Source organism: Gobio gobio, assembly GCF_949357685.1.
Source record: "Gobio gobio genome assembly, chromosome: 9".
NCBI classification, from domain to species: Eukaryota; Metazoa; Chordata; class Actinopteri; order Cypriniformes; family Gobionidae; genus Gobio; species Gobio gobio.
In genome coordinates this window covers 24,299,212-24,443,390 of record NC_137115.1, presented here as the reverse complement: position 1 = coordinate 24,443,390, position 144,179 = coordinate 24,299,212, and the positions used below count along the sequence as shown (strand labels likewise).

General features: G+C 42.2%; 1 protein-coding gene across 1 annotated transcript; it reads left to right on the top strand.

Moving 5' to 3' along the window:
- Positions 1 to 23,127: 23,127 nt before the first annotated feature.
- Positions 23,128 to 135,107, top strand: LOC307131324 (putative G-protein coupled receptor 149; the record flags this gene model as incomplete). The annotated part of the gene is made up of 4 exons (XM_079824913.1): positions 23,128 to 24,060; positions 24,733 to 24,916; positions 25,128 to 25,567; positions 134,511 to 135,107. The coding sequence occupies 4 exons, from the start codon at positions 23,128 to 23,130 to the stop codon at positions 135,105 to 135,107; spliced, it is 2,154 nt and encodes a 717-aa protein (XP_079681039.1).
- Positions 135,108 to 144,179: the final 9,072 nt, after the last annotated feature.

The window sequence follows — 144,179 nt, the reverse complement described above, 5'->3', positions numbered from 1 at the left end:
CTTCTTCTCCTATAGCAGTGAATGAGTGTAATTTTTTCTCAGTGACACTACAATGCTCTGTCTGATGTGATACTGTAGTAGACGGCTGCATGGTTACATTTTTTTTCCTAATATTATCAATCTTACATGTGAAGAAGTTCATAAAGTCATTACTGCTGTGCTGTTTACAATCATCAGAAGTTGAAGCTTTATTTTTGGTTAATTTAGCCACTGTATCGAATAAATACCTTGGGTTGTGTTTGTTTTCTTCCAAGAGAGTTGAGAAATAAGCAGATCCAGCAGTTTTTACGGCCTTTCTGTATGTGATCATGTGCTCTTTCCACGAATTACGAAATACCTCTAATTTAGTTTTCTTCCAGCTGCGCTCCATTTTTCTGGCTGCTGTTTTAAGGTCCTGGGTGTGCTCGTTGTACCACGGCGTTGGACTATTTTCTTTAATCTTCTTTAAGCGCAGAGGAGCAACTGTGTCTAAAGGACTGGAAAAGAGAGAGTCAATAGTTTCTGTTGCAACATCGAGTTCTTATATACTATCTGGGATGATGAGCAGATGATACTGATGAAGAAGATTATTTAAAAAGCAATCTTTAGTAGCGGCAGTGATTGTCCTGCCATTTTTGAAGCGAGGGGGTGGCTTTGCAACCTTAGCTAAATTAAGTATACATGATACTAAGTAATGATCTGAGATGTCATCGCTCTGCTGCAGAATTTCAACGGTATCAACATTTATTCCATGTGACAATATTAGGTCTAAAGTATGATTATGGCGATGAGTGGCTCCTGACACGTGTTGCCTAACTCCAATAGAGTTTAGTGTGTCTTTAAATGCTAATCCCAATACGTCTTTTCCGTTGTCTACATGGATATTAAAATCACCAACAATTAGTACTTTATCTACGGCCAGTACTAACTCATTTGAAAATCAGCAAATTCTTTGATAAAGTCTGTATTATGCCCTGGTGGCCTGTATACAGTAGCTAACACTAATGTTGAACGGGTTTTATCATGTACACTACATAGCGTTACATAAAGCACCAAAACTTCGAAGGAATTATATTTGAAACTAGACTTCTGAGTAATACTGAAGATATTATTATAAATTACAGCAACCCCTCCCCCTTTACCTTTCAGACGCGGCTCATGTTTATAACAATAATCTTGGGGGGTGGACTCATTTAAGGTAATGTAGTCGTCATGTTTTAGCCAGGTTTCTGTCAAACAGAGCACATCTAGATTATTATCTGTAATAGTATCATTAACAATAAGCGCTTTTGGGGAAAGGGATCTAATATTCAGCAACCCAAGCTTTATCAATTGTTCATCTGTATTATATCTTTTGTTTATTTGTTGGACATCAATTAAATTTTTACTGTTGAATGGTTTTGATGTTTTTTTGTATTTACTAATTCGGGGAACAGACACAGTCTCTATATGATAATATCTAGATGAAGAGTCTCTATGTGCTGGGATTTATCTGACTCCGGTAACGTGAGACAGCTAGCAGACGGTCGGTTTAGCCAGTTTGTCTGCTTCCTGACCTGGGCCCTGGTGAGTCAAGGTTTAGCTCTAAGACTATGTGCCAGATTACTAGAGAGAAGAGCGGCACCACCCCAAGAGGGATGGATGCCATCCTTCTTCAACAGGTCAGGTCTGCCCCAAAAACTTTTCCAATTGTCTATGAACCCTATGTTATTTTGCAGACACCACTTATACAACCAGCCATTGAGTGATGATAGTCTGCTAACTATCTCATCACTCCTAATATTTCGGTCTGCAAGAAGTCTGCATGTGAAAGGCTGCTGGTACGGTGAATATTTAATGTGGAGGACTGCCCTCTCTGCAAGTGAAGTTATTAAACAAAATTTCGGGAGGAGTACTAACTTATAATCAATACAAAAGTATAAAACCAGCCTCTTACCACTTCCTGTTGAAGCTCGAGTAGAATATCCTCTCTGAGTCCCTCTATAGCAGACAGCAAGCCAAATCTGTTTACCACTTACGTTAAGATTATATGAGCACACAAACTCGTGAAGCATGTATGAGCCAAGTGGACTACTACTCCCGCAATCTGCATCGTGTGTAATGGCATATGTTGTTGCTAGCATGCCAAGCCACCCAGTGGATTGTTAGCTGAACTTAACTATCCCTCTAGGCCTTCGCTCATATGCACCACTGTATGTAAACCACAAGGGGGATGGGGGAATTGGGGTTGCACAGGTGACAGATTTTTAAATGAGCTACAGAGCCAGAGAAACAGGAGACCACAAGATATTTTTTGCCCCAGGGTTTCAAATTGAATATGAGCACCAGAGGGATTTAGAAGACCCAGGACACTTTACTCATCAACCGGCTTCCCTCACTCATGCTCCTTTGGCCGACCCACCAACTGTGATCCAGAATTTGATTAAGTGACTCCAGCCAGGCGGCATATGTGAATCTGTTTCTTGAGAGACGTTAATTATCGTGTGAGTGTGTGCATGTGTAGGTGCAGGTATTGATAGAGAGAGTGGAGAAATGGCATATAGATGATGAGTGATGAGATTTGTTTTTTGAAAGTCTTGTCCACACCAACACTTCGAAGTGAGGTAGAGAGAGAGATGACATGATGAAATATGATTCTTAAGTGTTTCAGACACCTTCAAATATTCAGTGGAGCAGTGACAGCTGTAAGTACTGTAATAATTTCACTTTTGGGCCCAAACAAGGGACGCCAATTATGTAAGGTAGTGATTGGTACTCACGTCACCACGGACGTTGTGATTTTTAGATCACAAGTCACTTAAGGTGTGGTTATGAGTACATCAGATGACCACCTCCCCCTCTCTTAGTTTGGGACACTAGTCAAGGTCTTTTAAGGCGGTTCAATCATTTTAGATTGAATGTAAAGTGGGGAGAGTTGGTCAGCTGATTTATCTGAAAGATTGGTGAGATTTCTAACTTGTAGAGCCTTTTCTGTATTCAGCACAAGTAAGACACAATTGTAATAAAATAGATTTTATTAACAAAAGATATAGAAGAATAGCTAACACAACTACTAAATTAATACAATGAATGATAAAGGAATAAAGTGCATAAGATACATAAAATACATGTGATTAAGTTGAGTGAGACTATGGAAGAGTTGCGTTATCTTATGGAAAGATAAACTGTTGTTTCTCTGAAACTAAGGTGAAGAACCTTATTATGTATCAAACAAATAAACAAAAGATTATTTGTTATCACCTAGCATCAGTTAAATTACCTCTAATGTAAATTAGAAAATCATATACTGATAATATACAACAATGCCAAGGTTTCTGGAAAGAGGTTTGGTTAGGTGATATTTACGTTCCACTTGGTTGAGTAAGCAGTCCGATGGAGGTGACTTCATCCACTGGTTGTGCTGGGTGAAAATGCAGTGGGAAAGGAGCTGGAATCCGTTTCAACAGTCTTGAACACGAAGATCTGTGGGACGCTGATCTCCTGGAGCACCAAAGGGTCCTAAAATCTGGAACATGCAGATGAGGCCCTGAAGTAGGTGCAGAAGGTCCTTAATCTGGAACACGCAGACGGAGGAACCTTGAAGTGAAGGTTTGCTCTCCTGAGCTTAACCTTGTTGCAAATGTCTCTGTGTGTTTTCTGACTATGTGGGTCAGACACTCAGGACTTGGTCAGTCCGCTTTGGTCTCTCTGGCATGGAAACTCGGGACATGCTGTAGTCTCGCTGGACTAAAACTCTGAACGTAGTGGTTGTTAATGTCTCTTTCCTCACAGGCTGGATGCTCAGAACGTGGTCGTATCTGCTGCTGCCTCACAAGCTGTAGATTCAGATCCTTGGATCTTTAGTTGTCTCTCTGGATGAACCAGAGGCTCAGAACTTGGTTGCTCGGTCACAGTCTCATCCTCGCAGGAGAAACTCAGAACTTGGTGAACTGTTTGTCTCTCTCAAGGAGAAACTCAGAACCTTACGGTGTATCTGTTATGTCTCTCTTGAAGGGAGACTCAGAACTGCTGCTCTGTCACAATCTCTCTCAAGGAGAGACTCATAACTTGGTGAACTGTTTCAGTCTCATCCTTGCTGGACAGACTCAGAACAAGGTGTGTCTGTTGGAAGGGTACCTTTATCTTTTTCCGAATAGGAGGAGATTGCAATTTGGCGCTTCTCCATTCCAGTGTTGCGATTGGCTGCTGGCATCAGAGGGGGTCCACAGTGAGACTCACCCTCCTTTCTCCTGTGGAACTCATTTGCATACTGTACACAGTTAGAAGTCTTTAAAGTGTCTTTAAAGTTTACCAATGCATTTCTCACTTTCCAAACCACCATCAGAATACCCATGGCAATATTATAAACAAATAGAAACCAAACATGATGGGAAAAGATTTAACTGTTCATTCATTTGTTCATTAACAGCTGATTCTGTGTAAGATTTTGGATTACAAATAGCTGTCACTGATAATACTTATTTCTCTGAATAAGTATGAAATGGATGTGTGTAGTTTACATCAGTCTTAAGGTTTCCAAACATAGTTATGACTGGATTTGGATAGATCCTTTTGGTCTTTCTTTCACCCACTACTGCTGAGGTCATGTGGAATTTTTATGGCAGTCATAGACCAGGACATTAGGGATGTGGGTGAAGGGCAGAAACTGCATTTGGACCAATGAGATGTCTTGTCCTTCCTGGGCTTGGTACAAGAGCTGGTCTTTTTGGCCTCTAAGAGGTGTCTGGATGTTGTCATAGCATCTTATCTGATGGCGTTGGACAGTTTGTTTGTCTCCGTCTACCAAGATCCAATCAAAATGTAGCAAACCTTTGTCCACTGTTATGGACAGAGAGTGGCCCGGCCATAAACTGGGCCCTGGAATGTGCTGCCCACTACAGTACCTCTGCTGAATACATAAAAGAAACATGAAACTGAGAGAGTGATAGCTAGGGAGAGTCAGAGGTATGATTTATCCATCGGAGAGGCTTTCTTCATAAATATATACTCAAAATCATATACATAAAATTGCAGTCATTAAATATGTAGAAGTAATTATGTATGTATGTTCTGTAAGCAGAAGCATGATGGCACCCTCACACGGTAACACTTTATAATAACTACACACTATGAAGCATTAGTTATGCATTAGTAAATATTTAATTAATCATTTATAAAGCATTAATAGACATTAATAGGTAGTTTATAAATACAGCTACAGCTTTATTCTTGATTTATAAGCATATCTATAATGTGTTTAATAATTGTATTTTCATAATAATTTCTAAATTAAGTATTACATTATTTACGAACCAGTTATTTAGGAGTTCATATGATCATTTAGAAAGTGTAAGTAAAGGATTAATAAACTATTTAAATGTACATTTATAGTACACTTAACATATAATAATAGTTACTGTTGCTTTATTAACATGTATTCATACTGTAATTCATCATTAATTCAGGTAGTTATAAAACATTTACTAGTTGTCAGTTAACTATTTTTGTGAGCTCATCTAAAGTGGGGACTATTTATGCCTCGTAAAGCTTTTACAAAGGAGATTTAAAGGCTCAGTTCTCTTCTACACTGCTGTTCTCTAATGTTTTAAAGTTAGAACTGTTTTGACACTGCAAAATATTTTATTATATTATATTATTATTGTTTTATCTAAATTTTATTTCTTGTATTTTGGGCACTCCTGTAATCCAGTGTAATCCACTGGTACATTTTTATTCAGAAATGTTTACACTTTACAGAAATTTATTTTTATATCAGATTGCAGAGGCTTAGTTTCATTTGACTGCAGTTATGGTTTCTGGCGGTCTACAAGAATATTATTTTCTATGACATAATAGAGGTTTAATTTTAAATTGATATTAAGATACTATTGCTGTACAGTCTCCAATTTTGCATTTTGAAATAAATATTTCTGTGCTATATTCCTCCTGTGTTGTATGTTTCCCTTTTCTGTTCAGAAGAGAACTGAGCCTTTAAATCTCCTTTGTGAAAGCTTTACGAGGCATAAATAGTCCCCACTTTAGATGAGCTCACAGATATAGTTAACTGACAACTACTACATGCTTTATAACTACCTGAATGAATCATGAATTACAGAAATACATGTTAATAAAACATTTATTTACACTGCATGAAAAGTGGGATTTTCGACCCCGTAAACGCCTGTAGACTCCCGGAAATTTCCCTAATTTTTGGCAGTTTTCGACAATTTAGAGGCAGCGAACGTTGCGTTCATCTGTGCCACAAATTGTCGTAAACGAACCATGACGTAGGTGGAGAGCCCCCCGCGGAGAGACCGCGGAGGTGCGACGCCTCTAATTAGCATATGAATAGCAGCGAAACCAGAGAGTCAACGGCCTGACTTGAATTTACTCACGCTGAAGCCACTACTTTTAAACAAGAAAACTCCCTCGTGATTGGTTGGTAGATCACTGCAAACCAATCAGTATTGGTCACCCTGGCTCATTATAAATGTAAACCCCAATAATAATAATAATAAATATATAATTTATGTTGTAATAATTTATGTTTTATATTAATGTTATTGTGCTATGAACTACACTATTCATACAATCAAGGAATATATGGGAAAATTTGCCCGGACCGTGCCGTTTATTCAAAGAAAGAGCTTCATTTATAAACACACAGCTGTTTATTCAAAGAAAGAGCTTTATTGTTAAACACACAACTATGTACAGTGCAGCAGTAACGTCTCTTATGTTGTCCTCCAAAAACGTCAAAAAGAAGCGCCCAACACATTCGGGAAACACAGGCGTATATGGTGAGTTGCCCTGTATTTCGGTATCGCCTCTAATCTGGATTGCAAAGTGGCACAGAGTTCGGAGAGCTCCAGGCTGCGAGAGGGCGGTGGCCGCACAATCCGTCCAGACACCCCGTCAACAATGCTGTCTTCCTCATCAGATATGAGTTCAATGGTCGCGGACTTCCAAATGTCCACCTCATCCAGCACACTTCGTCTCGCTTCCAGCAACTGTAATACAATCCATAAAGACAATAAGCAACCTGAAAAATACTCACATTGACAAAAAACGGATCTAATATAATAAATCTTACCCTTTTTCTTCTTGATCGACTCCGAGCTAAACTTCGCAGTTTCCGCCTGCGATGTAAGTTCAGGTTGTTTGTATCTGAAGCTCCGGCGTGTCGATTCATAATACGTCTTACAGGCAGCTGGAAAACAATTAACGTTACATGAGACTGGTATTAATAAAAACAGTCACGGTAAAATTAAACAAGGAATGAGAAAAACATTAGAAGTTATACTTACACACAATGTCGTTGTGATCAGCGGTTAAATCTGGACTCGCGGAAATCGCTCCAAGCAGATAAGAGGTCACGGCTTCGTTATGAGGCGAGGATAGTCTGTGTAAACAAAATGTGCAGTTTTAAGCTCGGATCTATTAATGCATCCATTTCCTTCTACAGCTGAATAAAAGCATATTCTTTAAATCGTAATGTTACATTACCCATGCTCTGGTTCATAGCGCCTGCAGTTTGCCTCAGAGTTGTGAAGACGCCAGACAGCTGAAAATTAGTCAAAAAAGTTGGCCGCGTCCATGCAGAAGAGTTGAAGGGGAGCTGAAGGCGAGACGGCGTCCTGTCATTGTTGATCACGAAAAAGTAAAGCAGCAAAAACACAGGAAATGTATAAAAAAAAAGAGTCCAAAACACGTCTGTTTAAAGCTCGTCTTCAAGTTTTGTACGCGTCATGGCCATGACCTCGCACGTGATTGGACGAGAAGCTTGTCGGGCTCCTCCAATCACATGCGAGGTCATTGTTATAAGGATGTTTTCCAGAATTAATGAAAAAACTCTGTATTAATACATTTTCCTGGACAGAATAGAAAATGAAACAGACTACAGTTCTCGCTCAAAAATTTGATGGGATTAGGATGGATTGTCTTGATATAGTCAGTTTATGACAGTTTACAAAGAAGGGAGTCTAACGACAAACTGATTTTAAGAAATGTATTAAATTAACAAGAAAATGAAACAAAAGAATGTTAAGAGGTGAATAAAATAAAAAAATGTTGATGTATTTTGGCTGTGTGCGTGTGTGTGTGTGTGTGTGTCTGCCTGCACAGATGTGTGTGTGTGTGTGTGTGTGTGTGTGTGTGTGTGTGTGTGTGTGTGTGTGTGTGTGTGTGTGTGTGTGTGTGTGTGTGTGTGTGTGTGTGTGTGTGTGTGTGTGTGTGTGTGTGTGAGTGCGTGTGTGTGTGTGTGTGTGTGTGAGTGCGTGTGTGTGTGAGAGAGAGATAGAGAATCACAAGAGTCCGGAAATCAGTCCACAGAGGGGCTTAATTTATCCCTATATTCTTCAACCTCATTGAGGTTTCAGACCACCAAGTAGCTCCAGAAAAACCTATTATATTTATTTTCACTTTATTTAAGATAATGGGTGTAAAGCATTATATAGCTATAAAATAAAGCATTTATAGCTGTATTTATAAACTGCCTATTAATTTCTATTAATGCTTTATAAATGATGAATTAACTAATTACTAATGCTTCATAGCATGTAGTTATTATAAAGTGTTACCGAAAAGGTAATTATTTAACTGCAACCTAAAAGGAGTAACTTGGCCTAGTTTTTATCCAATATATTAGCGGATTGGTTATGGATAACATGGCAGAGAATGCTCCTTGTGATTCATTTGTCGAAAAAAAAGGGGGCTATTAAACCTAAATCAAAACAATCCTTCCCCACTCCTGCTTCAGTGAACTAAAAGTTGTTTAATGTGAATTCTTATATCACTCACTCAATACTCACTATCTGCTGTACCTCCTGATTCGCACGCACACACACACACACACACACACACACACACACACACACACACACACACACACACACACACACACACACACACACACACTGTCTGTAACCTTCAGAATGTGTTCCAGCAACAGGGACAGTGGGTGTGAATCATGTTCGTGTGTGAGATGGTGTCTCTATGGCAGGGACAGAGCTGGGCCCTTTTACCTCCCCCCACATACTTATCCTAGCCAGTAAATCACTCTAAAGTAAATTATGAAAATCCAAATTCTTACATGTACATGAATCAAATATACTCTAAGGCAAATTAATTTTCCAAATGGACAAGGATAAGAACTAGTCTCCTTAAAGAGTCAAGCCAATAGGATTTTAAGAAAGTACAAAGTGGAGTGCAGGCTAACGCTGCATGAAACAATCATCTCAGGTTTGAAGATTTTTCTTCTTAAAGTAAAAAAATGTAAACCCAAAAACATGCTTCAAGTGGTACCACCCTTATATAAAAAAGTACACTTTAACATACTTAAAAAAAACTTATCATGGAAATAATATACTGTTTAATAAGAATATAATTGTGCAAACATATTAAAGGGATAGCACACCTAAAAAAGAAAATTAGCCCATGATTTACTCACCCTCAAGCCAGGTGTATATGACAGTCAATGACTTTCTTCTTTCAGACAAATACAATCGTTATATTAAAAAAATGTCCTGGCTTTTCCAAGCTTTATTATGGCAGTGAATGGCAACCCAAATTTTGAAGCTCAAAAAAGTGCATCCATCCATTATAAAAGTAATCCACATGGTAAAGTATAATATCCAGTAAAATATCTAGCTTCCGGCCGAACTCCTTCTGTATTCAACTTACGAAGAAAGCGTAACTGGCTTAACATAGCGAAAGCATTTTGAATTGCGAGAGGCGTTACACTTTCTGCATAAGTTAAATACGGAAGGCAGTCTGCTGGAAGATAGATATTTTACTTTATTAAGTTTAAAATATGGATATTTTTCTTACACAAACCCATTGATTTGCTTTAGATGGCCTTTATTAAGGATTAGTTCACTTCAAAATGGAAATTTCCTGATAATTTACTCACCCCCATCTCATCCAAGATGTTCATGTCTTTCTTTCTTCAGTTGAAAAGAAATTAAGTTTTTTGAGGAAAACATTCCAGGATTTTTTCCACATAATGGACTTCAATGGCAACCAACGGGTTGAAGATCCAAATCAATGCAGTTTCAAAGGGCTTCGAAGGGCTTCAGAGGGCTCTGCACAATCCCAGCCGAGGAATAGGGTCTTATCTAGCAAAACGATCAGTCATTTTCACTGGGTACTTGGTATGGTTTCACATGGCACTTCCACGTATGGTTTGATATGGGTTTGGTTTCACATGGCACTTCCACGTACGTCATGATATTTGTTGTGAAGAAGCACAACACCGTAGTCAAGCATTTGAGGTTAAAATGTATATGCATATATATATATATTTTTTTAAATGACCGATCGTTTTGCTAGATGAAACTCTACTCCTCGGCAGGGATCGCGCAGAGCCCTTCTTTTCGATTGATCTCGATCTTGGATAAGATGAGGGTGAGTAAATTATCAGGAAATTTTCATTTTGAAGTGAACTAATCCCCCCGGAGCCATATGGATTACTTTTATATTGGATGGATGCACTTTTTTGAGCTTCAAAGTTTGGGTTGCCATTGATTGGGACTGCCATTATAAAGCTTGGAACAGCCAGGATATTTTAATATAACACCGATTGTATTCGTCTGAAAGAAGAATGTCATATTCACCTATGGCTTGAGGGTGAGTAAATCCCTTTAATTTCATGTTATTTACAATTAAATGAAAATGTATTATAGTTTAAATGTATATGAAAGACAATTAGTTGAACTTGAGTTCTTATTTGACCCACTTAAGAAGGCCTTAAGTACATCTGTATATCTAATTTCATAATTTCTTCTATTGTTTTTAAAATGTGGTTAAAGTGCACTGTCAAATGTACAGTCAAGCAATTATGGTAAACTAAAATGTTTTAAAGCCATTTCTATTGACAATTGTAAGTACATATTTATAATGATGAAGCTACAATTTAGTACATTTAATATATAAACTTTACATGTAATATCAAATAATAGTACATTAATAACATGAATATTTAAATCTGTTGCATGTTGCAGGTAGTTTAAGACTTGATTTATATTTTTAAAAATTGACTGTAAGGGAATACAAATATTTTTTGTTTTAAAAGCTATTAAAATAATGAAAATTTGACATGTTTTTTTGTGAGTTTATAATGTAATAAATTTCTCACAATGTCAATTTTTTTATTACATTATGAGCTTAAGATTTTATTAGAATAATAATATAATACTTATTACATTATGTGCAGTTTTTACATTATGTTCAGTTATTAAATTATGAGTTGTTACACCCCCATTTGCCCTCACTGTTGGGCTGATTAATGAGTCAATTTTGTGGAATCCAAAAAACTTCCACACTGGCAAGCTAAATTTCTTGGAGAGATAGGGATATTTCATTTATTTTTAAACAGTTATCGTCAATATCTGTCAGGACACAGATGGAGGCAGAGAAACAGGTAAGGTAGATGGGGATGTGTATAAACAGAGACATGGACACAGGTAAACAAGGGAAGCAGGATGATGAGCCCTTGCACTGAACAGTCACTTAGCTGGGTGAACACGATGAAGGGGATCTGGTGGAGGGAAACACAAAGGAGACCAGGAACGGGAGAAACCAGGAGTACTTGGAAGACAAATGGAATGACGATCATGGAAATGTAGCAGATAAGGTGTCCAGGTACGAATGACGGGACCAGACAATGGTGTGTGTGGAGTGTGCTCTTAAAATGTCACTAATGATGAGGTGCAGGTGATCAGAACTCAGGGGACGGTGAACGAGTGGGCGGAGCGTGGAGATCTGATGACGATGCCAGTGTGTTGGTGGGTGTAGGCTGTGACTCTGTGACAGTACCCCCTCCTCCACGGGCGGCTCCTGACGACCGGATGGGGTGACAACGACGGGGTCTACCTCGACCCGAGGAGCTGGACGGTCCGGATATTCGGTGTGGAATGGGTTGAAGATATCATTCCGTTGACCCAGGAGTGTTCCTCCGGACTGTAATCCTCCCAGTCCAACTCGGTACCTCTTCGATGTAGTCTGGAGGAGGAGGTACCACATCGTCACCAGGATCTGTGGAGGAAGAAGTTCAGAGGGTCAGAGGGAAGAGGGTTCAGTGTGAGGTTTCAAAAGGGAGACGTGGAAAGATGGTGAGATGCGATACTGTGCTGGGAGGTGGAGACAGTAGGTGACCTTGTTGAGCTGCCTCTGTATCGTGAATGGACCTATGTACCGGGGACTCAGCTTGCGGCAGGGCAGCAGGAGATGGATGTCCCGAGTCGAGAGCCATACCTTCTGGCCAGGTTGGTACTGTGGAGTGGGACCTCGTCGGTGTCAGTGTAAGTCTTGTGTCTCCGGACTGCCTGCTGGAGATGGACATAAGCTGAGTCCCACACGCTCTCGCTCTGTTGGAACCAGTGATTGACAAGCTGGAACCTCCGAAGGCTCACCTGACCAGGGGAAGAGAGGAGATGGAAATGAACTGTGGCCCGTGGTCAGAGACGATATCCTCGGGGAGCCCAAACTGACGAAACACATGCTGGAACAGGGCTTCGGCGGCTTTGAACGCAGTAGGTAGGCCTTGGAGGGGGATGAGTTTACATGCCTTGGATAAATGATCTACGATGACGAGCACACAGGCGAAGTTGTTGGAGGATGGTAATCAGTCATGAAGTCAATACCGAGGTGGGTCCGTGGACGGTGAGGAATTGGCAGAGGGACCAGCTTACCCTCTGGGAGCTTCCTAGGAGTGTTGGCAATGGCACAAACTGAGCATCCCTTGACATACTGGGAGACATCCTGAGACATGAAGGGCCACCAGTATCATTGTTGTAGGAGCGAGAGGGTTTGTACGCTGCCTGGGTGTCCAGAGCCCAGAGATGAATGAACTCCATGAGGTCCATGAGGGGCTGACGGTGAGCAGGTGGAACGTAGAGAAGCCCCTCAGGACCTCCCGGCGGAGCAGGTTTGGTGCGGTTATCCTGGGCTATGCGTTGGTTCAGGGACCATTGGATGGGACTCACAATCGTGGCTGGAGGGAGGACTGGTTCTGGATCGGAGCCCTCAGGAGTAGGCTGGTGCAGCCGGGATAAGGCTCCTTGCAGTTCTTGGTTCCAGGTCGGTAGGATACCGTGAAATGGAATCGAGTGAAGAATAGGGCCCAGTGGGCTTGACGGGGATTCAGTCTCTTGGCCTCACGCAGGTACTCGAGATTGTGATGATCCGTGATGACCTCAAAAGGATGATTAGCTCCCCTCAGTCAGTGTCTCTACTCCTCCAAGGCGATGGCTAGCAACTCTCTGTTTCCAACGTCATAATTCTGCTCCCCCGGGGATAGCTTCTTGGAGAAGAAGGCACATGGATGGAGTCGTGGAGGATCACCCTGCCGCCGAGACAACACCGCCCTGACTCCTGTAGATGAGGCGTCCACTTCTACGATGAACAGAAGCTGGAATGTACTAGGATCGGGGCAGTTTGGTACTTCTCGGGCTGATGGTGTCCAGGCCAGGGACTTGGGCCGCCGTCTGAGGAGTGACGTGAGGGGTGCACTGAGTAGGCTGAATTTGAGCATGAAGCGACAATAGAAGTTGGTGAATCCCAGGAAATGTTGGAGCTCCTTCACTGTAGTAGGTTGAGGCCAGTCTCTGATAGCTTCCACCTTCCTCTGGTCCATCTGGATACCATGTTGGTCGATGACATATCCTAGGAATTGAACAGAGGGGATATGGAACTCACAATTCTCCAGCTTAAGGTACAGCTGATGTTGTCGTAGCTTTTCCAGGACCTGGGAGATGTGTTGGCGATGTTCAGCCAGGTTCCGGGAGAAGATGAGGATATCATCAATGTACACTACAATGAATCGATGGAGATACTCCCGGAACACCTCATTCATGTAGCTCTGGGATACTGAAGGTGAGTTGGACAGGCCATATGGCATGACGAGGTACTCATAATGGTCCGAAGGAGTGATGAAGGCCGTCTTCCACTCGTCCCCTCGACAGATACGAATGAGGTGGTATGCACTCCGCAGGTCCAGCTTGGAGAATATGTGAGCTCCTCGCAGCTGTTCCAGAGGAAGGGGATAACTACATTTTACCATTTGGGAGTTGAGATGATGATAATCAATGCACGGACTCAAGACCCTGTCCTTCTTGGCCACGAAGAAGAAGCTTGAAGCGGCAGGGGAAGTGGATGGACGGATGAAATGTTGCTTGAGTGCCTCTTGCACATACTCCTCCATGGCCTTCTGTTCCGGGATGGACAGTGGATAGACCCTACCCTTCGGCAGGGTAGCCCCAGGCAGCAGGTTGATGGCGTAGTCCCATGGCCGATGTGCTGGTAGCTGCGTTGCCAACCGCTTACAGAACACATCCTGGAACACCCAGTATTCTGGAGGAATTTCGACGTGATGACTTGTCTCAGGGCTTTCAATGGAAGTGGAAAGGAGAGGAAGGACCCCGGAGTCCGGAGGAGAGGAACAAAGACTTGCCGGGGTTTTCTTGATAGTAGATACACAGTTTAGCAAACATTCCTTACTCTATTTGAGAATCTCACCAGTACTCAATTGGATGACGGGTTGATGTTGAGTGAGCCAGGGGCATCCCAGGATGATGTCTGCGGTGGAACCTTCCAGCACCATGAACGTGACGTCCTCGGAATGGAGACATCCAATGCGGAGCGTCAGTGTGGGGGAGTAGTGCCTGATGTGACCAGGGCTCAGCTGTTTTCCCTGGATGGTGTGGATACGGAGATCCTCTTGGCAGCGTTTGCGACGAACATTCAGGTTTTGGAGAGTTTGAGGACTGATGAAGTTCCCAGCAGATCCGGAATCAATAAGGGGGAAATGCAAACATGAGAGCGAATGAGATGTATCGTAGTTCTAGTGAGGGAAGCAATGCGAGCAGGAAGTTGAATGGTACTCACCGCTGAGCGTGATGGTCGGATGGGACAGGCAGCGATGATGTGATCACCTCCCCCACAGTAAAGACGGAGACGTGTTGCATTCTTCTCTGACGCTCCGCACGAGTCAAATGGGAATAATCCACCTGTATTGGTTTAGGTACTGGAAGGGCGACTGATGGTGCGGTGGGCAGATGATTTACAGTAGGCTGGTGAAGTGTGCATGCAGAATAACGTTGAGCAACCCGGATGGTCTTTTGGATCAAGCCTTCTAATCCCATCGTGTCATCGTACACGACCATCAATTGCTTTACGTGAGGGTTTAGACCTTGTCTGAAGGCGGTTATCAGTGCGGATTCATTCCAGCCGCAGGCAGCAGTGAGGGGTACCGGTGCACTCGTTTCCCAGAGCGGTTGTGCCCATTGTAGCTCTCGTCCTGAGAGCAGTGGGATATTTATTAACAGAGACACGGACACAGGTAAACAACGGAAGCAGGATGATGAGCCCTTGCACTGAACAGTCACTTAGCTGGGTGAACACGATGAAGGGGATCCGGTGGAGGAAAACACCAGGAGACCAGGAGTACTTGGAAGGCAGACAAATGACAATCATAGAATGTAGCAGGTAAGGAGTCCAGGTACGAATGACGAGACCAGACAATGTGTGTGTCCCAATCAGCTCCCTAGTTCAGTAGTCAGGGCACTGATCAGGACATAAGTCAATGGGCTGACTCCCTGATCAGTGCCCTGACGACTGAACTAGGGAGCTGATTGAGACGCACCCAATGGTGTTGTAGTGGACAGCACATTCCAGGGCCCAGTTTATGGCCGGGCCACTCTCTGTCCATAACAGTGGACAAAGGTTTGCTACATTTTTATTGGATCTTGGTAGACTGACACAAACAAACTGTCCAACGCTATCAGATAAAGATGCTAGGAAAACAGCCGGACACCTCTTAGAGGGCAATAAGAAGAACTCTTGTACCAAGGCCAGGAAGGACAAGACATCTCATTGGTCCACATGCAGTTTCTGCCCTTCACCCAAATCCCTAGTGTCCTGGTCTATGACTGCCATAAAAATCCACAGGACCTTAGCAGTAGTGGGTGAAAGAAAGACCACATCCAAATCCATTCATAACTATGTTTGGAAAACTGAAGACTGATGTAAACTACACACATCCATTTCATACTTATTCAGAGAAATACATATTCTCAGTGACAGCTATTTGTAATCTTACACAGATTCAGCTGTTAATGAACAAATCAATGAATGCATGACATTTAAATCTTTTCCCATCATGTTTGGTTTCTATTTGTTTAGAATGTTGCCAAGGGTATTCTGATGGTGGTTTGGAAAGTGAGAAATGCATTGGTAAACTTTAAAGACCCTTTAAAGACTTCTAACTGTGTACAGTATGCAAATGAGTTCCACAGGAGAAAGGGAGGTGGGCCACACGGTGTGCCCCCTCTGTTGCCAGCAGCCAATCGCAACACTGGAATTGAGAAGCGCCAAATTGCAATCTCCTCCTATTCGGAAAAGGATAAAGATACCCTTTCAACAGACACACCTTGTTCTGAGTCTCCCTTCAAGAGAGACATAACAGATACACCAAGTTCTGAGTTTCTCCTTGAGAGAGACTGTGACAGAGCAACCACGTTCTGAGTCTCACTTCAAGAGAGACATAACAGATACACTGTAATGCTCTGAGTTTCTCCTTGAGAGAGACTGTGACAGAGCAACCACGTTCTGAGTTTCTCCTTGAGAGAGACAAACAGTTCACCAAGTTTCTGAGTTTCTCCTTGAGAGAGACTGTAACTGAGCAACAAGTTCTGAGTTTCTCCTTGAGAGAGACAAACAGTTCACTAAGTTCTGAGTTTCTCCTGCGAGGATGAGACTGTGACAGAGCAACCAAGTTCTGAGCCTCTGGTTCATCCAGAGAGACAACAAAAGATCCAAGGATCTGAATCTACAGCTTGTGAGGCAGCAACAGATACGACCACGTTCTGAGCCTCCAGCCTGGGAGGAAAGAGACATTAACAACCACTACGTTCAGAGTTTTAGTCCAGCGAGACTACAGCACGTCCCGAGTCTCCATGCCAGAGAGACCAAAGCGGATTGACCAAGTCCTGAGTGTCTGAGCCACAGAGTCAGAAGACACACAGAGACATTTGCAACAAGGTTAAGCTCAGGAGAGCAAACCTTCACTTCGAGGTTCTTTCGTCTGCATGTGACAGATTAAGGACCTTCTGCACCTACTTCAGGGCCTCATCTGCGTGTTCCAGATTTTAGGACCCTTTGGTGCTCCAGGAGATCAGCATCTCACAGATCTTCGTGTTCAAGACTGTTGAAACGGATTCCAGCTCCTTTCCCACTGCATTGTTACCCAGCACAACCAGTGGAAGAAGTCACCTCCATCGGTCTGCTTACTCAACCAAGTGGAACGTAAATATCACTTAACCAAACCTCTTTCCAGAAACCATGGCATTGTTGTATATTATCAGTATATGATTTTGTAATTTACATTAGAGGTAATATAACTGATGCTAGTTAATAATAAATAATCTTTTGTTATTTGTTTGATGCATAATAAGGTTCTTCACCTTAGCTTCAGACAAACAACAGTTTATTTTTCCATAAGATAACGCAACTCTTCCATAGCCACACTCAACTTAATCACATGTATTTTATGTATCTTATGCACTTTATTCCTTTATCATTCATTGTATTAATTTAGTAGTTGTGTTAGCTTTTTTTTTTTTAGTAGTTCTTGTTTATCTTTTGTTAATAAAATATATTTTATTACAATTGTGTCTTACTTGTGCTGATAATACAGAAAAGGCTCTTCAAGTTAGAAATCTCACCAATCTTTCAGATAAATCAGCTGACCAACTCTCCCCACTTTACATTCAATCTAAAATGATTGAACAGCCTCCTGTTTAGAGTGTTCTCATAGAGCCAAGGTAAAAGACCTTGACTAGTGTCCCAAACTAAGAGAGGGGGAAGGTGGTCATCTGATGTACTCATAACCACACCTTAAGTGACGTGTGATCCAAAAATCACAACGTCCGCGGTGACGTGAGTACCACTACCTTACTTAACGTCCTTGGATGGACGAAGGTAAAATCACTACATCTTGGCGTCCCTTGTTTGGGCCCAAAAGTGAAATTATTACAGTGTGTGTGTGAGGAACGTGCTCTTAAAGTGTCACTAATGATGAGGTGCAGGTGATCAGAACTCAGGGGACTGTGAACGAGTGGGCGGAGCGTGGAGATCTGGTGTTGGTGGGTGTAGGCTGGGACTCTGTGACAATATCGGTATATTACAACACCCCTAGTCTGGTCCTTTTTGCATGCTGCAAATAAAGATGTTTACCGGAACAGAAAATCTTTTTTTTCACAGATCTCCTGTCCCTAGAAATTCTAGCAGAGACTGTGGAAAATATCACAAAACAATCTAAAAAAAATAGGTGTCTCAAATAATATTAAATCAGTAGACTTTTTAAAGTTGTTTCTTCTTTGAACGCTAAAAAAAAGTCATATCTCACGCTTAAGCCTTGAGCATGTCAATAACAGAGGACAAGGACACACTTAAAAAGCACACGCACATGCTGTTCATCCTTGAATACATAACCTCACCAAACACATCAAATGTCAGTCTGCTTTGGACTAAATGGCAAAGTAACAGCAAATTCAATAATGATAAACAATTCTAGCTACTTAATGACAACGTCTAATTAATTAAACGTTTCTCTTCCTTGCTTTCTCACATCCTCTCTTTGTACAAAAATACTGGCCATTTAGAGAATCTTTGTTTTCCCTCATTGTGTTGGCCAAGGTTAGATTACAATCATACCCTGGTATTATCTCATGCAGAATAATTAAAAAATCAGTCCAGTCAATGGGCCTCATTTATCAATCTTGCGTAGAAACGGGCGTATATGTTGGCATAAGATTATGCTTACACTCCTCTCACCGCCTGATTTATGAAGCTGTGCGCACCTCTGAAATCCAGTCGTACGCAAAACCTGCCCTTGATAAATGCCGCGGCTGAAAACGTTCGTCATTAGAATAACACGCCCCTATATATTCAAGTCTCTGCCTCCCCCACGCCCTCATTTTACGCCATGGACACTCGGAAGACGGCAAAGAAGCGAAACTTCTCTGACGTGGAGATCCAGACCATCACCAGGGAAGTGGAAAAAAAATTCAATTGTTTTATTTGGGAGTTTAAAGAGTGGGATTAAAGGCGCCCACAAAAAGGTGTACGGTGGAAATCCAGTTTAAATAGCTGTTTGGATGAGAAATTACCTATCACAATTCATTATTTTACAGCACGTGTTTTGAAATAATACGCATTTAATTTCGTATCACATCACATGTATTGGGGTGTACAATAGTGATGATGATGTGATGTGGAGTACCATTCATTCACATTAATATAATTGCATGACAATTTGTAAGATTCTTATTATTATTATCATGATTTGTATTATTAATGACGCTTATTGCGATTTAGAAGAAGAATGTCATTATTATTATTATTATTATTATTATTTATTTTATTATTATTTAAAGGAACTGTATGTAGGATTGTGGCCAAAACTGGTACTGCAATCACTTTCAAATTACTGTAGAGCGGTGTATTCCCTCTCCCCTTCCTTAGACATTTTTTATCCAAAAAGTTTGTAGCTGCAACTGTGGTAACTAGAGCAGAGCTGGCAACCCGGATGCCGAAACACTACTGACTTCGTGATTGGTAGATAGGTGGAGGGTGGCGCTTCAGGCCAAAACACAACATGTCAACATCAACATCAGTTGAGGGCTGCAACTTCACTTTTAAAATGACAATATCCTGGCAACTGTTGTCAGTGATATAAGTATTTGAAATTAACATGATTTCTTAATGTCTAGTGACATATCAGGGCCATTTTATGATTAAATGAAATATAATTCTTACATACAGTTCCTTTAAAAGAAGAAGAATGTAATTTTTATTATTTTGTCAGTCTGAATTATTTTCAGTCCCAGTCCGTGCGCAGCTGCCGGGCCTAACTGGAGGAATACATATGCCTACAAATCAAATGCTTTGGTAAAGTCACACAAATTAAACATTGAAGTCCATGTTGCACAAAAATAAACACTGAAGTTTATAATTACTTATTCGCACGGGATTAGTATATGTGGGGACCTCTGGTGATTTGTAATAATCGCAGAGAATGTCTGTGATCTTAATCCCGTGCGAATCGGCCATGTCTGTAATATGTAAAGTAAAATTTCCCCCGCAAATACCTAGGCTACCATATTTCGCCGAACACCGAGGTGATATTAGTCCCGTGCGAATCGGCATCTATTTGGCCGGGATTAGGCGGATCGTATATAATTTTTGCAAGGTTTTTGTGCCCTGTGAGCATTTCTATCTTTATCTTTCACGAAGAATGGCGCTGGCTGCATATGTGCACCGTTATGAATTCCCGTGCGGCCGCGCGGATTATAGGCTACCACTTTCACTTTAGAATGAGCACAATTTGGGAGTAAATTGCTTGAATGGTGTGTTTAATATTATTCTTAATGAAAAACACAAAAACAGACCAGTACAATGACAACTCGCTTAAATGGGCACTTTTACATTTACATCCGTCGTATATTGTTATTATATTCCTCAGTTACGTTTTTAATTGCGTCTGTTCTCTAACTGAACGAAATTATTTGTATTACTAGCCTATAAAACAATCAAAATGATATCGATACGACTGTTTATAATTTCATATAGCTATATAACGAAAAAACATTTTCAAGTAACATCATATCCGGGAGATAGTCAGTAAATTCGAGTAAAATCACAGCTTATCCCGTGCGAATGCGCCACGCAAAATTCAGATGTGGGGGAGTAATTTCTAAATCACACGAGGTCCCCAGATAATACTTATCCCGTGCGAATAGGGCTTTATTTGTTGTTGTTGTTGTTGTTGTTTTTTACAGTGGGTCATAATATAGCATATCTTTGTCAGTGCGTTTTGTGGTGTTAGGAATTGTTTTTCTGCGCATTTTCGCACTAACTCAAAACGTGCGTACACCACCTCCTGAGCTGGTGTAGGATTTGAGCGTGCCGTACGCCAACGTCCATATTGATAAATCTCAAAGTCACCGTGGTTTTGGGTGTACGCCAGGTGTACGCTGGAAAATTGGTGTACGCACTTTTGATAAATGAGGGCCAATGTGTGCAAGCTTTCTAAGCGGAGCCGCTGATCAATGTTTACCCTTATTTCAGCTGTGTCTGTGGTCTGCCTGTAGAGGTCATGAGAGCATTTAACCATGCATACATACTGTTGCACATCCAAATTGGCATTAGCCTCAATTCTAGTAGCCTATTACATTCATTGTGGATGAAATGACAGAACAAAACACACAGCGACTAAAATCAGCTTTAGGAAAGAAGGTATTTTTCCTGGTTCTCTCACAGCCCTTTTTAACCCTAAAGCCATGTTCTGGAAAAATGAGGGCAAAATTGTTTAAAAAAAAAAATTGTTTTAATACTTTCCATAATCTGAGACCATAATCTGAGACTTGGCTACTTTTCCTAAATTTGCCACCTGAACACACACAAAAAAATTGACTCGATTCTACAATGTTAAGTGCTTGAAAAAGTCCTTAATCCCGCCTTCGTGGACAAAATGGGCACCCATAGGAATGAATGGAAAAAACTGCAATTCCGAGCATATTTTTTTTTTATTTGTCCAATTAAAATCAATAAATCCAACACAATGCAGATCATACATACACACAAATGAAGCAGTGAGCCTATACAACATTCTCAATGTGGCAAACACTCACACTCACACACACGCGCACACACACACACACACACACACACACACACACACACACACACACACACACACACACACACACACACACACACACACACACACACACACACACACACACACACACACACACACACACACACACACACACACACACAGAGAAGCATTGCATTGAAAGCCATTGAATGAGCCTATAACAGAGTGAGTTTTAATTTTTTATTTTTGTCAAACAAAAACAGTTTAAGGAATTAAATGAGCCAATAACTGGGCAATAAAAAATTTTTTTTTAAAAAGTTAAAACATTGTTAAAACATTGGTTAACATATGCAGACATTGAGTTCTATTGCCATCTAGTGGCTATTTATATTTTAGCTTTAAAAAGAAATTAATACCATCATAAGTCACCAGATGTCACCAAAGTCACAAAATTTTGAAGTTTTGGCTCTCTGAACTTGCTGATATGTTTTTTTTTTCTTTTAACTTAAGTTAAAGAAATAATAAATATAGCATAAAAATAAGCATATTTACATCATAAATATGGTACTTTTAGAGGTAAATAAATTAATTATTACCCCAAAAATCACAAAAAAGGCATACATTGATATAATTAATTTTATCAAAGATGGTGATATAACATTTATAAAAGAAATGTGTCCACGAGGGCGGGATTAAGGGCTGTTATGCAAGGGTGGCTTGAGGGTTAAACTGATTAAGGATGGACATAGGAGTCTGTTTTAAAAACAATGTCATGATTATAATGTGAAATTGAAATTGTACAAAATAAATTACTTTTTTACAATGAAAAACAAGGTGATGTGATGATGGGGCAGTCGTGTTCATCATATTCATTGGTTTAATTTGTTTAGCATATATATATTACAGGGAAATATGGGAGATCACAGCTCCCATATTTCCCTGTAAATTTGGATTATTTCATAGAATACATTATATGTTCACACGCCTACATAAGTATTCTGTAGGATAATACTAATGACTTACACCTATTATGTGTAATCATTTGTAGGACTGCAATACTATAATAGTTCAGCTCTTTTAGTATCTAACAAACGTAGTAGCTATACAATGTTAGTTTTTAGACAAAGCGCACGTTCCTCGTCCAACAGTGACAGATGAAGGAAGGTGGCTCCACCCCTGTACTAACATCTCTCTTCTGAGATCTCATTCATACTGAAGAGATGTGCTGCACGAGCCACAATCAACCTACGCGCGCGCGACACATCTATCCACACATGCCCTGAGAAGAAACCACAATGTCATAATCGTGCAACTACCTGTTTAAACGGGAACATGGTTCATTTATGCACTACATTTGTTGAGCACAAGTGGATAAAGACCAACGGATGGGAAACTATATGCACTTCGTGGCGTGCTGTCGCTGGAGGAAACTTCCACGCGCTCGGTCTGATCACCCGATCCTCTTAGAGGGAATGAGACGAGTGAAGTCTGGAAAGTTAGACTGAAGGAAAATGTCGGCGACACACGCATCACCTTTGCTGAACAAAACCAGCCAATATGAGGACGTGGACGCGGGCAACTGGCACCTTCTCTTTGGTCTATCCTTCGCCATAGCCACTGTCACTTGCCTGGGAGCTTTGTACTCGCTTATGTCGCTGGCCAGGATGAGGAGTAAGTCTTCCCTCTGTCTGATAGTTGCTTCTTTATCGATAGACGACCTGATCAGCGTCGTGCCGCTCACGCTTTTTATGATCTTGCAATGGAGGAGCGGAGACGCGAACCGGTCGAGCGCTATGTGCTCCATGTCCGGACTCCTGTATGTTTTCCAAGGATTGTCAAGCAATATGAAAGCCTGTCTCCTAGTTGTATACACCTTTTACGTGACAAAGCGCTTTGGAGTGTATCAAACCCCTAACCGACCTCTCGGGGCGGTGGTGGCGGTGGTGGCGGTGTGGACGGTGAGTCTCACAGTCAGCGTCCTGCCCGTGTGCGGCTGGGGCCGTTTCGCCCCAGCTTCTCTCGGTTGTCTCCCGGAGAACGACAGCTTGTACGTGCTGCTTCTGTTCTCTGTTTACTCGCTGTGTTTCTTCGGCCTGGTAGTGTGTTCGGTTCCTCTATTCTACCAGCTCATGTGCTCCACGGAAGCCCTGAGAACATTTTACCCGAGCTATTTTGAAATTGCCGGGTCGGCGCCGCTGTGTGAGATCCCTTCACTGTCACGGGATAGCTTGGAGAAAAGTTTGGAAGACTACAATGAATTCAACTCGAATACTGCCAGTTTTAAGAACAAAACGGAGACGTATTCACTATCTTATTCTCCAGCAACTGGCCATTTCCAGAAAGATGGAACTCAGAGTGCAAGATATTCCCCTGTGTTTTTCTCTCAAAAGCGCTTCTCGATGATTCTTGCCATGGCTCGAATGGTTCTGTGGATGCCAATGATGGTGAGAGCTATAAAAGCATATACTTTTCTATGTAATGTACTTATTTTATGTAATGTCTACAGAAACTACTCAGACTTTTACATAGCAACCATTTTAATTGTCAGCCATTTATTTAGCACAACAGCTTCAAATAAATATAATGGAATAATAATATATATTTTTATCAGTGTCATAATGCATGTTATGGTTTATTGTTGAAGTCTAATGATTGTTGATTATTGTGACAAAAAAGCATAAAATAATATTTAAAAATTGGTTCATCAGGGATTAGACAGAAAATAATTGTTGGTTTACTTCAGATTGCCACACTGATGGAACCCTCCAGAGAACCTCAATCTACTATTGTATACTCCAGGAACATAATATTTTAAGTGCCTTATGGGTTTCATCATCAGACAGGCCTTTTTAACAGTGCCTTGGGATTCTCATAAAAGTTCTGCTAGCTTGTGAATCTGAGATGAAGTGCCTCAGATATATTTTCATATTTACAGTGTGTAAGAACAACCTTTCACCATCTTAAAATGTTTTCTTGAACTGGATTCATGGATATATTTTCTGTTTTAACCTGCCACTGTAAATGTTTATTTTCATTTATTTTTCTCTCTTTATAATTATTTGGTTTGTTCAAACATGCTGGAATGATTTTTTCACTGGCATACATTACCCTTGCAGACCCAGATCCTGGTGAGTCACGCTGTTCACATGCACAGCTCGTCCTTGGAGACTCTTTGTTTTTTCCTAACCTTGCTCTCCGCGGCGGTCACACCTGTGTTCATGCTTTCGGAACGCTGGATCCATCTGCCGTGTGGCTGCTTCATCAACTGTCGCCAAGGCTTAAGTTCTGAGCTTTCCACTGGTTGGTAAACTTATAAAATACCCTATCAGCCTGACATATTTGTATGGATTATATTTATTGGTTCATAAAAAGAACATAGTATTAAAAAAAATCATATATATATATATATATATATATATATAGGCTATATTTATATATCGTATTTTTGTGCTTGTGATAAACAGAGCCAATTTACCTTTCCACATTGCCTTTATCTATGTGTTTATTTCAGCAAAGAAGAGGAGATTTGAATTCAACCTCTCCTTCCAGCAAGGCTATGGCATTTACAAGATCTCCCATGCCAGGGCACCATCCATCGAGAAACCCTCTTTTAACAGTTTATACAGCTGTGATTTCTCTGAAAGCCGAGCAACAGTGCTGGACAGCGGTCAGATTGGTAAGTTCAGCACCACGGCAGCAGAGGACAGCTCCCTCCATGGCGAGTTGCTGCTTGAGGAGAGAGAGGACAGTCAGCCTCAGAGCTCCACAGAAAGGGACAGGCCATGCAATGTCTCACCTCAGGTTTCAACCTGCGATCCTGAGGATCTTCACCTTGACAACTTGTCCGTATTTGACATTCCAGAGAGGAGGCTGTCCCACGAGGAGTGTCGTAAAATCGAGTTGACTGACTGGGAGTGGTGCCGGAGTAAATCCGAAAGGACTCCCAGACAGGTAAGATGACACTTAATTAATGAATGTAAGGGGTGCAGTTACTTAATTGTGTTGTCAGGTAACAAGAAAAATATAGGAACAGGAAATTATATAACAGAGTGGACCTCTGAAGACCCCCATTCTGGAAAATATCAGATAATTTGACCTATGACATGGCAGATTTTGTTTTTCTTTGATATTAACACCATTTTTTAGACTGATTAAATCAAAATGTTTTTCAAAACCATGAATACTTTTCTAAGTCATATTGCATAAGCATTTTAAGCTAGATTGTTACCTAATTAATTATTGTTGCCCTTACTTTATTAATTGCTTACAGTTGGATGCCATTTGAGTTCAAAAAAGTTTAAAGTCTGCATGAAAATCTATTTTGTAAATCCATGTTATCCACATTTTTTAAACGTAAGAGCAGATGCAGACATTTTTTTATATAAATGTGCAATGGTTCCGGTGTCAGCCATTTTCAGTAATTTTAGCTGTACAAAAAGAGTCTGTCCATTATACAGCTTGATGTCACAAACTGGTTTTAGTCATTTGTTATTTTTCAAATTAATTATTGTAATTGTAAACTCACTGGTTTGTAGTGCAAATCGTTTTACCGTTTACTGCACTTTTACTTCTAGCAGTCTCACACATTCATAGGAAATAGCTTAAGATAAGTTGGAGAGATTTTATTGTGAATGATTTAATCAAATGTCATAACTCGGTTTTATGGTAAAAAAAAAATAAAAAATTATCTGGTGATATATGCTCACATTCATTTTTGAATGTAACTAATACAGCTCAAAATCTACTTTTTAAATTTGTTTAGAATCTGTTACAATCGGATATACATCACGATATGGAAGAAAAGCTCTGTTGCTACTTTTGTTTCATCGCAACTTTAAGTAGCCTGGATAGTCTATCACAGACAGCACATCATTATGATGATTATAACTTTTCTCCCAATACAGTCCTGGAGCTCTCAGTACTATTGTGATTGTTTTTCTTCTGGCACTTATGAATTATGCTTGGAACATTAAACTAGATATTAACCACCAATGTAACCATTATTAAATATTTGAATCTCTTCTAGACAGATGTATTGGCTAAATCTCTGATTTATTTAATGTTTTCAAGGGCAAATCATAAAGCTCAACTACACACGCTCTGCATGAGCTGGACAGTGCTGGAAGTGAAAGGATTATTATTATCGAGTGTTAATGGAGCTGATGAATTAATAACAGAAAATAAATGGCCCCATGCCTTCCAAAACTGAGATTTATCCAATCATAATAAAGCCATGCAAAAGGCATTCAATTAACATTACAATAGTGTTAATAACTAAAACATCCCTCCAACTGGTCAAATTATTATGTAGATTGTTTTCATTAAAACAAACAAACCATTTCTGTGTATTTCCACATTAACTGTATTGTCTCAGAAACACAATGTATACGGTAGAGACAGGCAGAGGCAGAAACATTGACATGATTGACTTCTGTTTTGCTGAGATTGCGTATGGGTCAATTACAGTGGGTCCCATCAGATTTAACATAGTCCTTCAACCAACTAGGCTTCCGAACATCACGTTTAGGTCTAGTGCTATGAGTGCGTGTAGTGAGCCGTGTTTTCAGCTGTAGTTATTGCGGTGCATGGAAATGCAGTGAGATGGGAAACATCCCATGTCTTCCCATCATTAAGAACGTATGTGCCCACCCCAAGTCTTTTGGCAACCGTGATAGGATGGGTAAACTTTCTATGTTCCTCAGGAGCAGATGGTAAAATAGACAGCCTTGTGTGCATTTACCCATTGAGGAACTGAAAGGGTTAAGTACCAGTTGCAGCATGTGAAGTGGCACGGTTAGTTACCACAGGTTTCCATGGCTGATGTTGCTGCATTTGGACAGTGTGTTTGAGCACATGGTTGAACCTCTCTACGGCACTATTAGCTGCCGTGTAGTGGAGAGAGAAACAATGGTGACTAATATTCCAGGAAAGCAAAGAAAGAAGCAGAAGTAAACTCAACATCGTTATCTGTAACAATACTCAATGGTTCCCTTTCAAAAGCTACCCTCAATACTGCGCAGAGTTATCGCTATGGGAAAACATCTTTGTTCCTATAATGCAAGGGAACTGAGCAGACAGGAGATTCCCTTTCTCTCTTGTTTCTATGATCGCGTGCAAACATATTGTGTGTTTGCAAGATATGATTCTTTGTTGAAACTGCTCTAATATGAAAATAAATTGAGCGTCAGCGTCAGTTCTGGCAGACCAAGTAGTCAAGACGCTGCTATTGGCTACAACACTGTCTCATCAGCTGATTTGCATCAGCTGTTTCAACTCCCCTCGCTGCTAATGGCTACGCTAAAAACAGGGCACCTATTTAAAGCAGATTCAGTTTGCTCTTACTACTTGCTGCTCGCTGCTTTGCAACCAGGATAAGAATTTATTGGTTTTCTTATGCTTTATCACATGCATTTTGTGCAGTCTGCTTTATCAAATCATCGAACCATACACAAGGCTCTTTAAAGTGAAATTGTCTTTCACTTTGTATATTGAGTGAGATAAGTATGTGTCGGCTAATGATTCAATCACGCAATGTGAGCATTATTCTTGCAAATAATGTATTCAATATTTATGTACGAACGTAGGACGAACACGAACAGCTGCATTTCAGCAGAATTATATCAGGACATATACTATTTATACTATGGGAGCAGCAACAATTATGACCATGTGTTGGATACTTTCGTCAGCTTATTACTAGACGAACTGCTATTACTAGACGAACTGCTGTCTCATATTGTTTTCCAGCTTACCCGAGTGTGGTGGTTCAAGTTCTAACGTTACAAGCTATTTTCTCAATGCTTGATGAGCGAGGCTGTAATTTTATCATTTGGCAAACGTTTCACTGGGTTCTGTGTCTCGGACTCTGGGATACGTCGGGTGTTCCATTTGCAGCGTGTTTAGCAGCGATGGGCGGCGGCCGATCGTCACGGACATGATCATGAGAGGTGGCCGTCAGAGAGGTGTTTTTTAGTTAATATCACTCACTGCTCAAATGCATGTTTTGCTTTAATACAAGATTTGTCAGGAGCTAATTAAATGGGGAATTCGGCAGGCAAAACAGAATCATATCACAAGGAATTGTGCAAGTGCGAAATGTAGCGAGAGCAATTCACCCCCACACGGTTCACCTCACATTCATTCAGGTTGTAAACTTGAACTTGCAATTTCGTCGCATGGTTCATTAACTGTCTATTTGGAGTCTGCATCGCTGCATTTATTTTCATGGACTCTCTGAAGTTATACTAATAACGTTATATGACTGACTCAAGAACAATTTCAGAGAAATCTGCACTCCACAAGTTAAGTATATCAAGCATATGTCTCAGCTGGCAATTTTCACTCTCATTCATCTCTGTGTCTTCACGAAGCTAAGTTAATTTTTAACAACATTTTAAAACTATTAGGTCATTGGCAACGTAATTGACAATGGTATCTGCATTGCTTAAGCTTAGTCGTTTTCAGTAAAATGCTAGGCTTATGGATATTGTCTTGTCTCTATAGTTGGTATTTGTAAAATGTGTAACTCGTTTTAAGCTAAAGTTGCTATTGGAAATATTGTCTTAAGCTATAGTTGAGATTGGAATGCACTTGTTCTTAAAGCTATAATTAATATTGGAAATGCTTGTTATTAAAGCTACAATTAATATTGGAAATGCTTGTTCTTAAAGCTATAATTAATATTGGAAGTGCTTGTTCTTAAAGCTATAATTAATATCAGAAGTGCTTGTTATTAAAGCTATAATTAATATTGGAAGCTTGTATTAAAGCTATAGCTAATATTGGAAGTGCTTGTTCTTAAAGCTATAGATAATATTGGAAATGCTTGTTATTAAAGCTATAATATCGGAAGTACTTGTTCTTAAAGCTATAATTAATATCGGAAGTGCTTGTTATCAAAGCTATAATTAATATTGGCAGCGCTTGTCTTAAAGCTATAGCTAATATTGGAAGTGCTTGTTCTTAAAGCTATAATTAATATCAGAAGTGCTTGTTCTTAAATCTATAATTCATATTGGAAATGCTTGTTCTTAAAGCTATAATTAATATTGGAAGTACTTGTTCTTAAAGCTATAATTTATATCAGAAGTGCTTGTTCTTAAAGCTATAATTAATATTGGAAGTACTTGTTCTTAAAGCTATAATTAATATTGGAAGCGCTTGTCTTAAAGCTTTAGCTAATACTGGAAGTGCTTGTTCTTAAAGCTATAGTTAATATTGCAAATGCTTGTTATTAAATCTATAATTAATATCAAAGTGCTTGTTCTTAAAGCTATAATTAATATTGGAAATGCTTGTTCTTAAAGCTATAATTAATACCGGAAGTGCTTGTATTAAAGCTATAATTAATATTGGAAATGCTTGTTATTAAATCTATAATTAATATCAGAAGTGCTTGTTCTTAAAGCTATAATTAATTTTGAAAATGCTTGTTCTTAAAGCTATAATTAATATCGGAAGTGCTTGTTCTTAAAGCTATAGCTAATATTGGGAATGCTTGTTATTAAAGCTATAATTAATATCGGAAGTGCTTGTCTTAAAGCTGTATACCTACTGGAAAACTACTTTTTCTTAAGCTATAGATATTGGAAATGTGCTTGTCTTAAAGTGATATCAGAAGCTATAGTAGAGTTTGGAAAAGTGCTTGTTTTTAAAGCTGTAGGTGCGTTTGGAAACACACTTGTTCTTAAGTTATAACTAACTTTAGAGTAGAACTTTAGAGTTAGTAGTTACTTTACAGATTACCACAGCACTATTTTACGGTGTATCAACTTGCAGAGATTACTCATTCACCCTTAGACTTGGGAAATAAATTAAATTAAATAAATAAATTAAATTGGAAATGCTTTCTTCAAGCTATAGTCACTATTGGAATTTGGAATATGCTTTTTCTTAAAGCTATAGGCACTATTGGGAATATGCTTTTCTTAAAGCTATAGGCACTATGGGAATTTGATATTATTAAAGCTGATAGAGGTGTTTTTTTGGGCCTTATCCTGATATATTGCTAAGATACGTTTTACTTGCGGTCACATGACCTCACATTTCTTATGTATCAATTTATTCCTAGCACTTCAGCATAATTCTAAGCACACTAAACTGATAGGAAAAGGGGATGAACGGCGTTTTTATCTCTGAATCTGACTCTGCTTTTTATGTCATCTATGTTAGCCTACCTGAGGAGTCATCCACAAGCTAGTCAGCAGGATCCATTATTTGCCTTGGAGTAGGGAAAGCTCATGTCCAGAGCCTGGCTTGCCTCCTGTCTCCGCTGCTATGCATACTGCAAGCTTCCCTCAGAGCGGTGTACGGCTCATTCTCTGTGCATAGAGGCTACTACAACTGCAGCTTTCTCCACTCCGGTCTCTACATTGAAGGCCATTCATACAATTGTCTTCAGCTGCTTATGAACGTTTTATCTGGCCCAATGCTCAAGCCATCCATTAGAAAAGCTATGAGTGCTGCTCTCCGATCGTGGCGTGAGAATTTTAATATTATAGCTTCAGTATCTGTTCATTTATATAAATATAAATTACTTCTATCATTAGCTGGTTACATTCATCATGCTAGCTTCACGTAGATCGCTTGGATCTTTAAAATTAAATTCAGTTAGATTGCCTTTTCTCGAAACGCTTTTTTGGATTTAGAAGGAAGAGCCAGGGAGGCTTGCCCGGTTATGGTCTGTTGGGGGGATTTATGCTACGCCCCAGTCTATAAAATGGGAGGATTGCCCCTAGAAGCTGTTGCTGTTGCCTGCTTTGGATTTCATGGAGCTCCCCATGATAATGAAGGGGAATTTAGAACAGGGCCATATCGCCTATTTACTATTTATTTACACGTATCATTAACTGTAGCTACATTCCTCTTGCTAGCTTCACATAGATGAAATTGCTTTTGTATCCTCTGCTGTCTCTTCAATTAGCTGGAAGAGCCAGGGAGGATTGCCTGGTATGGTCTGTTGGGGGGGATAGTTCAGTTCATATGAGCATCCACTAATGCTGCTGCTGTCCCCTGACTCAATGCTATTTCATGGTGCTCATGGAAGGTCAGGAGACTCATCTGAACAGAACCATATTGCCACTAATTCGTAATTCATTCATAAGATGTCTAAGCATTTTAATTGTCAATTCCATCCTCTTGTTTTATTCTCAAGAGGATTGCCAGGTGTGGTTTGTTTGGGGGGAATAGTTAAGCTCTCCCAGTCCTAAACTGTGTGAGCGTTCCCTAATGCTGCTGCTGTCCTCTGACTCTCTGCTATTTCATGGTGCTCATGAAAGGTCAGAGGACTCCCTGAACAGAGCCATACCGCCAAAAACAAAATTTAATTCAGATTCATCAACTATTGCAATTTATTCAATAACAATTTCTAAATCATTTTGATTGTCATGTGTGTTCTTGACTTAATGGACCTGACAGAACTATATTCAGCCTTTCATTCAGACCGGGTTCACTTGTCTGGTTGATTTTTGGCTGCATTTAATTTTGAGAAATTATTTAATACTCATTTGATTTGAGAAGTTAGATGCTTGTTGTAACACGGTTAGTTGTTATGCGAAGAAGGAACCGGCGAATGTTTCACACAACTTTAATTATATTAAATAAATAAAAGGAGAAAAGGAGACGGAAGCATAAGGAGCGACAGAGACGAGAGAGGGAAAAAAATTCTTGGTCCGGTTTCCGGACATACTGCCGCTCGGTCTTCCACCAGCCAAGAGGCTCTCACTCGTGGTGCTAGGTACTGGACGTTCCTAGGTGGATGGTGATGGCTCCTCCGGTTGAGGGCAGCCGATTCGATACTTCAATACTAAAACATAAACAAAACACAACACAAGGTAAAGCCCAGGCCTGTTCCTCTCTCGTCCTTCACTGTCGTTGCTCCTGCTTTTATCCTTCCGAAGCTCCTCCATGAGAGATATGAGACCGGTGCAGCACGCAGGTGGCGCTCATTATCCATCACACCACCGGCCTCGTCCTGCTTGCCACATGCCTATTCTGCCCTGTGGGCCCACTTTATAAATTTCCCTTGCGACAGTGTCTAAACGTTAGGACATTAATTGCAATTGTCTGACATCAGTCGCCATGGGATTGAGTTTAACACCACGAACATAAACCTTTTTCAAAATAAAATAGATTAAATGCTTTCAAATAATCATATAGACCTAGGCCTGCAGCTGATTTGTCATTTATTGCGCAATTTACAGGATTTCAAACTTTTTGCTGTTACTCATGAGCTACTCAGAAGAATATTGGAGATCTCTACACAATCTTGGATCCATGGCCAAAAAACATTCCTATTTCGTACCCCTGGTGATGACAGCATTAATGATTTCAAAAGTTTAGAATTTTAGAGTTATTGTTTTTATTGAATCTAGAAAATTAACTTTAAACTAAATGGAGTGACCAATATTGTTGCTTTTCTAGCCACAATTTTATCTTTGGACACCTTGTGCCCTATGTTCCTTTTCTTTGCCAGAGAACTCTGCATAGTCAATAATCTATTTATGTCTTTACTCCTAGTTGGTTAATGTAATAGCCCTCACTATGCCAAATCCAGCCCCGGTTTTAACTGATTGGTAAGTCAAGCTCCCACTTCTATTAATAAACTTCCTTTTCCTTCATTAAGTTGTGTACTGGACTGGACTGGTACCTATTGAAAGCAGATTCAGAATGTTAGTTTAACAGAGAATACAAAGAACTGCTGTGAGACCAGTGACTGGAATCAAGTTAACTGAGTAAATAACAAGTTAAGTGATAGCAAAATTTGAAACGGTCTCTGTTGTGATTATTGAAAATGCAGCACCTGTGCACATGGAAGTTCTTCCGTGTGGATCGTCAGGCAGTTTAACTTGTTGGGCTGTTGTATTGGATCATCAGCCTGTGATGGCACGCAAAGTGTATGGGCTCCTTTGTTTCTCTGCCTCTTCTCAGTCTGGCTTTTGATTGATCCTTGATCAATGCATGGCAAAAATGCCTCAGTGAACATTTTGTCTTTTCCTGCACTGAATCAGTCTATACTGACCCCTCAGAAGTTTTAACTTCCTCTTTCAGGAGGGGAGCTGAAGGCCCATCAGCCACTTCTCTCTGCAGTTATCTTGTAGAACAGACTTCAGTCTATTCGCTCCCATTTGTTAAGGCGGCTGTTCCAGAAGTTGTCTGGTCTGAATTGTGAACACTCAAGAGAACCGCATAATTCAAATTACAACTCTTTCAATGTCCCTTAATTCCAGAAGTCTCATCTAGTTAACAACACAACAGCAGTTTCTAATTCTATTAATAAGCTATAGATTTTCTTTGCAGGAAAAAGGAAGCAGTGTCACGGTTCATGAATTCACCATCTCATTCTTGTGTGTGTATGTGTGTTTGTATGGGGCGGAGCCGCTGGTTGGCTGATGATCATTATTCCTGTCGCAGCTGATCAGCGCACCCTATTTAGTCTCTCTGTGTTCTCTTTGTCATTGTCAGAGCGTTGTTGGATGTGTCGTGTGTTCTCCCGCCTGTGCCTGTTGTGTTCCTGCGTTGCCTGTTTCCTGTGTTTCGTGTGTACCCTGGAGTTCCACCGTCACCGTTTTCACCGTCGTCACCAGACTGGGTTGTCCTCAGCGTCCCTGTGCTACCCTGGACCATCTGCCAACGCATCGCTCTGATCCTTGTGTCTTCTGGTCTCTGCCTGCGATCTTCTGTTACCTCATTGCGCTGGTTCCAGTTGCCTTCTGGTTTCTACCTGCGATCTTCTGTCTAAATAAACAACCTTTTACTTGCTATTGTATCCTGCCTTGTTTATCCATTACAGAACCGTCTGACCATTATTGATACAGCAAGTTCATCTGATCTCAATGAGTACCTAACTCACAGCAGTTCCAGAATGGACCAGCAGGAGGAAAATCTGGCTGTCACAGGACGGGCGGTGCAGTTGTTGGTAGCACAGGTGTCCGAGCTGACCCAACAGATACAACATCTCGTCAGTCCCGCTGTGCCCAGCCCACCGCCGATTCCCCCCACACCATCTACCACCAACCGCCAGCACGAACCATGCTTACCCACTCCGGAGAGTTACGCTGGTGAGACAAACTATTGTAGAGCATTCCTAACTAAGTGTTCCATGTTTTTTGCTCTCCAACCGCTTACGTTCAGCACAGAGGAGTCGAAGGTGGCTTTCGTTCTCACACTACTATCAGGACGAGCTGCGCTGTGGGGAACGGCGGTGTGGGAGAACCAACATCAATGCTGCTCCTCGTTCGAGGCACTTTCTGAGGATATGAAGCGGGTGTTTGACCGGGCGGTGGCTGGCAATGAGGCAGCTCGCCAACTCGCTGACCTTCGTCAGTGTAACCGCTTGGTCTCGGACTACTCCATCGAGTTCAGAACCCTGGCTGCCGAGTGCCACTGGAACGAGGAGGCACAGTGGGACATGTTCCTGCATGGGCTGGCTGACCGCATCCAGAGAGAGATTTTTTCGTTGGATCTACCGGTGAGACTCGACGGACTTATTGATCTAGCACTACGGGTGGACGCATGCCTGAGTCGGCTGGAACGTCGGTCCAGAACGTTTCTCCAGTCTGGAGGTGTCGAAGGTCCTCAGGCTAGCGGAGGTGATGCGGTCAGCCCCAACGTCGATCCTGAGCCCATGCAGGTGGGTCGTGCTCGGCTTTCCCGGGAGGAGAGAGACGGAGATCCCGTGGTCTTAGCCTTTATTGTGGCGGAGGGGGGCACTTCCTGAACAACTGTCTGTTAAAAGACCAAGCCCGCCGGTAAAGGGAAGGCAACTGTCGGCGGGATCTCCGTGGATAAGACCTCATCCTCAACTCTCCTTCCGGTAAGACTGCTGTGGACAGCCCGGTCTCACCCCTGTCAAGCACTCCTGGATTCTGGGGCAGAAGGTAATTTTATGGACTTGACTCTGGCTCACACACTTGGCATTTCCATCATCCCACTCAAAGACACGTTATCCGTCAATGCACTCAGCAGTCAGGAATTACCACCCATCACGCTCACCACCAGACCACTGACACTTATCACATCTGGTAACCACACAGAACAGATTTCCTTCCTGCTCCTGGATTCTCCTCTGGCTCCTGTTGTCCTCGGTCACCCCTGGCTGGTCCAACATAATCCAAGGGTCGACTGGGGACATCACACTGTTTCTTCGTGGAGCGAGAGATGTTATCAGTCTTGTCTTGTATCTGCCTGTTCGTCTGTGACTCGTCCTGTTTTTCAGAAGGAGATGGTGAATTTGTCTAACGTGCCCTCTTGAGTACCTCGACCTGAAGGAAGTGTTCAGTAAGTCCCGCGCTGCTTCTCTTCCTCCGCATTGTCCCTATGACTGTGCTATAGATTTACTCCCAGGTAAGTCTCCGCCTAAAGGCAAACTTTACTCTCTTTCTGTTCCTGAGAGGGAGGTCATGGAGAAATATATTTCTGATTCTCTAGCTTCCAAATTCATCCGTCCTTCCTCTTCTCCAGCGGGGGCGGGGTTCTTTTTTGTGGGGAAGAAGGATGGTTCTCTGCAACCTTGCATTGATTACCGAGGGCTGAATAACATCACGGTCAAGAATACCTATCCTTTACCGTTGATGTCTTCAGCCTTTGAGAGGTTGCAGGGAGCATCCGTTTTCACAAAATTGGATTTACGTAACGCTTATCATTTGGTTCGCATCAGGGAGAGGGATGAATGGAAAACCGCATTTAATACCCCCAGGGGCCATTTTGAGTATTTGGTGATGCCGTTCGGGCTATCCAACTCCCCAGCGGTTTTCCAAGCACTCATCAATGATGTGTTGAGAGACATGGTGGACCAGTTCATATATGTTTACCTGGATGACATATTGATTTTTTCTTTGTCTCTCCAGGAACATATTCAACACGTCAGACGAGTGCTTCAGAGGTTGTTAGAGAATGGGCTTTTTGTCATGTCCTGACAGGGTTAAGGCTGTGGTAGAGTGGCCAAGTCCAGATTCCCGTTAGGCCCTACAGAGGTTTCTGGGATTCGCCGATTTCTATCTGTGTTTTATTCGCAACTTCAGCCAGCTAGCCATGCCTCTGACTGCCTTGACCTCTCCCAGAATGACGTTCAGGTGGTCCGATACAGCTGAGGCTGTATTCACCAACCTCAAAAGCCGCTTTGTTTCGGCTCCCATCTTAGTCGCCCCTGATCCAGCACGTCAGTTCGTGGTAGAGGTCGATGCGTCAGAGGTGGGGGTAGGTGCGGTTCTTTCCCAATGCTCTACTTCGGATGATGAGATGAATCCTTGCGCGTTTCTGTCCCACCGTTTGACACCTGCCGAACGTAACTATGACATTGGTAACAGAGAATTGTTGGCAGTTAAGTTGGCTTTGGAAAAGTGGCGTCATTGGTTAGAAGGGTCGGGGGTACCTTTTTTAGTATGGACGGACCATAAGAACCTTGAATATATTAGATCTGCTAAAAGACTTAACTCCACGCAGGCTCGGTGGGCACTTTTTTTCGGACATTTTGACTTTTCTCTCTCGTACCGCCCCGGGTCCAAAAACATCAAACCCGATTCTTTATCTCGAATTTTTGATCCTTCTGAACGCGCGGTTACTCCCGAGTGCATTTTGCCAGAGAAGATAGTTATCTCTACACTCACATGGGAGGTCGAATTGAAGGTCAAATTGGCCTTAGAAGGGGTAATGCCTCCGCCCGGCTGCCCACCGAGTCGATTATTTGTACCGGAGAAGTTGAGGTCCGAAGTCATTCAATGGGGTCACTGTTCCAATATCGCTTGCCATCCAGGAGTAAACCGTACTTGCAGTGTAATAAAGCAACGATTCTGGTGGCCATGTATGGCTCGCGACATTCGCAGTTTCGTCTTGGCTTGCTCAATTTGTGCTGTTGGTAAGACGTCTAATCGACCTCCTGATGGGTTACTTCAGCCGCTGGCGGTTCCTTCGAGACCCTGGTCCCACATTGCGCTAGATTTTGTCACCGCCCTCTAATGGCATGACGGTTGTTTTAACCGTAGTGGACCGGTTCTCGAAGGCAGCACATTTTATTCCCTTGCCCAAATTACTGTCAGCCAAGGAGACAGCGGTGTCTGTTATAGACCATGTCTTTCGGTTACATGGCCTCCCGATGGACGTGGTCTCCGACAGAGGTTCCCAATTTGTGTCCAAATTTTGGAGAGAGTTTTGTAAATTACTAGGGGCGACGGTCAGTCTGTCTTCGGGTTACCACCCCCAGAGCAATGGTCAAACTGAGCAAGCCAATCAGGTTCTGGAGAGAGTGTTGCGATGTTTGGTGTCCAAGAATCCTTCATCCTGGAGCCAACAACTCTCTATGGTGGAGTACGCTCATAACGCGTTACCAGTGTCATCCACGGGCATTTCCCCTTTTGAGTGTAGTCTAGGTTACCAGCCACCTATTTTTCCGAGTCTGGATTCCGACGTCGTGGTCCCCTCCGCTCACGCCTTTGTCCAGAGGTGCCACCGCACATGGACCAGAGCCCGTGAGACTCTGCTCCAGGTGGGGGCGCGTACCAAGGCTAAAGCCGATCGCCACCGGTCGAAGCCTCCCGTATACGTTGTGGGTCAAAAAGTGTGGCTTTCTACCAAGAACATTCCGCTCCGCTCCGTGTCTAATAAACTTGCTCCCAAATTTATCGGCCCGTTCACTGTCACCAAGATCATTAGTCCGGTGACAGTCCGCCTCAAACTTCCTCCAGCGTACAGGAGAATTCACCCCGTCTTTCATTTTTCCAAATTAAAGCCCGTTTCTTAATCCGCCAGTCCCGGTTGCCCCACCGCCGCGATTCGTAGATGGGGAACCAATGTATTCAGTTTATCGTATTCTGGACTCGAGACGGAGGGGGCGCGGATTCCAGTATCTGGTGGACTGGGAAGGTTACGGTCCGGAGACGAGAAGTTGGGTTCCTGCTAGGGACATTCTGGACCACTCCCTTATTCATGATTACAATCAACAGGTAGGTTCTCCTGGGAGCGTCAGGAGGTGCTCCTAGGGGGAGGGGTACTGTCACGGTTCATGAATTCACCATCTCATTCTTGTGTGTGTATGTGTGTTTGTATGGGGCGGAGACGCTGGTTGGCTGATGATCATTACACCTGTCGCAGCTGATCAGCGCACCAGCTGCAGATCATCAGCGTACCCTTTTTAGTCTCTCTGTTTTGTCTTTGTCATTGTCAGAGCGTTGTTGGATGTGTCGTGTGTTCTCCCGCCTGTGCCCGTTGTGTTCCTGCGTTGCCTGTTTCCTGTGTTTCGTGTGCACCCTGGAGTTCCACCGTCACCGCTTTCACCGTCGTCACCAGACTGGGTTGTCCTCAGTGTCCCTGTGCTACCCTGGACCATCTGCCAACGCATCGCTCTGATCCTTGTGTCTTCTGGTCTCTGCCTGCCTGCGATCTTCTGTTACCTCATCGCGCTGGTTCCAGTTGCCTTCTGGTTTCTACCTGCGATCTTCTGTCTAAATAATCGACCTTTTACTTGCTATTGTATCCTGCCTTGTTTATACGTTACAAGCAGATACTTCTTTGCAGAATGCAGGAAACAGCGGTAAACTACTCAAATTAATAGAGTATGTTGTATAATGTAATAGTAAATAATTATTTTTATTTTCGCTTTTACTAGAAACTAAAATTACTGTAAAATGTCTGTTATGTGCCTGTTCAAATCAAAAATTTAATTTAACTTGGTCACCTAATCTCGTTTTCATTTAACACGATGCACAAAATATTTTGTGGAATGTGTATTAATTAGGGCTGTCAAAATAACGCGTTAAAAAAAATAACGCAGATGAATCCATTCTGTAGTGGAGCTGTAAAATGAAGGAGGGAGACGAGAAGGCGCTGCCTGGATCATTGGTTGGAACATTTACCTAGCCTATATAAAAACGACCTGATGGAAGTGCTGATAAAAATAAAGTCGTCTGCGATGTCCTGCAATGTCCACTATCCTACCCAAGAGCGTTTCATATACACGCCATAAAGTGCGTATCATATGCACGCGAAAAACTGCGTAGCGTATACATTCCACGACACTGCACACTTGATACGCATTCTCAACAAAGAGCGCGCACTCTTAAAGGTGCCACACTATATTCCTACTCGTTACAACGTCCATGCATTCAGCAGCCCAAATGAATACCTGTCTGTCATTTAATGTTAATCAAGCAACTACAGGTGTTAAATAAATGTATACATATTAGATAAACCTAGTGTATCTGTATATTTTTTTAAGAAATGTATTATTGTTTTTGTAATTTGCTTCTTTGTTCTTTTATTTAGCCTATATTCAATTTCTCATATTAGCCATATTGCCCACCTGCACATACCAGCTGATATACAATGTAGTCTTGATTTGGGTGGTCACTCTGCATTGAAAGTTTGAAAGGGTTTTAAATCTTCTAAATCAAGTAAAATGACTCAAAATAAAGTCATTTAAGCATGCCATATTCAACTTTAATCATATAAAATGTAATTTCCAAGCAGCAAAATTGTGGCCAGTGAAAATGCTGAGTGGCTAGTAACTTTGGAAAACCACTAGCCACAGTGGCTGGTGAGCAAAAAAGTTAATGTCAAGCCCTGTTTGTATGTACAGTGAAAAAAAATCTTCTTCCTGAAGCACTTTTGAATTTATTTCCTCAGCATATTAGGTCATATTGTTTATTGTTATGGCCAATATTTCAACAGTGAAAATAATAATAAAAGAGTTTTTGAACTTAATGTCACTAATGCTGATTATTCATTGATTCATTTGAATTTAAATCTTTAAAATACTTTCACAGCAAAAATTATGTATGCGATTAATTTAGATTAATTAATCACAGAGTATGTAATTAATTAGATCAAAAATTTTAATCGATTGACGGCCCTAGTATTAATGTTTAATAATATATTAATAATGTGTGTTAATGAATTAATTATTGAAGAATTGATTTCTTTCAATAAAAGTGCTGTTTCACTAACATTAATTGTAAATACACAAGGTTGTTGTGGTGTGAAACTTTGGGTTATTTTATCCTCTGACTCAATAAAATAATGATTTAGGGCCTGTGCCACATCAGTCTGGTTCTGTAAAATTGTATCCTTAATCTTCAGTTCAATTGGCTGTGTTGTTCTAATATTATTTTGACCTATCAAATTTTTTTTTTCAGTCAAAACTGAAAACACGACTATTTTGACCAGTCAATTTGTATTTTTTTTTTCTGTAAATGTTTAGCTAACTATTTCTAAATCTGTATTAGATAATAAATCATCTGACTTTATATTTTTATAGCTACTTTAAAATTATCCTGCTTCTTTTTGGAATGCCAAATAATTGCTTATTACTGGCATGTGTAGTAAATCGCTTGTTATTTAATTTCCTTGATAAAAGCACCATATTATGGTCTGACAGCCCAGTTATCATATTATATGAATTTATAATTCTTTCCGGTCTATTACTAAATTTAAGGTCAATCTAGGCACTAGTGCTATTTGTTAATCGTGTTGGACCTTTGATCATTTGAACCCAATTAAAACCATCAACGATTTGCTTAACCCCTTGAAGTCTGCACAGTTTTGGGGCCCTTTAGAAGTTTTGACATGCTCTGACATTTGTGCTTTTTTCAGTTGCTTATAAACATATTAATGGCAAAAGTCTTATTACACTGTATTTAGCAGAAACTGGGCTACCATAATATGTGAGAAACATGTATGTACATGCTTGTGTTTTTGAGAGAATAATGTTAATGCATCGTTTTTGAAAAAACAAAAAATGTAGTCACTGAATTAAGGCCACAAAACACAATAGATGTGTCCACAAGACTTCACTGATGGGTGTTGTTGCCTAGAAATGTTGCTACAAACTGATGTGAGAATCATTGTGCCTGCTCATTCACATAAAACAATATATTGATTTAAATTTTGTAAATTTCTTTAAAATTTCACACTTTTGCTATTAAAAACGTCTCGGTTACGGATGTAACCCTCGTTCCCTGAAGAGGGAACGGAGACGTAACGTTAGTGACTAACGAATGGGGGTTTCGCCTAGAAGCCAATCATCTTCGAGATCTTAGAGATCACACGTGCATGGCCAAACATGAGGGTCTGGGCTCGAGAGAGAGGGCAGACTGAACTGGCGTCGGCGTAGACAGTGCTGGAGGAACTCAGAGCTTTCGGGAAGCTCACCTGAGGAGAATAATCACACGTATCCAGTCCGTGGAGTGGAATGGCGAGCAAGCGAAAACACCTGAGCCTGGTCCATTACCGGCCACTAGTAGAGGCGAGTACAAAGTCGGACACTGGCTCCACTCAGAGATTGTAGAATCTGGCGCATGTGTTGGGTGTTGCCCAGCCTGCAGCTCTGCAGATGTCTGTTAGTGAGGCGCCGTGCACTAGAGCCCAAGGTCAACCTTGCTGCTGGTAAGCCAAAACAATGGTGTCCACTATCCAGTGAGACAGCCTTTGTTTCGAGAGAGCTCTTCCCTTCTGCTCTCCACCATAACAGACAAAGAGCTGGTCTGAGTGGTGGGAACCTTGGGCACATATCCGGGCTGGGGTCTCAGGATCACGTGAGAGTTGGCCGGCCCGAATTCCAGGCACGCTTCATCAACCGAGAATGTTTGCAGGTCCCCTACCCTCTTGATGGAGGCCAATGCGGTCAGTAGCGCTGTCTTCATAGACAAGAACTTAATATCGACCGACCGCAAAGGCTCAAAGGGGGACCTCTGCAGAGCATCTAAAACTACTGAGAGGTCCCAAGAGGGTACGAGGGGAGAACGAGGAGGATTTAGTCTCCTAGCTCCCCTCAGGAACTGAATGACCAGGTCGTGCTGACTTACCTTTTTGTTCTCCAAGAGGTCATGGTAGGCAGATATTGCGGCCACGTAAACTTTAAGGGTGGAGGGAGACAGCCTTCGCTCCAACCCTTCTTGGAGGAATGAGAGCACAGACCCGATCGGGCATTTCCAGGGGTCTTCTTGGCGGGAAGAACACCAGGTGACAAAGAGGTTCCACTTCAACGCATAGGCATGCCGAGTTGACTCTGCCCTTGCGGAAGTGATGGTAGCCAACACCGTAGGTGGTAGGGTACTCAAACCTGCCGCGTCCCATGCAGGAGCCACACGTGGAGGTTCCAAAGATCGGGACGCGGGTGCCAAAGGGTGCCCCATCTCTGAGGAGATACTCAGAGGAAAAGGCCAGGGAGGGGCTGTCGCAAGGAGTAAGAGTTCAGGGAACCAGGTCCGGCCATGCCAATACGGGGCGACCAGAAGGACCTGCTCCTTGACCTCTCTGACTTTGCACAATAGCTGTGCGAGAAGGCTCACTGGGGGGACGCATATTCACGTAGGCCCCGCGGTCAGCTGTGCGCCAGTGCATCCGTGCCGAGCGTGCCCCCGGACGAGGAATAAAACAGGCAGCAGAGGGAAGAGTCGTGGGAGGCAACAGACCTACCTGTGCGTCACCGAACTGTTCCCAAATCAGCTGGACCGACTGGGGATGGAGTCTCAAATCTCCAGGAAGTGGCTGATACCGTGAGATCGTGGGCAGCACAGTTCAGTTCTCCCGGGACATGGAAGCACGAAGGAACCTCAGATGCTTCGACTCCATAGGACGAGATGGGGGGCGAGTTGAGACATACAGCGGGAGCATAGATTAGCCTGGTGGTGTATGTACGCTACCGACCGTGTAGTCTGACCGGACTAGTACATGTTGACCCTTCAGCAACGCTAGGAAGCAGTGCAGGACGAACCGCACTGCCAGCAACTCGAGGCAATTGACATACAGGAGGCGCAGGGGTCCTGTCCAGGAGCCCGCGGTAGCATGTCCATTGCACATGGCACCCCAGCCCGTGGAGGAGGCATCTGTTGAGACAACAATATGCCTGGAAACTCGTCCTGAGGGCCCCCGGCCCGTAGAAATGAGGTTCGGCCACGGGGTGAGGGTCTGCAGGCAGGCCCGAGTCACTGGGACCCGGAGCGTGCCCGAATGCCATGCCCATCTCGGGACTCGATCGCAAAGCCAAAGCTGAAGCTGTCTCATATGAAACAATCCGAGCGGCGTTACCGTGGCTGCAGATGCCATATGCCCCAGGAGCCTCTGAAATAACTTCAGTGGGACCGCACTCTTGCTCTCGAACTAATGAAGGCAAGTCAGCAGTGACTGTACGCGCTTGCTGGTAAGCAGCACGCACATGGCGACCGAGTCGGAAACCATACTGAGAAAAGAGATCTTCTGCACGGGGCAGAGTCGCTCTTATCCCAGTTAACCGGAAGGCCCAGAAGGGCTAAGTGCCGGAGCACTTGGACTCTGTGTTCGCACACCTGCTCTCGAGAGTGACCCAGTATGAGCCAGTCGTTGAGGTAGTTCAGGATGCGAACCCTGTGCTGCCTGAGTGGCGCAAGGGCTGCCTCGATAGACTACGTGGAGTCACGAGGGGACATAGCTGGCCCAAATGGGAGGACCGCGTATTGAATGTCTGCCCCTCGAAGCAACCATAGGAACGATCCGCGTTGAGGAAGGAGACATGGAAGTAAGCATCCTTCAGGTTGATCGCTGCAACCAATCTACCGGATGAACGTGTCTGAGGAGGCGTTCGCTACCAACATCTTGAACGGAAGCCTGTGAAGGGATCGGTTCAGGACGGGCAGGTCCAGGATTGGCCGTAACCCACTGGTTTCCTAGGGTACAATGAAGTAAGGGCTGAGGAAGCCGGACTTCATTTCAGCTGGAGGGACAACCTCCCCATGCATGACTGGGGCCTTTTATTGGGCCCCACCATGGAGCGCGGACTTTCGGGGGGAGGAGCCTGCACGGACTGAATCGCGTAACCGAGCCTGATGGCCTTCGCAACCCAGCGGACAGTCCCTGAAGCTGTAGTCAGGCTCCCAGGAACTGACCAGCGGGGTCACTCGAACCACAGACGTACCCCGGGTGGGGCAGCGAGGCAGCTTGACTGGCCCGGACGTGGGAGGCGTAGCGTCCCGGTGTGGGGGCACAGTGAGCAGCTGCGTTCTGACAGAGGAGACCAGGGAAGGACGGACGTTCCACTGGGGTCTGCTCTGAAAGGAGGCTGGCGACAGAGAGGGACGAGAGCGGCGCGGCCCGGGGGGCGGCACACACTGCCATCACCGGTCTCTGGGACCTCAGAGATGGGGAAACCAGTTCTTTCCAAGTGCCGCCTGCCCGGGGGCCAGCAGCAGAAGGATTTTCCCCTGGCCCTCCACCGGGGGAAGGAGAGGCCCTGCTACCATCCCCTGGAAAGAACTGGAACCCATCTCTGAGTTGTCAACCTCCAGCCTGGCGTTTAACCAGGCTGGGGAGCGGACTGGGCGTCATCCTGCAACCACCTCCACGGCGCGGCCCAGGTGAAGGCTGCTGCTGGGGCTTGGCGGGAGGAGGGAGGGCACCCTCAGCGGCGAACGGACTGAGGCGACTGAGCCGGCGGCTGGGTGCAGCAGCTAGCAGTGTTACAGCCTCAGTCTGCTCTAGGGCGGCCGAGAACCGTTGGGCGCAGTTCTCAGCCGCGCCGCCGAAGAGGCCAGCCTGGGATATGGGCAAGTTGAGGAGGCGGGCTCACTCAACCTTCAGCACATCACCAGGTAAGGCCAGGTGTTTCTCCCGGACCACAGCTGTGGACATCGCCCGACCGAGGAAGCATGTGGCCACCTTCACCGCCCGGAGGGCGGGAACAGTGGCGGCGCGCAGCTCATTGAAAAGCCCTGGGTCGGCTCCACCCTTGTGCATGTGCAAAGGGGCGGCGCGCCACCGAAGTAGACGAGCCCACAGGCTTTGGGAGGGTGCTTAGGATAGCCACGCCATGTCAAAGCCCTCTGTGGACACCGTAGTGCGCAACAGAGAGTTCAACAGTGGGGGGGGGGGCCCAGTGTACCCTTAGGCCGCGGCCCCATCAAGGGCAGAGAAGGCGGAGGAGGCCACCAAACGGTCGCGGGAAGCACGGGGACTTCCGGGACCGCGTGATCTCCTCATGCACCTCGGGAGCGAAAGGCATTGGGGGCGGGGCCCAACAGCTGTCAGGTGCCACCCCCAAAAACCGATCTGCACTTGCAACAAGGTGGAGTTCCACCACACCACACGCAAGGCTCGCGGCTGCCCGAGATAACATTGCTGTCAACTCTAGGTCGGATCAGGCAGCGCTGGCACACCCGAAGGCGGAGCACAACCTAATCGTCATCCCCAAAGGACTCTAGCCCACCTTGGGATGCGGCGATCGACATATCAATGCTATCTGGAGTGTGAACGAAACGAACGAGGCGTCAGAGACGGGCCGCTGTTTCAGTCCAGCACTCGCGGGAAGCGATGTGAGAGAGGGGGGCGTGGCCCGATGACGTATCGTCGGGGTTCATAATACCACAGCACCACCCTCAGGTCACCCTTGCCACCAGCCAAAGCACCACCTCTCTCAGAGACGGTAGTTTGGGGAGTGGCAGAGGGGACTCTCTCTCCTCACAGAGATCACTGAGTCGAGACCGCGACATCGCGATGGTCACGTTCCCGCAGTGGAAACATGACACATCCACAAACAATGTGCCCATAGACCGCAACGGAGATCGATCGCACCCGGAAGTGCGCAGGCGAGCCGTCTTGAAAAAGACGTGCCACGTGCAAGCTCTTTTTGTGAGAGGAAAGCTCTGCAGAGTGCCGAAGCACCCAGGGAAACACACACACAGCTGTTGCAGATCACTGCACAGATCAGCAGGCAGGCAATGTGAGATCGCTGGAATGCGCCGTCACACCAACACTCTGGAGAACCGCTCGTCTCGAAGACTGAAGAGAGGACTTCAGAATTCAGGCTTGCAGGAGTGAAGAGATGCTCTTGGCTCCGATGCAGAAACATAATGCGATATTGCCCACGTACTTCCTTATATACCCACACGGTGGAGCGGAGTTACGTATCCAAATTCCGCATGCACTGCCATTGGGCGTTTTCTAAGATCTCGAAGATGATTGGCTTTTAGGCGAAACCCCCATTCGTTAGTCACTAACGTTATGTCCTTACCTTACAATCAGCGGCTGAATCCATTGCTCTTAGAAATAAACAGCTTTTCTTCTGAGGTAAATTGTTCCAGGTTTATGCAATGTAAAGTACATGCACTAATCGTACTGTGTTTCTTTGAGTTGATGTGGGCGTTGACTCTGCTCGCATTGGATCGCGTCAGTATTTGAATTTCAAAAGAAATTCAGCAGGTTATGAAGAAGCTGGCGAACGACTGACATGTCTCTCTTTTCAAACAAATTACAATGACCGAATATTTGTTTTCGATTTGATTTACATTATTTAAAACCTGACATTTCAATGTTTCTTTAGACATATGCCTCATGTTTGTGTGACAAGTATTCACTAAGTTACATTTCATTTTCTGAAGAGTATCAGATTGGACTTCATTTACAGGGAGGCTGCAGATCGCAACATTTTGTTTTTATTGGGAGTGTACACAAATATAAGTAGACACTTAACAGATTATAATTATGTATAACACTTGCCTGAATGATAAAAATGATGTTATTCGAGTCTCTTTGGCACTGATAAGAAAACAATTGTGGGGTGGGGGGGGGCTGGGATGGGATGGGTCTAATGCTATTTAATTCATTCTGACTTATTTACACTGTTAAAGAGTTGTATTCTCATGCTAAACATGGCCAAAAAAATTATAATTTGTTGGACGTGTGACGGAGTATTTCTGTGCCAAATACATTCCTTCAGGATTCGAACAAGTTTCTGAAAGTTTTTTTTGCCAGCCCTCCCCTCTGTAAGTCCCCCCCCCCCTCGACCGCACAATATCGGCATCAAAACTCCACTCTGCCGCCATTGGATCCTCATCGGATGCTGTTTATCCTGAGGTTTAATGAAGTCAGCCAGATCCAGGCCATATCCAAATTAGATGGTGGATCTGCACCTAGACACGACCACAACGTTCCAATCCAATCTGACTTCTGACCTGTAATGCTGCCTGAATCATAATCATACACTGTTCGCTCGTTGGCCAGAGGAGAACTGGCCCCCTGACTGAGCCTGGTTTTCCCCAAGGTTTATTTCTCCATTCTGTCACCTTATGGAGTTTTGGTTCCTTACCACTGTCGCCTTTGGCTTTTGGCTTGATTAGTTGGGGACACTAAATATTCAACAATATTATTGATCTGCCTGCATTGACACCATTGTATGAGAATTTAACTTATTTAAATCGCTGTTTTCTCCAGAACGGCTGTATAGATAAATGAACTAAATTAATAACTTTTTTATACAGAAATTAACCATCACTGAACTTACTTAAGATGGACTATGACACTATTTTCTTCTAGATATGTTATACAGCCAAAACAAACAGGGCACTGCAGTTAAGAGGGTAATAGCGAAACACATACTCTCCATATCCAGAGAAGCAATGGATCCTGTTTCTTTGTTTATACCAAAAGATCCCATGAACGACTTGTTGACCAGTACGTCAGGTGTTGTTGTTAATCGTATCTAAATATCTGATATAGGGCTGGGTGATTTTTCAGATTTTTATCAATATTACCTCCCCAAATAATTCAATTCAAATAATTTGAATTTAATGTTTTGCCACGATTTTATTATTATTATTTTATTTTTTTTACTGTGTTTTTATTCAACTTTTCTTATAAACAGAACACTGTTACATAACATATACAGAATATTAATCATTCAAAGTAAATAAACAGAAAAAACAATAAAACAAAACAAAAAACAACAACAACAAAAAACAACTAAAACAGAAAAAAAAAAGTTAAAGAAAATAGCCCGTGACAGTACTTCAGAGAATATATCATATACCAGTTCTTTATCTGCATTGTTCAAACATTAACCTATATTAACTCTATACTCAGATAGATATATCTGTTTCAGTCTATGTGTCCATTCTGTCACAGTGGGTTCGTGCACCTTCATCCAGTTCACAGTGATTATCTTCCTAGCTGCCATTAACAGTATATGCAATACAAATAAGTGGGATTTACTGAACAGATCTGAGGGGAAACCCTCAAGTAGAAAAAATTCTGGGTGCATTGGAATATCTCTTTCTAAAACTTTATTAATTTCCCTTTTAACCCCCCTGCCAATACATTTGTATTTTGGGACATTCCCAGAATATATGCACATAGTCCCCCACCATCCCACAATCTCTCCAGCATTGTGATAATGGCGAAGTACTGTCAAATTTGGCAACCACCAGTGGGACCCTGAAGAATCTCATTTTCATTTTCCAATCAAATTCCTTCCACATTTGGCTGTTGATGCCCTTATGACAGCCAGCACATATATTTATCCACATCTCATCTTCTTTTACAGTATTTAACTCTAGTTCCCAGTTTCTTTTGATATGAAACGTGTCATCAGATTGATCTTGCATTAACTTTCCATAAATATGTGCTATATGATTTTTAGTAGGGAGATCATGTTCAATAATATTGATAAAATATTTTTCAACATTTGTTGGAGATCTTTTAATTATGTCCCAATGTTTATGAATTGTGATATAATGTCGTAATTGTAAATATCTAAAGAAATCATTAGATCTCAGTGTAAACCTATCGCGTAATTGAGAAAAAGATCTTATGGTTTCTCCATCAAAAATTTGATTAATTATCTTTAAACCATTCTCTTCCCATCTACTGAAGGCACTATCCCATTTAGAAGGGAGAAAATCTGGGTTACCTTTAATAGGTATTGCACGTGATAAGGTTATTACTCCTCTAAACTTTTTTTGTATTGTAGACCAAATTTTGACAGTATGCTATATCGATATATTTGTCGTCTTCAATTTTTTCCGTGCTTCCAAGTCCATGAATGGCAGAGTTGTCAGAGAGACTCCAGGAAGTGAATTCTGTTCAATATCAACCCATTCTGCCTCCTTATCAATGCCAAGCCAGGCAGCCATAGCCCTAAGCTGAGCAGCCCAATAATAGTATCTAATGGTGATGCCACAATACTCAATATAATATTAAACCGTTCGGTACGGCATTCATGGTTCAATACGCGCTTGTGAATTGCGGTTTTCTCGGTTTTGCATTTAATTAATTATTTTTCTACAAATTCTATCATTTGCCTCCATCCCAATATAGGCTACTGAACAACACGACATACATTCACATCACACGTTAGTGGTGGAGTTATACTCACGGAACACTATAGTTATTCACAATCACTTGGTTCATTATTTGCATACGTTTTAAAGCCTTGACGGTTTCATTCGAGTGCGCGGTTTTAACATGCGCTTTTCAGAGCGCGTGCACTTAACGCCTGTCAAACACGTGATTACAGGACTAAATAGTCGTCTTACTGCGCTAATACTGTCAAAAATACACACAAGGTTAACATAAACACAGTCGGTTATGTCTAAAGTGAAAGTAAAATCGCGTGTGTCTGTATGCACGGAGGTCTTAAATTGACAACAGCGCAGTAGTGAACATGCGGTCCTTAAAGGGACAGTTCACCTTTACTCACTCTAATATTGTTTTAATCATACCTGTATTCATTTCTCGATGACAGAATTTTAATTTTCGAATAAACTATCCCTTTAATGTTAATACAACAACAAAAGACAAAGAGAAAATCACTCACTGCTCTTGACTGAAAAACTAATACTTAGAATCAGTGTATATTTTATAGTGAAGTCTATGTAGTGTTTTAATTTTACATTCATTCATTCAATTTCATATTTTAATGCTGCTGTACAGCTCTGAGCTGCCAGTGTAAATCTTATATATATATATATATATATATATACATATATTATTATTATTATTATTATTTTTTTTTTTAAGTAAAGTTTTAAGTTTAAGGTAGGTTTTTCAATTCTTTTAAGTAAAATAAAGAAAGAGTATTGCAATAATAAATAGTATTTTTTCTCCTTAACCTCTTGCTGTTCCTGTCGCCTAAGAATAGAATAACAAAAAATGTATGTGACAAGCCATCAGAACCGAACCGAAAACCGTGGTTAAAAACCGAGGCATGTATTGAACCGTGGACTAACTGTATTGTTGCATCCCTAGTATCTAAGATTAGGAAGGTTCAAACCCCCCCTGTCTTTATTTGACATAAGTATTTTAAGTCTTATTCTTGGCCTTTTATTTTGCCAAATAAACTTTGAAATCAATTTTTCAAGTTTATTAAACACTGAGACTGGAACCAGAACAGGAAGAGATTGAAATAGGAAGAGAAGCCTCGGTAGTATATTCATTTTCACTGTTTCAATCCTTCCAAACATAGAAAGAGGTAGTACCTCCCATCTTGCCAAGTCTTTTTTTATGATCTCAAAAAGCTGTGTACAGTTAGCCGAGTATAAACAAGATGTCATAGGTGTAAGGATAACACCCAAGTACCTGAAACCCTGACTAGACCATCGAAAAGATACTTCATTATCTAACTGAGTGGGCCAATGTCCTGAGATCATCATCGCCTCTGATTTCTCAGTATTTATCTTATATCCAGAGACTAAGCCATAGTCTCTAAGGCACTCTAAAAGGGCCGGGATAGATGAAACAGGGTTTTCAATTAATAATAATATGTCATCAGCGTATAGCGATATTTTATGACACTTCCCTCCTTTATCTGTTATCCCCTGTATTCTGGGGTTGCTCCTTATTAACTCCGCTAGTGGCTCAATACTAAGAGCAAATAAGACTGGAGACATCGCATCTCCCTGACGAGTTCCCCTACCTAGATTAAAAAACTCTGAGCAATGACCATTAACTCGAACTCTTGATTTAGGGTTTTTGTAAAAAATATTTACCCATTTAACAAAAGTGTCATGAAACCCCATATAATTAAGAGTCTGTTCCAGAAACACCCAGTCCACCCTATCAAATGCTTTCTCAGCATCTAAGCTGAGAAGCATTGAGGGTGTTTTACTATCTTTTCCAATTTGTTGTAAGCTTAAAGCTCTTCTTATGTTATTTGTTCCATATCTTCTATTAATAAATCCAGTCTGATCCGGTTTGACCAACTTTTTAATATGTTTCTGAATTCTGTTTGCTATTATTGAAGTTAAAATTTTCATATCCTGACATAGTAAGCTTATTGGTCTATAAGCCATACATTGTGTAGGGTCTTTTCCAGTTTTATGAATTACAGTAATTATTGCGTCAGACCATGAATGTGGGGGGTCTTCATTATGTAGCACATAGTTAAACACCTTACATAAATCAGCCAGTTCCTCTACAAATGCCTTATAAAATTCCCTGGGGAATCCGTCTACCCCTGGTGACTTATTGTTTTTTAAATTCGCAATAGTCTCCCTTATTTCTTCTTCTGTGATGGGGGAAATCATTTCCTTTGCTTCTTCCTCTGTTAATTTATTTAATTCAATTGGTTGTAATAAACTTTTTACTTTTTCCTCCTTATTTATTAATTTCTGGCCTTCATATAATTTTTTATAATAATCTTCAAATGCATTAACTATATCATTTGGTTGTGTTAGCATTGTTGAAGTATCTGGGTGTTTGATTTTTGGAACTACCCTGCTTGCTTGAGCTTTACGTAATTGAAAGGCCAAGAGCCTACTAGCCTTATTACTCATCTCATAGTATTTTTCTGCTTACAAATCTGAGCTTTATATGTAAGCAAATCATCCAATTTCTTTCTTTCCTGCTTTAAACATTCTAAAAAATTTATTTTAACGGTTTGTTTATGTTCATTTTCCAGTTTCCTGATTTTATTCTCTATCTCATTTTGTTTGGCTAATCAAATTTTTTTATTCCTGGACGTTATTTCTATTATTTTACCTCTTGTCACTGCTTTGGCCCCCTCCCACAAAATAGATGGTGTAACCAGTCCATTATCATTAATATCAAAGTATTCAATCAGTTGTTGTTTTATTTCTTCTTTCGCCTTACAATCATATATTACTGAGATATTTAATCTCCAGTATTTAAATAGTTTATCTTGTCCTAACTGAAGTTTTAGCCTAACTGGAGCATGATCAGATATTGTTATAGGATCTATATAACATTCTTTGACATGGTGTAAATCTACTCTAGATGCACAAAATAAGTCTATTCTAGAATAACTACCATGTACATGTGACATGAAGGTAAAATCCTTCTCTTTAGGATGCAAGTGTCGCCAAATATCCGTTAAACCTAATTCTCTCATTATTCCTAAAAGAGCTTTTACTTTTTTTGATTGTGGTCCCCTTTCTGCTGGTAACCTATCAACATGACTATCTAATACACATTTAAAGTCCCCACCAATTAAATAAATTCCCTCGCCTTTCTGTGCCAAAAGAGAGAAAACATTTTTGAAAAATTGTGGGTAGTCCTCATTAGGTGCGTAAAGATTAAGAATAGTAATTTTTTTGCCTGAAATTGTTCCAACTACCATGACGTATCTCCCCTCTTTATCTTTGTATACTTGTTCCATGATTGCGACACCTCTTTTTTTCCCCTTGTTATATGAGGCACTGTAAACTTCGTCCACCCATTCCCTCCTCAGTTTTAAATGTTCCCCATCAGACAGGTGGGTCTCTTGAAGCAGTGCAATGGAGCAATGCATTTTTTTAAGCTGATTAAATATGTTCTTTCTTTTAATTGGGCTGCTCAGTCCTTTCACATTATAACTGACATAAAAAAAATTATCCATTTATATTATTATAGATGTTGTGTGTGCTAGTCACCAGTGTGTTCCAGTAATATAGAAAAACAAAAAACACGTTAGCTGTCAAGGGTAAAAAATTAACGTAAACAAAAACAGCAAAAAAAAAAAAAAATTCATGTACAGGAACAAGACTTCCACACATCCATTCAGCCCAGTTCTTGTCTTGTAGGCCAAATCCCGATGTAAGAAGGGCAGGGAGTTGTGACGTTTTCTTCCTGGGGTATCATAAGTGCACCAAGTGCGTGCAGCCATTTTCGAACCACGGCCGCCTCCAAGATTGATTTCCACTCAGCGAAATGTCAGCAAGCGTCCGTCAATTTAGAAATAAAAACATAAATTATTATCCCGAGAGTAAAGTTATTTTTTTTATTTCTACAAAGAAGCCAGTCTCTTTACAATTCTTTACAATTTAGCCAGAGTTTACTCACATTCTGAAGCAGAAATATCCAGTTTAAATGTACCTCTTTACATATTTTGAGCGAATTCACTCCTTCTGCAAAAATGCTTGAAGATCCGCGTCGGACAACAGTGCTGTGCTCGATCCACGTCCACCTTTACCTTGCACTGACCATCTTGCCTTCGATATTTCTCTTGCTTGCCGGTCTCGTTCATCCACTCAAACTTTAATTCCCAGGTCCCGCAGCGGTGGTACAGCATCCATCAGGGTAGGAAAAGTTTTCACTCCGGTCTCCAGGTAGATCCTTATCTGTGCTGGATAGACACACTGGGCTCGCACATCCTTCGTCTTGAGCTGTTTCATAACGCCTCGTACCTGCGCTCTTTTCCTCTGCAACTCAGGCGAGTAGTCATTGTCAAAGTAGATCCGTTTCGCGTTGTACAGGACCTGTTTCTGTGACCAGGCTTGTCGTAAGATTGCGTCCTTAACCGCATAGTCCAGGAATCTCACTATTATCGATCTCGGAGGTGCGGCGGGGTCTTTTGGTTTGGCTGCAAGGGCCCGGTGTGCCCTTTCGATCTTTATACCCATGTCCTGAGGTAGCTGTAGAACTGTGGTGAGCAGACCCATAACAAATTCCGCTGTATTTTCTCCTTCACAGCCCTCTGGAACTTGATATATTCTTAAATTATTCCGTCGAAGTCTATTTTGCAAGTCTTCGCATCTACCTGTTCCAGTAGATAACGTAGCGCTCTTTCGTGTCTCATCCCAGTCTCCTCAGCAGCGCTGATTCTGCTCTCCAAACCATTTATTTGACATTTTAAGTCCTCAACCGAAGTCTCCAATTTTGTCAGTAATATTTTCATTTGTTTATGCCCCTCTTGATTCTCTTTTCTTAACAATTTCAGTTCTTCCATCAATTCAGTAAGTTCGGGAGCACGCGGGCTAGCTTTAGTAGGCCTAGCAGGGCTAGGTGATCTTTTCTTATCGTCTCTTTCTCTCGAATTTTCATTTTTGGAGGTATTCTTGTGTCTTGTTGCCATACTCATTCTGAAAAACTCTGAATATATCTGAATTGGTTATGTAAATCGGGATTTATTGCAATAATCCGACGGAGCTTAACTTTCACGCGTCTGTCATCTCTCTAACGCCACCGGAAGTCCGATTTTATTATTTTTAAATTGAGAAATTGCAGTTTTGAATAAAAAATGTTAGCAAACATTACAATTAGACGTTGACAATTCAGCAATGATAACAGCTATGACAAGAGAATGATCCGACCACATGATGGCGCGCCTGATTTACCACTTTTGTGTGACGCACCCAGTGGAATGGGTAAAAAGCAAAGTTATTAGACACGAGTTGAACTTTTTTTTTCTTGAGCGCCGCGTTTTTAAAATGCTGTTTCAATGCAGATTGTTTCAAAGCAGCAACAATGCAGATTGTTTCAAAGCAGCTTCACAGTGTTAACAGGAAAATAATGCAATAGAATTTGATTCGGCTGTACAGCATTACAACAGTAATGTCATCGTCTAGCTCAGTTCAGTTCTCATATAGTGTCAGTGCGGGAGGATCAGTAATATAGTTGAATATTTAGTGTCCCCAACTAAGCAAGTTAAAGGCAAAAGAGGCGACGGTGGCAAGGAACCAAAACTCCATCAGGTGACAGAATGGAGAAAAAACTAACAACGAACAAACAGTGTATGATTATGACTCAGAAGTCAGATTAGATCGGAACATTCAGAATAGTTGTCCAGTTCCATCTGGTTGAAGATCGGTGTCATCACACAGGAGACGGGTTTGTTGAGGATCAGTGCGACTGGAAGACATGGTGATGAGGCCTTCATAGGGGAGAGTCTAGTTGACGCGGTCTCTGCACTTCAGGGATGCGTTGGTTGCGTCTAGCACAGATTCACAATCTGATCTGGATAAGGCCCGGATCCGGCTGACTACAGTAAACCTCGGGATAAACAGAGAGACTAACATTAGCGTAGATGCCATTCTTTTGATGATGTAACGAGTACATCAGGTGTTATGGGAAGTGTTCCCGGTTCCGGCAGACCTAGTTAATGCAGCCTAAAACAATCATTTAACTGATTTGAATAATATAAATTGATAATGTTCTGTGTATGCCATAGTAAAGAGATGTGTTTTTAGTCTAGATTTAAACTGACAGAGTGTGTCTGCTTCCCGAACAATGCTAGGAAGACTGTTCCAAAGATTAGGTGCTAAATAAGAAAAGGATAGACCGTCTGCAGTTGATTTTGATATTCTAGGTATTATCAACTGGCCAGAATTTTGAGACCGCAATAGACGTGATGGAGTATAATGCGTTAAAGGTCCCATGGCATGGATTTTTTTATTATTTTATAATGTTTCCTGAGGTGTACTTATATTGTTAGTATGGTTTTTACATCCAAAAATGTCATAATTTAGAAATAAAAGGCATTTTTTCTATAATGATATTAGCCCTCTGGCTTGAATGCTCTGTTTGAAGTAGCGTGTCTGCTGTGAGACTTCAGTGAAAACGCCCACTGTTGTGATTGGCTGACATCTTTGCATTTGAAATGAGTATTAGGTTATGTGGCGGAGGGGGCGTGGTTTAGCGAGGTCTGCTGCAAGCACTGCCAGAGGCAGAGAGAGACGGACTGGGCACTCGTGGACCAGAGAGACGGAGAGCTGGGGAAAGATAGAGAAAGTTTTATTGTATTGTATGTATTTGATCGCTCTCTGTAATCATTTAAATAACGGATTTGTTTCATGCTACTAACAGAAACGATGTGAAGTTGATCGTTTTAGTCACTGGCTTGATTCACTGATCCCAGTTGGGGACACTAAATTTTTCAACTAAATATCCAAATAAATCTAATTATTAAACTAAATTAACCATATAAACCTAATTACTGATCTAAAGCCCACATTGTCACTGTATGATAATTGAAATGAACTGATGACATTGCCGTTTTCTTCAGAACGGCTATTCGGCTGAATTAAATTCTGTTGCATTATTTTCCTGTTTAACACCGTGAAGCTGCTTTGAAACAATCTGCATTGTTAAAAGCGCTAAATAAATTAATGCTGGGTACACACCAAAAGATAATTGGGCTGATTTTGGGCCGATTTCCCCCCTTCCGACAATCCTAGCTAAAACATTGGCCAAATAATCCTAGATAAAACCGTTTTGCTCCTATAGTGTGTGGTGTGCCATGATGTGACAAAGACAGCACACCACACACAAACAGATTTTCAACCAGAGTCCCGACTGTAAACACAGGAAATCTCGCAAAATCTCTAGTAAATTATATTTGCTTGCATTCATTAATATTCACTTGTGTGTGCTTATATAAGTAGCCTATCATTAAAAAATATTAGGATGTAAATTGTTAATGTTTTAAAATGTCACATTTAATGAAATCTAGTGTTTGATCATAAATATGTATTTAAATGCAAAACCTAAAAATAAGTAAGCAGTTATGATCTGCAATACTTTGAGCAACCAGACTAGATACATGTATATGTATTAAAGAGCCATTCATCCACCTGGTGGGTAATGACATTACAAATAAAAATAATTTTTCCAGCCACAAAATGACTCTAATTTGCCTCTTTGCATTGGAATTCTCTATTTTAACCTTAATTACTACACTAATTGTAATATAAATAATAAAAAATATATATTTTTTAAGTGGTCATTAATTTACCATAATTATTGCACAAATAGTAGGCCTATATAGTACCAAAAGATATCCTCAAAATATTCAATAAATATTATTAAACTAAAATAGGACATTTATTCAATTGAAAAATAATGTAAAAAGGTGTATAGTCACATTTGATCACCAATGAGTATGAGTGTGACCAATTAGGAATACCTGAGGGCTAAATACAAGAAAAACATTAACACTAATGTAACAATGTTGCGTATATCATCACTCCTCATAATAAAATGATACTGTAAAAGTAGTTGACGTAATAATCAATGCAAACTACGCTGTACTGTTTACCAAAACTTGCTGCTAACACCTGTATAGTGATATGAAGCTGTTGTGTATTCAAATGTATCAGCGCAGCTTTTTTTCCACGTCTCTGGCTTTAACTTTTATGCCACATTAGCGCCAAAACGCTATATTTATTGTTTGAATTTCGTATTCAATTTTAAAAGCTTAGACTTTCAAGTTTCATATCAAAAGCAGGGTTGAGAGAAAGAGAGAGAGACGCATGAGTGACGATGGCGTTTCGCTCTCAGCTGGGTCTGCATGACTGACGTCTGTCTTGTCCATCTCCATCTTTTTGTGATATTTGCACGTTTGTTCTCCCACCCTCCGGCAGTAGTTTGCGGAGCGCGATTTTCCCCCCTTTCGTATTATTTATTTAATTTTACTCAGTAACGGATGTGGTTTAAAATGTAGCGAAGTACAGTACTTCAAACAAAACATACTTAAGTAAAAGTAAAATTACAGATTTTTAAAACTACTTAAAGAAGTAAAAGTACACAGAAAACCTACTCAATTACAGTAACGTGAGTTAATGTAATTTGTTACTTTCCAACTCTGTAAATTAGCATGTAGAGCTGTGGTCACCAACCTTTTCAAGCCAAAGGTCCCTGACCTCAGCTTTGATGAAAGGCAAGATCTACTTATAGATTTTTCATGGCCGATTCAGAGTTTTTTTTTTATTTATTTCGAGAACATCTGTCGTTTTTTTTGGTTTAAGCAAATTCATTTGTTGTATATTTGATCTATAACAGCCCAAACTAGCGTTAAAAAAATTTGCCATTTGAAATGTGAGGCAACCAATGCATTTTAATCACGATCCAAACAAAGATACACACATGTAGCATGAGCAGTGTTTTTTTATTTAAATTAGATTGCATAATTTCAAGACTTAGAGCAAATACAGAATGGTCTGACTTTAGCTTTGTGAAATTGTTACATAAGAAATATGACCAAAATCTTACAAGTAAGCAATTGCTTAATATAAGTAAAAAGTTCTCAAGTAAACGGTCATTAATAAATTAAGAACTTATTAACCAATTACAATAGGACAAATAAATACAACCTAAAGATACGGATACAAACAGTGCTTTAATTTGAAGTACCGTTTTTTTCCCTGTTGTTTGTTTAACATTAACACACAGACAGGAGCGGGTATAAACTTAGTATGCTTTCACTTTAAGAACTACAGTAATGTGCAGATCCAATACTGACACACGTCCCAAACTTTTTTACTCAAGAGTCAAGACATAACCGCCAATAAGAACATAGGGCTATGAATGTGTGTGTATGATCGTTCAAGAGTAAGCCTAGAAATAGACACATTCGGTACACTCGCGCGAGTTGACAGGCGGCAAACGCGTGCACAGAATCCACAGCCATTCTGACATCGGGCTGTGTGTCTACCGAATTGAGTTTGTGGTTTACATCGCTTTTATTAACTCTTTTTAGTGCTATCGGACGTATCATACTTTTATTTGGTCATTATGCAAGATGGCAGGTGAGAAAGATTCACCTTCGCTTTCACGATCACGTGAACTGGAAGAACTGGAGAACTGAAGCTGAAGAATAAAATCCGTTTGATGCGTCTGTGGTACAATCCGACAGAGACCCGTGCCAATAACATGAAAGCTGATTGGCTGCAATATAAGATGCATGCTGGTCTCAGTTGTATTTGTAATACAGCGAACTATAGTTGGACTAGCAAAAGAAAGAACTACAACAGCCCGGAATAAACACACACACAAAAGCGCTGCGGGAGCATTTCAATGAGCATTAGAGGTAGCGTTACATGGACATAGGATAATTTAAGACCTGTTTAAAACTATTTAAGACCTAGAACTCAATACTTCAGAGAATTTAAGACTTTTTAAGGCCTAAAATTTAGATTTTTAAATTTAAGACATTTTAAGACCCCGCGGGAACCCTGTGTAACGCTTTACACAGAGAGGCCGGATAGCTGGCCTGAATGGTTAGTCAAGTGTAAGCAAAACTCACGTATCTGATATTTCACAGGGGTTTATTATCAGTGCCGTCGATCCCACGCACACATGGGGCAGTTTGCAAAACACTTCACTAACAACTGCATTACTGAACAGAAAATAAACAGTGCAAAGAGCAACAGAAATATTACACGCATACATGCGATGTTCACAGCGCGCGCTCCGTCCACGGACTGCCCACTCCTCAGCAAGTGAGTGAGTGCGTGCGTTCTGCCGTAAAGCGGTACATAATTCTACTTGTTACATGTTGTTAATTATTTTTCGGTTATTTATCGGGAGCTACCGGGACAGTGATAAAGATCGACCAGTCGATTGCGATCAACGGGTTGGCGACCACTGATGTAGAGTAACAGAGCAGCTACCACACCTGACCAGCCGTCCGCCATCTTAGCACATTCTTAGAAGCCTTGCTTCTAGAGTTTACTAAATGGAGAAACGTAACCCCGCCAAGAAGAGGAACACTCTCATAAAAGAGAAATTGATCTTACTCCAAAAACACCCATTAACCTCGTAAAGGCAAACAATTAAATTAATTTATATAAATATTAAATACCGGTAAATAAAATGAAACATTTACAAACATTATAAACACTATGGCCTAGGCTATTTTAGTTCCCCTCATTCCACAACAAATCCTTTAAATTTAACTGAATACAGAACATAACAAGAATGAAAAATAAGTAGCTATAAAATTATATTCTAAATTATAAAATAAAACACAAATTTGGCTATAGTGACATTCATTATAGTCAAGTCAAATCACCTTTATTTATATAGCGCTTTATACAATGCTGATTGTTTCAAAGCAGCTTTACAGTGATAACAGGAAAATGATGCAACAGAATTTGATTCAGTTGTACAGCCGCTCTGGAGAAAACGTCCCTGAAGGAGGGAACGGAGACGCCACGTCGGAGTACCGACGAATAGGAATCTCGCTCGCGAGAGCCAATCTACTTTGAGTGTAACTAAACGAACCAATGCACATTGGCATGCAATGATTGCACCAGGTGCTCATGCCACGCCGTGCGGGTATAAATGAGACACAGGTGATTGCATCAAATCAGCCTTTTGCTGAGGAGCCGAGTAGGTAGACAGGCACCCCAGCAGGGTACAGAGGACATGGCGACGGGACGAGGGTTACATACGTAACCGAGACGTTCCCATTCAGTCGGTCACTCTCGACGCCTCATCACCGACGAATAGGAATCCCTACCAAAGCGCCATGGCCTCTACCCCCATCCAGTGCCCTGTGTGAGCTCTCTTACCTGATGACACGGGGCTCACACCGGGAAGTCCATCACTGCTGTTCCGCATGACCCGCTCAGTGATTATTGGATTACACTGGGAAAGCGTGCCCTAGAGAAGGGAACGCTGCGGAGCCCACATCGTACCTCGAAGGAGTTATGTGGAGTACAATGCTGAGCCATAGCCCGCAACGGAGGAGGGGGCTCAGTCCCACTAACGGGAAGGCTCTCCCAAGGGAAAGACACAGGCTCCCCATAGGAGCGACCGTGGAAACATATATGGGATCCCCGCAGGGTCACTCATATAACCCGAGCCCAATACTGGTTTTCAAGGATTCAGCGGCAAGGGGCCTGATGCCAGACATTCCGCCACGTCCGGCACCGAGGGTGATGGAGGACTCACAGAGTTTGCTTCTGGAGAATAAGAGCGCCAGAGCGCAGCAAGCCGACAAGAGGCGGGGCCTCTCAGTGCTTCTACCCGTTTGAGGTGAGAACACAGGAGGAGACCGGCTCTACATGTAGGCTATAGAATCTAGCGAACGTGTTGGGTGTCGCCCAGCCCGCAGCCCTACAGATGTCTGACAGTGAGGCGCCACGTGCCGGCGCCCAGGGGGGTGCAACACTTCTAGTAGAGTGTGCTCGCACCCTGAGCGGACAGGGCACACCTTGTGCTTGGTAAGCCAAGGTGATGGCATCCACTATCCAGTGGGCCATCCTCTGCTTGGAGACAGCCTTTCCCTTCTGCTGGCCTCCGTGACAGACAAAGAGCTGATCTGAGGTTCTGAAGCTTTGAGTTCTATCCATGTAAATCCACAGAGTGCGGACGGGACAGAGCAAAGCCAGGGCTGGGTCTGCCTCCTCCGGGGGCAGCGCTTGCAGGTTCACTACCTGGTCCCTGAAGGGAGTGGTAGGAACCTTGGGCACATAGCCAGGCCGGGGTCTCAGCACCACATGGGTATCACCCGGCCCGAACTCTAGGCACGATTCGTCGACCAAAAATGCCTGCAGGTCCCCTACCCTCTTGATGGAGGCCAATGCAGCCAACAGCAAAGTCTTCATAGACAGAATCTTTAGCTCTGCTGACTGCAAAGGCTCAAATGGGGCATTCTGAAGTGCTCGGAGCACCAGAGCAAGATCCCAAGAGGGTATGGAAGGAGGGCGAGGAGGATTTAACCGTCTCGCCCCCCTAAGGAACCTGATGACCAGGTCGTGCTTCACAACCGTCTTACCTTCTACATGGTCGTGATAGGCGGATATTGCAACAACATAAACCTTGAGGGTGGAGGGCGACAGGCTATGCTCCAACCCCTGTTGCAGGAAGGAAAGCACAGACACGATCAAACATCTTCGGGGTCTTCTCGGCGAGAAGAACACCACTCGACGAACAGGTTACACTTCAAGGCGTAAGCCTGTCTTGTAGACGGTGCTCGTGCCGAAGTGATGGTGTTAACTACTTCTTGGGGTAAGTCACCTGGAACCTCCACGTCCCATCCAGGGGCCAGACATGAAGCTTCCACAGGTCTGGACGCGGGTGCCAAAGGGTGTGCTGTCTCTGAGTCAGAAGGTCCTTCCTCAGAGGAATCGGCCAAGGAGGGGCTGTCGCGAAGAGCATAAGTTCTGGGAACCAGGTCCGGTTGGGCCAGTATGGCGCCACCAGCAGGACCTGCTCCTCGTCCTCCCTGACCTTGCACAGAGTCTGTGCCACAGAGTCTGTGCAAGTAGGCTTACTGGGGGAAATGCATATTTGCGCAGCCCCTGGGGCCAGCTGTGCGCAAGTGCATCCGTGCCGAGTGTACCCTCTGTCAGCGAATAGAACCACTGGCAGTGGGACGTTTCTGGGGAGGTAAACAGGTCAACCTGTGCCACCCCGAACTGTCTCCAAATCATCTGAACCACCTGGGGGTGGAGTCGCCACTCGCCTGGGAGCAGTCTCATATGAAGCAGGCCGAGTGGTGTTACTGCCGCAGCGGCTGCCATATGCCCCAGAAGCCTCTGAAACTGTTTCAGTGGAACCGCCATCCTGCCTTGAAACGTGTTCAGGCAGTTCAGCATCGACTGGACATGCTCCTTCGTGAGGTGCGCTGTCAGTTTGACCGAATCCAACTCCATACCGAGAAAAGAGATCCTCTGCACAAGGGCGAGTTTGCTCTTTTCCCAGAAGAACCGAAGACCCAACTGGCTGAGGTGTCTGAGCACCAGGTCCCTGTGTTCGCACAACTGATCCCTGGACTGTGCTAGAATGAGCCAGTCATCGAAATAGTTGAGGATGCGAACGCCCTATTCTCTCATGGGCACAAGGGCCCCCTCCGTGACTTTTGTGAAGACACGGGGGGACAGGGTAGGACTCTGTACTGATATGCTCAACCCTCAAACGCAAAGCGCAGAAACGGCCTGTGTCGAAGATGAATCGAGACATGAAAGTACGCGTCCTTCAGGTCGATCGCTGCAAACCAATCTTGGGGACGGATGCATTCGAAAATGCGTTTCTGCGTGAGCATCTTCAATGGTAGCTTGTGGAGGCTCCGATTCAGGACTCGCAGGTCCAAGATTGGCCGTAACCCACCGGTTTTCTTGGGTACAATGAAGTACGGGCTGTAGAAGCCGGTCTTCATATCGGCTGGAGGGACCGGCTCTATCGCGTCCTTCGCCAGTAGGACAGCGATCTCCGCACACAGGACATAGGCATCTGCTGCATTCACTGAGGTGAAGTGGACGCCCTTGAACCTGGGGGGGGGCGCCGGGCAAACTGAATCGTGTAGCCGAGCCTGATGGTCCAAATGAGCCAGCGAGACGGACTGGGGATATCTAGCCAGGCTCGCAGAGACCGTGCAAGCGGGACCATAGGGACCACCGGCGTACCCACCGTGGGGCAGTGAGGTGGAATGCAGGTACCGGGCTGGGGCGGCTGTCTCGTGGAGGCGGCCCGCAGCGAGGTGTGAGTGTGCTGTGCAACACTTACCTGATTCCACAGGTGGGTAGGAGGAACGTGAAGAGGTCGTCCACTGCTGCCCGCTGGTGAAGGGGGAGGATGAGTGTGGTCCGGCGTTTGACCGCTGAGGACCCGGAGATGGAGGAAATTGCTCTTTTATTGAAAATTTGGAGGCACGGGGACTCCACCCCTTGCGAGATGGAGCCCTCTGTGGAGGGCGGAACAGAAACAAAACGGAACACAAGATTCTCCTCCCGGCCCTCCTCCGGGGGATGGAGCGATGCGGTCACCGTCTCCAGAAGAGCAGTCCTCCCCATCTCCGGGTCGCCCGTCTCAGGGTCGCTTGCCCTTGCCACCCCTCTTGGCAGGAGCCTGGACGGGCGGGGCGGCCTGCTTGCGCCCGGCTCCATGACGTCGCTTGGGTGGAGGCTGCTGCTGCGACGCGACGAGCAGACTGAGGTGCTGCCGTCGGCAGGGTGGAGACAGCAGCTGACCGCCGTGGCAGGATGTGACTGATGGCCTCAGTCTGCTTCTGTGCAGCCGAGAACTGCTGGGCGAAGTTCTGGACCGCGTCGCCGAAGAGGGGAGTTAAGGAACCTGATCTTGTCGGTCTCCCTCGTGTCTGCCAGACACAGCCAGAGATGGCGTTCCTGGACCACCATAGTGGACATCGCACGGCCCGCGCCGTAACCTTCGTCGCACGAAGCGCGAGGTCCGTTGTGGTTCTCAGTTCTTGGAGAACTGCGGGATTGTGACTACCCTCATGCAGGTTCTTCAGTGCCTGGGCCTGATGAACCTGCAACAACGCCATAGCGTGTAAGACGGAGCCTGCCTCTCCACAAGCCTGGTAGACCTTTCCGATCAGATCGGATGAGTACCTACAGGCCCAGGAGGGGAGACACGGGTTCCCCCTGGATGTGGAGTTAGGGCACAGTTGCATAGAAACGGCCTGTTCCACGGGAGGAACCTGCGTGTATCCCTTTGCAGGTCCGCCATCGAGGGTGGTGAGGGAGGAGGATCCACTGGGCCAGTTTCTGTCAGTAAAAGGTGCCGTCCACGACCTAGTGAGCTAGGTTCCCTGGGGGAAGCGCGCTCACCGTAACCCTCAAATCACCCACCCTACTGCCTGAAGTAACCCTCTGTGGAGGGTTAGATCGAGGCAGAGGCACGGGGACTCACCCCTTGCGAGATGGAGTCTAGACCGCAACTCTGAGATGGTCATGTTCCCGCAGAGAGAACATGAGTCATCCACCAGCGCTGCCTCAGCGTGCTGAATGTCCAAACACGAGATACAGCGCTGGTGACCATGCCTCGGTGACAGGTAACCACCGCATCCAGAAACACACAGATAGAATGTAGTCTTGAAAAAGACGCAAGCTCTATCTGTGTTTGCTCTTTCAGAACGACGCTCTCCTTGGTGCTGAAGCACGCAGGGGGCGGGGTCGCGGCGACACAGTCAGGGGGTGGGTGCAGCCTGACGTGCGCGCTCTCTCACACGAAGGCGCTCTCTTACCAGCCGTAAGAACGGCTTTTCAGCGCTCTCCACCTAGCGCAGCGAACCAGCTGTGAGAACAGCCTTTGTGATTGCTCTAACAAACAACACAGAGAGATGATCTGAAAACCACACGACCCGCTGCTGTGCCCCCGCTGCTCACACCAATCGATGTGTTTGTGTAAGAAAAATATCCATATTTAAAACTTTATCAAGTAAAGTTCCAGCCGATCCCCTTCCGTGGAAAAGTGTTGAAAGTTGAAAGTGAAAATCAAGATGCGTACGTGACGTCATGACGAGTGTTTACTTTAAAATTCTAAATATGGATATTTTTCTTATACAAATGCATTGATTCGCTTCAGAAGGCCTTTATTAACACCCTGGAGCCGCGTGGAGCACGTTATTTGACGGACAGATGCATTTTTGATGGACTTCAAAAACAGAGCAACTATTACTGCTATTATAATGCTTGGATTAGCTTGGACTTTTGTAATATAACTAAAGAAGAATGTCATATACACCTAGGATGACTTAAGGGTGAGTAAATCATGGGCTAATTTAAATTTTTGGGTGAACTAACCCTTTAATGAGTTTAGCCAATTCTTCCTCTCCTATTGGCTATAGCAGTGAATGAGTGGAATTTTTCCTCAGTGACACTACAATGCACTGTCTGATGCGATACTGGTTAGATGGTTGCATAGTTATAATTTTTCCCCTAATATTATTAATCTTGCACGTAAAGAAGTTCATAAAGTCATTACAGCTGTGCTGTTTGCAAATGTCTGAAGTCGAAGCTTTATTTCTTGTTGATTTAGCCACTGTATCAAATAAATACCTACCCCCGTTTCACACATACTCCGTCTGCAGTGCGTATGTGGTGCGTGTTGCGGTGCATATGCGATGCAGAAGTAGCACACGCTGTTGTGCTTTCACATATTCTGCGTTTGCAGTGCGTAACTGATCCGTGGTTGTATACCACAAACACAGCATTTATTCATTATTTTTATTTAAAATCCAAAAGTTTTTACTGAACATGGCTAGTCAGCATTGCAATTGTCTTTGCATAGCCATACACTCTTTCATAGATGTCACGTTTATAAATGCACTAGATTTAAACAACGTTTTATTCAATTCATTACTTTATATTTATATAGCCTAATTTAAATTTATCTTGCTCAAGCGAGTGGCAGAACATTTAAACATAGGTTATAGCCTAAAATACCAAACATTTTAAATTAAAACTTACAACAGGCTAGACAAAAACAGTTTTTAAATCTTTTTAACAAGAAATCCTGCATGTCATAACGAAATTAGTTTTTCCACCTCCAAGAAAGGACAAATGCTATCCATTATGTCACCTTTTTTCCCTAAATGCCAGGTAAAAGTGTCATTTTCCTTGCTTTACCCGAGGAAAAAAGCCATGCGTTGACTTTGAAACAGAGTAGACTTTAAATTATATGCATCTGTGGTGAAACTACTAGATTTTCGTGTCAATACATGTTTAGTTTAATGCGAAAAATACGCTATCACTTTAATTCAGCAGTGCAGCACAGCAAAAAATAAACTCGGTGTGGAAATGATCGCCGTACTGCTGCAGTCGCACCGCTCCTGGAACAGATTGACGGACAGCACCCGTATGCAGTGTGAAAGCTGTAATCTGTTAACATGGGTACGGAAAAAAATACCCACCGCATAGGCACTGCAAACGGAGTATGTGTGAAACGGGCACTAGGGTTGTGTTTGTTTTCTTCTAAAAGAGTTGAAAAATAAGCAGATCTAGCAGTTTTTATGGCCTTTCTGTATGCAATACTGCTCTCTTTCCACGAAATGCAAAAAACCTCCAGTTTTGTTTTCTTCCAGCTGCGCTCCATTTTTCTGGCTGCTCTCTTGAGGGCCCGAGTTTGCTCGTTGTACCACGGCGTTGGATTATTTTCTTTAATCTTCTTGAAGCACAGAGGAGCAACTGTGTCTAAAGTACTGGAAAAGGGAGAGTCAGTAGTTTATGTTGCAACATTGAGTTCCTCTAGGCTATCTGGGATACTGAGGAGATACTGAGGAAGATTATTTACAAAGCAGTCTTTAGTGGCAGCGGTGATAGTCCTGCCATATTTTAAATGAGGGGACGGCTTTGCAGCCCTTGCTAAATTAAAGGGGTGGTAAACCACGATTTCACTATTCTAACTTTAGCTAACGTGTAATGTTGCTGCTTGAGCATAAACAACATCTGCAAAGTTACAACGTTCAAAGTTTAAAGCAAAGGGAGATATTTGCTTTTAAAGAAATCAGTTTCTAAGAACTACAGCAAACGGCCAGTAGGCGACTACACACATTCCTCCAGGGTTGGTGACATCAACAGGCTCAATATTTACATAAACCCCTCCTCCGAGAATATTAAATAAGGGGGGGTGAGGCCATTTTGTATCGCGGCGCTGTTGTGGTATAGTAGGCTGGAGTGTTGTTGCCGCGATGCTGAGGAAACGCTGTTATTTTCATCCGGATTGCAGGTCTGGGGTACTTGCTCTGTTCAGCCTTCCTTGGGACGGGGGTGCGTTGCAGAGCGTTTAACATAAAACATGTTATATGCACGTGTGTTTGAGTCAGCGAGGAATCAGGCGCGCGCAGGGCTCCCTGCAGCACATCTAACAGAGGAAAACATCCACCGTCTTCGCGATTTCAATGCCAGATTTGCACAACGTCAGCTGCGTGAAAAAAACACTGCCGGTGCGTGGATGCACGACGCGCGCGCTACACATTTCACGGAGGACAACACAAACTTCCACAAACTTCGCGAGTTCAATACAGGATATGCACAACGGCTTGTCCTGAAAGCTGGATTTACAAACAGAAGCTGTTCACGGGCCACAACCTGTAAGTCTGATTTATTTTTCATCGATGTGTTTTCCTGTAATAGGTTGTAGCAAGGAAGTAAACAGATGACAACGCTGTTCTGCAAACCAGTCTGTTAAATGCTCATTCATACTTAACGTTATCCGACGAACACCTAACGTTACAAACACTAACGTTAAAATCTCAACAGCGAACCTGACATTAGTGTAAATGATTCTTTGATTAGAGCTTTTATGTATTGTTAATCTACAGGCTTGCTAAACATGGTTCTGTGTGTGATTTGGCTAACTTACTAGTTAAAGCCAGTGCTTAGTGTTTGTTTTGGGTTAGTTCTTGCGACAGATATTTGGCTATAATTGTTCTAAAAATACAAAAGTTAAAGTGCCATTCAGTAGCGATCATTATAGATCCGCAGTCTTTACTCTTGAGGACTGAACAGGTTCTGCTCGATCATCTTCACTCAAATGTTCTGGGTCTGATTCGGGCTCATATGGTTTTATTGACGCCGTTGTTTCTAACACTGACCAAAGCACAGCCTCCGGTAAGGGGCGTGACGTTTCCGACATACGTGCACTAGGCGTTTAGCGAATCACAACACACTGGGCCAGCTAACCAATCAGAGCCCACTGCGTATTTTTGAGGGACTGGCTTCATACAACCCGGAAAGCATCAGACCGTTTTACAAGGAGGGACAGAGCAGTGTAGAATAAAGGTCAAATATATGAAAAATAAGGCAATTTTTTTTAAAACGAAGCATGAACACATGTTACAGTGCACCCCACAAACACAGTCAAGCCTTCAAAAGAATGTGTTTTACCACCCCTTTAAGTATACATTATACTAGGTTATGATCTGAGATGTCATCGCTCTGCTGCAGAATTTAACGGAATCAACATTTATTCCATGTGATAATATTATGTCTAAAGTATCATTACAACAATGAGTGGGTCTTGACACGTGTTGTTTAACTCCAATAGAGTTTAGAATGTCTCTTAATGCCAATCCCAATATGTCTTTTTCATTATCTACATGGATATTAAAATCACCAACATTTAGTACTTTATCTGCAGCCAATACTAACTCTGATAGAAAATCAGCAAATTCTTTGATTAAGTCTGTATGGTGCCCTGGTGGCCTGTATACACCAGCCAGCACAAATGTCAAACGGGATTTATCATGTACACTACATAATGTTAGGTAAAGCACCAAAACTTCAAAAGAATTATATTTGAAACTAGATTTCTGAGTAATACTGAAGATATTACTATAAATTACAGCAACACCTCCCCCTTTGCCTTTTAAATGCGGCTCGTGTTTATAACAATAATCTTGAGGGGTGGACTCATTTAAAGCAATGTAATCGTCAGGTTTTAGCCAGGTTTCTGTCAAACACAGCACATCTAGTTTATGATCTGTAATCATATCATTAACAATAAGTGCTTTTGAGGGAAGGGATTGAATATTCAGCAGCCCGAGCTTTATCATTTGTTCATCTGTATTATATCTGTTGTTTATTTACATTACATACACTACATTTTTCAACTAAACATCGAAATACATCTAAATAATAAACTAAATTAACCATTTAAACTAAATTACTGATCAAATTATTGATCTAAAGCCCACACTGTCACTGTATGATATTTGAAATTTTTCCAGAATGGCTATACAGCTGAATAAAATTATGCTGCATTATTTTCCTGTTTAACACTGTAAAGCTGCTTTGAAACAATCTACATTGTTAAAAGCGCTATATAAATAAAGTTGACTTGACTTGACTTTATTTGTTGGACATCAATTACATTTTTTCCCTTAAATGGGTTAGAGAGTTTTTTGTATATGGGTCAATGACGTATAAGGATTTTCAACAGGCCAATTTTAAAATACAAAAAATAATATCTATTGCAATTGTTCAAACACTAAGAATGTTGTGTACACATAAATTCATATTAAAATGTCAAATTAATTGATTTTACTGTCTTGATGAATTGGCCGTAACCTTAAAAAATGTAATGCGGTGCGACCGTGATTTATCTTAAAATTAATTTATTTCCTTAACATGCTTAACCATTTTTTTTACAAGTTCTCAGAAATTAAAGTTTTTATAAACAAAGTGTTTGCATTTCTTTTGAATTTTTGCTCTATTCCGCTCTATTTAATTAAATGATATGTATAATAGAGTTTTAATTGGTTTACATGTTTTCTAAGTCCATTTTATTCCTCTTACCATCTTAAGTGTGTATATGTCTTTAAGTAGTTAAGGGTTGGCCTTTTATGTGACCAGTCACATGACAGGAAGGAGGAAATGCATTGGTATAAAGAGAGCAGCATGAGAAACAAACAAGGGGGAAAAAAAGATTACTAACAGACACTAAATAGTACTTTCTGGATTGTGGAGTTTCCAACCTGTGGACTCACCTTTTCAGACACAACTGCACACGTTTGGATTATCTTTTTCTTGGGTTGTGTATATACACTGGAGGATACTCACATTGGGACGTGACAGCACACTAGGAGGCTTGGACTGTTTTAGGGTATGGTACATTGGACTCTATGCTTTTAGCAGGCTTAGTTTTCCTAGTTTTACTGTGTTGTTTTAAAGTTAGAGGTGGGCAGATCGATACTAATATCGATAATATCGATACCAACGTTGGTATCGGTATTGATCGATACCAACGTGAAAATATCGATACTTAAGTTTCAGTTTCTCTCGTTTTGCGACCTGGCCGTGTTTGTCAAAATGCTGCTGCTGTCACAGAGCAGAGCAAGCTCTCAAGAGTGCTGCTCGTGCTCGACACTGCTCTCCTCCCCCTCTCCTGTGTTGTACCGTCACGTGACTCACCACTAGCGCTACCACCAGCAGTCAGGCGCGCGCGCCGCTCAGCCGCGCATTTGCCCAAATCGTTCAAGACGCGCCGCTCTAGCCGGAGCTCGCCGCCGGGCTCCCATTGAGAATGAATGACTTCGGCCACTTTGACGCTCTCGCCGGCGGCGGTGTGAACGCACAGTAACAGCAGTCAGTCAGAGGCGGAGAATGGCAGCAGAGAGAAAGAGGAGCGTTGTATGTAAAACTTTGTGACTTTGTTTATTTAAGAAAAAAATCCTGAAAAGAAGTGCACTAAAGAGGAGAAACATTTTTTGTTAACATGCTACTTGAAAAGAGATTTTGTTTTTACATTTTTTATATTTGTGAAGTAATCATTTTGTAACTTTGTTTATTTAAATAAAACAGAAGTAACCAAAAGTTGTTTCTGAACAAAAGCTTTTGTAGTACTGATTAATAACCCAAAATGCAAATCACAAAAACAAATTAAAAGTCATGAAAATTCATTTAGATTTAGGTTGAAGACGCATCCACCTTAATTATTAAAAAGTATCGATATTGGTATCGGTATCGGCGATACTGGCCCTGTATTTACTTGGTATCGGATCGATACCAAATCTAGCGGTATCGCACACCTCTATTTAAAGTCTCAGGTGAGCTTTGTAAATACACCATTTCTAATTAATCTCATCTCTGGTCCATGTCTCATTCTTTTAACACCTAAATATATCTCACACAGTAAAATCTGACCCCATTTCAAATATTGTAACCCACCCACTTGGGCTGAACGTTACATATGGTGGCCCGTACGGGGAACGTTTGAGATAATAAAGGCTGTGTTGAGAAGAAGTGTTAAAGATGACGACTCAGTTGGATAATGATGATGCTGCTGCATTTAAAACATCTGTGAATTTTAAGGATGAATGGATGTTACCCCAGTGTAATTGTGAACAGCTTCGCTCTGAAGTACTTTCTCTTAAAAACCTTGTTTTAAAACTGGAGAAGGATTTTAAAGACTCGTTTGGAAGCCATTTGAATCGTGAAGTATATTTTAGAGAGGCTGTGAATGTGAAGTTCAGTAAGATGGAGGAATATGTGAAAAAGGCTGTGGTGGAATTAGAGAAAGAGGTTGTTGAGTGCTTTCGGAGGAGAGATAAACTGTGGGTGAAACAAAGAAAGGAAATTAAATCCCAGGAAGCCACTGTCCCACCTCCTACAGAAACCGCCAAACCTCTGCCTTCTACCATCAGCTCCTCTACTCCTCAAACTGACTGTAATGTTGGTTCGACTGTGGGGGTGTGGGAAGGAAGAAGACGGGGTCGGCTTGACTGGGACTGCACCTCCTGGGACAGGACCGCGCCCAGCCCCCTGTCCGAGGCGTCGGTCTGTAGGGAAAAAGGGAGAGAGAAATTAGGAGCTTGTAGGAGCGGCCCACCACACAGAGCAGCCTTTATCTGGGTGAAAGCCTGCTGGCACCGCTCCGTCCACTGAACTGTATCCGGTACTTCCTTTTTAGTTAGATCAGTCAGTGGGATAGCGAGGTCCGAATAATTAGGCACAAACCTTCTGTAATATCCCGCTAGCCCCAGGAACTGTCTAACCTCCTTTTTGGTCTTGGGCCTTGGACAGGTCGCAACCGCTGCGGTCTTGTCAATTTGGGGACGCACCTGCCCATGTCCCAAGTGGAAGCCCAGATATCTTACCTCCACCCGCCCAATCGCACACTTCTTCGGGTTGGCCGTGAGCCCCGCCCTTCTCAGCAACTTCAGGACAGCGCGCAGGTGCTGCATATGCCGCTGCCAGTCCGCACTGTAGATGATGATATCCTCCAAGTACGCAGCGGCATACGCAGCATGCGGCCGGAGAATCCTGTCCATCAGACGCTGGAAGGTTGCGGGAGCCCCGAACAAGCCGAAAGGAAGGGTGACAAATTGGTGTAACCCAAACGGCGTGGTGAAAGCGTTTTTTTCTTTGGACATTGGAGACAAGGGGATCTGCCAGTATCCCTTGGTTAAGTCCAGTGTCGGATAAAAGCGAGCGGTCCCTAGCCGATCAAGCAATTCGTCCACCCTCGGCATTGGGTACGCATCAAATTTCGACACCGCGTTTACTTTCCTATAGTCCACGCAAAAGCGGACCGAGCCGTCAGGTTTTGGAACCAAAACTATCGGGCTCGCCCAATCGCTGCTGGACTCTTCTATTACCCCCATATCCAGCATAGCCTCTAATTCATCCTGAACTACCTTTTTCTTGTGTTCAGGTAAACGGTATGGCCGGCTGCGAACCACCACGCCCGGCTCTGTCTCAACATGGTGTTGAATAAGGTCTGTGCGACCAGGCAGGGGCGAGAACACGTCAGCAAACTCTGCTTGTAATGCTTTGACGTCAGCGAGCTGCGACGGTGAGAGGTGATCCCCGCCTGGGGCCAGAGCGAGGGATTGAGATTTTTGAATCGCTTCTGGGCCGAGATCATCCTCTCCACTCACCACCGTCGCAAGCATCACTGACTCCGCCTCAGACCATTTTTTTTAGAAGGTTGAGGTGGTATATTTGACGTGCTCCCTCCCTATCTGAGCACACCACCTCATAGTTGAGATCCCCAACTCGCCGTGTGACCACAAAGGGCCCTTGCCACTTTGCGAGTAATTTAGAACTGGATGTGGGGAGTAACACAAGAACTTTATCTCCCGGTGCAAATTGACGAAGTCTAGCCCCTCTGTTGTACAGCTGTCTTTGTCTGTCCTGAGCCTGTAACAAATTCTCCATTGATAGCCGCCCCAAAGTGTGGAGTTTTGTTCTCAGGTCCAGGACATACTGAATTTCATTTTTACTTGCGGAAGGTCCGTCCTCCCAAGCCTCCCTAAGGACATCCCGCACCCCCCGAGGCTGGCGCCCATATAGAAGCTCGAAGGGGGAAAACCCCGTGGAGGCTTGCGGGACCTCGCGGACAGCGAACAACAGAGGCTCTAGCCACTTATCCCAATTTTTGGCGTCCTCGTGAACGAACTTACGAATCATGGATTTCAATGTGCGATTAAATCGTTCCACCAGACCATCTGTTTGTGGGTGATAGACGCTGGTGCGAATCGATTTAATGCCCAATAACTCGTAAAGTTCGCGAATCGTCCGTGACATGAACGCCGTGCCCTGATCGGTGAGAATCTTTTTCGGGATTCCCACCCGGGAGATAAGGGAAAACAGTGTGCTCGCAACACTTTTCGCCGAAATAGTGCGGAGCGGAATTGCTTCCGGGTATCGCGTTGCATAGTCCACCAAAACCAATGCAAAGCGATGCCCACGTGCTGACCGTTCTAATGGCCCGATGAGGTCCATGCCAATTCGCTCGAAGGGGACCTGCATCAGAGGGAGTGGGCACAATGGTGCTTTTGGGGTGGCCGGTGGATTCACCAACTGACATTCACGACAAGACGCACACCACCTGCATACATTCTCGTGAATGCCCGGCCAGAAAAACCGGGCCATTAGAGGGTTCAGTGTAGCCGTTTGTCCTAAATGCCCGGCCATGGGATTAGAATGAGCCGCCTGGAAAAGCATTTCCCGGCGGCTTTTGGGTACTAACAACTGTGTTGTATCTTGTTTGGTCTGGGCGTCTTGGGTCACCCGATACAACCTATCTTTTAAAACACAAAAATAAGGATAAGAGAGCGGCTGGTCAGGATGGAGGAGGTGGCCGTCGATGGAACGGACCTGGCTAAACGCATATTTAGCGAATCGTCCTGGGACTGTTCCAGGGGAAAATCATCACGGTCTGCGAGAACAGGCATCTCGAGACCGCTCGGTTCCCCCGGAACAGCACCCAGAGGTCCCGAATCCACCTCTCCCACCTGAGCAACCAACTCTTTCCTGCTTACACGGTTTCCCCAAGAAACATCCGCACAGAAGTGCCCCAATAATTCATTAAATGCTGGCCAATTGGTCCCCAGAATCAGCGGATGCCGGAGGTGCGGGTTAACTGCTACCTCAACACTATGCTTTTGACCCCGAAATAGAATATCCACGGGCAACAACGGATAATTAACCACTTCCCCGTGCACACACCTCACCGTAACCGTGCGGCTAGTACCCAATGCCTTAGGGTGAATCAGGCTTTGGTGGATAGAGGTCTGGTTACAACCCGAATCGACCAAGGCTTGATAAGTACCCCCCTTGATACTCACAGGAATTAGGTACAACCCAGCTTGATCGAGGGCGGCTTGCGGAGCGTCGGGGACCCGGACCAGTGTCCCGACCTCCATGACGGGACAGCGGTCGATGAAATGACCCGGATCCCCGCAGCGCCAGCAAGCCGGCCCAGACTTCCCCGCCGCCCTAGTGGCCGGAAATAGGTCCGGCGATTGGCGTGGAGAGAGCGCTGGAGCAGAGGGAGAGGCGTGGGGATCCAAAGCGGTCGCCCCTCCCCTGGGGACTGGACGTGGTGGTGCTGCCGGTTCGCTGGGGCCACCCGTCCTCAACCTTGGGGCTGGTCTCGGCGGGAACAGCCCACGCGACCTGGGAAGGGGAACAGGTTTGGGGAGAGAAGGGGAGGAAACAGAAGAGGGTAGAGAGAGAGAGAGAGAAGCCGATGGTAAGGGTTCGCCGACCCCGTGGCACGCCACCATGTGGTCCTCCGCCAACTGGATGGCCTGGGTTAGCGACGTCGGGCGGTGGCACTGGACCCACTGCGCGGTCTTCTGGGGAAGCTGCGCGATGAACTGCTCCAGCACCACACGGTCGATGATTCCCTCGACGTCGCTTCCGTCGGCCACAGCCACTTGCGGCATGAGTCCCGGAGCTGGTGCGCGAAGGTGAAGGGTCGGCCGGATTCGCTGAGGGTCAGGGTCCGGAACCGCTGCCTCTGTTGTTCTGGGCTCCGGCCGACCCGCTGTAGAATGGCGCGCTTTAAATCTTCGTAGGCCAGGAGATTCTGGACTGGCAGTTGGTGTGCGGCTACCTGCGCCTCTCCAGACAACAGCGGCAGGAGCCGCATTGGCCAGTCCGACCGGGGCCACCCCCGGGACTCGGCGGACCTCTCGAAGAGGTCGATGAATGCCTCCGGATCATCCTCCGGGCCCATCTTCGAGAGGTGGATGGTAGCAGCCGAGTCGGTGGTAGACGGGGGGGTGGCCGGAATCTCCCGGGCCATCCAGCTCCGGAACAGCTCGCGGTCTTCATGCTGGGCGAGGAGGAGGGCCTCGAAGCGTTTATCCTGGTCGGCCCTCACTGCCAGCAGGTCTTCGTGTGTCTGTTGGTGAAGACCGGCGAGCGATTGGACGAGGTCCGCAAGCGGCGTCTTTGGCGGGGTTTGCATGGCGGCGGCAAACTTCTCCCTTCCCGGGTTTCGGCACCAGTGTAATGTTGGTTCGACTGTGGGGGTGTGGGAAGGAAGAAGACGGGGTCGGCTTGACTGGGACTGCACTCAATTTATTACTCAGAATCGTTACAAACATAAAGCACGCACAAGGGCGTTCAAAACAATCAAAATACTCAATCATTTACTCAGTTTCAGCTTCTTAAGAAGCTTTCCACTCTCTCTCCGGCAGGCAGTCCCAGTCCAGATCTCTCTCTCTCTCTCACTCCCGACAGCGGCTTAAATGCGGTCTCTCCACGCCAATTACTGCAACGAGACACAGGTGTTAATGATCTGCACTTGACCTATTTACTCACCGCTCGTCTCCTCGCTCTCTCTCTCCCGCTACAGACTTCGCAAAACCATGCCCCCTCCGCCACACTGACTGTTCCACAATCTCAGCAACTTCACTGACCAACAGTCGAGCAAAGGAAGGAACTACCTTCGCCAAGACCTCATCAGGATCAGATGTCAACTACATCTTCTCTGTCCTTCCCTTTTCCAGTGAGGAAGTCAACAGTGCACAGCAGGATGATGTCACACTTCCCATCTCCCCTTCCACACACCAGACTGACGGGATCACGATGATAAACCACCAGGGCTTGCTGTACCGACGGATCCAGGAGGAGGATGGCCACCACCGTTTGCAGCTCATCGTTCCGAAGGCCTTGATCCAACGAACGCTACAAAGCATACACCAAAGGACCACGGAGAGACATCACGGACGGCTAAAAACTCTCCTCAGCATCCTAGAGGTAGCCTGGTGGTCCACGATTCGGAGGGATGTCTGGCGATATGTGGGAGACTGCGAAAGGTGTACCTTCATCAACAAGAACAAAGAACCATCTCGTCACCCTGCATCAACACTAACACCCACATCAACCATCAAGTCAGGAAGGAGGAATTTACAGGGGGAACGGCGTGCCGGCAAAGCTGGGTATAGAAAGCACCAGGGAGGAATCGCGCAACCTATCCAGGGTTACCCAGGCTGGTATCGACTTCCACCATTCTGTAATGGTTCTCCAATCCCTTCCAGCCAACTAGTTTCTGCATGGGAGTGCCTAGTTTTAGCTAATTTATTTCAAAGACATTTCAAGACACACTTTGAAGAGGATACCCATTTTATGGACAATGGATGACAGTACTCGGGAGAGGCTGGTTTCTTGCCCGTGGTGCCGTAGGCAAAGGGGGGAGACTATGTGACACTGTCACATAAGAGACATGTTTTATCCGCTCTATTTAATTCAATGATGTGTATAATAGAGTTTTAATTGGTTTACATGTTTTCTAAGTCCATTTTATTCCTCTTACCATCTTAAGTGTGTATATGTCTTTAAGTAGTTAAGGGTTGGCCTTTTATGTGACCAGTCACATGACAGGAAGGAGGAAATGCATTGGTATAAAGAGAGCAGCATGAGAAACAAACAAGGGGGAAAAAAAGATCACTAACAGACACTAAATAGTACTTTCTGGATTGTGGAGTTTCCAACCTGTGGACTCACCTTTTCAGACACAACTGCACACGTTTGGATTATCTTTTTCTTGGGTTGTGTATATACACTGGAGGATACTCACATTGGGACGTGACAGCACACTAGGATGCTTGGACTGTTTTAGGGTATGGTACATTGGACTATATGCTTTTAGCAGCCTTAGTTTTCCTAGTTTTACTGTGTTGTTTTAAAGTCTCAGGTGAGCTTTGTAAATACACCATTTCTAATTAATCTCATCTCTGGTCCATGTCTCATTCTTTTAACACCTAAATATATCTCACACAGTAAAATCTGACCCCATTTCAAATATTGTAACCTACCCACTTGGGCTGAACGTTACAAGAGATCAATAAACAATCAATTTCATACAAAAAATAGATTTAAACCATATTTTATTAAGTTCATAGAATAGTTTTTATGAACATAAACATTTTTTTTTTATAATAATCTAATTGCAAACAAGTGCAATATTTATTTTAATTTGACAACGGCGACGATGGAAAATAATACATTTGATTTAATTTTGATCAGAACCATGTATAATCATGTAATAATGCCTCGTCGTGAACCGTTTGGAGAACAAGTAAATGCACTTTTGTGACCCTGGAGCATAAAACCAGTCATAAGTCTCACGGGTATATTTGTGGCAATAGCCAACAATGGGTCAAAATTATCTATTGGGTAATTTCTTTTATGCCAAAAATCATTAGGTTATTAAGTAAAGATCAAGTTCCATTAAGATATTTTGTAAATTTCCTACCGTAAGTATATAAAAAATATATACTTATAAAATATATACCGGTGACAGCCCATGATGTCATTAATGTGCGACCAGGAAGTATATAAGGGCACCTTGCAACATGACATTCACCTTATCGTCTGAAGGGACTTTTAGGCAGGCAGGCCCGAGGCATGGCAAAGAGACGTAGTGTCTCGTTCCCTGTTCTCAGGGAACATAGGTTACATACATAACCTGAGAACGTTACCTTTCAAAGGGAACTCGCACCGCGTTCAAAGACGCTTTGGGGAACGATATACCCACGCCGCCATGCTCAGGGGAGTGCATGCCCACTGGCAGTGACAACTGTCAGAACAAGCAAATACAAATGAAATGCCTGAACCACTCTCCCTCAGGTCACCCTGGGCTGTCAGAGACAGCATTCCCTACGGTCATAGCTAGGGCTGCAACTAACGATTATTTTGATAGTCGATTAGTTGGTCGATTATTTTGTCGATTAATCGGATGAAAAAGCCTGTTTTTATTTTATTGGCACAACACACCGTTCCACATCCTGTCCAATGCTGTCCTTCAAACAAACGTGCTATGAAAACACACATAGTGAATATATCTACCATTACATAAATTAACCATGGTTTTACAATGAACAAAACAAATAATAATAATAATAATAATAATAATAATAAATAAATAACAGAGTTATTTTAGTTATTCAATGGTAACCACAAATTAACCATTGTTTTGCTTCAATCCATAGTTTAACTATATGGTATTTGTGTGGTTATACAAATGGTTATCAATACTGCATACTTTTTGTACGGGTATTTTTGTGCAAAAAAATTTATAAGCAAATCCCTACATTAAAATAATATATATAAAAAATAAAAAAAACACAAACTCAGTGTTACCACATAAGAGAAATATTCAGCAGGAACACACACACACTCTCTATGGACACATTACCTGTTACTGTCGTTTCTTTATCCTGTAGAAACTTCTTACATTTATATTCAATTACACACCGTTATCCCTTTTCAGTTCCTACTCTAATAAAAAAACTCTTAAAAAACGCTTCAAATTAACGTTTTTGCGCTGAATATTAACTGTCTCCCTCTCTAAAGCGTTCTGTCTGTTTGACACACATGCGTATGCGCGCGCCCACCGCGCCGGTGCTCATTCAGTGATGTTACTGTCAGGACCAGGACGCTCTTTCATGCAAAATGGAAATACTCGCGTGAATTCGTAACATTTACAGATGAGGATATAACTGCAGTTCTCTATATAGATCAGTGGATATAACCTGTAAAATGAATGTTTTGCACTGAGGCTGCAGACGCACACACACATCTGTCATGACAGTGTATGTTAAACACTAATGCATTCGCTTGAAGCTTAAAATAAACAATTCTCATGTTTTGGGCACTTGGATCACGTACCTTTCCTGCATCAGCTCACTCTGTTTCCACTCCACTATTTCTAGATGCACATTTTGTCCATAAAAACGTGTTATTCAGTGCTGTAATTTGACGCGACTGGTGGAAGCTTTGCGTACAGAGGACAGACCCAACTAATCGATAATGAGAATCGTTGTCGATGATTTTCATTATCGATTATTATCAATTTTATCGATTAGTTGTTGCAGCCCTAGTCATAGCCCAAGCTATAAGCCTCAAGAGGAACCTTTATGCACTTTACATGAGGTCCTACCCAGGCTGCTCAAAGGCCTGGGACCAACCACTTAAACAGAAGGGGTCCCTTTAAGGGAATGTGGCTAGGGGACCCGAGGGAGCCCCAGCCAAATCACTACTCGGGGAACATATTCAACCGAATGCCACCAGGGAGGCCTGACCTGGTGCCACTTATATTGGACACTTTGGTTTGGCCAACCCTGTCTGTAACAAGCAACAGAGCCTCTGGAGGGACTGAAAACTGGCAGTACCCCTCAGACCGGATCTCAGACATGGGTATCCTGGAGAGCAATACTCCGCGTAGCGCTTTACAACCCTTGCTAGCGAGGGGAGTCTGACTGCTCGATCCAAGGATCTACAAAGCACTTATGTTCAAAGCGCTAAGGAGGCCGGACAGGCCTACAGACTGATCTAACTGGGAGGCCTCACGAGAGGCCTGCGAACGTCTGATCAGACTTAGGCGGCTGCATGCTCACAAGCGACCCTCAGTGAAGGGAGCACCGAGCCTGACCTGGTAGGTAAACCAAGCTGTAGGCTATATACAATAGCTTCCCTTCTGCAGGGAACCAGTAGCAAAAAATGCCCAATCTCGGGAACTCGCCTTCAAGGAGGCCTGGTGAGGCCTACTACCTGATAGCAAGCCTTCAGGGAGGCCTGGTGAGGCCTACTACCTGATAGCAAGTATGCTTTATGCCCGAGCATCCAGAATCAGGAACTCGTCTTTAGGGAGGCCTGGTGAGGCCTACTACCTGATAGCAATTCATGCCGGCTGCCAGAGCATCCATACTCGGGAACTCGCCTTCAGGACGGCCTAGTGAGGCCTACTTCCTGATAGCAAGCCTTCAGGGAGGCCTGGTGAGGCCTACTACCTGCCAACAATACATGCTAACTGTCAAGTGACTGAGTTCACCCTCAGGGAGGCTTGGTGAGGCCTACCACCTGATAGCCAGTCAGGCTAGCTGTCCAGATGCCAAACGAGAGGTGGTGGATTGTGTTTCTACATTAACGAAAGTTGGTGTTCAGATGTAACAACGCTGAAGAAGATGTGCTCTCCTAATCTAGAGGCACACTTCATAAACTGTAAACCTTTCTACTTGCCGCGGGAGTTTTCCTCGTTCATTCTCGTGAATGTTTACATCTCTCCAGCACGTTACATGTCCCACCAGAGACAGTAATATACTGGACCACTGTTACACAACAATAAAGAATGCATATCACTCCGTCCCACTGGCAGCTTTGGGGCTCTCTGATCACTGTGTGGTTCATTTTATACCGACCTACAGGCAGAAACTGAAATCAGCTAAACAAGTAATAAGGACTGTAAAAAGATGGACTAATAAAGCAGAGCTGGACTTACAAGCCTGCTTCGAATGCACTGATTGGACTGTTTTTGAAGCTTCTACCACTGATCTGAATGAGCTCACAGATACTGTAACCGCATACATCAGTTTCTGTGAGGATACATGCATTCCTACCAGGACATTCTTATCATTCACTAATGATAAACCATGGTTTACTGGGAAACTCAAACTGCTTCGTCATGCCAAAGAGGATGCTTACAGAAGTGGGGATAAAGTCTTGTATAACCAGGCCATAAACAGACTGACAAAGGAGATCAGAGTGGCTAAAAGAAGCTACTCTGAAAAGCTGAGCAACCAGTTTTCAGCAAACTGGAAAAAAAAGCTTCAGTTTGGACAGGCTTGAGGAACATAACCAACTACAAGTCACCATCCCCCCGTTCTGTAGAGAATCAACAACTGGCTGAGGATCTGAATGCATTCTACTGCAGGTTTGAAAAGCCCAGTCTCACACCACACACCCGCTCTGATCTGCAATTCACACGTTAACCATCACCTCCTGCAACCCCTCTCCTCCCCCCTCCTGTCATCCAACTCGAGCTTAAGGTCTGTGTGGAGGATGTGAGCAGAGTCTTCAAAAAACAGAAGATTAGGAAAGCTTCAGGCCCAGACGGCATCTCATCTGCCTTTTTGAAAGCCTGCGTTGACCAACTGGCCCCAGTCTTCACACAGATCTTCAACAGATCATTGGAGCAGTGTGAAGTTCCCTGTTGCTTCAAACGCTCCACTATCATTCCCGTCCCCAAAAAACCCCAAATCATTGGACTTAATGACTACAGACCTGTCGCTCTCACGTCTGTGGTCATGAAGTCGTTTGAAAGACTGGTTCTGGCCTACCTGAAGGACATCACTGGACCCTTGCTGGATCCTCTTCAATTTGCCTCCAGAGCAAACAGGTCTGTGGATGATGCAGTCAACATGGGACTGCATTATATCCTGCAACATCTCGGCAGACCTGGGACTTATGCAAGGATCTTATTTGTGGACTTCAGTTCGGCCTTCAATACCATCATGCCTGATCTTCTCTCAGCTAAACTGACCCAGCTCTCCGTGCCATCCTCAATCTGTCAGTGGATCTCCAGCTTCCTGACAGACCGACAACAGCTTGTGAGACTGGGGAAACTCACATCCAGGACTCTCACTACCAGCACTGGCGCCCCCCAGGGCTGTGTTCTCTCCCCACTGCTCTTCTCCCTGTACACCAATGACTGCACTTCTAAAGACCCCTCTGTGAAGCTCCTGAAATTTGCAGACGACACCACTGTCATCGGCCTCATCCAAAACGGTGATGAGTCTGCTTACAGACTGGAGGTTGAACAGCTGGCTGTCTGGTGCAGTTATAACAACCTTGAGCTCAACACGCTCAAAACGGTGGAGATGATAGTGGACTTCAGGAGGAACAGCCCAGCTCTCCCCCCACTCACCATCATGAACAGCACTGTGGAAGCAGTGGAGTCATTCAGGTTCCTTGGCACTACCATCTCTCAGGACCTGAAGTGGGACAATCACATTGACTCCATTGTGAAAAAGGCCCAGCAGAGACTGTACTTCCTTCGTCAGCTGAGGAAGTTCAACCTCCCACAGGAGCTGCTGATTCAGTTCTACTCGGATGTCATTGAGTCTGTTTTATGCACTTCCATCACTGTCTGGTTTGGTTCATTTACATTTACATTTACATTACATTACATTTAGTCATTTAGCAGACGCTTTTATCCAAAGCGACTTACAAATGAGAGCAATAGAAGCAACTACAACAGTCAGAGGCTACAGTATGCAAGTGCTGTAACAAGTCTCAGTTAATCTAACACAGAACACACAGGATTTTTTTTTTTTTTTAATAAATAAATTAGACAGACAGAAAAATGAATAGAATGTTAAGTGCTATTCTTGATTGGTCAGGTGCTGCTGGAAGAGATGCGTCTTTAGATGTTTTTTGAAAATGGCTACAGACTCGGCTGCTCGAATTGAGATAGGCAGGTCATTCCACCAGATGGGGGCAGTCCAGGAAAAGGTCCGTGACAGTGATTTCATGCCTCTCTGGTATGGCACCACAAGGCGTTGTTCACTGGTAGAACACAAACTCCTGGAGGGTGTGTATGTCTGAACAAGCGAGTTAAGGTATATTGGTGCAGAGCCAGTGGTTGCTTTGAAGGCGAGTACCAGTGCCTTGAATTTGATGCGAGCGGCTATTGGTAGCCAGTGGAGTCTGATGAAGAGAGGCGTGACGTGTGCTCTCTTCGGCTCGTTAAAGATCACCCTCGCCGCTGCATTCTGGATCAGTTGCAAGGGTTTGATAGTGCATGCCGGAAGGCCTGCTAGAAGAGCATTACAGTAGTCCAGTCTGGAGAGAACAAGAGCTTGGACCAAGAGTTGTGTGGTCAGCTCAGATAGGAAGGGTCTAATCTTCCTAATGTTGTATAATGCAAATCTGCAGGACCGGGTTGTTGCAGTAATGTGGTCAGTGAATTTTAGCTGATCATCGATCACAACTCCAAGATTCCTGGCTGTCCTGGACGGAGTTATGTTTGATGATCCTAGCTGGATGGAGAGATTGTGATGAAGTGCTGGGTTGGCTGAGACCACAAGCAGTTCAGTCTTTGCAAGGTTGAGTTGCAGGTGATGCTCCTTCATCCAGGCAGAAATGTCTGTTAGGCAGGCAGCAATACGAACACCAACCGTGGGATCATCTGGTTGAAATGAGAAGTAGAGTTGAGTGTCGTCTGCATAGCAGTGATAGGAAAAGCCATGTTTCTGAATGACCGATCCCAGTGATGACATGTAGATGGAGAAGAGAAGTGGTCCAAGCACTGAGCCCTGTGGAACGCCAGTGGCTAGATGATGTGACTTAGACACTTCACCTCTCCATGACACCCTGAAGGACCTACCTGAGAGGTAAGACTTGAGCCACTGGAGAGCAGTTCCTGAGATGCCCATCTTCATGAGAGTTGACAGGAGGATCTGGTGGTTAACTGTGTCAAAAGCAGCAGACAAATCCAGTAAGATAAGTACTGTGGATCTGGAAGCCGCTCTTGCCTGCCTCAGTGCCTCCGTAACCGAGAGCAGGGCAGTCTCAGTTGAGTGGCCGCTTTTGAAGCCTGATTGGTTGATATCCAGGAGGTTGTTCTGTTCAAGAAACGTAGAGAGCTGGTTAAAAACAACTCGCTCGAGTGTCTTTGCAATGAAAGGCAGAAGGGATACCGGTCTGTAGTTTTCTAAAAGTGCTGGGTTCATAGAGTGTTTCTTCAGCAGTGGGGTTACCCGAGCCTGCTTAAATGCTGTGGGGAAGGTCCCGGTGTGAAGAGAGGTGTTGACAATGTGAGTGAGTGCAGGAGTAACAGAAGAAGAAATGGCCTGAAGGAGGTGAGTGGGGATAGGGTCAAGCGGACAGGTAGTGGGGTGGTTGGAAAGGATGAGTTTGGAGACTTCAGCTTCAGAGAGCAGAGAAAAAGAGGGGAGTGTATGTGTTATGGTTGTTGAGATGTGCGTGTCGGTATGTGGTGCGGAGAATTGGCTGCTGATGGAGGAAGTTTTTTGTGTGAAAAATTATGCAAAGTCATCAGCTGTAAGAGTTGATGAAGGAGGGGGGGGAGGAGGACAGAGGAGCGAAGAGAACGTTCTGAAGAGTGCACGAGAGTCAGAGCAGTTGTGGATTTTGTTGTGATAGTATGTAGTTTTAGCAGTGGAGACGTTACTAGAGAAAGAAGCGAGAAGAGACTGATACAGGGTCAGGTCAGTAGTGTTTTTAGTTTTGCGCCACTTCCTCTCTGCCGCCCGGAGTCCAGAGCGATGTTCGCGGAGAACATCGGACAGCCAGGGGGCAGAGGGGGTGGTGCGGGCTGGCCTGGATGAAACGGGACAGAAGTTGTCTAAGCAAGATGTTAGAGTGGAGCAAAGAGTGTCAGTAGCACTGTTAGTGTCAAGTGCTGAGAACTGAGCAGGTGGAGGGAGTGAGGAGGAAACCATAGTGGATAGACGGGAGGGAGAGAGCGAGCGTAGATTACGCCGAAAGGTAATCAAGGGAGGAGTGTGTGTTGTGTTAGGAGTTAGTAGGAGGTTAAGAGTGATGAGAAAGTGATCTGAGGTGTGTAAAGGAGTAACTAAAGTGACGTCTGTGGAGCAGTAGCGTGTGTAGATAAGATCAAGATGGTTACCTGATTTATGAGTAGCTGTAGTAGATACTCGCTTAAGATCAAATGAGGTCAGAAGAGTGGTGAAGTCTGCAGCCTGGGGTTTATCAAGGTGGATGTTGAAGTCACCAAGCAGTACCAGAGGAGTGCCATCCTCAGGGAAGTGAGAGAGTAACATATCCAATTCCTCCAGGAAGTTACCCAGTTGACCTGGAGGACGATAAATAACTACAACATGGATTTTAGCAGGGTGAGTGACAGTGTTTGAGTGCGATTCAAACGAGCAGTTGCCAGATAGAGAAGGGATGGGCTCAAATTTCCAATCCTTTGAGATGAGCAGACCAGTACCTCCGCCCCTCCCAATCTGGCGAGAGGTGTGTGAAAAAGAGAAATTATTTGAGAGGGCCGCAGGAGTGGCAGTGTCTTCTGGTTTGATCCAGGTTTCAGTTAGAGCCATAAGACTGAGATGTGAATGAGTGGAAATAGATGAAATAAAGTCTGCTTTGTTTACAGCAGACTGGCAATTCCAGAGACCAATTGGAATGGACATTAATGTAGCAGAGGAAATGGGTACACTACGCAGATTAGTAGGATTACGGCGTCTAGAATGTACAGAGCGTGATTTACGTGTGTGTGTGATAATAGTAGAGATTTGGAAGCACATTGTGAAAACGGGTCAGAGATATTAGCAGATGAAAACAAGCAAAAACACAAAAGTGGACAAAGTATATGTATATAGCTATACTCAAGTGCCTTGTCGGTGTCCTTGCTCGAGTGGAGTCGCGCAGAGTAGAGTCGAATGGTCTTTACACTCTTCGGTCTTCACACGAGGAGGGCTTCACACGAGGGCTGCCGCTTCCGCTGCCGCGGAGTACTACTCAATTTATACTCGCATTAAAATGTCGTTATTGAATAGAGCTGGCTACTCCCAGTGAAACGCGTTAGTTCGCACGAGGTCAAACAATAACAAACCAGACTACAACAAACAGCCAACTACAGCAAACAGACAGCGTTCTAAAGAACAGCTGAACTACAGATCAAATGAGGAAAATGTAAACAGAACTCACACACTAGCTGTTTTCCCTGATGTTCGATGCTTCTCTCTGACTCAAAGTAAACAATGAACGCTCTATATAGCACGCTGGCTTATGGCCACGCCCAGTGAAACGCGTTAGTTCGCACGAGGTCAAACAATAACAAACCAGACTACAACAAACAGCCAACTACAGCAAACAGACAGCGTTCTAAAGAACAGCTGAACTACAGATCAAATGAGGAAAATGTAAACAGAACTCACACACTAGCTGTTTTCCCTGATGTTCGATGCTTCTCTCTGACTCAAAGTAAACAATGAACGCTCTATATAGCACGCTGGCTTATGGCCACGCCCAGTGAAACGCGTTAGTTCGCACGAGGTTAAACAATAACAAACCAGCTACCAAATCTGACATCAGGAGACTACAACGCACAATCCAGACTGCAGAAAGGATTATTGGTGCCTCCCTGCCAACCCTCCAGGACCTGTAATCTTCCAGAGTGAGGAAGAGAGCAGGGAAAATCATCACAGACTCCGCTCACCCTGGACACCGCCTGTTTGAACTGTTACCATCAGGACAGCAACTCCGATCACTGGCCACTAGAACATCTAGGCACAGGAACAGTTTCTTCCCACAGGCCATTTCCCTCTTGAACAGTTAAAATACACCTCCCCCAAGGCATATGCCTGTAAGTGCAATACTCCCACTGTTTAGTGCAATATCTTCTAAACTCAGGAGATATTTATATTTATTCATACTACTCACATACTGTAAATATGTTTATAATCTGTAAATGTTTATTCTGACTAAACGTAACTGTGACCTAATATTTTTTTAATGTTATTTTCATATTTTTATTCCTAGAATTTGTATTACAATGTTCTTGTTGTGTTTGTATTGTATTGTGCACTGGAAGCTTCAGCACCAAGAAAAATTCCTTGTGTGTGCAAGCACACTTGGCAATAAAGCTCTTTCTGATTCTGATTCTGATACATCGGAACTCGCCTTCAGGGAAGCCTGGTGAGGCCTACTACCTGATAGCAAGTCATGCTAGCTAGAACTCGCCTTCAGGGAGGCCTGGTGAGGCCTACTTCCTGATAGCAAGTCATGCTAGCTGCTCAAGCATCCAGACTCTGGAACTCACCTTCAGGGAGGCCTAGTGAGGCCTTCTACCGGATAGCGAGCCTTCAGGGAGGCCTGGTGAGGCCTACCACCTATTAGCAATACATGCTACCTTTCAAAGTGACTGAGACCCGGAACTCACCCTGGTAAGGCCTACTATCTGATAGCAATTCATGCTAACTTTCAGAGTAACCAAAAACCCGGGGACTCACCTTCAGGGAGGCCTGATAAGGCCTACTACCCGATAGCCAGTCAGGCTAGCTGTCTAGATGCCATACATCGGAACTCTCTTCCAAGGAGGCCTGCTAAGGCCTACTACCTGTCCAGGAGTCTACTGCCCAGACTGCCAGAGCCAACTGAACGTTTTCAGCCAGCTGGCCTAACAAACCCTTCTAGGGGCGGCCGTCATAGAGGCCTGCTAAGGCCTACTACATGACAGCGCAGTCTTCACTGGCAGACAGAAAGGGGACAGGCATTGGCCGAACGACTCTCACATGAGAGGAGGCTGACATTAGGGATGCTAGTTAAAACCCACATTCACGTAGTGAAGGGCCAGAGGCGACAATGCCCCAGCAAAGCGCCTCCATCATCCCTAGTATAGCCTAGGCCAGCTACCGAGCCAGCCTCTAATATTCCTTAAAGGGTCATGAAAAAAGTAAAAAAAAACAAACAAAAAAAAACAAAACAAAAAACAGAAAAGTCAAGGAAGAAAGTGAGGTGTTGTTTTCAGCGTGTCGTGAAGGTGCTCCCTGGATTACTTTTGTGTGGGTAAAGACCGTTAATCTACGGTGGAACAGCTGAGGCAGATGGTCGCACAGATACGAAGTAAGGGCGCTGAGCGAGCTGTAACCGAGACGCCGTCTGTGGAAACCATTGCAACAAAGGTTCGGTAAAGTAAAATTAACTTGAGGAATCGCACAGCGAACCTGCAAGCGTTGACATTAATTTCTTAATTTATGTCAGGAGTGCATAATAACCGATCTGCAATGAACAATATTTTGAATGAAATATCAACAAGAATCAAAAGCCACGTCTTCTCCGTTTTATTTGTGGTCACAGACATGCACTAACCCGCATGTGTTCGGGCTCTTAGTGAAACAGTGTGCATATTTGGACAAATATAGATTTATTCTAGCTGCCGGACAGCGCGGGTTGTCACGGGCAACCCAGCGCGCGTTGCTCGGTGCTTCAGATGCGCGGTCGATACTATGAAACCTCAAATGGAGTTGAGTCCCTTCGCTTATAGCCCGATCTAGTTTCTTTTTTGGTGCACCAGAAAAGGGGCTACTTTGGCTGATAAGCCTCGGTGACCTGAGGATTACAGTGAGGCTTCCCTGCCGAGTACATCTCTGTAGGCCCCCACTCCTCTATCGCATCGCAAGCATGTAGAGACTGTGTTCGTGGGTGGTTCATGTTCTCTCATGAGAGCATAACCACGTTGGCGCATTGTTCATCTTGCCAAACAGTGTGCATATTTGGACAAATATACATTTATTATCACGTTTGCAAAATATTTTGTCATACAGAATAACATTTCTTTTCATTTCTCACTGAATTAGCCTATGCTGATCTGAAGAGCTGAATGACATTCAGAGCGATCTCTGTCTGTTCTTCCTGCTGCACACCACTTATGATCTCAGAGCTCTCTCATTGGCTGTACTCATCCCTCATCTCATCTCTCTGTTGTAAACATTGCCAACATGTGAACCAAGAACATGTCTCAGAACCGCTGTAACTGCTGCTGTCGGTATTGCTATCCATGTCACCCGTGTCTGTGCATTGCCGGTTTGCAAATTAGCTAATTTTAATGCGCCTAATGACACTCCCCTATTTATGCAAACCATTCCCTCTTTCCACACAAAACCCATCCCACCTTTTCGCAGTTGACCACCCCCCTTTTTGGAAGCCTTTTCAAATCGAAGGTGTGAAAAAACCCCGCTGCAGCAGGGGGGTTTCATGACCCTTTAAATCTATTCTCTTAACCCCTAGAAGTCTGAGCTATTTTGGGGCCCTTTAGAAGTTTTAACATGCTCTGACATTTGTGCTTTTTTCAGTTGCTTATAAACATATTAATGGCAAAAGTGTTATTACACTGTATTCAGCACAAACTGGGCTACCATAATGTGTACATGCTTGTATTTTTGAGAGAATGTTTATGCATGGTTTTTGAAAAAAAAAAATTTAAATTAAGGCCTCAGAACACAATAGATATGTGTCCAAAAGACTTTTGACTAATGGGTGTTGTTGCCTAGAGTTTTTGCTTCAAACTGATGTGAGAATCATTGAGCTTATTCACATAAAAAAATATAGTAATTTACATTTTGTAAGACACTTTTTCTTTACTGTCACGGCCAGCTCGTTCTCGACCGTTACATAAAGAGGATCACACATGCAAAATGAATAGTTTGACTTACAAAATTATTTATTAAGCACAAATAGTGATCCATTACAGAAATATAACAAAGTCTAGGGATTTAAACAATACAGGGGAAAAATAATAATCCAATTGGTGAGGAATGTTGAGAAATGATAACTAAAACAGAACGCAACAAAGTGGAGCAAAATGACTTCTCTGGAGATGTTCCCCCAGAGGAAGTAGTGATGAGCAGGTGGATACAGCTTTTATACCCTCCGCCCATAAATTAATCAATTAAGTATGATTGTCTGCAGCCAATCACACCCTCAGAACACAATAGGAGACAGGGTCGTAACACCTCCCTCCTCAAAAAGATTCTGCAAAGAATCCAAAAAGAAAAATTAATGTCAATCAACTCATGAGAACAAGGACAATCATCAAGGTAGTAATCGATCATGAAGCATCTACCACTCCACTCCATCTTCCAACACTTCTGGGCCCTAGAAATGCAAAAAGAGAGAGACGAGAAACATGCAACAGAAATCATGACGTTACACTCTAGAAAGTGACTCCATCGCATCAGACTTATTTACGTCAGTTTTAAAGCTGACTGAACTGAATGTCCCACGATGGGTTAACACAAATTCATCAGCCATGATAGCAGCTTCAGAAAGTTTATTCACCTTGTGTTCAGTGAGATATGTAGCTACAGCATGAGGAACACAGTGCTTAAACTCCTCCAAAAGCATCAATTCTCTTAACTGCTCTTTAGTTGTGACTTTCATAGAATTACACCATCGATCAAACAAATTTTCCTTTTCTCTTGCAAATTCAATATAAGTACATTCGTCAGTTTTACTAAAATTTCTAAATTTTTGGCGATACGCCTCAGGCACGAGTTCATATGCGTGTAACACAGCAGATTTCACCACATCATAATCACCACTCTGTTCCAGGGTGAGAGCAGAATACACTTCCTGTGCTTTTCCTGTGAAAACACACTGCAACAGCAAAGTCCAAAACTGTTTCGGCCATTTTAAGGATAGAGCAACACGTTCAAAGTGATAAAAATATTTCTCTATTTCCTTTTCATAAAATGGCGGAACTAATCTCACATTCCGGTGAACGTCAAACACAGGTGATTCAACCGGCCGCGGTACAACAGGAGGCACGTCAACTCGCGCAGCTTCTGCCTCTTTAACTGACAACTCTAACTCCCATAAGCCACTGCTTAGAAGCGGAACTACTTCCGTCTATTTCGCCACCTACTCATTCACAAAATGACTTACCACAAGTCACACACATTGTAGGTACGAAGGAAAGAGAATAACGCCCTATAAACACGAGCGAAATTACTCACGAAGCGGAACTACTTCCGTCTATTTCGCCACCTACTCATTCACAAAATGACTTACCACAAGTCACACACACATTGTAGGTACGAAGGAAAGAGAATAACGCCCCATAAACACGAGCGAAATTACTCACGAAGCGGAACTACTTCCGTCTATTTTGCTGAATAGGTTCACCTCTGTAATCTGAGAAACTCCAGCTCCTATCTGCCAGAAAACACTAACTAATGCCTACCTAGTCTTCGAAGGTGTACCGGGCTCGGGGCGGCATTAAACGCTGAACTCAGTGACGATCAGTCAGACTGAAAGTCCGAAAGCGTGCCCCCGACAGAGAGTTAGATCTCCACCCAGGATAACCCTCAAAAACAAGAAAGTAAAATAATAAACAAAACAACAAACAGTGTTCCGTCGGAAGGATGCATACACAACCCAGCTGGAAACACTCTAACTAACCGGAGTTCTCATTCATAAAGATGACCATTCACAAAATAAATCACATACTCACCAACATTCCTACACCAAAGGATCACGGACGAGACACCCAATTTATGTCACGGCCAGCTCGTTCTCGACCGTTACATAAAGAGGATCACACATGCAAAATGAATAGTTTGACTTACAAAATTATTTATTAAGCACAAATAGTGATCCATTACAGAAATATAACAAAGTCTAGGGATTTAAACAATACAGGGGAAAAATAATAATCCAATTGGTGAGGAATGTTGAGAAATGATAACTAAAACAGAACGCAACAAAGTGGAGCAAAATGACTTCTCTGGAGATGTTCCCCCAGAGGAAGTAGTGATGAGCAGGTGGATACAGCTTTTATACCCTCCGCCCATAAATTAATCAATTAAGTATGATTGTCTGCAGCCAATCACACCCTCAGAACACAATAGGAGACAGGGTCGTAACATTTACAAATTCTATATGCGAGGAGGCGTGAAAGATCATGAATAACGAGAGAACCTGAGAGAACAAAAGAATGCATAATGAGCTGCATAATGACCTGCATAATGAATGATCTTCAGGTATATGACTGAGAGGGAGCTAAGCAACAGGACAAAGGAAATATATTTTGTTGGAATTTATTTAGAATGTAGTCAACAAAGGCCTATTATATTTTAAATGATCAAAAGATTTGACTACACTGCAAAAAATGCTCTTCTTATTTAGTATTTTTTCTTGTTTCCAGTCCAAATATCTAAAAAAAAAAATTAAATCAAGATTAATTTACTAGATAAGTACAATTTTCTGGGGAGAAAAATGAAGTGAGTTTTTGCTTAAAACAAGCTAAATTATCTGCCAAAACAAGAAAAAAGATTTCAATCAGAAATGTTTTTGAAAGAAGTAAATACAAATAACTGAATAATTGGTAATGATGAATGTTATAAGTAAAATATTTGGGATTTAAAACAACATGATGCAATGCAATTATGATTTCAAATAGTTTTGGGTGATTTCAGGTTGATTGGGACACATTTTTCCCCGTCATTTCAATGTCAAACATTTTCTGAATCATTTGATTTTGTAAACGATCAGATACACACAATACTCAAATATCATTTCGAGCTTCAGTTCATTTATGAGACATGCGTGCAATGCACGATCGCCAGCGCTAAGGCTATTGTCTGTTATATTGGCTTCTTATTAAGAAGCAAATCTATCAAAAACATTTATTAAAATTAAGATACAATTTATACAAAAGGCTTTCTACTAAACAAAACTCACGAATCATTTCTGACAAACTTAAAAAAAATAACATTAGGTTATAATATTTAAACATCAATATGAAGCAAAATATGTTTGACTGGTACTATATCTATAGCATCTGAGCAGACATTTGTGAATAAAAGTTTTATTGATGTGACACTGGGTTCTTTTACAATAAACACATTATAATCTGTCCAAAACAGGCCAAATAAATCTTGTCTAAACAGTCTTGTATCTATGACATTTTATGTTGCAGCAGGATTCATATTTTAACTGTCTTTTTGCGTTTAATATTCACAGATGCTAACAGAATAAACTTAGCCTACCACAATCAGCGGCTGAATCCATTGCTCTGAACAGAACATGAACAGCTTTTCATGAGGAAAATTATTCCAGGATTATTCCTCAACGCGTCTCAAAACTATGTAGCTGAAGTATAGCACTACACTTGATGTGTTTGTTTGAGTTGATTGCCTCAGTATTTGAATCTCAAAGAACGCACGCTCAGTGGGCCTGGGCGCATTAGCGGATAATGAGACGCTCATGAACGACTGACATATCTCTCTTTTCAAACAGATTACATAAACACAGAATATTTGTTTTCAATTTGGTTTACATTATTTAAAACCTGACATTTTAAAGTTTCTTGAGACATGGCTCGTTTTCACTAAGATACAGGTCATTTTCTGAAGAGAATCAGATTAGACATTGAGAGAGAGGCTGCAGATCGCGCATCATGTTTGTTTTCTTTATTTTGCAAAAAGCACAACATTTTATTTTTATTGTGACTGTACACAAAAAATTGAAACTTAACAGATTATAATGATGTATAACACTTGTCTGAATGATAAAAAAAGACAGAGTTATTTGAGTCTGTTTGGCACTGATAAGATAAAAAGCGAGTCGATCGCACCGGCGCAACCACAAACTTGAGGGGGTTAAACACATAATCCCCCTAACCCTATACAGGGAATGGAGGTCATGACAGACCTTTTCTGTTCTTTTTTTTTAATGAAAAGGAGACCAACAGCTCAAACTGCGGCATGCAGAATAAAGACTCACCAATTCAGTTTTATAAATATGAGGTCTACCACCCTTACAGGCCTGAAAGGGGCACTCTCACTGATCAAGCCAAGGCTGGCCAAAGGATATCTTTCCACTCATCACAAGCCCAGCCCTAGGCCTGATGTAAGAAGTGCCTGGGGAAACGATGAAGAAGAATGATGAGGGTCAGGTTTTCGGTTCACCCTCGGGGAGAAGATCCATCACCGACGCTAACTGCGCTTGTGATGGATCATCTCCCTCAAATCCTTCTTCTTCCGGGAGTGCACGAGAGGTGATACTGGCACTCTGGCCCTGTCTCCAGCCCTCGGACCGTGATGGGCCAGGCCCTCCTGCCTGCCTGGGCACGGATCCGGATCTCAGCGGTACGCAGGTTTTAAACGCTGCCAAACGTGCCTTCGCCTCCCAAAAAAATGTCACCCCACCGCCTCAAGGCGAAACTGGCAAATCAAGGAGAAAGCCTTATCCTTTCTCCACGATATCAGCCAAGTTCGACCACAGATGTCTCTCCGCGACCACCATCACCGCCATCGATCGACCAATTGCGGCAGCTTCTTTGTTTGGAGGCACGGAGAGCTAGATCTGTGGTGCGGTGCAGTTCGACCATCGCATCAGGGGACAAACCCACCCCTGATCGAGATCCTTCAGCAGATCTGCCTGGTACGCTTGCAATACCACCATGGTGTGCAAAACCACACCAGCCTGACCTGTTGCCGTATATGCCCTGCCATTTAAGCTCAATGTCGTTTTGAGAGGTTAGATGGCAGAGTTGGAGCTCTCAGTGTTGATGCCTACCCATATGCGAGATAGTTCGCAAATGCCCCGTCAATTGGTAGCATCGACACATACCCATTTTCCCCTATCCCCTCGACATCAGTGAAGTTAAATGACTGATGTCGGTGAATATCGGGCCGAATATGGGTTCTTCCATGCCCTCTCAATCTCTGTAAGAAGATCAGGAAGGAATGGAAGGCTCACCTGAGCCGATGGCTTATGGCCGGGGAGAAATCGATTGTCCAATCTGTCACGAGCGATCTCTCCTCTAATGCACCGACATGGCAGCTGCAGCATGTTCCATAACATCCATCAGCTCAGCATACACGGGCAGGGTGGCTGAGAGGATTCAGGATTTATTTATTTTCTCATTTTCACCACCCTCACCAGCCATCCCTAAGAGCACTCGCTGATAGGTCTCGTCAGCCGCCCATGATTGGCAAGCTCCATCTGGGAAACCCATGATTGTATTACCTTAATTCGAAGCGCTTCAGACAGAACAGTTCCTGAAGACGAAAAGATGAATGTCATGTTGCAAGGCGCCCTTATACACTTCCTGGTCGCACATTGATGACATCATGTGCTGTCATCGGTTAATAGGATTGCTATGATCCGATAGTAGTTTCAGACACCTGTCTAGCTGAGGTGTTTCCCTCCAAAGCGTCTTAGGATGCAGTGCGAGTTCCCTTCGAAAGGGAACACTCGGTCGCACCACATGATATTTGGTCACACCACATGATATTTTTTAAATTCACTCAAAATTTACAGGCATAGAATTGCCCACCTAAACAAAACAAGCTAGATTCCCACAAAAGGTCACTATGAAATTTATAATAAAAATATTAGTGCTGTGAATCAATTAAAAAAAATTAACTAATTAATAAAAAAAAAAATTTAATTAATCATGATTAATCGCGATTACCCCCTAGGAGTCTGAGCTTTTTTGGGGCTCTTTAGAAGTTTTGACATGCTCTGACATTTGTGCATTTTTCAGTTGCTTATAAACATATTAATGGCAAAAGTGTAATTACACTGGATTCAGCACAAACTGGGCTACCATAATATGTGAGAAACATGTATGTACATGCTTGTATTTTTGAGAGAATAATGTTTATGCATAATTTTTGAAGAAAAAAAAAATAATTTAAATTAAGGCTTCAAAACACAATAGATATGTGTTCACAAGCCCTTTGATTATTTGGTGTTTTTGTTTAGAGTTTTTGCTTTAAACTGATGTGATAATCATTGAGCCAACTCATTCTCATAAAACAATATATTCATTTACATTTTGTAAAACACTTTTTCTTTACTCAGGCCTTATGCGAGTAGGCGTGAACGAACCATGAATAATAATGTGATCACTCCTGAGAAACAAAGACCTGCATAATAATGAGCTGCATAATAAATTAGCTTTAGGTAGACCTACTAGATTTTAGGTTTACTAGATAAGTACAGTAACAGTAAAAAAAAAAAAAAAGTTTTCTGGGGAAAAAATCTAAATGTCTTTTTACTTAAAGTTTTAACCTAAAGCAAGCTAAATTATCTGCCAAAAAAGAAACAAGATTTCAATCAGAAATGTTCTTGAAAGAAGAGCTAAAAAAAACAGTAATATTGTGACAATTGGTAATGATGAATGGTTTAAGTAAAATATTTGGGATTTAAAACAACATATTGCAATGCAATTAGGATTTCAAACAGTATCTGGTGACTTTTGGTTGATTGGGACACTTTTTCCCAGTCATTTCAATTGCAAATATTTTCTGAATCATTTGTAAACTATCAAATGCACAAAATACACAAATATCATTTCGAGCTTCAGTCAGAAACACGTGAAATGCATGAGCCAGCGCTAAGGCTTTTGTCTGCTATATTGGTATCAAATATACTAATATATGTATTATACCAGTCTGTTATATTACATCAAATATATTAAAAACATTGAAGATACAATTGAGATACAATTGATACAAAACAATTGAGATACAATTGATACAAAACGAAATTCAGTTTAAAGAAAGCAATTAACTTTCTAAAAAACAAACAAAAAAACAACAACATAGGGTATAATATTTAAACATCAATATGAAGCAAAATTCGTTTTAAAAACATTGATTAATATTAAGATACAATTTATACAAAACGAAATTCAGTTTAAAGAAAGCAATTCACTTTCTAAAAAAAAACAAAAAAACAACATAGGGTATAATATTTAAACATCAATATGAAGCAAAATTGATTAAAATTAAGATACAATTTATACAAAACGAAAGTATCTGTAAAAAAGGCATTTAATACTCAAATATAATTTCCATCTTAAGTTCATTTATGAGACGCGTGGGCTAAGGCCAGTAGTGCGGGAAGGGGGGTGCTGCGGGGGTTGCAGCCCCCCTCATTATAGCATCAGCCCCCCTGGGGGGGGGGGGCAGTGGACTAAAATTATATTGTATTTAAAAACATGAAATGAAATAAAATAAATTAAAATAGACTGACATAACATACTGTGTTTGATATGGGATTAAAATAATGGGCAGTGGATAAGATATAAACTAATGATTAATTATTTTAATAATTCCTCAGGAAGTGCTTTCATCACCCACTCATTTGGTCATGGCTAGCAATAAGCAGCAGAAACATTTCAGACTTTTTTTTGTTGAGTAACGTTACTACTAACACGGTTAAGAAAAGTAAAATTGGGAATTCTTCTCAAATAAAGGATGTAAACAACGACAATGAAAGGGCGACTGAATCTGCGGCAAATGCTGACCTTGACACCGACACAAACTCTGTTCAGACATCCGCGAGCAGCGAGTTTTGTGAGCAGGGCCGTGTTTCCCAATAACGATGTATCTTAGCTCTAAAGAGCGTGTTCTACGAGCGAAGTTACGATCACTCGCAGCAATTCCACGTGCGTTTCTCAAAAATGTACTTAACATGAACGCGCGAGAACGCGCTCTAAGTGCTACTTAATAGTCGCTGTCCATTTGCGAAGTTCTGAAATATAACCTTATATGGAATCGTTTCCTCTGAACGTTTCACCTAATAATTGTCATCTGATGTGGATTAGCAATCAAAACACGTCTATATAAAGCAACTACCTTCAGGCTGAGGCAAAAAAAAAAACAAGAAAAAAACAAACAAGAAAAGATACCTTTAAAAAAGACGAAATAAATATCCTCATTTAATTCAGATGTATATTTATAATTTTTTTTGTTTGTAACCTGCCCTCATAAAAAAATAAATAATAAAATCCAGTGATCATAAAGTCAGTTTCCACAATAATATTAAGCAGCAGAACTGTTTTTTTTAATCAACATTGATAATAATGAGAATATTAAAATAAAAAAAATAATAAAAAAGTTTACAATAAAGTACAATCAAAACCTTATAGTATTATCACAATGCACTTGAATAAAGTTAAAGGTGTAATCTGCCGGTTGTCCTGTAGGTGACCTCATAACTCTGTCTTCTTACGATACACTTAGAGCTTTACGATTACTCCAGAGCACTCGTAGATCTATGATCATTTTCAAGTGCTACTTAAGTTACGATGCTTTTGGGAAACAGACCTTAATATTAAGATCACTCGTACGATCGTTTTTACGATCAATTTAGGCTTACGATGCTTTTGGGAAACGCAGCCCTGGACGTTAACATGGACTCTCACCAGTCTGCTGAGGTCGGGACTAGGGATGCTCATTTTGACCGTTTAACCGTTAACAAAATGAATTTTGACCGATTAATATCAGTTAAACGGTTTAAAAGTTGTTGTTGTTTTTTTTGCTGCATGGTCACCACATTTTTATAAGAAACAATATCGAGTCTATTAAACACGAAAGAACAACAAATATATCGGTGAGAACACTCGTTTTAACAGCCTACACCGGGACTGCATTTGTATATCACAATTTTCCCAATGTTGATTCTTCTTGCAATCGTAATGCAATGGACTATGGCCTACATTAAACCTTTAAATAAAATGTTTACACAGTCATATACAATAAACGAGCTTGCACAGCGACAGGAAATAAAAATTAACGCAAAAAACCTGCCTACCTTACCAGAGCATGTCAGCAAAGGAGCTCCACTCATGAACTGCTCAGCTGGTAAAATGACGTGCGCTCAAATCCCGACATGACATTTCTCAGTACTGTAGCCTACTACACTTGTAGCCATTAAAACACGTAATTAGTTTCAGTTTAAATATTATAATGTTATTTTCGGTGCTGAGCGGAATGAGCTTCAGAAATGAACGGAATCGTTTTAAAAACATGATTCAACAAAAAAAAAAAAACTTTTTAATGGGCCACTTAAAATGTTTATTAATAATAAATTATTACATTTTAAAAATGAATAAAATGAACAAAAATTTGCATTTCATTTGCAATCATTTGCAGCACCCCCAGCACACTTCCCGCGCCCCTGCACCACTTAGACATGCTACTTTAAAAAAATGTAAAACCAGTCAAGGTGTGGCCTGCTATTTTTATATGATGAAAAAAACTTAGTTTGACGGGAAAAAAAACTATTCCGGTTCTTCAAAGCTTCAAACGGATTCAGTGTTTTCGTTTTGTCATCTTAATTTGTTAATTATTTAAGTGAAAAATATTTAGTGTAGGCCTATTTATTTTATGCTTTTTTAAAATATTTTATTCAGTTTTTCTCTGTTGTCAGAAATGCTGCAGGTGCGTGAACATTTGATAATGTGAATCCAGGTTCTGATGTTGTTGTTGATCTGTTCTGTATGCTGCGGTTTGCACAGTAAAATAAACCAGTGGAAAAAAGTGTCTTTTTAACGGGTCACAGACACTCTTCAATTGTATATTTATTTAATGCCAATTCAATATTATAATCTTATCAGTTAACGGTTAATAATCGGATAATGAGCGGCGGTTGTCGGTCGGGAAAATTAACCATTTGTAGTCGGGACACATGATCGGATGGTTGCCAGGGAAGATGACAAGCCCTACCTACCCAGGATGAAATTTCCAGGCAGGAGAGGTTAGAACAAAAGATTTTGAAATATGTTATATTTAGCATTTTATATGAAGCTATGGGCTAGTTCAGTAGTTTTTTTATTTAATTTAATATTGAAAGCAGAAAAATTAGAAAACTGTTCCTTTTTCCTTTTTTTTCTCGAAAATACGAAAAACAAGAATTCAGCTAGGGCTTTCGTTCTGAGGTAGAAAAATTAATAAACAGAAATAATGTTTATACATTTTTCTACCTCAGAACGAAAAACAAAAAAATCAAGCTGAATTCTTGTTTTTCGTATTAAAAAAAAGAGAAAGAAAAAGGAACCGTTTTCAAATTTTTCTGCTTTCAATATTAAATAAAATAAAAAACGACTGAAATGATACACGGATTTAGCATCCATACTGTAAACATTCTTTGTTCCTATAAAATAACAAAAATCGAAAGGAAATCACACACGCAAACCAGATATAGCCTACTTGAATCCTGCATTTATTAGCTTCTTGAATCAGATAATGAGAAAGTGTACACAGGAACGCCATCCAGAATCACAGCGTTATGGTCACGTTGGATCATGTGAGATGATTGACAGCTTTACAAGCTAATGATATCACAGCTGCCGGATCAGAGGGGAGTCATCGCTAGCTCTGTTAGCTGTTTGAGTTCTTCAGATCGCATAATTCAGTAAAATGAATAGAAATGTTATTCTGTATGACGAAATATTTTACAAACATGTGATTATGAATCATTATTTCTCCAAATATGCGCACATGGACTAAGAGCCCTGGCAGATGCTGGATATTGTATGTAGCCTATGAACACAAATAAAAAGATGACGTCACATATTTTCCGACCCAACTCTCAGACCCCCCCCCCCCCTAATATTGGTATATTATGCAGGCTATTGTCTTTTATCTCGTTGCGCATAGACGCAGCACGAGCACACCGCATGAGCATGATGACGGCGTTGCTCTCTATTTGAGCACGCTTGTCGCGAGTCTACATTTAAAATAACAAACTTGAGCGTGCAAAAGACGCAACATATGTGAACGGCTTAGTCAGTGGTTTGATCAGCGTAGCAGTCAATAAACGGGACAGTCATGTACGGGACATTTAGGCCCAATAAACGGGACGTCTCGGCTAATACTGGACAGTTGGCAACCCTACTTTTATATCATAATGTGTTTCATATTATAGAGCATAAAATATCCCCATGTCGTACGTGTATCTTTATTTAGCATTGAAAGGTTGCCTACCTATTTCATATTTCAACATGTTTCCGTGGATTTCACACATTTTAGTCTGGCAATAGTTCAACTAGTAGCCTACAATGTGAAGTTTATGCATCAATAACGCTAATATAAGTGAGAAGAAATGTTTACCTTAAAAATTCTCATGTTAAAATCACGTTCTGTTTCTGATGTAAATCCAAGGTAAACTCAGCGTGTCTTCCAAACTCGATGAAAATGGTGAAGCTGATTATTTGTTTTGAGGTGATTGGGGGCGTTTACAGGTTTGCGTTCATTCCTCGGGGACGATTTGCATGTGAATCGATTTGCGCGCGTGTGGGTGTGGTCACATTAAAGATAATGAGGCTCTGCTGGAGGAACTGTACCACTCACGGTTTGTTTTTTATATAAATGGGGCTGGGGCTGGGGCTGGGGCTGGGGCTGGGGCTGGGGCTGGGGCTGGGGCAGGGGCTGGGGCTGGGGCTGGGGCTGGGGCTGGGGCTGGGGCTGGGGCTGGGGCTGGGGCTGGGGCTGGGGCTGGGGCTGGGGCTGGGCCTGTGATGAGTGTAAAGATATTCTACTGCCCGCCTTGGCTTGATCAGTGAGAGTGCCCCTTTCAGGCCTGTAAGGGTGGTAGACCTCATGTTTATCAAATATATTCATTTAAAAGTAGACATTCCAAGCTTTATAAAGAGATATCTGTCGTGTCTGTGAGGCAAGAATTCTTTGAGTTCTGAGGTCATATTCAGATGCATTTCAGAGTGGACATCACAGGGAGACAGACGGGAGAACACGCATCTTGTTTGTTTTCTTTATTTAGCGAAAAGCACAACATTTAGTTTTTATTTTGAGCGTACACAAATAAAAGTAGACACTTTAAGCTTTGTAAAGACATATCGTTCATGTCTGTGAGGCCAAAAATGATGGAGTATTTTAAGATGTTTTACACTGTCATTGTACACTGCATTTCTCGGGTCCAGAGGGTTAAAGACAGCATATTTTAAATATTTGTTGTAATGGCATCTTTTTATGAATGTAGGCCATTATCACTCATACTAATGTCTCTATAAAACATTAATGACATTACATTACAGTATAACTGAAAGCTGTCAATTTCACATTTATTAGACTTTAAAAAATAACAACTTTTAATCTTTACATAAACCCATTATAATAAATGTTATATTTACCCATGGCCTTCCCTGGTAGACATAGCCTATACAGAAATGTAATAGTTATCAAACATCTTTCTTAACTGCATAAATAACAAATTAAATATAGATTAATCACCATTAAAGCTACAATTTTCTCTGTTCCCTTTGTTCTTTGATGAACATTAATGACAGACATCATTAGTGCTGCTGTCACGCACATAAACATAATAAATACATGTATTTATTATGTCTATGGTCACGCGCATCTCATTTTCTCTCAAGTTCATTTTAGACGTTATTTAAGGTGATGCCAGTTTTGTCGAGTATTCTCATAGGAATCTTAAATTAGTTTAAGACTCCTATTATGAGAATACTCTACAAAACTGGCATTTTGGCAAAATTATCTGTGTTGTTGTTATTGTTTGTTAAAGAGCAAAAGAGAACTCGATGTGTGCACTAGACTGGCGTGAGTCTTTCTGTGCGTCGAGTGTGTGTGTGTGTGTGTGTGTGCGTGTGTGTGTGTGTGTGTGTCACGGTGTCCGGGTGTCCCTCGATCAGCTCCTTATTCCTAGGTGGTAAATCAGTATATCATGTACATGAATGTGACCGACTCCCTGATCAGTACCCTGACTACTGAACTAGGGAGCAGATTGAGACGCACCCAGGACATTGACATACAGTGCGTTCTCTTTTGTCTTGTTGCATTTTAAAGCATTTACATGAATAAGAGCCTGATCATATAATGTAACGCTAGGCAAAAATGTATATAAAAACAGACTCTTAATTGAAATAAATCTTAAAAAGCGTTAATTGTGTTAAATATTTTTAATGCGTTCAACTGAAAATAATTTATCTTAAAAATATATATATATATTTGTAGAAATAACTTAATACTCATTATTTTTTTGAGGTCGGACCACATGATATTCAAATGTGGTAACTGCATACCAGCCATTAAAAAGGTTATTTTTGTTAAAAAAAAAATTGTTTTCATATGTAAATCCAAGCTACACTACTGTTCAAAAGTTTTAGATTTTCTAATGTTTTCAAAAAAAATTATTCTGCTTAACAAGGCTGCATTTATTTGATCCAAAATACAGCAAAAACAGTAATATTAACAGTAACATTAAAATAATTGTTTTCTATTTGGATATATATTTAAAATGCTATTTATTCCGGTCTGAAATCATTGTAATATGCTGATTTGCTGCTCGAGAAACATTTCTGATTATTATGAATGTTGAAATCAGTTGTATACAATTTTTTCAGGATTATTTAATGAATAGAAAGTTCAAAAGAACAGCATTAATCTGAAATAGAAATCTATTGTAACACCATTCAAAAGTTTGGGCTGAGTAAGAGTTTAGTTTTTGGTTGCTTTTTTGTTTTTTGAAAGAAATTAATACTTTTATTCACAAAGATGCCTTATATTGATCAAAAAACATGAAGACATTTATAAGGTTACAAAATCTTTTTATTTCAGATAAATGTTATTATTTTGAACTTCCCTCTGGGTTAAAGGTCCCATGGCATAAACATTTCATTTTATGAGGTTTTTTAACATTAATATGAGTTCCCCTAGCCTTTATATGGTCCCCAAGTGGCTAGAAATTTTGATGGGTGTAAACCGAGTTCTGGCTGTCTTTCTCTGCCTTTGAGAAAATGACAGCTCAGACGAGCCGATCTGGAATCTTGCCTGTTATGTCGTCATACCAGGAAAGGTTACCTTCACTTCCTCTATTTGCCCGCCCAGAACATTCGGAGAAAATGGATTCAGTATATGTCAGCACAGGCTTTACAAACAGACTTTACGATATGGATTCGACAGCACCGCGACAAACAGTGAGTAACAGTGTTCATTAATGCCTGATCTGTGATCAGTGATTTCGGATGTGTAGCTAATCATTCAAGTTCACTCAGACTTTCTTTCTAGATCGTTTAAAGGTCCCGTTTTTCGTGTTTTTTTGAAGCTTTGATTGTGTTTACAGTGTGCAATATAACGTGTTCATGTTTCATGTGTAAAAAAACACAGTATTTTTCACACAATTTACTTATCTGTATACCGCTGTTTTCACTGTCCTCAAAACGGCCTGAGAATTTCCTCGTTCTATGAAGTCCCTCCTTCAGAAATACGTAACGAGTTCTGATTGTGCCAGCGATTCCCGTGTTGTGATTCGACAGCAGCTTAGCTCACGTTGCCCGGGAAGGTCACGCCTCTTACCATAACGGGGAGATGAACGCGCTCAAACTACAGCCCCTGAAGGCCAAACAAAGGTGATTTGACTCCGGGATGAAAATAACAGCGTCTGAACGACATGGCGACAAACGCAACCGAACCGAACGCAACACTTCCTCTTCTCCACGAGGGAGCAACAAGACCACGCCCCCTTTTTCGCGCATTCTTGTGGGCGGAGGTTAGTCGACAAACTGCTCTACTGACGTAATTAAAGCAGGATGTACATGGATGTAGTCCAAACCAGCCGTTCGCTGTAGGCTTTGAAAGGGAACTTCTGTCAAATAAAATATCTCGCTTGGTATTGAACTTTGAGCTTTATAATTTTACAGGTATTATTTATGCTCTAACAGCAACATTACACACTAACTAAAGTTTGAAAAATGGGATCACGAAGAACAGGACCTTTAATGATCGCCGTCTTGATGCCCTTAGTGTAATGCATCAGTGAATCAAGCTAGTAACTAAAACAATCGTTTCTGTTAGTAGCATGAAACAAATCCGTTATTTAAGTGATTATACTACAAGATCGATCAAAGAACACTCTTTATAATGTTCGGATCTGTCAATCACACGTCGCGAGTGTATCTGCACACTTGCCCAAACTGCCGTTATAGGGAATGACGCTATTTCGCAGCACAGCGAAGCTCTTACTGTATTCATGTTGATGTCGTGTTTGCTGTTAGTTGTGGTGAAAGAATTTTGTGAGAGAAAACGCGTTGCAAGGACGAGATCACTGCATTCACGCGATCAACAGCCTGTCTGTGGAGCCTTTCATGTGATGAGAAAAGATCTAAAAATAATGCTATAATCCACACTTTGACGATTAGTTCATATCGACAGCTGTAATGGTACATTACATGTGTTACAAAGTTCGTAGAATTAGGTGGAAGAAGACAGAGTCAACGTGACTGGGACTGTTTATTCAGAACTCTCAGATACAAACAAAATAAGCTTGCGCTTACAGCACAGCGCTCTCAACAACTCAGTACAATAAAATTTCCTCCAGCTCTCCCTCTCTGGTTCACGAGTGCCCAGTCAGTCTCTCTCTCTCCTGCAGTGCGTGCAGTTTGCTTCAAAGCGTGCAGATTGCTTCAAAGCAGCTTTACAGTGATGATAGGAAATAAATTTAGTTTTAGATGAAAAGCTAAAGTAAGTTTTTGATTGATTAATTTCTGTTGTGAAAACGGATTTCAAAATGTGAAAACACATGTGAAAAAATATATATTGCACAAAATGAAAACAATAATGTAAATATTATAAGTGTGAATCAAAAAATTAAAAACGCATTAACGAAAAGCATTATTTCATCTGTTAAATGTTTTAGTGTGTGTTTTGGTCGTAATTTAGACTTTTTAAAATCTAATTTTAGCTTTTTATCTCATAATAAGGATTTTTATCTCAGAATTTTTTAAGTCCTAATTTCAACTGTTCATCTCACAATGCATGTCATATTTTTGACTTTTTATCTAATAATGAGGACATTTAAAATCATATTTTCAACATTTTATCTTATAATTATGACTCTGCATGTCATATTTTTTACTTTTATCTAATAATGAGGACATTTAAAATCATATTTTCAACATTTTATCTCTTAATTATGACTCTCCTTGAACTGTCACCTTATCATGTTGGAGGGGTTTGAGTACCCGAATGATCCCAGGAGCTATGTTGTCCAGGGCTATATGCCCCTGGTAGGGTCTCCCAAGGCAAACAGGTCCTTGGTGACGGGTCAGACTAAGAGCGGTTCAGAAGCCTAGTATGATTAAAGAAAAATCAAGGACCGAGACATCGCCCGGCATGGCGCAGCCGGGGCCCCACCCTGGAGCCAGGCCCAGGGTTGGGGCTCGTATGCGAGTGCCTGGTGGCCGGGCCTCCCTCTCCTCCCACCTACAGGAGGGATTATAAGGGACCGGTGCATAGTGGATCAGGCGACAGTCGAAGGCGAGGCCCCCAACGACCTGATCTCTGGACACGGAAACTGGCTTTAAGGACGTGGAATGTCACCTCGCTGGCGGGGAAGGAGCCTGAACTTGTGCGGGAGGTCGAGAGATACAGACTAGAGATAGTCGGGCTCACCACCACGCACAGCTTGGGCTCTGGAACCACACTTGAGAGAGGCTGGACTCTCTACCATCTGGAGTTGCCCATGATGAGAGGCGGCGGGCTGGAGTGGGTTTGCTAATAGCCCCCCAGCTCAGCTGCCATGTGTTGGAGTTCACCCCGGTGAACGAGAGGGTCGCTTCCCTGTGCCTACGAGTCGGGGATAGGTCTCTCACTGTCGTATGTGCCTACGGGCCGAACGGCAGTGTGGAGTACCCGGCCCTCTTGGAGTCTCTGGGAGGGGTGCTGGAAAGTGCTCCGACTGGAGACTCCATCGTTCTACTGGGAGACTTCAACGCCCACGTGGGCAGTGACAGTGACACCTGGAGGGGCGTGATTGGGAGGAACGGCCCCCCTGATCTGAACCCGAGCGGTGTTCGGGTTCAGGGTTATAGGACTTCTGTGCTAGTCATGGCTTGTCCTTAACAAACATCATGTTCAAGCATAAGGGTGTCCATCAGTGCACGTGGCACCAGGACACCCTAGACCGGAGGTCAATGATCGACTTTGTAGTCGTCTCATCTGACCTCCGGCCGTATGTCTTGGACACTCGGGTGACGAGAGTGGCGGAGCTGTCAACTGATCACCACCTGGTGGTGTGTTGGATCCGATGGTGGGGGAGGAAGCTGGACAAACTCGGTAGACCCAAACGTACTGTGAGGCCGAACGTTTGGCCAAACCCCCTGTCAGAGAGATCTTTAACTGCCACCTCCGGCAGAGCTTCGACCGGATCCCGAGGGAGTCTGGAGATATTGAATCCGAGAGGACCATGTTCTCCACCTCCATTGACTACGCGGCCGCTCGGAGCTGTGGCCGTAAGGTGCCTGTCGAGGCGGCAATCCCCGAACCCGGTGGTGGACACCGGAAGTAAGGAATGGCGTCAAACTAAAGAAGGAGTCCTATCGGGCCTGGCTGGCTTGTGGGGCTCCTGAGGCAGCTGACAGGTACCGGCAGGCCAAGCGGACTCCAGCCCGAGTAGTTGTGGAGGCAAAAAATCGGGCCTGGGAGGAGTTTGGTGAGGCCATGGAGAAAGACTATCGGTTGGCCTCGAAGAGATTCTGGGGACAGTACCTCTGGACTGGCAGACCGGGGTGGTGGTCCCTCTTTTCAAGAAGTGGGACCGGACAGTGTGTTCCAACTAAAGGGGGATCACAAGTCAAGTCAAGTCAAGTCAACTTGATTTATATAGTGCTTTTAACAATGCAGATTGTTTCAAAGCAGCTTCACAGTGTTAAACAGGAAAATAATGCAACAGAATTTTATTCAGCCGTATAGCCGTTCTGGAGAAAACTGTGATGTCATCAGCTAATTTCAATTATCATACAGTGACAATGTGGGCATTAGAACAGTAATTAGATCAGTAATTTAGTTTATATGGTTAATTTAGTTTAATAATTAGATTTATTTGGATATTTAGTTGAAAAATTTAGTGTCCCCAACTGAGCAAGCCAAGCCAGAGGCGACAGTGGCAAGGAAACCAAAACCCCATCAGGTGACCTAATGGAGAAAAATAAACCTTGGGAGAAACCAGGCTCAGTCGGGGCGCCAGTTCTCCTCTGGCCAATTAACAAACAGCGTATGATTATTATTCTGGCAACTTTACTGGTCAGAGGTCATAATAGATCGGAATATTCGAAAGATCGGCAGCAGCACGCCGGAGACGGGTTTATTGAAGATGATGTGTCGATTAAATAATTATTAAATAGGAATAATCGAAATATCGGAGTCATCACGCCGGAGACGGGTTTATTGAGGATGTCGTATTGATTAAACAATTATTAAATTGCAATATTCAAAAGATCGGAGTCATCACACCAGAGATGGGTTTATTGAGGATGCCGTATTGATGAAACAATTATTAAAGTGCAATAATCGAAAGATTGGAGGCAACGTGCCGGAGATGGGTTTATTGAGGATGACATATCGATTTAACAATTATTAAATTGTTACATTCGAACAATCGGAGTCATCACGCCGGAGACGGGTTTATTGAGGATGCCGTGTCGATGAGGCAAAATTTTAGGGGGAGTCTAATTGACATGGTCTCTGCAGACACTTAAGGGTCATGCGTTGGTCTTGTCTGGGCGCAGGTCCACCATCTGATCTGGATACGGCCTGGATCCGGCTGACTGCAGTAAACCTCGGGATAAAACAGAGAGACTATCATTAGCGTAGATGCCATTCTTCTGATGATGTAACGAGTACATCAGGTGTTATGGGAAGTGCTCCCGGTTCCGGCTGACCTAGTTAATGCAGCCTAACAATCATTTAATTGAAAAAGTATTTTATTTGTATCCCATAGTAAAGGGATGTGTTTTTAGTCTAGATTTAAACTGACAGAGCGTGCCTGCTTCCCGTACATTGTTAGGAAGACTGTTCCAGAGTTTAGGTGCTAAATAGATAAAGGATCGACCGCCTGCAGTTGATTTCGATATTTTCGGTATTATCAACTGGCCAGAACTTTGAGATTGCAGTAGACGTGATAGAGTATAATGTGTTAAGAGCTCACTCAAGTACTGGGGAGCTAAACCATATAGTGCTTTGTAAGTAATAAGCAAGATTTTAAAATGTATGCAATGTTTAATAGGGAGCCAGTGCAGTGTTGACAGAACCGGGCTAATATGGTCACACTTCCTGGTTCTAGTAAGAACTCGAGCTGCTGCGTTTTGGACCAGCTGGAGTTTGTTTATTCAGCGAGCAGGGCAACCACCCAGTAGAGCATTACAATAATCTAGCCTTGAGGTCATGAAGGCATTAACTAATTGTTCAGCATATTGCATTGAAAGCATGTGCCGTAATTTAGATATATTTTTAAGATGGTAGAATGCAGTTTTAAAGATGCTAGATTTAAAGAATGATTCAAATGAAAGATTGGTATCAAAGAGCACACCCAGTGTAATGGAACTGCTCTGAGACAAAAGGTTGAGGATCCAAATGCAGCTTTATTGATAGCACAATCCAAAGTCGTTGTCCATAAAACAGGCAAACGGTCAGAGCACAGTAAATCAGTCCAATCAAACAAACAAATCCAGAGGGTGAGACAGGAACAAGAAACCAGGACACGGGCAGATATCAAAAACCAGGAACAAGAAAAACAGGTAAAACGCTCAGAAATTGAGTATTACAACAAACAAGACTTCGCAGTGAATGACAGAGTAAATGGGCTAGATATAGGCAGAGGTAATGAGGTAAATAAGACAGGTGCATGTAATTAGAGATGATGAGTCTGGGCCAGAGTCCTGCATGGGTCCGATTTTGTAAATCCGCACCCGCCCATATCTGCAGTGCTTAAAACCACATCCGACCTGTTTTCCGACAGCAGCACTAATTAAAATCTGCACCCGACCCGACCCGCTTAAAATAGAACCAACACCAGACCCGCACCCGAGATAAAATCAGTTTAGCATATCACATTATAGACACACTTACAAAAATGTTTATTGCCAGGATACAGAAGTTATTAAACGACCATTAACACAAGGACAACTTCAGCCAAAGCTGTCAAAAGGCTACATCATGAAGAACATGGTTATGTGTCTTTATCATCTCTATGAGGCACATTCAGTTCTCTCCTTGTTTGAAAAATACTGTTCGATAGAACTGCTTGTGCTTGGTTTGTTACCACAGTTATCTGCGTGCTTCCTCAGTGATGAAGTTCCACATTTGCGGCTATCCAATATACAATATTTTCTTCAACTCCTTAGGATCCATCTCGACGAGTGCAGGCAGATCGCGCGTGCGGTTGTGATTCTCCTGGGAGGGCGAGCGCGCCGCTCGGGCACACTGATATGGATTTTAAATTATTTTTTCAACTTGAAATACAGGCAGGGCATATTTTTGTAGATGTGTTCCTAAAAATATGCATATATTTTTATATATATATATTCGTTTGCACGTGACTGTTTTAAACCTGTGTTTAGACCCGTGTTCTCCCTTGTCCGACCCGACCCGCAACTGTATCCGACACATTTAGTATATTTTTCACCTGTTTCAGCAATATTCGCGGGTCACCCGTCAGGTACCCGCACCCGTGCAGGACTCTGGTCTGGGCAGTGAGTTATGGGAAATGCAGTCCTTGATGGAGTGACAGTCTGGGGTGGAGTGGACTCTGGTGGTAATCACAGGCACTCTCACTGGTGAATCGTGACACCCAGGTTCCTAACTGACGACGAGGACTTGACAGAGCAGCCATCAAGTGTTAGACAGTATTTTAGGTTACTACTTGTGGAGTTTTTTTGTCCAATAATTAAAAAAAAAAAATTCTGAATTAAGTTGCTGGAAATTACTAATCATCCAATTTTTTATATCAACTATGCATTCCGTTAATCTTGTGAATTGGTCAATTTCGTCAGGGCATGAAGAAATATAGAGCTGAGTATCGTCAGCATAACAATGAAAACTAACGCCATGCTTCCTAATGATATCTCCCAGGGGTAGGGTGAAAAGCAACGGCCCTAATACTGAGACTTGCAGTACTCCATACTGAACTTGTGATCGGTATGACATCTATTAATTTACTGCTACAAACTGATAACAGTCAGATGAGTAGGATTTACACCATGCCAATGCAATTACACTAATGCCAACATAGTTTTCGAGTCTATTCAAAAGAATGTTGTGGTCAATAGCATCGAGTACAGCGCTAAGATCGAGTAACACTAATAAAGAGATACAACCACGATCGGATGAAAAGAGTAAATCATTTGTAACTCTGATGAGAGCAGTCTCAGTACTATGATACGGTCTAAATCCTGACTGGAAATCCTCACAGATACCATTTCTTTCTAAAAAAAAAGCATAGTTGTGAGGACACTGCCTTTTCTAGTATTTTTGACAGAAAGGGTAGATTTGAGATTGGCCTGTAATCAAGTTGCGTTTTTTTAATAAGTGGTTTAATAATAGCCATCTTAAAAGTTTTCGGTACATATCTTAATGACAAGGATAAATTAATGATATTAGGAAGAGGATCTATGACCTCTTGAAGAATCTCTTTCAGTAGCTTAGTCGGTATATGGTCAGGCATACATGTTGACATTAATCAATGTCAGTGGTAAACTGGTAAAACTTTTCAAAGCATCAATGGTCTTCTGTTTCAAAAGAGCTGTACACAAATTAGTTCAATCAGTTAAAAAGAGCTTGTGTACATTGCATAAAAATTTAGATATTTGAAAACCAAGAAAAAATGCCTTTTCAATTTGAAAGTAGATAACTTAATAATGAAAGTTCAAAACTGAAAGTTTCTGTTTTTAAATACTTTCATACTTATTTGGGAACTCACATGTCAAAATCCAGCTGTCAGTCACTTATTCCAAATAGTAAAATTAGATTAGATTAGATTAGATTCAACTTTATTGTCATTACACAAGTACAAGTACAAGGCAACGAAATGCAGTTTAGGTCTAACCAGAAGTGCAATAGCAGCAAGTGCAGGATCTACAACGTTTGCATAAGTGCAGGACATGGATATGTACTGAGTATTGTCACGGGTGAGAAATCACACAACAAGGTTGCTCGTGAAAGTGAACCCCGGAGGGTGGATTTATTGTGAGTACTTTGGGGAATAGGTGCAAACGGTGAAACAAGTCCTCGTGCTCGTGAAGGTGGGTGTCCAGCGTGCTCAAAAGTCCAGCGCCGATCGGTGCTGGGGTGGTGAACAGAAAGAGAACAAAAATATATTTTAGTGCGGTGAAAACTGCAAACACTTGTGTGTGATTTCTCATGTAGTTGCCCGCATTCTCCACCAGATGTCACGGGTGAGAAATCACACAAGAAGGTTGCTCGTGAAAGTGAACCCCGGAGGGTGGATTTATTGTGAGTACTTTGGGGAATAGGTGCAAACGGTGAAACAAAGGTGCGTGCTGTCGTCGTGGCTGGTGGTCCTGTGAAGTCCTCGTGCTCGTGAAGGTGGGTGTCCAGCGTGCTCAATCGGGCTGTCGGTCACTCGCTGCCTTCTGTGAGGTAAGAGAAAGAGGATTAGTTCCAGCACGTTCAGCATGAGACGGGCGTCTGCTCAAGTGAGAGCGGCAGCGGCTTTTACAGCCTCTCGCTGATCGGGTGCAGCTGTGACCGTTCAGCCCGTGATGAGGTCGTGCAGGTGCCGTGCGTTGGTTGCCAGGGCGACGCTGATATGCCCAGAGAGACTCGTCACAGTATATATAAATATATCTATAAATAGAGAGATGGTTATTACTATAAACAGAATTTACAGGTGAATGTGTACAGTGAATAATATACAGATGGTTATTACTATAAACAGAATTTACAGGTGGATATGTAATATAATATACAGATGGCTATTACTATAAACAGAATTTTACAGATAGAGGTATACAATGATATGTTAGGCTAAAATGAGGAATATGGCAGTGGATTAAGGTAGTGCAATTGTAGAGGTTCGGGTAAGGAAGGCAAGGAAGAGGACACAGGGGTCGGCTGAACTACTGACGTTTTTATTAATAAACTCAAGGTCGTTTCGTATTCGCACTAGAGTGCACTTTCAACTCATAACATTCGTCGTCAACTCATAACATTCGTCGTCAACACTTCCGGGTTGCGTCCATCCGGGAACTCAATGCACGTCAGTAGTTCCTCCTCTCTCTCTCCGTCCTCCGTTTCTCCATGGCTCTTATACTCTCCCCGCGCCCATTACTGGAATGAGAGACAGGTGTAGGTGGTTTGTGTCTAACCCACTCACTTACCGCTCGTCTCCCGCCTTTCTCCCCTGCTGCAAACCTCGCTGAACCACGCCCCCTCTGCCACAGCAATAAATTATGGACAGAAGCTATCCGAAAAAAAAGTGCAGTGGAAAGTGATTGCATATTACAGTTAGAAGTACGGTGCAAAATGCTAATGTAAACAGTTGGTACTGTAAATAACAGTCGGCAGTGCAAATGAGCATAATACAGTTAAGGTATGGTAGTGCAAAATAAATAAGTAAACAGTTGTGACTGTAATAAACAGTCGGTAGTGCAAATAAAGTGAAGGCGGATGTGAGGTAGGAGAGTTATCAGTATATGAGGGGAGTGGATCGGAGGTTTGAGTTCAGTAAAGAGACAGCTCTGGGGAAAAAACTGTTCTTTAGTCTGCTGGTCCTGGTCCGGTGGATCCTGAAACGCCTGCCGGAGGGCAGGAGAGAAAACAGTCTGTGGGCTGGGTGAGAGGAGTCCTTGAGGATGCTGCGAGCTCGATGCAGGCAGCGTTTCCTCTGGATGTGCTCGATGGCAGGTAGTGGAGTTCCTGTGATGCGCTGGGCAGTTTTCACCACCCGCTGCAGTGCCTTGCGCTCCGCAACAGAGCAGCTCCCATACCATACTGCCACACAGTTGGTCAGGATGCTTTCTATTGCACAGCGATAGAAGTTCACCAGGATAGCTGAGGAGAGCTGATTCTTCCCCAGTGTCCTCAAGAAGAAGAGGCGCTGGTGAGCCTTCTTGACCAGGCTGGAGGTGTTGGTCATCCACGACATGTCCGCCGAGATGTGGATCCCCAGGAACTTGAAACTGGAGACACGTTCAACAGCCATTCCATTGATGTGGATGGTGTTGTGTGTGCCTCTTGACTCCTTCCTGAAGTCCACGATGAGCTCCTTCGTTTTGGTGGTGTTGAGGAGCAGGTTATTTTCAGTGCACCATGTGGCCAGGTGCTGGATCTCCTCCCTATAGGCAGTCTCATCGTTGTTGCTGATGAGACCAATCACCGTTGTGTCGTACGCAAACTTGACGATAGAATTAGATCCATACACAGGCTTGCAGTCGGCGGTGAAGAGGGAGTAGAGAAACGGGCTTAGCACACAGCCCTGTGGTACACCAGTGTTAAGAGTGATGGATGTGGAGCAGGTGAATCCTGAACGAACATTCTGGGGTCTGTCAGTTAGGAAGTCCAAAATCCAGTTACACATTGAAGTGTTGATGCCCAGGTCTCCAAGTTTGGCTATTAACTTGGTTGGGATGACAGTGTTGAATGCTGAGCTGAAGTCAACAAACAGCATGCGTGCGTAAGTGTTTTTATTGTCCAGGTGAGTGAGCACAGAGTGCAGTGCCATGGAAACGGCATCCTCTGTGCTCCTATTGCTGCGGTAGGCAAACTGGTGTGAGTCCAATGTGGATGGTAGAGAGTCTTTTAGGTGTTCCAGGACCAGCCGCTCAAAGCACTTCATGACGATGGGTGTGAGTGCTACAGGGCGGTAGTCATTAGGGCACCTCGGGTTAGAGTGTTTTGGCACTGGCACAATGGAAGTGCATTTAAAGCATGAAGGTACAGCTGCTTGGGCAAGAGACAGGTTGAAAATGTCTGTAAAAACCCCAGCGAGCTGCTCCGCACATGCCCTGAGAACACGACCAGGGATGTTGTCTGGTCCAGCAGCCTTGTGTGCGCTGATCCGGCTCAGTGCCTTGCAGACATCTGTGGTGGAGAGTGTGATTGGTGGGTCAGCTGAGGGTTTGAGCTAGGTGGCAGTTTCTCTGTTGTCCCTTTCAAAGCGAGCATAAAAGTAATTTAGCTCGTTCAGGAAGTTGACATCAGTGGCTGCGGGGGTGGAGTGGGGGGGTTTGTAGTCACTGATGGCCTGAATGCCCTGCCACATTCGTAGAGGGTCAGAGTTGGAAAAGTGACCCTCTATCTTTAGCTTGTAGCAGTGCTTGGCCTGTTTGATCCCCCTCTTCAGGTTTGCCCTGGACGTACTGTAGGCTTGTGCATCTCCTGATCTGATAGCAGTATTGCGTGACTTCAGCAGGAGTCGCACTTCCCTGTTCATCCATGGCTTCTGATTTGGGTATGTGGTGATCTGTTTCTGGGTTGTAACACTGTCAATGGTGGTATTGATATGATCCAATACAGAGGAGGTGTAGGAGTCAATGTCTGTGTGAGCGCCACTGGTGGCTTGAGAAACAAACACACTCCAGTCTGTGTGTAGAAACCTTTTCTGGAGTGTGGAATCAACCCCCGCAGGCCACACCTTGATGGTCTTCACTGATGGCGGGAGGGGGAGGTGTTGGGTGGTATTTGGGGTTGGTGATTGGCAGAAATATCGATTTCGATCTTGATTCAGTATCAGTTCATATGTATATAGCCTACTGTACATATAAGGACATTTTTTTTTAACTTTTCTTGGGTTAAATTATATTTGCTCGCATTCAATATTATTCACTTGTGTGTGCTTATATAAATTATCATTAAAAATATTAGAATGTAAGTTATTAACGTTTTAAAATTTCACATTTAAAGAAATCTAGTGTTTGATCATGTCTAAATATGTATTAAAATGCAAAACCTAAAAAATAAGTAAGCAGTTAAGATCTGCAATACTTTTTTGAGCAACTAGATACATGTATATTTATTAAACAGCCATACAGGCACCTATAGTGGGTAAACCATGGCATTACAAATTAAATGTATTATTTTTCCAGCCACAAAATGACTCTAATTTGCCTCTTTGCATTGTAATTCTCTATTTTAACCTTAATTACTTCACTAATTGTAATATAAATAAGAAAAATATTAAAATAAAAATATTTTAATTCATTGAATGGTCATTAATGGACCATAATTATTGCACAAATAGTAGGCTTATTTAGAACCAAAAGATCTCCTCAAAATATTAAATAAATATTATTAAACTAAAATATAGAACATTTATTTAATTGAAAAATAGTTAAGGTGAATGATCACATTTGACCACCAATGAGTATGAGTGTGACCAATTAATAAGGAATTACCTGAGGGCTAAATACAATAAAAACATTAACATTAATGTTCACAATGTTGCATCTCCATCACTCTCCATCATAAAATAATACTGTAAATATGGTTGACGTAATAATCAATGCACACAATGCTGTACTGTTTACCAAAAATGGCTGCAAATACCTGTATAGTGAAACTGTCGTCTATCCATTCAAATGTATGACACAGCGCTGGTTTATTTGGAAACCAAACCACGTGAGCTCCGTGAACCACGTGACCGTGCGCGCCGCCAGGAGATGAGAGCATGTCGCAACTCTGTTTTTCAACGCCTCTGGCTTTAACTGTTATGCCACATTAGTGCCAAAATGCTATTTATTGTTTGAATTTCGTATTAAAACTTAAAAAATGTTAAAAGCTTAGACTTTGTTTCATATCAAAAGCAGATTTGGCAATTTGAGAGCGAGAGTGACAGAGAGACGGAGGGAGAGCAGGGAAAGGAAATGCAGCTGAACGAATACGCGTGTTTTAAATAGCGTCAGGCACGTGCACAGGTAGGGCTCAACCTGTGCAGTGCACATGCCCTTTTTTGTGCCCACGCCGAAGTGCCCTTTTTTTTTGGTGGCGTTTTTTTTTTTTTTTTTTTTTTTTTTTTTATAAATCAATGCTATTGGTCACCCTTCACGTCTGTCTGTTTTACAAATATTTAGCCAATGAAAGTTCTTAAAAAGAGCTTGAGTAAATATTATTCGACGATCCTCAAACTGTCAGTTAACCATAACTCCGCCCCCTCTATCATTCTCGACTGAACGAACTGACGTTCCGCAGCAGCCGCACAGCAGACCGCAGCTGGACGAAGTTTTGCAAGGGTAAATAAAGATCTTGTTGTTTGAATAAGTATTAAACAAACACTATGTCTATAGGCTCATATTTTATTTGAATTTGAGTCTGACTAAGACGTGGTGGGACCACCACTACCGCCTACCACCTGAGACTGAAAAGTAGAGACTAGCTAGTCAATACATATGTAGACTTGCCTACACTTAAATAGCCTGTGCATACATAGTAGCATTTCATCTTTTATAAAATTAGATTTTGGCCAAATGTATTTTATTTTACAACCGGAAAGACAGTGCCCAACTGCCCATTAAAGCTACAACAAACTAGTTTGAAACCTGCTGATAAAAATGTAACGTTACGCCGGCGCCGTTTTAATGACGGACAAATTGCACATTTGCACACATTCGCTGGTCAAAACCCCCTTAACTGCATAGCATTTGAGTTTGACTTTTGTAAAATGGTAACAATATATTGATAAGTAATACAACATCTGAACAACATATAATTTGTTTTTTGTTCGCCCCGCGCTGTTTCATACTGGAACTTACACAAAGCGACTAGTGTGATCCTCGTCGTCACCTAGGTAACATATCTTTGATTCATGATTGCTGATGATACACTTGATTTATTAACATTTAATCGTGTTAAGGTAATAATATAAAATGATGGTTATTATTCAAGGCTGTTAATATGCACACATTATTCGTTATCTAGCTATTTTTTTATCTACAGTGTTCTATACTCTCTCTGCTTGTCTTGTATAAATGTAGTAAAACATGGTTTGTTGTAGTAGTAACAAAAAAAAAAAATTACAGAATCAGATATTTTTAGCTAACTCTAAAAAGGAGTACACAAGAGCAATTAACAAACACAGGACCCTACAAATAATACTGACAACCACCCAGGAGGCACATTGTTATAGCCAAATTTACACCTAGAAGGCCAGATATCCTTTGTATAATGCCAAGCTATCATACCATGTCCTTTTTCCAGTTAAGTTTTCAAAATTGAGGTTAATTAAGAACCAACTCCGAAGCCTCTGCTCAGAGGAGAGACTCTCAGACCTTCTGCTCATAGCCATAGAGAGGGACATCCCAGTGGATCACAGTGAAGTCATAAACATCTTCAAGCACATGGCTCACAGAAGGTTGCTGTTGTAATTAGGTTTAAGCCCTGAAACCCTGCATATTTATGTTATTATGGTTGTTATTAATAGTGAATAAATCTAAAGCTTTTGAGACTATTATTTTGCATTATTGATTTTGTCATGAAGATATGACCATTTCTTCCATTTATGTAGGCTTAATAAATAATCTTATATATATATATATATATATATATATATATATATATATATATATATATATATATATATATATATATATATATATATATATATATATATATATATATATATATAATAAAAAAAGGGGTGCCCTTTTTCAGTTTCAACACATGCCCCTCAAAAGGTCTGTGCACGGCCCTGAATAGCGTAAAAAAAAACAAGAACGACACGCAATATGTGGTGGCCGGTGTTGATTCTGTGGGGCACCGCCACAAATTAGTCTATGTGTGGGAAACACTGAACTGGGGCCCAGGTCAGGAAGCAGACAAACTGGCTAAACCGACCGTCTGCTAGCTGTCTCACATCACAGAAGTCAGATTAATCCCAACACATAGAGACTCTTTCACCTAGATATTATCACATAGAGACTGTGTCTGTTCCCAGAATTAGCAAATACAAAAAAACATCAAAACCATTCAATGGTAAAAATGTAATTGATGTCCAACAAATAAACAATAGATATAATACAGATGAACAAATGATAAAGCTCGGGTTACTGAATATTCGATCCCTTTCCCAAAAAGCGCTTATTGTTAATGATATGATTACAGATAATAATCTAGATGTGCTGTGTTTGACAGAAACCTGGCTAAAACCTGACGACTACAATGAGTCCACCCCCCAAGATTATTGTTATAAACACGAGCCACGTCTGAAAGGTAAAGGGTGAGGGGTTGCTGTAATTTATAATAATATCTTTAGTATTACTCAGAAGTCTAGTTTCAAATATAATTCCTTTGAAGTTTTGGTGCTTTACGCAACGTTATGTAGAGTAATTCATAAATCCCGTTTGACATTTGTGTTGGCTACTGTATACAGGCCACCAGGGCACCATACAGACTTTACCAAATAATTTGCTGATTTTCTATCAGAGTTAGTACTGGCTGCGGATAAAGTCCTAATTGTTGGGGATTTTAATATCCATGTAGACAATGAAAAAGATGGATTGGGATTGGCATTTAGAGACATTCTAAACTCTATTGGAGTTAGGCAACACTTGTCAGGACCCACTCATCGCCATAATCATACTTTAGACCAAATATTGTCACATGGAATAAATGTTGATACCGTTGAAATTCTGCAGCAGAGCGATGACATCTCAGATCATTACCTAGTATCATGTATACTTAATTTAGCTAAGGCTGCAAAGCCATCCCCTCGCTTCAAATATGGCAGGACTATCACTGCTGCCACTAAAGATTGCTTTGTAAATAATCTTCCTCATCAGTTTCTTCTCCTCAGCATCCCAGATAGCCTAGAGGAACTCGATGTTGCAACAGAAACTATTGACTCTCTCTTTTCCAGCACTTTAGACACAGTTGCTCCCCTGCGCTTAAAGAAGATTAAAGAAAATAGTCCAACGCCGTGGTACAACAAGCACACTCGGGCCCTTAAAACAGCAGCCAGAAAAATGGAGCGCAGCTGGAGGAAAAAAAACGCATTTCGTGGAAAGAGAGCATGATTGCATACAGAAAGGCCTTAAAAACTGCTAGATCTGCTTATTTCTCGACTCTCTTAGAAAAAAAACCCCCACAAGTCTAGGTATTTATTCGATACAGTGGCTAAATTAACCAAAAATAAAGCTTCAACTTCTGATGTTTGTACACAGCACAGCAGTAATGACTTTATGAACTTCTTTACGTGTAAGATTGATAATATTAGGAAAAAATTATTTCCATCCAGCCGTCTACTACAGTATCACATCAAACAGAGCATTGTATTGTCACTGAGGAAAAAATACACTCATTCACTGCTATAGGAGAAGAAGAATTGGCTAAACTCGTTAAATCATCAAAATCAACATGTACGCTCGACCCTATACCGACTAAGCTACTGAAAGAGATGCTTCCAGAGGTCATAGATCCTCTTCTTAATATCATTAATTCATCCTTGACATAAGGATATATACTGAAATCCTTTAAGTTGGCCATTATTAAACCACTTATTAAAAAAACGCAACTTGATCCTACAGAATTAGTCAATTACAGGCCAATCTCAAATCTACCCTTTCTGTCAAAAATACTTGAAAAGGCAGTGTCCTCACAATTATGCTCCTTTTTAGAAAGAAATGGTATCTGTGAGGATTTCCAGTCAGGATTTAGACCGTATCATAGTACTGAGACTGCTCTCATCAGAGTTACAAATGATTTACTCTTATCATCCGATCGTGGTTGTATCTCTCTATTAGTGTTACTCGATCTTAGCGCTGCATTCGACACTATCGACCACAACATTCTTTTAAATAGACTCGAAAATGATGTTGGCATTAGTGGAATTGCATTGGCATGGTTTAAATCATACTTATCTGACCGTTATCAGTTTGTAGCAGTAAATGAAGAGATGTCACACCGATCACAAGTTCAGCATGGAGTACCGCAGGGCTCAGTGCTAGGACCGTTGTTTTTCACCCTGTACATGCTACCACTGGGAGATATCATTAGGAAGCATGGCGTTAGTTTTCATTGTTATGCTGATGATACTCAGCTCTATATTTCTTCATGCTCTGACAAAACTTACCAATTTACAAGATTAACGGAATGCATAGCTGATATAAAAAATTGGATGATTAGTAATTTCCTGCAACTTAATTCAGAATTTTTTTTTTTAAATTGGACAAAAAAAACTCCACAAGTATTAACCTAGAATACTGTCTAACACTTGATGGCTGCTCTGTCAAGTCCTCATTGTCACTTAGTAACCTGGGTGTGCTCTTTCACTGAAAAAATAAAAACCTTGGATCAACTTAAAAAAAAATTGAAGTAATCAATCACACAAAATATTTGACATTGACTCAAAGTAAATCATTTAAATTAGTTTAACCTGATTTAAACTAATTTTAAACCCATGCAACCACTTTGTAAAGGTTGATCAAACTAATTATTTTAGGTTGGAACAAAACAATTTTTTGTCACCATTGTTGAGATTCATACACTGATTCTTGATGTCTGTGTAAAGCTTCAATTAAAACTTATTTGCACTATTTTTATTTTTTAATCAGCATATTATTTAATTATCCCAACTGTCCTGAATGTCGTAGAATCACATGGCTATAATTATAAATACTATAAAATGAATAACACATTACTTCTATAACATTAAACTCTGAATGGGATCAGTGATTCTGGTCACTACAAATAACAAACAACATCTGAACACATTTTCTCTTGCCATAACAAAAGTGTTTTATAAACACACAGTAAAAGCAGCCAGAGAAAAACTAATGTTAACGTTTTAAGGGTCAAGAGCCCAACTAAAGCAAACACTCATCTCATCATGGTTTCACAGAAATGACAGAAATATTGTCAGTCTGGTTAGTAATGCGTGAAGCTGGTAATACTGCTTGTAGAGTTGTTTAATCTTCCTCTGCTGAATTCTTCAGAGATGTAATGTCTTCTTTTATCTTCAGTTGATTTCATCTAAGGCTGTGGCTGAAGTCAGTTCAAATCATGCTTAATCTAATAAAAATACTCTGATCAAATTAATAATCAGTTTAATGTCCCGCTGCCAATTTAAATTGTATCCATGTAAAAAAAATGGATTCAACCATAAATATAATCTTAAACGTTTACTTTAAATGAAAAAACTAATAATTCTAAGCTATTTCAATGAGAAAATACACATTAAACGAACAACAGCAATGTTAGACTTTTTTTCAGTGTTGATACCAATCTTTCATTTGAAAGACACGTTTCTAGCATCTGTAAAACTGCATTCTACCATCTTAAAAATATATCTAAATTACGGCATATGCTTTCAATGCAAAATGCTGAACAGTTAGTTAATGCATTCATGACCTCAAGGCTAGATTATTGTAATGCTCTACTGGGTGGTTGCCCTGCTCGCTTAACCCTCGTGCACTGTTCGATTTCTGGTTGGATTCAATACAATTCCCCAAAAATAACACTATGAAAAAACACATACAATCAGGTACAAACAATTAACTTTTAATATCAATACTTTTCACACATTACAAAGAATAAATATCTGAATTTACGATTTATAAAAATACTTTTAACCATTTTTATTTTTTATTTTTAAGATTGGCCCTTAGGACACTTGCCTTTATACATTTAGAACAATACTATCTTAGTCTAAACCTAAAGAAATCTTGACCAACTATATAGCATTTTAAAGCTTTCAGACTCTAATTTTCATATTTGGTGACTGATTTTCAAAAGATATGACAGAGCAGGAGATAAATAGTGATAGATTCGTCATTTGTGATGCGGTACCAAACTATAACGCACGTTTTGACTCTTTCCATATGTTTTTTTTATATGCATTTTAGAGATTGAATTCAAATCAAATATTAACATTACTGCCCAAACTACTTCTCAATAGGATGTCTACTTCATAGATATTTTGAAAAGTATGAAAATATAACGTTCAGATCACTCAAACCATATATGGAAATCCAAGAGTCTACATGTCATCTAGTGGAAAACGTTGGTACTGCACACATAAACGTTTTTTTTTTTTTTTGCGATATCAACCTAAAATTTGGTACAGAATTTGTTCAGATATTTAGCTTTGATTTTCTTGAGGTTTTAGAATTTAACATGTTTTGTAAAATGTATATTTTATATAAAATATAAAAATATATATGTTATATATTTTCATGTTCATAAACTTCTATAACTTGTTTTAAACTTTACTTTTACGACTTATACAGTGATGGCCGATTTCAAAACACTGCTTCATGAAGTTGTTAATAGTTGAAGAGCTCTGAGATGCACAAAGTGTTTTGTATTTTGTGGCTGTACAGTTGCTTTTGAACAGCTATCCTATATGGGTCAAATTGACCCACAAACAGCAAGAGTGTATACAATTTTGATATGCACATTTCACAACGCATTATCATGTTGAAACTTTGCATGCATGTTAATGACCCTAAATGAGAAAAGGTCACACAATTTCAAGAAAAACAATGTAGGTTAGATAGTATTTCAGATAGATTGAAAAAAGAAATTATAACTAATTTTTACCATTTGTGGCATACAAAAAATATTTCTGTATTGAAAAAATGGGGAAAAGCTAATTTTTTTAGCTTCATAGGTTAGTAAAAAAACTAAAATAACAAAATATAACCAAGAAATGTTATTATTTTGGGTCTCTACAATTGCCTTAGAACATTAAAATATGCGGGTCAAATTGACCCGTGAACATCACGAACGTAACAGTAAATGTGTGTGTATATGTCAAAACACATCAGCATGTTGAAACTTTGCATGCATGTTCATGACCCTAAATGAGAAAAAGTCACAAAATTTTAAGAAAAAAACATAGGTTAACTGATATTTCTGACAACTTAAAAATCAAAACGGGTCAAATTGACCCGCAACATAACACAAGGGTTAATAAACAAACTCCAGCTGGTCCAAAACGCAGCAGCTCGAGTTCTTAATAGAACCAGGAAGTGTGACCATATTAGCCCGGTTCTGTCAACACTGCACTGGCTCCCTATTAAACATTGCATACATTTTAAAATCTTGCTTATTACTTACAAAGCACTAAATGGTTTAGCTCCAAAGTACTTGAGTGAGCTCTTAACACACTCCATCATGTCTATTGCGGTCTCAAAATTTTGGCCAGTTGATAATACCTAGAATATCAAAATCAACTGCAGGTGGTCGATCCTTTTCCTATTTAGCACCTAAACTCTGGAACAGTCTTCCTAGCATTGTTCGGGAAGCAGACACACTCTGTCAGTTTAAATCTAGACTAAAAACATATCTTTACTATGGCATACACATAAAAAATTTTTTTAGGCTGATCTTTCGAATATTCCTATATAATAATTGTTCAATCGACATGTCATCCTCAATAAACCCGTCTCCGGCGTGATGACTCCGATCCTCTGACCTGTAAAGTTGCCAGAATAATAATAATATACTGTTTGTAAATTGGCCAGAGGAGCACTGGCACCCCGACTGAGCCTGGTTTCTCCCAAGGTTTATTTTACTCCATTATGCCACCTGATGGAGTTTTGGGGGCACTAAATTTTCCACTAAATATCCAAATAAATGTAATTACTAAACTAAATTAAATACATCAACTAAATAACTGATATCACGTTGTCACTGTGTGATAATTGAAATGAGCTAGATGACATCACCGTTTTCTCCAGAGCGGCTGTACAGCCGAATCAAATTCTGTTGCATTATTTTCCTGTTTAACACTGTGAAGCTGCTTTGAAATAATCTGCATTGTAAAAAGCGCTATATAAATAAAGCTGACTTGACTTTGTACATGTACCATATGAAAGAAATAAAGCCAAATGGTAATGCTGTTTTTGGAGTTGTTTAATCATCCTCTGGTGAGATATTGATTTTATTTGCAGTTGATTTCATCTATATGTGTTTTTCTTTATTAAATAATTTATTTAAATTAATTTGGAAAAATGTCTTGGTCTTTAACTATGAACACACACTAAGAAGCGTAATATGTAACACATACACAAATTTTGTTGTGGTATTGCTGGGATCATACCAGCACTCAAAAGACAACCTGCTGGTGTACCAGCAAACCAGAACCCCAAGCTGGTCCAGCATGCAAAACATACGTTATGCTGGTCCCCCAGCACCCCATGCTGAGATCCAGCAAACCAGCCACCGGCACCCCGTACTGGTCCCAGTGAGTAAAACATACCTTATGCTGGTGACCAGCAACGCTGGATTTTTCAGCAGGGTTAGTCTCCTAGCCTCTTTTCTTTCCTCCTTTGCAGATAGATAGTTGGGCTGGAAATTCTGGAGTTCATCACCTTCTATTGATTGTATTCAGCTCTGATTAATGTAATTTTCCTAATCAAACCTGCTTTTATCTCTTACCTCTATTTGGAGAACCTTTATTTGATTAAGAGTGGCACTAGAGGCTGACGGTGATTACTTAACTAATTGGCTTTGTCTTGTTTTTCACTGGAATTGTTCAAGTCAAGTCAAGTCACCTTTATTTATATAGTGCTTTATACAATACAGAGTGTTTCAAAGCAGCTTTATGGTGATAAACGGGAAAATAATGATTCAATGATGCAAACAGAATTCAATTCAAATCAGCTTTAAAAAAACAATAGTTTCATTATTCAGCTGAATTTACATCAACATTTACATTTAAATTACATCAACTTCTATCAATGTAGCTATGCACTCTTTTTTACAGTAATACTGTATAACAGGTTGGATTATTATATAATTTGCACTGTTCCATCCTTGAGTAAACAGTAAACCATTATTGTTGATGGACAAATGTGGGTGCTCATAAAATAGCCATTTTTGCTGCTTAGTTGGTTGTTCTATTAACAGTCTTTTTATATTGGGGAACATCCAATACGTTCCCATAGTACATAATTTCAGAGAAAGATCAGAGAGAAAAAAATCATAATAAAATAATTAAATACATAAAGCTGATTTTTATTCAGCAGTCCATGTTTTCTTCCCTTATTTTGGTTCCATTTGGTCTTGCAAGAAAGTATGATGAAAACAAATAATTTTTCTTTTCTCTTGTAAAAGCCTTTTTGCTGTGAGGAATATAGTGTTAATGACAACAAAGGCAGTTCCTCTTTCTGCCCCATACAGTTTGCTCTACTGCAAGCTATCACTTTGAAACTGTGTGTAATCTGGGAGTTAAAAAATACAGTTGGATTGCTTTACAGTCTTAGCGTGTTTGTTTGGTGCCAAAACAGCAGGATGTACTCTCTTCTAGGCATGTGACGGTATCAAATTTTCATGTTACGATTAATTGCTGAAGCTTTTATCACAGTATATGGTATTATCACGATATTGAAATAAGTTGCTTGAAAAAAAGTGTTGTCCTTCTTACTATAACAGGTTTAATAACTTTTTCTTATGACAAAAAGAACTGAACATTTAAATACTATAAAGCAATACACAAAAATGTATAAAGTAAACAAATGTTTCAAACAGATTCAAGTGCAAAATAATTATAAAGAACAATAGGTATCACTTTAAAATAAGGTCTCACTTGCAGTTAATTTAGTTAATGTATTAACTAACAATAACAAAGAGTAAATAGCTACATTTGTTACAAAGTTATTATTCTTTAATAACGTCAGTTAAAAAATACAACTGTTAATGTTAGCTCAGGTCCATTAAATGATAGAGTTCCAACTTTTGATTTGAATAATGTGTTATTAAATGTTGAATTTTAATTTACATTTAACTAAGATTAATAAATGTTTTTTAAGTATTTTTCATTGTCAGTTTGTTAACTAATGAATTAACTAATGTTAAATAATGGAGCCTTATTGTAAAGTGTGTGACTGAACAAAAAAGAATCAGAACATATTCAAACAATATCTAGGGTAGTCCAGAATAAAATATAAAATGTTTAAGTTTGAAAATAAATAGCCTTAAGTCTTTAAAAGGGTGTTGAATTGAGAAATGTACTTTCCTTTGAGCCTTTGATATATAAAAGTTCATTGTGAAATAAGAATATTCTGTAAGTTTCGGAGCTGAAAACTTCCTTGTTAGTCAAAGAAAAGCTTTTATTGACACCAGGCCCAGAAAACGAGAGATCTCAGAATATGTCGACCACTGACGTCATAGAATGCAGAAGCACCGCCTCAAGCCCGCCCACCGACTCGTGGAGCTAAACGTGTCATGCTACCGAGCAATAAACATGCCGGTTCCAGCTCACGTAAGACATTGCGCATTTGTTCGCTTCATTTCACCGCAGAATCGTTTGTAAACAAGATACAGGTCGAGACTGGATTTGCAGACATATTGAGATTAAAACACAATGCTGTGCCTCCTATATTGGATCCAACAGGAATGATGCAACACACTTATGTGAGTAAAACATGTTTTTTTATGTGTTAGTATTGCATTGTTACAGATCGTTTAATATATTTTGATTACATACCTTAGCACACTGTCAGGCTGGATAATCCTTTATTTGAGGTGTTATTGGTTCATTCGTAATCAGACTCGGACTTGTAACGCCAGTGCTCGTAAAGTGTGTGTGTGTGTGTGTGTGTGTGTATGGGTCGCTGTTATTCACTGATATTCGGCCCGACCGCATACACGTGTGTGTGTGTGTGTGTGTGTGTGTGTGTGTGTGTGTGTGTGTGTGTGTGTGTGTGTGTGTGTGTGTGTGTGTGTGTGTGTGTGTGTGTGTGTGTGTGTGTGTGTGTTTGTGTGTGTACGGTTCGCGGTTATATTCACATCGGGCCGGCCAAGTAATACAAAAATAACATTCCAATCAATCACGGGTGGATGAGAGATGAATCTTTGTGTTTGTTTAATGAGCCCTGTGAGCGTTTCCCCAGACGATTCCCACATGTACTGAGGGGAGCTGAAGCTCATTAAATATGCAAATTGTATCCAATCCTAGCCGTGGGCATTTACTTTCAAGTCTTCAGTGAGGCACGCCCATCAAAACCAAGCGTTTTTCAGAGAGCCTCAAAACCTATGGGGCGCCGTTTGTAAAGCGGCTCACGCTGAAAATAACAGCAACATTTTGACACATTTAGCTTCAAACAATGTTTAAAAAACTGGTATGAATTTTTGGCGGTCACTTTTTTAGCACATTTACAACAATATTTGTCAACTTAGAGATATTTTAAATAGTTAAATCTAAATGTTAAATGTTAAATCTAAATGTTAATTGTTAAATCTAAATGTTAAATCTAAATCTAAATGTTAAATCTAAATCTAAATCTAAATGTTATATCTAAATGTTAAATCTAAATCTAAATGTTAAATCTAAATCTAAATGTTAAATCTAAATGTTAAATCTAAATCTAAATGCTAAATCTAAATGTTAAATCTAAATCTAAATGTTAAATCTAAATCTAAATGTTAAATCTAAATCTAAATGCTAAATCTAAATGTTAAATCTAAACGTTAAATCTAAATGTTACATCTAAATCTAAATGTAAAATCTAAATGTTAAATCTAAATGTTAAAACCGGTTATCTGCATTCTGAATTTGCATATTAGTTAAATATTTAGTTTCACTAAATATTTAGTTAAATATTAACTAAATATATAGTTAAATAGTTTAAATATTTAGTGAGTCGCATTACAAACGGCGCCCCATAAAAACCAAGGCAGAAAATAGCCTATTACTTATTCATTATGATATTTTTTTAATGTAAAAACCACGCAAACGTCACAAGTTGACCTCAGACAACAGTATAAAAAAATAAAAAAAAACAGTTCATGACACCTTTAAGTATTAATTTTTTGGTGATGTGATGAGCACCGTAGCAAATACAGAAAACTGAATAGCTGTTTGAAACATTTAAATACTGTTTATAGCGTGAGACTGCTTTGTTTATGAGGTTTCCGGTGAAATGGCTGCATTTCTGCTGTTCCATCAGCACATTTGCCTAGAATGTGCATTTTCATTCTCCTTTACTCGTTCCGCCATGCTCTGCTCATGCGCGTTGGGTTTGTTTACATAGTGTGTGTGCCTCTTTGAAGCAGCACACAGCGGTGTTGTTCATTTTAAATGATAGATGGGTAAAGTATTCTTAAAATGCATTCTAAAAATCGGAATAATTCGTAATAAATAATTATTCACTGTATTTTGAAGGGACCACGATAACAATATCGTGCATGTTCATTATCGTGATATATCATATTTGTCACGCTGCTGTGAGGAAATAACGGCAAAAGATCCAATAGCGAGTCAATAGTTTAGACGATCAATACACAGCAGTCAATCAATACAAATCGATACAATAGATGATCTGACAAACAGGAATGTGTGGTGAGACAATAAATAGGCAGGTGAATGAGGTCCAGCTGGCAGTGATAATGAGAGGTAGTTATCAGTGACCACGCCTCCAACACAACCACACACACGGAGAGAGAATGAGAAAGTGAATTCATGAACCGTGACAGTATTACCGTTTACCGGTACATGTCTACTTGTGACTTGGACAGTCCCTTTTCACGTATACTCTCCATCTGCCCAGCCATCAAATCAGAAAATAAATTTTCCCACCTGTTTCCCATCAGTACCATCTGCACCAGGATAAGAACACACACTTCACAGCCACTTTTGTTCTGGTCTCAACTACAGATAACAGACCACTTACATGCTCTACTTATACCTATTGGATCTCCTTGGCATACCCCAGCGATCTCCAAGTGATTTTGCAGAGATCACCTTGTGAATCTCTAGCTATCTCCCTGTGATACTCCAGCAATCTCCTGTAAGCTACTCTTTGGAATATTATACATACCTGTCTACTCACCATAATCCTGTGAAGAGGTGTGTGCTCTCTCTACTATTTCTCCAGTCATCATTGCTCCTCTGTCACCCTGGTAAAGGAGACTTAGTTAGCTCATATTCATCTGCTCATCATTATTGTGATTCTGTGCCATTACTCCCCTGCTTTCTGTTTAACCAATCACTGTCAATAAATACTTGTTTGGGTTTAACCTAATCTCTGTCTCTGGGTCTGGTGTTCCATGACGGAAGACCAGACCCCAATATCATGAACCCAACAGTGTATTCACCCATCCACCCCACTGACCTGCGTGGGTTGGATGACCATCTCTTCATGCAGCTACCAGTGGAAGCTACCACCTGTATCCTGGAACAATATATAGAATATGTGGTGTTGCTAAGTGGCTCCTCAATTACAGTAGGCGATGTGGATGAAGACATCATCGCCCCTCAGTCGCAGCCTCCCCAGCCCACTCCGGTTCTCCTTGTGCCATCTGTCGTCATCTCAGTGATACCACCTGCTTTTGAATTCCAACCTAGTCCCTCACCACCCCTCCTCACTTGCCATAACTAACCACAAGTCAAGAGCCAGAGCCAATGATTGCTACAGACCCCAAACTCAGACAGCCCCTTACCCCACTCACCATGGTAGAAGAACCACCACAGACCCAGAACCTAAGCTAGAGCCCAACATGAGTCAAGAGTCAGAGCCAGCACCCAACAAGGACCTGCCACAAATGGAGAAGGTCACCATGGAGCCAGAGCCTGAAGCCCAGTCCAAGAGCCTGAGCCAGTCATCATGTCTGAACAGGTGCGAGAGCCGGCACCCATGGCCATCCCAGTGGAGATTCTGGTGGAATTTGATGGTGTGAAGTTGGATGCCATTCGTGCCCCCATTTCTGATGTACAGTTGCTGCCTATGAGCACAGCCAATATAATGGACTCCCTAGTTTCCTTCTATTCCCAGCTCCAAGTCTCCAGCATCTTCGTTGGTCCTGCCCAGCTCCAAGACTTCTGTGTCTCCGCTGGTCCCGCCCAGCTCCAAGTTTCCTTCATCTCTGCTGGTCCCGCCCAGCTTCAATTTAAGACTCCTGCGCTCCCTAGTTCCCTCCGATCCACAAACCAAGTCTCCTGTGTCTGCTCTGGTCCTGCCCAGCATCGCCTCCGCTGCCTCCCTTCAGGCCCTTGGCTTCGCCTCGGGCTGCCGAGCTCGTAATTCCACCTTGGCCCATCAAGCAGTCAGCTCCACCTGGTTTCTCCCCCCTTGGCTTCACCTGGGACCGTTGACCTCTCTGCTCCACCGGGCTCCCTCGTCCCTCCAGCTCATCCTTGGTCAGTCATCGCTCTGCCTGGCACCCTGGCTCCAACTCAGCTGCGCGTCACCACACCTTCACCTTAGCCTCCAGGACCTTGTGTCATCCGGTCTCATCAGCTCTCCGGCTTTGCCTGGGTATCCACCTCTCACGGCTCCACCTCTGGCGGTCAGATCTCTGGCGCTATCCTGGTTCCACCCTCCATCGGTTTTGCCGTTGGTCCTTGACCTGGCTCAAGTCTGGCTTGCTCTGTGATGTTTGCCTTCACCAACTCCTCCATTGTCCTCTCCCTCACTGTTCCCCATCAATGCCTCTGACCCTTTCTCCTGGGCCCTCAAGAACCACACCAAACTACATGATCAAGGACCATTACATTTTTGTGGGCATCAGGAACCACCAGTGGAGGAGGGGGTAATGTCACGTATGCTCTCCATCTGCCCAGTCATCTAATCAGAAAGGACATTTTCCCAATATCCCGACTATCCCTCACCTGCACTCACTCGGCCATCACCCACACCTTTTTTCTCATCAGCACTCCAATCTGCACCAGGATAAGAGCACAAACCTCACAGTCACTCTTGGGGCCCGTTCTTTTTACATTGATTACTTGATCATCCGGATTTCACTGTTGATGATTTGACATGATCCAGACTGGGTAGGTTCTTTGGAGCTCATCCCGGAGTTGCTGTCATAGCAACAGGTCCGTAAACTCAAGCCTCCTTTGGGCTTATTTAATGTAAACAGGATTAGATTGCATCTTTTAAAGCGGAGGTGATACTTAAAGTCAGTCCCAGCCACTGCTACTTACAAGAGTACCTTATTGAAAAAAATATAATTTATATTTATTAAATATAAGTATATCTCGATCAAAAGATTGATTACACGTATAGTCCAAATAAACTTACTTATACTTTTTGTCAGTATAAGTCAAGTATTGTTACTGAACTGAGACTCACAACAAGGAAGATATGAATAAAACACAGTTTTATTGACAGCAGTAATATATACAGACTGGATGGTTAGTATATCTGAAGAGATGTGAAGTAGAAGAATGGTGGATAGGAATACTGACAGTCTTTATCGTTGAAGATGGGTGAGGAGGTTGTGGATGGTGGAGAAGCTGGAAGCTGGAGCACACACCTCGGTAAAGGGACTGGTGAATGTAGGGAGATTTGGAGATAGAGACGAATTGCAGACACAGAGGACCAGGAAGACGATCGAGACAGAGAATTTGGATAACGGAGACAAGTAACATTCGCTGGGATCAGGTAAGGTAAGTGAGTCCTTCCTTAAATGAGACCAGGGGCTGGAGCCATATCTGGACGCTGGTCAGGGGCTGGAGCCATCACTGGACTCTGGTCAGGGTGGACTGGAGCTGGTTCTGTCCAAAAGTCAATGAGCCAGTCGTCCCTTGCTGGCTCAGGCTTGGGCCTGCTGAGTAGGAGTGTGTAGAACTCGGGTCATGTGTACGCTTGCAAAAGATAATTGGTGTAAAATGAATAGGAGTTGCTCTGTAAATAAAGATCAGTCTTTTTTGTGAGTGCAGCATTATATGTATGTACTCTAGGTGTGATGCAAGATGCATGTGGTCGAGTGTCTATATCTCCTCACTGCATATAGACCAACTCGCCCGGGAATTATGGGAAACTAGGTCACTCGCACATAATCATAAACATAAAAAGTCTGGGCCTTGTTTGCATTTGCCATTTTCTCTGTCTGCTTTCCTGCCTCAACTATGATATGGTTATTATCCTTCATTGCACCAGCGCCTCTAACTCATCCAGTGGGTAAACTCACATGCAAGTCATACCCTTTCCCCAATCACACGGTGTCTATGAGCTCTGATGAGTGTTATTTCATTTGAATGATATGCTGCGTTTTGGGCAAAGCCTGCTGGAGGCATACATATTGTTGATATCTCTTTCCTCAGCCATTTATAATGTTATGAGAGAGAAGAAATGAAAGGAGGTAAGGAGAGATCCTTATCTATGGCTGCTGTGCTGAATGGTCAGATGAAATCAGATCCAAAATGCTTGAATTGTTCACAGTCCTCAGTCAAGTGTGGCATTTCAATCTATTATGCAGGCTCCATGTTGATTGTCTCTCTTTATTGTGAAATGATAATGACAACTACACTAAACTCAATTTCTCTGTAGTGTGACATTACATTACTGAAGTTGCTGAACGGAGAAAGATGGAGCAATCTGTGTTTATGGTCCTTGACATAATTTGACCAGAGCTTTTGTTCTCAACAGGCCTGATATATACACAGGGCTCATTAACTCATGGCAAATGTCTGGCAAAATGGAATCACATTCATCAGCCTGCTTTTTTAATGTCATTGACTTTGCCCTTTGAAATTATTTTAATAATTTTATATGTCTCCATGTCCAGCGTAGTATCATCCTGTGAGGCTGATTTTTATACCTATTAAACATCATTGCACTGGACCCCATTAATAAAATGTGTTTCCATATGCATTGACAATCTACAAGCTGATTTAATGATGGAAGAATGTGATGCTCATGTAATAGGTAGTTGCGTATGCAGCACTGCTCAGATCTTTTTCACATTCTGTATCAACTGTATAAAATGTTTTCATTATATTATAGCCAGGGGCATCATGCACCTAGTTTTTGAAGGGGGTACCAGTGCCAGTCCAGGCTTGATTGGCACCTTTAGGCAAGATAGAGAAAAGGGAAAAAACTCTCCAGGATTTCTTTATATAAGCTTAAGGCAGGATGGAGGGCTAGCGTGAAATTGTATCTGGGTTGAAATCCCAAGTTTTCTTCATTTTTTTCTAATAAAACAAGCAAATTGTAATTGAACATGAACTTGTGATTAACATGTTTTTCACCATATCTTTCCATTGAAAAAAGTCATGAGTTTGGAGCAACATGAGTGTGGGTAGATAATGATAGAAGAATTTATTGTTTAAAAAATAATCTGCAGAAGGTGCTACTTAATTGGACTAACCAAATTTAGATGTTAGATGTTAAATTAATGAAAGGGTGAAAAGAGTTTAAGACAACTTTTTTTATGATAATTGTGCAGTGTATAGATGTATAAAACTTATATAATTACAATGAATTATGTTTATATAACAAAAATTATGTAAAAAATTAAATAATTTATGGCTCAAAACAACATATTTTCTTCCGTCCATTTAACTCGAATTTAAGTTTTCAGTTTATTTGCTTCACTAATTAAATGGGTGAAATTATCACTGTAACTTCTTTAATATTTTAATTATTTTACATTTTAAAAGCAGCCTCTACACTTAAGTTTCCATTTTCCATTTTGACTTGAGTTGACAGCATGTCTATTTGTCTTTTAATTTTTAAACAGAGATCCACGGCTGGGTTGGCCATTCCATTATGTGCCTTCCAGGGCACCGTTTCCCTCCATGCCCCCACAGGCAAAACACTGTCCCTCTCCACCTATGAAGTCAGCAGCGATGGCCTAAAGATCTCCCCCAACAATGTGAGGAAAATTGAGGTGTACCGTTCCAAATCGGTGGGTCATGAACCTAGTGCAGAAGAGCCCAACTCCAGCACTGGAGGTGGGGGAGTTGGAGTCGCAGACACAAATGTAAAAATCCACCTGGAAGTTCTGGAGATCTGTGACAATGAAGAGGCCATGGACAGTGTCTCTATTGTCTCCAATATCAGCCAGTCATCCACACATGCACGCTCGCCTTCGCTACGCTACTCTCGCCGTGAGAACCGCTTTGTGTCATGTGACCTTGGCGAAACGGCCTCATACTCCCTGTTGATCCCCACGAGTAACCCGGACACGGACAACATCAACATCCACATTCCGGATACGGTAGAAGCGCACAGACAGAACAGCCGGAGACAGCACCAGGAGGCTGGAGGTTACCAGGAAGAGATACAGCTGCTTAATGAAGCTTATAGGAGGCAGGCAGGTGATCAGGGGAACTGACATAACCAGATATACCAGGCTATGCCAATGGGCTGAGAAGTCCCAGGGAAGAAGTATGAAATGTTTGGATGAAAGATTGCGACAAAAGCTCATAGTGTTGCAAGTCCAGGGTAGATTAAAGCACCCAGATTAAAAAAAAAACAGATTACCATCTAAGCACCACTAGAGTAGATCCAATGTTGCAATGTGAAAATCCAGTTCAAGGAATCACAAGACGCATTTATCTGCCAAGCCGTCTTTAGTAAGCAATTGTGGGATTAAAAAAATATGCTGGATACATGATGAGATATGGTAAATCCTTTTACAATTAAAATTCAAGGTTAGCATGCCACACAATAGCTGTAGGTTTGGAAAAGGGAAGTAATTTATCTGCCAAAGTGCATCTAAAATGTGCTCAGAGGTGCAACAAATCTCAAGATGAGAAGTTTTTTTTTTTGGTTTGTTCAGATTTGCCCACAACTTCAAGCTTCAGTGAAGATAGATCTGGGGATTACGGCTGTAATAGTGACTCTTGGATGGTTAGAAGTGGAGCTATTGTGGTAGGAATGAAGCACTGGAGAATAATGCTGAAGTCCTTGAGTGGTTGAAAGTGATGTGAAATAAAGGTTATTGGGTACAAAGAAGGAGGACTTCACTCACTTCTCTGATGTTCTGTCATTTATTGAATACAAATATAAGCGCATACAGAGAGGCTTGAGGAGACGGTTGAATAGAGAAGGATAAATAATGTGTATGTATGTCTGTTTAGATGGACAAAGATTTGCAAGGGCGTGTGCACAATAAAAGAATAAAAAATAAAAAAAAATTCTAGCTCAGGCAGAGACCATATGACTGAAATAAAACATGCCAAATGTGTACATCGCTAATCATTGTTTTGTTTTTTGTTTTGTTAAATTATGGTATTCTGCATAACAGTCAATGTGTATTTACTCAATCAGTTATTTAGTGTGTGTGACTGTTTAAAGGAATATTCTGAGTTCAATATAAGTAAAATCGACAGCAATTGTGGCATAAAGTTGATTACCACCAAATAAATAAATAAATGAATGTAATGTAATGTCAATTTTAAAATATTCAGCAACAAAATGTAAACAAAATGTGTTTTTATTGAATAATGAATAATAACATAAGTGATTATTTTAAAGTAGAGCAAGTTAACTTTGTTGCCATGACAACATAACACCTAAATGACTACAAAAATTACAAGAACAAAATGTTTAAAAGAAGAATTAAGAAAAGAAAAAAAAAACTTTTACATTTGTGTCTAAATCCTCCAAAATTGGGGTCTATTCACTTTCATTGCAATGCTTCACAGTAACCTTGATTATTTTCTTTCTTTCTTTCTTTCTTTCTTTCTTTCTTTCTTTCTTTCTTTCTTTCTTTCTTTCTTTCCTTTAAAAAAAACTAAAAAGTGGAAATTAATTAATATTATGCAAAACAAATAAAAATACATTAAGCCCAGAATATACCTTTAATTGCAATCTTAGTATGAGTGAATATGTAAATGCTGATAGCTGTATGTATGCTTGCTTCCGTGGGTATTTGTACATCTTTTTTTGTTGTATTAAAGCCCTGAACTTACGTTCGGGGAATGACTGCTGAAAAAAGCAAGAGAGAGACTCTGTCAATGGAACATTCCACAAACGAGGACGAGAGTGGGATGCATGGGCCTATTTAATGTGTTAATGTGTGTGCAAGTGTGCTCATTTTTGAGCCACTTATGAATCCTTTCCCCCATTTTCAATGCACTACATTTGCAATCAGAAATGTGACCCTGGCCACATGCTTGCATTTAATACTGGCAAAAATAAGGCTCTGAAATGGAACATTCATGGACGATTCAATAGATCCCAGTAAAATGCAGGCATGAATATGCTGCTTTTCATTTGTGCTCTGCCGTATCAGTGTGTAAAACAACTATTTAAAAATGTGAAAATGAAATGCAAAGGCCATTTGTGGAGTCTCATGTAGCTCTAAGAATTATTTATAATTTACTGTAGACATTATTTCTTATTATTTAAAATGTTAAATCAATGTTATTAAATATATGCATTGTATATTCAGAATAGTAGATTATTAGTCTTAGCCTTGTGTTGTCAAGCAACAAAATAGCTGAGGCATAATGCTACAAATTATTTTCATCTATCCAGTGTTCTCATTAAAGATTTATTCACAGAAAATAGCCTCATTTAAGAGTGTAGATGGGTTTATTCCCATTTGTATGCCACAGCTCTTCATTGAACCGACTCCCATGGTCTCTTTATAAATTATCCACATCTGAAAATCAGACAGAAATCCCCATGTCTGGATACTTAATGATGTTTTATAACTTACATTTTATGTAAGGGTAGATACAGCTCGATATCCACTAACGCCTTTAATTCATGTTTTTTTTTTTTTTCATTTGAGATGTTATTTATCAAATACTTTGTTCAGCATTATGGAAAATAAATACATGTCTGTGAGAAGGTGTTACTTAATGGGAAATAATGATTAAAGCAGAGAAGAAAAAAAGTCATTTATTTAATGTCCTCAAATTATATTAATATAATTTACTATTTGCTGTATGTATATATGGAATTCCAAAGCTGCCAATATTAAAAATAAATAAATACATAAATATATATACAAATAAATGTAAAAAATAATGTATAAATAGATGTACATAGAAAAGCATAATATATATATATATATATATATATATATATATATATATATATATATATATATATATATATTTATTTCCATATTTATTTATTCTTTTATTTATTTATACATTTATTCATTTATATTTTCATTCATTTCCACATTTATTTATTTATACATTTATTTATTTATAAATTTATTTTTACATTTATTTATTTCTTCCTACATTTATTTGTGCGTAGGGTAATGAGGAGGGTGTGGTTTACCGCAGACATAGCAATCGAGCTCAGAGTTGGCGAGGGCGAAGCGTTGAGGCCACAGTGACACCTTGTGGTCGAAATTTCAATAAGTATAGCTTACTGATGTTGATACTGACTGTGACTTGGATAGGTATATGGCCAAATTCTTAAATCTTACTGTGTGACATGGATAGGCTTCACTTTATTCCGGACATGGCCGTCTGGTCTGGATTTGTAAAATGTCCTGGGCTAACAAACATGATCAGCAACATCTTCAACAGATCTGATAACAGGGACTCTGAAATCGAAGCGCTTATATTTTCCATTAGCGAACAGAGCACACGGAAAGGAAGCTGCGCACATAGGCTACATGTCGACGTCTATTGTCGACGCAGGCATATTGAGCAAGGTATTTGAAACGAGACCACAAATTCACACATCACATGTTTTTTGGTGTGGTCTTATTATTAATCACACCTCTTAAGCTGGGAACACCCTTAACGACTGAAACATTCTAAGACTGAACTGAACACAAAGACTTTTCCCTTCGACTGGAGCATATTTTAATCTTTGACAGTCAGAGAAGAGCAGAAACGTTTACGACTGAATCAGTCCACACACACTTTAAGAAACTCAACTGTGCGAGATCTTGTACCGAAACGAACATGAATGTCAACAGACAGCCGCCAAAACTTATTTGCAGTGCAATTTGTGCAGAAAAATAAACAAGGAAACAAGGTGTGAAACAAGCTGCCAACAAGGTTTTTTTAATTTTTATGAAACATTTAACATAAAATCATGAAAAAACATTGTTTTTATCCTTCAAGTTATCTTTTTGCCGTTATTGTCTGAGCAGGCACATTCAATTATGGATTTCCTGATCCATTAATTACAACATTTTAGTGCTATTTTGTTTTTAAAACCTATAAATCAAGCAATAGGCCTAATGTAGTTATTTACAAATCAAGAATTAAAAACGAATTGGTTCGCATGAGCCCTATTTTTTCGTTCTGTTTCCAGAGTTACCGGTTATAACGAAATAAAATACTGCTTTATTTATTCTTAAACAGATGTCATTCAAAATGTTATTTTTATATTTTTATTTTCATTAAATCAGTCTCCAGTAAGTGTACAACGCTCCCAAAACCATTTAACGGGATTGACAACACTCGAAACACTTCGGTCTTTTGGACAGAAAAGCTGTAGAGATATAACTGTTCCCTTTCAGTCGGTCACGTTCGACGTACGTCGGAACTGACCGACGAATTGGGATCTGTCTTCAGAGACCAATCTACTTGGAGTGTATTAGAAACGAGCCAATTGTAGTGGCATGCGGTCCACGCACCGCCCTGCACCGCGGGTATAAATACGGAAGTGGAGTACCGCATATTGCTTTTAACTTCGGAGCCGAACGGTTTGCTGTATTAAGCTGTTTCTGCGAAGAGTGTTTAAACGTGTCTCGAGGAGGATCGCTCTTTTACCTGGGTGCTGGTGTGATGGCGCGAATCAGCGAGTGGCCGCTGCAACATACACTTGTTCCTGTGTTGGTTGGCTGGGCGTTTCCGTTCTCGAGTGCTCACACGCAGGCTTGCAAGCGGACTGCTGTGAGCCGCGGTCATCTCCCTGAGTGCTTCAGCACTTCTAAAAGAGCATTTCCTTCTAAAAAGAGCAACACGGTTTGACCCTGCGTCTTTTTCAAGATGTCATTCAAACCGTGTGTTTCTGGATGCGTTTGTTTCCTGTCCTCATTTGACGGCCACGATCTCTCTCGCATATAAACATGTGAGATTGCGTTCGTGGGTGATCCGTGTTCTCTCAGGAGAACGTGGTCACGTCGGCACGTTGTTCGTGAGCGTTCAGCATGCCGTGTGCCGTCTGGCGCCGGCTGACAGGGGGGGTTGCCACGGCAACCCAGTGCGTCACTCGCGCTCTGGTGCGCGGTCGAGACTGTGAAACCTCAAACGGGGTTGAGTCCCTTTGCTTATACCCCGATCTAGTTCCTTTTCTGGTACACCAGAAAAGGGCTACTTTGGCTAATAAGCCTTGGTGACCTGAGGATTACAGTGGGGCTTCCCCGCCGGGTACATCCCCCGTGGGCCCCCACTCCTCTATCGCATCACAAGCATGCTTAGACTTTGTTCGTGGGTGGTTCATGTTCCCTTATGAGAACATGACCACGTCGGTGAGTTGTTCACCGTGCTTGAGAGTCAAGTCGGATTGCCACGCTCATTGTCCCACATGCCTGCTGGTAGCTTACAGATGGGATTGCTGGTCCTTTTTTGAAAAAAGGGGGGACCTAGCGTTTCATTTGGGGCTCTGGCGGAGGACAGATGTCAATTGCTGCATCGGAGACAGGGCTGTTATGCGCTGGAAATGATAATGCTGAGTTTCCCACTATAATAGTGTGTGCTCATGCTGAATCAGATTCAGAGTTGACAGCCATGCTTTCTGGGATGGCTGCCCGGATGTGCATTGGAAAAACTTAGCAGTGTGGAACTATTTGGTGCCAAAATATGGAACACCAAAAGGGCCATAATGTGTATACGTTTTTTCCCTCTCTCACTGCCCTCTGTCCTGCATGCACGAGGGTAGTCCCGACCCAGGGGTTATGCAGGGACTGCGTGCGGTGATGGACCTCGCTCTCCGGGTGACGGAAGTTACTGCACGCTCCCTGGGTCAGGCGATGTCCACACTAGTGGTCCAGGATGCTGGGGCTAAACCTGGCAGATATGCGTGAGCCCGACAAAGTTTGGTTCCTCAACGCCCCTGTCTGTCAGGCTGGCCTCTTCAGCGATGCCATCAAGAACTTCGCCCAGCAGTTCTTGGTGGCCCAGAAGCAGATGGAGGTGGTAAAAAAAATTTTTTAAATCCTGCCCCGACGACCAGCTGCTGCCTCCACCCAGTCGTCGGCCACAGTGCCTCCATCTGCTTGTCACCGAGGGCATCTCCCTGCGTCCGCCTCCGCCCCTGCTAAGCCAAGCAGCAGCCTCCACCCAGGCAGCAGGTGGCCGGGCGCAAGGGAGGCGCCCAACCCGCCCAGGGTCCCGCGAAGTCCGCTGGCAAGCACAAGGGCAAGCGGCCCTGAAACGGGCAGCCCAGCAAGAGGGGAACTGCTCAGGGAGACGGTGTCCGCATCCCTCCCTCCCTCGGAGGAGGACTGGGGGGAGAATATTTTTCGGTTTCGGTCCTGCCACTGGCTCTCCGGAGTCCAGCGGTACCCACATTCTCAGAGCAGTTTTCTTCCTCCCTGGGCCCAGAGAGGCTCAAGCCGGCTGTGTGCAACGCCCCCGGGCCTTGCCACTCCTGGCTTCCCCTCTCTTCTTCGCCAGGGGGCAGTGTGAGGCTAGAGGACGCCCCCGGGCCTTCTCTCCCACACACTGCCCCACCCTGGAACGATCAGATAACACTCCGGTTCGCCTCCAGGCCGTCTGGGTCAGGTCTGAGCGTTCCACCTCGCTGCCCCACCCTGGGTACGTCTATAGTGCCGTTGGTCCCGCTTGTACGGTCTCTGGGGGCCTGGCTAGGTCTCCCCAGGCCGTCTCGCTGGCTCATCCGTACTATCAGACTCGGCTACGCGATTCAGTTTGCGTACCGGCCTCCCAAGTACAGGGGCATCCTCTTCACCTCCGTGCGGAGCAGCGATGCCCATGTTTTGTGGTCAGAGATCGATGTCCTACTGGCGAAGGACGCGGTCGAGCCGGTTCCTCCAGCCAATATGAAGTCGGGGTTCTACAGCCCCTACTTCATTGTACCCAAGAAAGGCGGTGGGTTACGGCCAATCTTGGACCTGCGTGTTCTGAATCGGGCCCTGCACAAGCTTCCGTTCAGAACGGCAAGTGCGGGGCCTCAGTTACACCGTACTGTCGCCAAACTTTCAGCCCGTGGTCAGACCCTTCGTTTCTATGGGCGGGAGTGCCTTTAGAACAAGTGTCCAGGCATGCCGTGGTCTTCACGGATGCCTCGTCCACGGGCTGGGGGGCCATGTACAATAGGTATGCAGTTTCGGGTCTGTGGACGGGGCCCCAGCTGCATTGGCATATCAATTGACTCGAGCTTCAGGCGTTACGTCTTGCCCTGGCCCGGCTCAAGAAGCCGCTTCAGGGCGTACTGGTCTGTACGGACAGCACTGCAGCCGTTGCGTACATCAGCCGACAGGGTGGTCTACGCTCCCGTTGCATGCTCCGGCTCGCCCGCCATCTGCTCCTGTGGAATCAGAAGCATCTGAGGTCGCTTCAGGCCATTCACATCCCTGGTGTGCTAAACCAGACAGCCGACGAGCTCTCTCGTCAGTCCACACTTCTGGGAGAGTGGCGACTCCACCCCCGGAGCGTCCAGCTGATATGGGACCTTTTCGGAGCCGCGCAGGTAGACCTGTTTGCCTCTCCGGACTCGACCCATTGCCAGTTGTACTATTCCCTGACCGGGGGCACCCTCGGCACGGATGCACTGGCGCACAGCTGGCCCCGGGACCAACGCAAATATGCGTTTCCCCCAGTGAGCCTTCTAGCACAGACTCTGTGCAAGGTCAGGGAGGACGAGGAGCAGGTCTTGCTAGTTGCGCCCTACTGGCCCAACCGGACCTGGTTTGCCGAACTCACACTCCTCTCGACAGCCCTCCCTGGCCGATTCCCCTGAGGAAGGTCCTTCTTTCTCAGGGACGGGGCACCCTCTGGCACCCGCGTCCAGACCTCTGGAAACTCCATGTCTGGTCCCTGGACGGGACGCGGAGGTTCTAGGTGGCCTACGGGGGTCTTTGTGACCGACTGAAACGTGACCGACTGAAAGGGAATGTCTCGGTTACGTATGTAACCCTCGTTCCCCATGTCCTCACTTTTCAAAATGCTTATAAATCACACAGAATGAGTTTTTTTTCACAGAAAGTGAACTGCACAGTCTCCTGTGAGGGCTAGGTTTAGGGGCAGGGGCAGTGTAAGGGGATAGAAAATACGGTTTGTACGGTATAAAAACCATTACGCCTATGGAATGTCCCCACATTTCACAAAAACAAACGTGTGTGTGTGTGTGTGTGTGTGTGTGTGTGTGTGTGTGTGTGTGTGTGTGTGTGTGTGTGTGTGTGTGTGTGTGTGTGTGTGTGTGTGTGTGTGTGTATAAGGAGTAATGCTGGCTTATTGTTGGGCCGGGGTGATGGAAGCTGGATCACATAGGATGGTTACAGAGGGAAAAAGAAAAAAAAACATTTTTTTATTTTCTTTACATAGGTTAAAAATAAGTGGAATAAAAAAAATAGAAATAATTGATTGACTGACTGATTAAGCAGACTGCCTGGGCACCCATACATAGCCACAGTGCCCCCCGGCCCCCGCACAAGGTATACCATGGTGAGGCGGCAGAGGGAAGGCCCTGCGCGCCATCCGGCCCCCAGCACACTTCCGTATTTATACCCGTGGTGCGGGGCGGTGCGGGGCGGTGCGTGGACAGCATGCTCATTTTTGGCTCATTTGGCTCAATTGGCTCATTTCTAATACACTCGAAGTAGATTGGTCTCTGAAGACAGATCCTAATTCGTCGGTCAGTTCCGACGTACGTCTCCGTTCCCTCCTTCAGGGAATGAGGGTTACATACGTAACCGAGACGTTTTTCCTCATCATATTTCCTCAGATATATTAGATATAATTAGTGTAGTTTATAAATAAAATAATTTTATTAACAAATGTCATGTTTGTGATTTTTTTTATTCATTAGACTTTTTAAAATAACATTAGGCTATCATTAACATTCCTATTCTGAAACAAGTGCTATTATATAGCCTTCCATTTTTTTCTGTTTAACTTTTATTAGACTCCAAGTTGAAATAAAAGAAAACAATTTTGGATCCCTGAAGAAACATTTTGTGAAAGGCTCTTTAAAGAACCATTTTTTTCTAACCGTTTTATATTCCAAAGAACCTTTCTACGCTATAAAGAACCTTTTGTGCAATGGAAAGGTTCTTATTAACGGTTCTTCTTGAAACCATCCATCCCCCCTTTATTTATGAGAGCAGCGCATGATAGAAGACAGAATATATATAATATATATATATATATAGGTCAATATATATAATTTTTTATTAGGCTATTATTATGAATTTGGTGCTATTAGCCTATGCGCAGCTGAGCAAATTACATGTGTTGACCTGATACACGCAATGCGCGAATACACTGCAGGCTCTCTCTCGCTCGTATCCAAG